General features: G+C 45.4%; 2 protein-coding genes across 6 annotated transcripts; both read left to right on the forward strand.

Moving 5' to 3' along the window:
* Window positions 1–9,386: 9,386 nt before the first annotated feature.
* On the forward strand, window positions 9,387–60,566 carry GAB3 (GRB2 associated binding protein 3). Of its 2 annotated transcripts, none has more exons than XM_063416626.1 (10): window positions 9,387–10,005; window positions 40,183–40,486; window positions 45,461–45,662; window positions 46,541–47,001; window positions 49,444–49,499; window positions 50,966–51,206; window positions 52,305–52,386; window positions 53,978–54,080; window positions 55,207–55,320; window positions 56,283–60,566. In XM_063416626.1, the coding sequence occupies exons 1-10, from the start codon at window positions 9,934–9,936 to the stop codon at window positions 56,397–56,399; spliced, it is 1,752 nt and encodes a 583-aa protein (XP_063272696.1). In that variant the 5' UTR covers window positions 9,387–9,933; the 3' UTR covers window positions 56,400–60,566. The 2 variants fall into 2 exon arrangements, with proteins under 2 accessions (XP_063272696.1, XP_063272697.1); XM_063416627.1 differs by having other exon boundaries at window positions 9,393–10,005; window positions 49,447–49,499.
* Window positions 60,567–68,827: 8,261 nt separating this feature from the next.
* Window positions 68,828–102,546, forward strand: VBP1 (VHL binding protein 1). Of its 4 annotated transcripts, XM_063416911.1 has the most exons (25): window positions 68,966–69,239; window positions 75,147–75,289; window positions 76,476–76,551; window positions 77,370–77,472; window positions 77,659–77,752; window positions 77,857–77,968; window positions 78,888–78,994; window positions 79,589–79,630; window positions 82,004–82,089; window positions 83,165–83,288; window positions 83,887–84,023; window positions 84,315–84,418; window positions 85,305–85,451; window positions 85,897–85,956; window positions 86,065–86,175; window positions 86,846–86,962; window positions 87,073–87,103; window positions 87,586–87,706; window positions 88,134–88,190; window positions 88,515–88,622; window positions 97,830–97,954; window positions 98,473–98,539; window positions 99,004–99,102; window positions 100,508–100,646; window positions 101,499–102,546. In XM_063416911.1, exons 1-25 carry the CDS (start codon window positions 69,107–69,109, stop codon window positions 101,567–101,569), a joined length of 2,514 nt encoding a protein of 837 aa, XP_063272981.1. In that variant the 5' UTR covers window positions 68,966–69,106; the 3' UTR covers window positions 101,570–102,546. The 4 variants fall into 4 exon arrangements, with proteins under 4 accessions (XP_063272979.1, XP_063272981.1, XP_063272978.1 ...); XM_063416909.1 differs by lacking the exons at window positions 97,830–97,954; window positions 98,473–98,539; window positions 99,004–99,102; window positions 100,508–100,646; window positions 101,499–102,546 and adding an exon at window positions 89,141–93,314 and having other exon boundaries at window positions 68,828–69,239; XM_063416908.1 differs by lacking the exons at window positions 85,305–85,451; window positions 85,897–85,956; window positions 97,830–97,954; ... (2 more) ...; window positions 100,508–100,646; window positions 101,499–102,546 and adding an exon at window positions 89,141–93,314.
* Window positions 102,547–102,973: the final 427 nt, after the last annotated feature.

A 102,973-nucleotide genomic window follows, 5' to 3' on the forward strand; every position in this document is an offset into this window, starting at 1 on the left:
GAATAAAATGTAAGTATCAAGTAAAAGCTTTATGGAAAGTTCTAGAAGTAGAGACATTGATGTTTATGATCACCAGTATAATAAACACAAATGTTGGCACTCCAACATGTCCATGCCATGCTGGGAGCCCCAGGGTGGGTGGGAGTCTCAGCAGAGCAGGGCACAGGGGCAGGACCCCATCCCTCGACCTGCTGCCCTCAGTGCTTTGGATTCAGCCCAGCAGTTCCAAACCTGCTGCAAATGGTGTGTTTTCCTAAACTGCCCCTTGTGGGGCAGAGGGAAAATCATCTGTTGACATCTGCAGGGCTAAGAGGTACCAGTGGAACTCACAAAGCAAAAATAGCTTAGAGGATTTTTTTTTTCCCTGAGTAATTTTAAATTCAGCAGAGTTTGCTTATTTCTTTTGAAAATTGCAATAAGGAAGCCACTCAGTTTAGTTACTGGCAATGCACATATTTCATGGACACAATGTCCATGCAAGACATTCAGATTTTCAGCTGCTGAGCTGTAACTTTGCTCATACTGGTAAAGAATCCCAAAACAGTCCTTTGGCTGGACGACTTGAAAAAACATAGCCCCAGATCAGCTGTGTTACAGATTACTGACAGAGGCAGTATGAACATTTTGTCCAGTGGCAGCAATGAAACCTTAGCCCAGGGGGCAGAATGAGCAAAAAACACTACTTCAGTCCAGTAAAAAGCTCAGTAGCTATCATCAAAATCTTTTTGCACAACCCAACAACTAAGGCGAGCAAATGGGTTATTGCAGATCTCATACACTGCATTTAGAAAAACTTCTGAGACCTCTTTTCCATCTATACATTGGTGCCAGTGCAGTGCCAGTAACATATGTCTGAACTGTTTCCATTACTCTGAAATTCAGCATCTAAATTATGGCCCTTCATAGAAGATTTAAGCTCCAAACTCCCCTTTTTCATGCTGTGAAACAGCTGCAAAGCAGTAAGAGTGCTGTTCCAAATTACTTAGCACCTTCTGTGTATTGTCCACAAAGAAGCAAGGCCCACAGCGTCTGCAGTAGCCCTTGCACATGATTCATGTTTAAAAGCTTTGGGAAGTACATTTTTCTCAGAGCAATCGAGAAGAGTGATGTGACTGGTTTTGAAAGAGTGCTCCAAATAGCTTTTCCAAGCAGCGCTCTGCAGAAAATGAAGCTTACCGTTAGCTCTGAGAAAGTCTCTAAGTGGGAAAATTCCAGTCCATGACGTGGTTGTTCGTAACCTTTAGAGCAAATAGCGCACTAACCACTTTTAATATCTGACTCTCCTTCTCCACTCGCCAATGCTCAAAGCTTCTGTTTATGCAGAACACTCTCAAGTGTTTGTCACAGCGTGTTTTTTCCTTGAAATTCACAGGAACATTGCATGCTGTACAAAACAATCAAGCTGCTGCTTTCATGAAAGATCTCCTTTGGCTATTTTTGCTTGTGTGCTTCACATTTGCATTTGACACTTTGCAGAGATGTTCTTAGCTGCTTCTCTCAGACTGTGCTTTGTACTCCTTGTGGATCTACAGCAGTGGCTCAAAAACCACTTAGTCACACAACACTATTATCATGTGATAATCTAATTAATTATTTTTAAAAAGTAGGAAGTGCTTTTTTGTACTTACTTTGTATACTAGATTTTGTAGTCATATTTGAAAAATTCTATTGAATATATCCAATTGGTTTGGGTTTCTTCGATGTGTTGGGAGGCAAGGGGCTGGTTGTCCTGTTAACGTCATAGATTTATCTATTAAGCTATTAGCTCCTTGTTTTCCCAGGTTTATTACTCCCTATTTTAGAGTCTGCCAGATATAATCACCAGGGCTGAATGTGTGGTCAGTGAGCAGGGGGGAGTTGGCTCCCAAATGTCACCTCAAGAACCTCGGTGCTGGGGAAATGGAAAGGTGTGAACGCACCGTGGGGATCTGCTGTTAGCAGGAAAACCTTGATTCTGTAGGAAACAACAGCCGAAATGGTAAAACGTGTCTTAGGCAAGGCTGCGATGTGTGTCTTTGCTGACATGAAAATCCCAGTTCCAAGTGCCACTGCCGCTGTCACCTGCCACCAGGTGGCAACACCGACCTGTGCTCACTGCGACAGCCCCGGCCAGGGGATCCGGCAGTCCCGATGAGGGGATCCGGCAGTCCCGAGCAGGGGATCCGGCAGTCCCGATCAGGGGATCCGGCAGTCCCGAGCAGGGGATCCGGCAGTCCCGATCAGGGGATCCGGCAGTCCCCGCCAGGGGATCCGGCAGTCCCCGCCAGGGGATCCGGCAGTCCCCACCAGGGGATCCGGCAGTCCCCACCAGGGGATCCGGCAGTCCCGGCCAGGGGATCCGGCAGTCCCGGCCAGGGGATCCGGCAGTCCCCAACAGGGGATCCGGCAGTCCCCGCCAGGGGATCCGGCAGTCCCGACCAGGGGATCCGGCAGCCTGGGGACTGTTTGATCTGAGTGATGCTCTGTCTTGAAACTTACTTGATCAAGAATTGGAAAAGAAAAAAAAAATACTTTGTAAACCATCTTTTACTTGCTGTTGTTTCATTTCCTCTATAATTGTATCACTTCCATACAGCACCTTCCCTTAGCATGGCAAAAGGGTTTTGTTAAGAGGGGCCTTGAGAAGGTTGTATCCTGTTCCCCTGGGATCTGTTCACCCCCAAGTGCACATTCAGGAGGGTCTCCACTGAATGCCAAAATCAACTTTTAGGACACTGGTCATTTCTAGCTTCACCTTGCCAGCAATGAACTTAAACAACTGTGCAATACGTGTGAACTGTAAGCAATAATCAGCTTCATAATTCAGAAACCAGCAGGATCTGGAAGTAACACAGCTACCTCCGGGGTATCTGCAAATTTACTTGAATAGCTGCCACCTTTATCTCCATGCCTACATCAGCCTCGAAGTGTGATCAGCCACAGGAACCACACAGTACCCTGCGAGCAGCAGTGTTAGCATCTTGCTTAAAATGCTTCATCAAGTGCTGCTATTTTATTTTTGCATTCTTGCACTGACCTGTGCAGCCCTGTTTCATTCAGGGTGTTTTGTGAGGGGTTTTGGTGGGTTGTTTTTGTTTTGTTGTTTTTTGTTTTGGTTTGGTTTTGTTTTGGTTTGTTTGGGGTTTTTTTCTCTTCTTTGTTTGGTTTTTGTTTTTTATTTTTTTGTGGTGCAGGCTTCATATCAACGCATCAATTTTCTGTATCAAGTTTTCCTTTCACCCAACAGAGAGTCTCTGGTGTTGCCAATTGGGTTTTCAAATGCAAGACCACATTCAGCATTGGGAACTATAACAAAATAGCTAATGTGTCCTTTGTATCTGGCTCAAAGAGTTGATAGCTGTACAAATACTCTTTGTTTTTACAACTTTATCCCAATATTGTATCTTTAATCCAGGCTTTAGTAGCCAGAGCTTTATTGTGGTACTGGAAAGTCTTCTAATATCCCTGTATTTCCCAAGCATGCAGTGTTCTTGCTAATTTTTCTCTCTTTTTTTCCTTTTTTTTTTCTTTTTTTTTTTGGCTGTATGTTCATTTTCGCACTGGGAGAGCCAGGAACTCTCACAGTTTGTGTTCATGACCCCTTGCACTGTTGCTGGTGTTTCTGCAGGTGAGCAGGGGGTTAGTTCAAGATTCTAAAAAACAAAATTGATCCTAACAAAGGGAGTTACTATTTTTTCCTCAGATCAGCACAGCAAAACAACTCAACTGCCCACGCACACAGGGGCCAGTGCCAATACAGCAGCAAAACAGATCTACAGCAAGATGAGGGTGGGATTGCAGCCATACGAATTTGTATCAGTTTAAGCTACCATAACCAGCTTTAATAAACAGTTTTACTACTGTGTATTCTGTCCTGAATGCCAGATTTTGCCCACCTACAAACAATGATGTCATCCAGATTTAACAATGATTGGTGATTCCTTCGGAGGTCATAAAATATTTCCCACTGTAATAAGCTACTACTTTGCCAAAATCTGAGCATTGTCTCAAGAAGACAGTCCCCGACCAGAAAAGCACTTTAAATGAGATTTTAGATCAAAGCAGAAGCTGTCATAAGTTTCCTCCAACTGAAATAAAGCTGAAGCTTATTTTGCTGCTCCCTGTAGTGGCATCTTTTTTCTCCCCTAACCTATGCAGTCATCTTGCAATATTGAAAACCTATAAACAAACCACTCTTAACAGAGTATTACAAAATTTGGAATATCTGTGAGAATCCAGTGAGCAGGCTGCTGCAGTACAACCTTTAACTCTCTCAAATGGTGGTTGAGATTCTTTCTCCACAAAGAATTCTTGTACTTCTTTGCCCAAAACAAATTATCTCTCTCTTAACCAAAAGCCTGTGGGTTTGATTTCACACCGATCACAGATTATTTGTAAACATAACAGTTCTTGTTTAAAGGTTTTAGCATGCACCAGGATTTCCTTTAAATACAGGAAATGTACAAAAGGATGCTGCAAAGTACTGCCAGCCTTCACCTTGCAAACATGGCAGATTCCATAAGCCAAAATCCATCTTTAAAAAAGCCTTTCTATCTCCTCCCTCAACTGCAAGGATTGTTTGCTGATGTTGAGGGGCCAGTAATATCATTACCCCACGAGGAAATCCTCACAAAATCTTTGCTGCTGATTCACGTGTAGAAAGGAACAGCCACAACTTAGTTAATCATCTGTGTAGACATCACAAAATTGTTTCCTAATCTGCAAACAGAAGCTGAAAATTAGCAAATCCACAATTTTTAGTGCATGCTTTTGTGGATGACAGTGAAGAGAGAAACCTCTCATCTGGCCAAAGAGCCAGGGCAGAGGTTTGAACCAAAGTGAGCCTGTTTGTTGCCATTCCCACTTCAGAAAAAGACAGTTTTACATTTGCAAATAAATGCACTATTCAGCAGAACTCCAGTCCTCCACCAGTTACCTTCCCAAAGAGGAGACTTTCCTCTGAGTGCTGGATGTCTGGAGGAGAGGAGAGGAGAGGAGAGGAGAGGAGAGGAGAGGAGAGGAGAGGAGAGGAGAGGAGAGGAGAGGAGAGGAGAGGAGAGGAGAGGAGAGGAGAGGAGAGGAGAGGAGAGGAGAGGAGAGGAGAGGAGAGGAGAGGAGAGGAGAGGAGAGGAGAGGAGAGGAGAGGAGAGGAGAGGAGAGGAGAGGAGAGGAGAGGAGAGGAGAGGAGAGGAGAGGAGAGGAGAGGAGAGGAGAGGAGAGGAGAGGAGAGGAGAGGAGAGGAGAGGAGAGGTTAGTGCCAGAGGGCGTTGGTCTGTTTTCAAAGGGATTGACAGAGTTCTCCCTGTGTGTCATGAGAGCTTTTGGTAAAATTAGATTCTGCCCTGTCCACAACAATAAAGGCCGTAGCCACACGCAGCTTACAGAGTTCATGTGCTTCCTGGAGCAAAACCGCAGCAACGTTCCTCTGTTTTCTTTTCGTATTTTCACAATGGCTCCTGCTCCCAAGGCAGGTGTCTGCCCGAGGGGGTCACTGCCACCAAGGGCCTGGGGGTGACAGTGCACGGACCAGGCAGAAAACATCCATCAATCAAACAGCACAGTGCACACAGGTCAGCAGACCCGGGCCTGTGCTCAGGCTCCAGTTTGGGCAGCTAATTGTTTAAATAACAGCCACAAATCATGTCCTCGGAGGATCTGAGTGCGTTCCTCCATGAGAGCTGATTTGTATGGTGAGGACAGGCTGTTGAAAGGAAGAGCAGGGCCTGAATTATCCCGTGACTTTGCTAAATTTGTCCTTGTGAATGGAGAGAGAGAGGCAGTGAAATCCTTGTCTGCAGGGGGGAGCAGCGTGGTGACTGTCAGGAACAGCTGGAACATATACACTGTGTCATGTCTTTTTGTGGCACTGGGCTTTCCTGCCTGCTGAGAGAACGCTGCAGAGGCATGTTAGCATTCTGCTGAGTAAGTGTGCTGCGAGTTCCACATGTAAACAGGGATCAGTTGCTGGATGAGAGGAAAAGACTGTTCTCCCAGAGCTGTGGTGGTCTCCTGCATGCACCTCAACCTTCACAATGCCTGCAGGGTGCTGTAAATTAGATGTGAGGCTAGATTCTCAGAAAGCTTGTGGAAATATCAGCTAACTCTGGCATCTCTTTCTCCTTTTATACCTATAAATTTGTGAATGAAAGAAATCCTTCTGATTTTTTCCATCCTCTCCATCCTGATTATCCATTTGTGCATAAGGAAATAAGAACTTTCACTACTCTAATATTAATAATAACACCACCAGCTGCTGTGCAACATGGAAATGGATAAGCTTAAATAGCAGACATCACTTCTATCAGTGGTCCGTCAAGTCCTGAAGGAGTTTCCCATCAGTGCAAGCAGCCATGTTGTTCTCTTCTGCTTTATTGGTAGTCAAGTGTTGTTTTCCTCTGGAATATCGGTAGCCTAAGTTAGGAAATGAAAGGAGTACACCACGACAAGCAGAGAATTCTCTTTGGGATGTGGCTGATGTGAATTGCACGCTCACCCAGGGTCAAACTGCCCATGGTTGCTCTGATCTTTGCTGGTGGCACAAACCAGGTTACCCTGGTGAGGGTGGGTGTCTTCAACTGTAAGATTTTTAAAACAAAGACCCTGTCATTCACCATCACAATGAGGAATTTAAGAAAATAATTTTATGATTTAAGTGTGGCTGGAAAATTTGTGCATGAATCAAGACAAAAGTGAAATCCCACTTCTTCTATCAGGATGAGGTACCATTAATTTTTAAGCCTGTTACTGTCAAACATGTACGTGAGTGATACCTTATCAGCACAATAAAAGTTGTCAGCATAAGAAAATAACTTTATTTGCTCTTTTCATGTTTAGAGCACAAATACCAAGAAGGCACAGCAGCTTTCATAACAAACACGTTAACCCCCACATGCTCTGCTTAATTATGGCTTCCTGTATTTCTCCTCAAGCTGCTGGCACCATAAGTAAGCTGGCACAGATTTTATTTGTTCTGAATGTGCTGAGTGCGAGTGGCCAGGCAGGTGCTCCTCAGGCAGCTGAGCTGTTCCAGCAGTTCCAGAGCACAGGGGCTGTGTGACAGAGGAGTGACACACGAGCAGGGAACAGAATCACTGCACCCCTCCCTGTCACCATGGCTACAGCAGGCGGGTTTTGGGCACAAGTGCCAATTTAAGCAACTGCTTATTTCTTCTTATTGCCCCTGCATCACCCCCTCCCTTGATAAAGCACATGCTATTGCAGGCCACAGCATTTATCAACTCAGGAAACTAGTCCTGATACAGCTGGAAAATAATCTCTCTCTTTTTTGACTCATTCTTTTCCAGACAGCAAGGTTTGTGATTCAGTTCCTCATGCAGACACACAAATACACCACGTCTGTGCAGTGGAGGTGATGGCAGAAGGGCAAGGACAAGGATGGGGCTGCTGGTGATTTGAGCAGTGTTATCACTGACCACAGCAATGTTTAAATTCATTTGGTGGCCCAGGCTCCTTTTCCCCTGCCCTGTCCCCTCCCCATTCCCTCTGCTGCCTTTCTGCAAGTGGTTATGCAGCTGCACAAGGGAAGCATCAGACCATCTGTCTGAAGGATGAGCCAGTAAAAAATGGATATTGTTAGGACATAACACATGAAGTGTATCCCAACTCATTTTATTTTGACATTTGGACGTTTTAAAGCCTTTAGTTTAAGGCTACTGTATCTGTCAGGGTGACACAGGCAAGTCACGTATGGGAGAAAAGTGTGACTTTCCTTCCCTAAATAAGTCCCGTGGCTGGATATATCTCTCCAAGAAGAAGTGTTGCAAAGCCTTGTTCACAAACCTGCTATTAAATGTGTGAAGTTGTTAAAACATCACTGTGGATAATGGATAAATGGAGCTGAGTGAAGGTGGTAGAAGAATAAAAGGTCGGGAATTAAATAATACTGTAAAACTGCATGAAAGCCACTCTCAACCAAAAACACACCTAAAAAAGTCAGAGCACATTTGAAATATGTTTCTAGTTTATTCATGACAGTTTTCATTTATTGTAGGATTCTTTTGAGACCAGTGATAATGTAAAGCACTAGCAACAGGAATCTGTGAGTTTGTACAGATTTATTTATATTTTATGTGCATTTAGATAGGGCCTATATTTATACAGTTATGCCATTTATAGTACATATTAAGTATAATAAATACATATTGCAATCACCTTTTTGCTTAAAAACTTGAAAAACACAATGAGATTCCAGAAGTGATGTTGCAAGCTGTTGTGAGCCTGCCCTGGCAAAGAACCCCGGCAGAGAGGTGAAAAATTGTGTGAAAACTTTGAACTCTCCCATGGGCCTGCTGGTGCTGATCACACCTTGCAGAGCCAGGCTGCACTGCAAGCGCTCGTGAGACTCCTCTGAAGTAGCAGACTTGTGAAATCAGTGAAAAACCACTGTGTCCAATTGAAATAAGTCAGAGTTTAAAAAGCCTTCAGAAAATGAACAGATTGCCCTGTCCTTGAAAAGGCAAGAGTTTCCCACCCTGGAAAGAGGCACAGACTACAAGAATAACAGCAGTGTTATGCACTCTGGGGGCGTGTTTTTTAGTTGTGACAGGAGAATGGCAGTCCCCTTGAAGTCACTTTCTGAAAAAGTATGGTTCTAAAATATCTGTGATGATGTGAGCAGAAAAACCAAGTTTATTCCTGTTAAATTCAGACAGCGGGCTAAATGCTGCTGAGAAAACTGCTAAATCCACAGACTAACAGAGTTTGTTATATGTTGGAAGCTGTAGTGGAGGTTTCAGCGGGGACTGACCCCACCGGCGCTGGTTTTGCCTCCCGCTCCGGCCAGAGCCCTTCTCGTGCCGGGTCCCCCGGTACTTCAGGGAGCTCAGCCGCGGGGCTCGCCCGTCCCGCTCCGCCGGGCAGGGCCGCCGGCATCCCCGGGGGGCTCTGGGCATAGTCAGCATCCCCGGGGGCTCCGGGCAGAGCCGGTGGCATCCCCGGGGGCTCCGGGCAGAGCCGGTGGCATCCCCGGGGGCTCCGGGCATAGCCAGCGTCCCCGGGGGCTCCGGGCAGACACAGCCAGCATCCCCGGGGGGCTCCGGGCAGGGCCGCCGGCATCCCCGGGGGGCTCCGGGCAGGGCTGCCGGCATCCCCGGGGGCTCCGGGCAGACACAGCCAGCATCCCCTGGCGCTCCGGGCAGGGGATACCGGCATCGCCGGGGGTCTCCGGGTAGACATAGGCAGCATCCCCGGGGGGTTCCGGGCAGGGCCGCCGGCATCCCCGCGGTGCAGGGCCGGGCCGGCCGGGGCCGGAGCCGCCCGGTGCCGCTGCCGCGGGTGTCGCAGGCGGCGCCGAGCCCGGGCGCCCATCACGTGCTCGGTGTGTTGCATTGTGCTGGCGGCGGAGGGAGGGCTGGCCGTGTCAGTGATCAATGTCATGACTTCTTCCGCGGGCTGGAGCCGCGGCAGAGCGCAGCTGAAGGAAGCTGATTGCCGCGGGTGCCAAGCGGCTGCGAACAATACACACAGGCACCCGCACGGGCGGACACACGGCCGCACACACCGGCGCGCACACGGGCGGCCACGGCCGGGGACACGCACACAGCCGGGGAAAAACACAGATCCAGGGACACGTACACAGCCAGGGACACACACACAGCCAGGCACAAACACAGAGCCAGGGACACGCACACAGCCAGGCACACACACACAGCTAGGGACACACACACAGCCAGGGACACACGCACAGCCAGGCACTCGCGTCCCAGCACACACAAGCACGGACGGACACACACCCGCACACACACTCACATCCCAGCTCACACTCACTCACAGATCCCAGCTCACACTCGCACATCCCAGCACACACAGACGCGCAGGGACGGACGGACGGACGGACGGACACACAGCCGCACTCACCCCCGCACATAAGCAGCACACACGCACAGGCAGCCCGCACGCTGGCTCCCGCTCCGCCGCTCCGCGCCCGGGGGGAAGATGAGCTCGGGGGACGTGGTTTGCACTGGATGGCTCATCAAATCACCCCCCGAGAAGAAACTCAAGAGATACGTAAGTGCAGAGGCTTTGCTGATTTTTTTTTTTTTTTCCTCGCTAAAGGGGTTTCGGCATGTGCTCGCGGTCTTACTCTTCCTTTGAAATCTCTCGTCCGTTTCGGGTTCGCCTTGGACCAAAACAAAAAGACCTCCAGTTCCGTGCGCTTATGGAGTATTTGAGTTTCCACCGACATTCTTGTGCCCTCTGGGATTAACCTTTCCCGGCTCGTAAGATTCTGGTACTTCGGCTGTTATGCAACATATTTTAGGTTAAAAACCACATTTCGGTTTCAGTTAGCGTTGCTGTAACTAACAGAATTGTTGTAATAGGATTGCAGATGTCACTTTTCCAGGGACGGACAAGAACATTCTAAAAAGAAAGGAGGGGGAAAAAACCAAACCCAAACAGCCAAAATTCTAATAATTTAAATTCTGAGGCTTGGCTTTGTTAAGAGGTTCTGTAATTTCTATGACACTTGCTATATGCAATAGTTTTATTTACCAATGCCAGATGCAGTTGTTAGCAGAAAGCTTTTTGGTCTGTGATAAAGAGATGCTGGAGGATGCTGTGCTGTAAAGTTCTTGATAGCTGAAAGGTGAAAGGGGCTGGGGAGAAGAAGCGAGCCCTGCATGGAGATCTGCAACTGCACTATGGGCCCCTTGTTTCATTCTCTATCGGCTTGCCTGTTTGTCTGAATTTTATAAAAAAAGGATGTGGGCTGCAAACATAGGAAAATGTCTCATTGCAGGGGTGCGAGGAAAGCAGCTCGGGTCGGAATAAATGACCCTTAAAAATTTGCTTGGGACAGCATTAAAAACGTAAGCCCCTGATGGGCCGTTTTGCATCCTCATTTGTGATGGTTCTTCATCAGGCATGCAGTTGCGTTCCGCTGTGACACTTTTGGAATCGGTAATACCCGTTTGAGTCATGCCCTTCTAACCTGACTTCCCCTCGAGCTCCGCACCGTACTCGAAGGATGCCCCTGGCCGTGTCCCTGGCGCTGCGAGCCCTGTGCACAGCTTACATCATTTGTCGTGTTCACTTCTGTTTATCAGCATTTTCTCCGGAGTGCTGATGTTAGCTTTTCCCTGGAATATGAGGCATAACTGTCTTGTGGGAGAATATGATGGATATCGTTTGGTAGAGTGTTTTTTCTTTGGCTAAAAACTATCAGAAAGAATAATTTTCTGATGTTGGAATTATTTTTACCTTATTCTAAGCCAGAGTTTCTTCCTGTTGACCACAGTATTGCATTGAAGTGGCTGAATATTTGCTTTGTTCAGTTAGCATTTTCCAATTCTAAAATAACCACTATGATGTGTCTCATGGGAGCTGCAAATAAATTACGGGTATCTCATTTTTGCTCTATTTTGTAAGGAGTGTACTGATAGCACTGTATGGCAGGCACAGTGTAAGAGCCACTGATTCACCCAGCTGCTATCATTACTAGCTCTGTCAGTGAAGCTATTTTTGATGACTCAATATTCATAAAAGGGCAAAGTAGAGAAAACAGAATGTGATAAAGCTGGGAATTGAAAGCCCCCATTATACAGTCAAGATAATAGTCACAACAGGGGCTCTGATCGGCTCACAAGGCTACTTGCAGTCTGCTCTGCTCAGATTTTGCCCTACAAAACCAGGGGGAATTTGGTCTGTGTTATTCTCCAAACATCAACCACTAGATTAGCCAGATCTCTGCAGATTAAGCTTTGTTTTCTGCTTAGGAGGATAAGGTAGTCCTTTGTCCATAATAAAGCAGAAGGAAATCTGCTGCAAGTACAGCAAAGCTTAATGTCCTTTCTCATATGACTGGTGACACAGTGGATGCTACAAACCAAATGGAAATTGTCTCTTATTTGCTGTAAACTACTTTTCCCCTATTTTTCGTAGAGTTTCACCAGCATGGCAGCTCGTGCTTCTTGCAGATAGCTCAGAACCACAGCGACTGCTCAAAAACAACCGAGCTTTAAAACAATGACTGTTTAAACTGCCTTCAGGAGGTGTCAAGTGTCAGGCGCTCGCAGGAGGATGGTGTTGGCTCTGGTTCTGAACTGACAGCAGCCATAAATCCCCGGGTTCCACACCACCACCACCCTTTGTGTCCTGCTGGAAAAGCCCACGGCCTGAGCTGCCAAGGAGCTCCAAGCGCCAGCTCGGCCTTCTGCTGTGGGACTCTCCTGCACTGCCTCGTTTGCTCTCGTGGGGTTGTCTCCCAGTTTACATTTTCCTGAGTTCAGCATCCGGCCTTTGTAAGGTCTGACCTGAGGGTCCTGTGTTTTACACACAGATAAATTCTTAATCCTTCATCCAGCGTATCTATCACTAAGAAAATCCATTTAATTTCAGTGGTTAAAAGATCAGGCAAAGCAATGAAGTCAGGTTGTGAGACTGGGAGCTGCAATAGTACTGATGAAGCCACTGGGAATATTTGCAGTGTTTATAAAATTAAATTAATCTTTCCAACACTAGAGCCTAAGTATACCTTCATTTGTATTTGTTCTTTGATGAAAGCAAAAGGTTTTCTATGCGTAAACAAGTCAGAATTTGCCTCTAGGTAAGCAGACCGTTATTTTCAAAACTTTGAAAGTGAAAAGCAGGTGTTAAGAGTCTGTATTTTCCTGTAATGCCTCCCAAAGCCGATGCTCTTAGTAGCACTATTCTTAGAAGTGTCTTATCATTCCCTAACAAAGGCCGCTCTCTTGCATGTGCAGGAAACGAACATGAGATTAATTACCCAAGTGTGACTTTCTGTAAAAACAGAGCGCTAAATGCTAAACACAAAGAATTCATTAGAAAGCGCAGGGAGCTTTGCTACAGCGAATACTCGAATAGTGATTTAACAGCATGGGGGGAGCTTTTCTGTCTACCTGATACTTGAACCATGAAAGCACCACGTCAGCCCATCTATGGAGGCAGTTGTGCAAGGAGTCTCCCGGGACAGTATTTGGTGTGTGTTGCAGTTCTTTGTCCTCTAAGCGTGACCCCAAAGCTGCGCTGCTTTCGTTTCCCCACTCGCCTCCAGCTTTTCTCACCGAGCAGGTCTGCGCGGGCCTGAGGGGTGCCAGGGAGCAGCCAGAGCTGGGGGAAGCTGGGATGGGGCAGAGGCAGAGAGGAAGAAACTGCCAACAAAACTAAGAAGTGGTGATATAGGTAAAGTCCATCCTGCTCCAGATCAGAAGGGTTAGTATCAGTCATAGCTTGACATCCAGCCCTACAGAAAGAAACCCGCTGAAGATTTTTGCTGTTGGTGTTAGTGGGTCAGTGAATGCCAGCCTCTGAAGGAAATTAGATGTAATGGGGGAATCTGCTTCAAACTGGATGGGTTTCACAGTTCCTCATATTGGGGCTGAGTACATCCATCCCAGTTCTCTAATGTGAGCATTGAACAGCTGGCTCCTTGATAGTTCTCGTGTGGAAATATATCTGATCACTGACATTATTTGTTGTTTATTTATTGGGGGAGGTGGAGGGAATGAATGGTTTCATGGCCTTGAAAACAAAGATCTTAACACAGCCAGTGCAAAAAGTCATGATAAAAGGAAAAACAACACAGAAGAAGGCCCAGGGACTGTGTAATGAAATAAGAGACCAGTGCTGTTGAGAACACACATCGCTCCTGTGCTGACTGGCGGGATTTTTAACACACAGCTAATTGCAACCTCTCCTCAGATCGCTGTCCCATTGTTTGTCCCGCAGTGTGGAGCAGCAGCGGTAGCTCCTCTGAATGCCCTGCCAGTGTTTACTCGCTGTTAGCGTTAAGTTACGTGGTTTGCAGTAGTAAAGGGCCACATACAGATGCCTGCTTGTTGTGAGTCACTGCAGCTCCCTTTAAGTCAACGCTGTGCAGCTGTAGCCCAGCTGAAGAGCTATTTTTAATCCTCAGTACTATACAAATTGATGAGGGAAGACCACTTGCTCAAAAAAGGGCAAGTTTCCCGCTTTACTTGAGTGACTCACTTCTTCAAACATTGTTGAAAATCAGAACTCCTTGTCAGCATCTCTAGAACAAGAGTCCCAAATGGACCCGGTATTAAAAAATGCAGCCTTGCTCTTCCCACCTCACTTCTTCTTGGAGTGCCCGGTGTGGGAAGGCAAACAGAGGTGTAAATTGATGGCAAAAGCTGCTGGGGCAGTGCTCTTTGCTGCTGTGTCTGTGTGTGGGGCAGTAAATGCTGCCAGAAGGGCACAGCAGAGCCCAGCCCGGCGCCTGTGACCGTTGGGGGATCTGCCAGGACCCAACCGCGCACACCAGGGCTGGGGGTTTGGGAGATAAGAGAATCTAGGCAACTTCTCCATTTTTAGCTGAAGTTCTGGTATTTATCGGGAGAACAAACAGGAAGTTGCTAAGAAGAAAAAGTAAAGTAGAATTATGGAAGAGTTTGCTCAAAGGGTCGCAGAGCACTGCGAAGGGTGGGTGGGATGGAGGGCATCTGCTCTGATCCAGCCTTGGGCTGCTGTCACCAGAGGACACTGCCACCCTCCCCTGAAAGAAATCCCCAAGTGCTTTGTGAGGTCAGGAACTTCTGCTGGTTTGGCGTTTGGGGGAAGTTTCTGAAAAATATCATCAAGAAGAAACCCGAATTCAATTTTTATCCTTAAGTCTTTTTCTTTGCAAGTGCTTCTTACAAAGCCTCACCTCCTGTCCCTTTTGAGCAGAGAATTCTGACACCTTTGGTCCTTTCCTGGGATAAATATCCCGAGCTCCCTGGGTTTATTTAACCAATTTGTGCGGGGTTTGTAGCTGTGGTTCTCAGGCTGGGTGGAAGCAGGAGTCACGTGGGGTACAGAAACTTGTCTGAGCCTTTTAGCTCCAGTTGTATTTTTGTGCCTATGTTTTTTTCTGTTGTTATTTCATTTTAAAATCCAGTGCATATTCTGGTTTGTATATTAAAAAGGAACTGAATTTTGAGGGGAAAAAAGGCTTTGAAACAGAAGCTCCTCTGTGGCAGTCTACGTGTTCCCTTCTCTGTGAAATTCTGTACAAATTGATCTTGCTGGTACAATAACAGCAGAATATTTATGTTAGGGAGGTGTTTCCATCACTGGAATTAAATGTTTGTAATTAGCTACGTGCAAATCAGACCTTGTTTTGGTAGGTTAAATGCAGTGTTTATTCTAGACCGTTTTCTTCCATTTCAATGATGTTTTGATTGTTTAAATGCAATGTTTAATGAGATAGGTTGACTTCTAAGAAAGAAATAATTTCTAAAAAACACTGCTGTTCTTGGCAACCTGTGTATCAGAATAATTTCCCTTGAACTATTTATTTGGGTGGAGCCATAATAGTCCCGAAGCCCCAGTTTAATCTTTGGCTACATGTTTTCAGGGCACAGGAATGTCCAGCTATTGGTTTCTGTTCAAAACAGAAACCCACAAGTTATCAAGTCTTTGCATTCAAAAATAGAGCCTTAAAAAAACATGCTTGTGTGAAATGGAGAAGGAAATGTTAACTGGAGTGGTAATTAAACGAGTGTTGCAGTCAAACGGCTCAGAGGAAAATGCATTAAAAGTTGTACTTTGGTGAGGTCTTTGTTGTGGCATGAAATCTGTGGAAATATGGATAAAAACATGACTTCTACCAATGGTGCATTAAAATGCTATGAATATTTGTTATGAAAATTTGACAGGTTTTTAGGGAAAGGGACAAGTTTATTCCTAAAATGTTACTTGTTAGAAAAACAGTAATTTTATTTGCTTTCTTGTCCTTTTCATTTGATTTGGAAATGAAGTAGTAATGTGATAAGACAAGGAAAAAATGCCGGTTTTGAAATAAAATTTGCATGTCAAAACATTACATCCAGCCAGATAAAATATATTTTCTGTTCTCTCATTTAATTGTTAAACAAAATGCAATACTTCAACTTTTAAATTTTTTTCTGCTTTACAATAATATCCTTGACTTGTTTCAGTTTATATTGCATCAGGAAAATAAACAAACAAACAAGCCAACAAACACATAGCCATGCAAAACTCAGTTTTAAAATCTGCTACAGCTTAGTATTTGTTCAGAATAAACCAAAACTGATGCCTGGTCTTTGTGCCAGAAAAACACTCCCTTTCTGAGGCTAATTCATTCATAGCTTTGTAATTGTCAGAATGAGACAACTGTTCTTAGAGATTTTGTTATTCCCTTCTCTCCTGATGCCAAAAACCCCACCTGACCCCTGCAGTCAAAACTGCATTGTAGCTTTCCACAAAAGCCCTGAGGAGCACGTTTCAGTTATCCAGGATCCCTCTTCATGGAGCATTTTACAGAAAGGCAGTAAAATAATGTTGTTAGGATGAATTTGAAATTACTGAAATGAGAGTGTTAATTTAAACTGAACTTGGATTGTCGTATGAATGTTTTTGGCTCATTTTTGACAATGCTTTTTTTTAAAAGACAATACTTTCTGTGAGGCTGTTAGTGATAAATATTCATCCTGTGACTCCCAAGTCTTGAGACCGTGGGTTTTGTATTCATATTTCTGTTGGACAGAATCATGGCCATGAGGGGACCCTTTCTGACTTTGCAACTGTTGTAAAGTCAGCAGAGCACACAGTTTGTGAACAATCTGTTTTTACATACCAGACTCACAAACTGTTTGTGCAAGTTCAAGGATTTTACAGTTGTGGGGCCGTTTTTTCAAGCTGACACGAGCTGGCCGTGCCAAGGAGAAGCCAACAGTTCAGAACAAGCATGAAATATGTTTTATTGCAGACTTTACAAAGTGAGAGTAAAGCCACCAACTTGAGCAGAGTTCTGGGTGCTGGGAAAGCTTTTTGTGCTGCCCAGACCAGGGAGGAGAGGGGACATGTGAGGAGATGCCAGCTGAGTTTACAGTAGCAGAGAAGAACCAGTTTCAGGAGAAGTGATCCATCCACTCCTCCCAGGGCTCACTGCTGTTCTGGCTACATCATCTGCATTGTTTACTAATATTTATAGTGGAAGCTTTGCAAGCTTGAGAAGTTTTATTTTTAGTAAGTTCAACATTTTGAACCCATCCTAAGAAAATAATTGCATTCTCACTGAGGCCTTAGGTTTAAAAACAAGAAACGCTCAATAGCTCAGGGAATTGGGTTTTTTGAGATTTTCAGGTGCTTTGCTCCCTGGAAAAAGGTTTACAACATGTTTTCACCGGGTCCTCCTTTGAATCTCACAACAGTGAGATTTGGACTGTCAACTGAAATTAGGACTGTTACTCCCTTTACTCCTGTTACACTTTATTCTTTTTCAAATATTGCTTTTTGACAGATAACTGAGTGTCATATCAGCCTTGAGCTACTGATTATAAAATAATGGTGAACTATTTTTGAAAAGGGATGGAAAAGCACCAGCTAAACCCCATCATTATTTCAGAATCCTCCCCAAACTCCTGCTTTCATCTGCTCTGAGCCTGATAAACAGTCAGGCTGAAACATCGTTAAGACAAACAAAAAGAAAGGTTAGGGGACAATCGGATTGGCATTGGTGGTGGTGACACTGCTTTGGTTCCCCTGTGCATCCCTCTCCTTTGGGTTTGCAGATTGGAAGCTTAATAATTCCGGTATTTAAAGGAAAAAGGAAAAAAGAAGAAGCATTTATTGAAGTGTTACTAGACTGCAGTGCTTTAACAGTTTTAATATGTTCATATGTTCTTTTTTTTGCTTTGCTTTTTTTTCAAATTCACAACTGAAAGTACTGTTGCTATGTTACTGTAATGGCGTGTAGGCTGCTAAATAAATACAGGGAGTTTAGTCCATGCCAGAAATAGAAAGCCAGGTCAAAGGTGACATTTGGGACATGTTGGGAAAAAAAAAAAGAGAGAATCTATAATTATTTATTTCCTTCCTATTATTCTCTTCAGCCTCATTAACCCTAGACTACTTAGAAGGAAATTACAACAGAATTTCTGAGCACGTCAGAGTATTAAAAAAATGACATGTTGGGAGTTCCAAGTCTTCTGGCTTTGTCCTTTGCAAGATCAAATTTGCAGAGTAAAAGGTCTCTTCCAGCCTTTGGTGGTTCTGTGATTCTGCCTCAGCTCACCTGAGGGGCTCGCAGTGAATTCACTGAGTCAGCCCCTGGAGCCTGAACAGGAGCTGCTGGTGCCAAGGGACAGCTGGAAGCTGCCAGACCTTCCCCTGGCAGGAGGTGGACATGGAATGGTGTGGGTTTTATCTTCTTTTCTCCTGTTAGAGCCGGGATTAATGCTCAAGAGATGCAGTTTGTGTTTGGGCTCAGATGTTTATTAATTCTTATCTATGGTACAGTCTCACAAGCTGTGAGTTCTAGCTAACAAAGTGAAAAATGGCTCTGTCTCTGTCTCTTTCCAAGGTCTTTTAAGCACTAGTTGTCCAATTATGAAATGACACCTCAATTATTTTTACTTTTAACCCAATAACCACCCACCCACAGTCTGCAGTGCGGACTTTGCTACCCAATTACAAAACACACCCAGACCCGTGAAGAAGAAGGTGAAAGAAGAACTTAGTGTACACTCTAAATTTTCCATCTTGCTTTACATATATTACTATAATCTAAAGCCTTAAATCCAGAGTTTTCCAGAGTTCCAACAGAATGGCACTGAAGGGTGAGGTAATTTAGCAGATTTGTAATTAATCTGGAAGATCTCCTCTTTAAATATACATGTTTACTTATAAACAAATTATTCACATGACACCACACAAGGCCTCTAATTTCCTTGTGTGTTAGGGAAGAAGCCCACAGCAACAGCCTTAACCAGTTCAGTGCGTGCAATCCTATTAGAGATTTCTTGGTGTTATTTTTGTAGTTCCACAAATCCGTTACTTTTCTGCAAACAAACAAGTTCCCCCTATGCAGGAGACCTTTGGAGCTGAAGCACTGCAGAAAATCCCACATTTAGCATAAAATTTATCGAAGAGGATTAAGTTAGAGGCACAGCGAGAGCCAAAGATGCGACAAGAGTTGATCCTAACTTGCACAAGGTTTAAAATTTTCTTTTTTAACGCTCCTTGAATGAAAGGATGGAACGTGAAATGACTAGGAGCATTTCCTAATATGATGGCTGTGAGTAGCTGGTTTAATAAGATACTTTCCTAATTTTCTAGTGCCTTGGGCCTTGGGGTGTGTCCGACTTTCTGTGTCAGAAAACAAACAAGTCGTTTAGGATCCATCAGGGTTGTTTATTTACTTCCATCACAAGTTTGCTGCTGCAATTGGTTGTTTTCTACCACAACCAGCGCTGACGGAGAGGGTGTTAGAGGCTTTCTTGTCCCCTGTGGAGTTCAAACCCTCATTTGGACTCTGTCAAATCCTTTAGCCTTGCCAGAGACTGCATTTATCTCAAGCCCTAAAGTGCAATTACGATGATTTATCTCTCTTTGGAGTGAATAAGATTTTACCAGGCATTTTCCTCACAGAAGTCTGCAGCTGGGAGAGGAGCAACCTACAGCCTGTCCTTCCCAGGGCTGTGTTGCATACGCTCAGCAAAATGCCCAGTTTACACCAGCAACAGCAGCACTGCAAAGTGGGATGAAGGATGAATTATGCCCTCTGTAGTTTTATGTTGTCCTCCTAAAGGACCTATTTGCCTTTCATTATATTTCCAGGTCCTTGAAATGATCTTCTGAAACTTCCAAGTGAACTTGTTTTGCTGGTTGTTGGATGAAAGCAGTTTACCACTGGATGGGCTGCAGGGATGTTTGCCTGTGCTCTGTTGGGGCAAACAGCTCGGAGGAAACGGTGCCAAGGCAGGAGCTGGCAGACACGGGCAGCTCTCAGATAAGCTGCACTTAGCTGGAGGAAGATGAAGCACATTCCCACTGCTGCTCTCAGTCACTGCAGACTCCCCTCACTGTGCACTTACCTCGTGGTGCCTCAGAGGTGTCTCAGGGAACCTTTGCCATGCGAGAAGGGGTTTGGGGGGTGAAGAGCCCCGGGGTGCCTTTGTGAGGCTGTGGCTGTGCAGTCCTTCAGACCTCAGCGATGGAGAGGGGCAGTCCCAGACATGAACCCACCTGAGGAACACCTGCCTGTAGTTCAGCAGCCCCAGCTCTGAGGAGACATCAGCAGTGGTGGCTCCAATTCTGGCATGCTCAGAACTCAGCACCCACAGACGGGTTTCAGTTTGACTTGTTCCTTGCATTTACTGGATTTGGAGATGGAGCTGGGATCTCTGTATGAGCATATTACTGTAGATTTTAGTAATTACTTAATTCTTGCATATGAATAAAAGATAAGCAGCAGAGGAAGGCACTGAGATGTAAGATCTTATACTATTAATGGGTATAAAGCCTGAGATCAGTTTGTTTTAGGGCAGCTGGTCACTTCTGACTTCCAGCTGGGGTTGCTGCAGTCAGAGTTATCTGTTTGGAGTGGAAACATGGTTATGCAGAACCCCTCCAGATTCAGTTCATGGTGCATAATCCTCACGGCTCCTTGCACAGGAAAAGGCACAGGAGCTGCACAGCAACAGCAGCAATGAAATGTGGTGTTACAGCACAGCTGAGTCTGTGCCACCCAGCACAAAGCTCTTCCAGAGTCAAGGGTACCCATGGAGAACAGAAGGGCCAAGTAAACACTGGCTTTAAGAAGCTGCTGGAATCAGGCAGGTGCACAGTCAGACGGGAGGGTTAGATCTGAAGCTTTCATTTGCCTTTATGAGTTTGCACAGATCTGCTTGGAAAACCTCTTTGTGCTCTCTGAAAAGGTTTCATTACTTAGACTCATCAGAAAAAAACCCTTGAAATAGAAATGGCACCTCATGTTCTTTAGCAAAACAGGAGCTTAGAGAGAAACCAGAAGCTAAAAAATGTAGTCTCAAATTCTAACCCATTATGACCATATTTATGGGGAACATTGAAATGATCTGTTTTCCTACATATTCCTTACTAATAACAACAGTACCTTGTGACTGGTGATGATGTCTCATCGCCTTAAACACTGAACTTGAATGTCAAGTTGAGCTCAAGGCTTTTCTCTTTAGCTTTTCTGTGAATTGGCTGAAGGCAGATCAAGCACAGAGCCATGGTCCTCGGCAGCAGGGGAGTGGGAAGAGAAAAGCAGGTGGGAGGATTTTTGATTTTGTGGAAAGCCCCAGATCTGCCATTGTTCTCAGAGCTCCTGGTGGCTCCCGTGACACTGGGAGAGACGGTGTGTGGTGTGGGAACTGCAGCATTTACCAGCTCGTGATCGGAAACTGGAGGCAATGAATGGGTATGAACATGTTCAAATGCACAGTTTCAGTTCATTTTGTGTAACATCTCACTCACAAAATTTTCCACAAAAAGATATTTTAGCGAGATAGGATTGTGGTGAGAAATAAAAGCAGAGTTGCAGAGAAACTGGTAACTTCTTAAAAAGAGTAAACTGTCACTGAAACATATCACTTTCTATTTGAGAGATTACATCTATGCACGGTGCAGCCATTTTTGCTTTGCCTGGCATAAGATTTGCATGACTCATGGCCCACAGTATGCTGGGGAGCTAGAAATACAGAATGCAAGAGCAGATGCTGGCTGCTGGCTGGGGGATCCCTGCACCATCTCTGCAGTGGTGACCCGGTTTGATGGGTCACAGCGTGCAGGGAGGTGCAGGTAATGCCTGTCCTGGGTGAGGGCATTGATCTGAGGGGTGAGAGACAGTGCAAAGGCTGCCAAACACCTCCTGTCCCAGCCAGCCCCAGCTGATGAGCATGGATGATGTAATGGATGGAGCAGGAGAAGGTTTGCAGTGAGCAGGGTGGAAGATCTGCAAGGCTGCACGCAGCAGAGAGGAGCTGCAGTCCTAATTCGGGTAGCAGGCAGCTCAGCAGATGGCCCAGCAGACGAGTTGCTATGCACCACGGTGTGTGAGAACACAGAATCACTGAGTGCCTCGGCTTGGGAGGGACCTAAAGATCAGCTCACTCCAGCCCCTGCCAGGATGGCACCCACTACACCAGCCTGCTCCCACGACAGCCCGACAAGAGCCTGGACAAGAGCCCTGTCCAACCTGGCCTTGAACACTTCCAGAGAAGAGGCAGCCACAGCTCTCTGGGCAGCCTGTCCCGGTGCCTCACCTCCCTGTGAGTGAAGAACTTCATCCTGACGCCTAATCCTGACACGAGAGTGGCGGTGAGGCACAGCAGGCACTGAGCCCTGCCCCGTGCGTGGTGCAGGTGCCAGCTGTGCCCTCCATCCCCTGCTGGGTGCTTTCCTGGCTCGCACCCCGAGCTTCCCGCAGCAATTGCATTCTGCTCTTCTGCACTGCAGCCGTCTCCTGCAGCAGGCTTTGTCTCCATCTCCAGCAGTGCAGGTCCCTGCCAGCCACAGTGACAGCAAAGGCGCATCAGGGACTTCTCCTGCCTGGGGCAGCAGCTCTGGCTGAGCTGGCATCTCGTGGGGAGGAAAGCCTCGTGCTTTGGGCCTCAGAGCAGCCTCGCTGGCATGTTTGGGGCTTGTTTCCTACAATTCCAGTTCTCCCAGCAGTGAAGTCTAGCGGCTGGAGATATTTCGTGTGCATCCTGTGTGATTTGCACCTTCCCCAACAACTTCAGCTCTTTGGGAGATTTAGGAAAGAAACCCAGAAAATCTAGAAAAATCTCTAAATCTCTGCGTTTAAGAACTGGACTGTTTGCAGCTGGCTTTTTGCAGAGGATCTGTTTTGCTGCTTGCTTTTGTGAGTCCTTAGGGCTCCATTTGCAAATCACCTAAGCACTTATGGCTAGATCCAGGAAAAAGCATCTTTACCTCTAATAGCTTAGAGTGGCCACTGACACCTCCCAGTCACTTTGTCGTGCCTCTCAGCACACCACTGCTAGAAGCTGCTTTTTTTCCAGGCTGTTAATTCAGAGCAACACATTCCTGTGGGAAGTTCCAATAACCCATGTTTAGTGATACAGCAAAAATGTGCTTCAGTAACCAGATAGAATGATCGCCACTGAATTGTTCCAAGAAGCTCCATTTCCAAAGTAATCTGCAGGAAACCCACACAGATGTACGGTGATGATCGAATTCAAATCACTGTCATTAGGCTGATAAACACCCCGGATATTCTTGGGGCGAGCGACATCGTTTTCCTTTAACTGTTTCTGGAGCAATATAAAGCAAACTTTATAAAGGGAACAATGTTCTTTTTTCTCGATACCAATGCTCATGCCAGCAGGTCCGTGGCAGCTCAGCCCCTCGACTGGAGCAGCAGCAGAGGCAATCCCTGCTGCAGAGGCAATCCCTGCTGCAGAGGCAATCCCTGCTGCAGAGGCAATCCCTGCTGCCCCGCACACCATCCTCACATTCCTCTGGCTGTCTCCAAGCCTTCAGAGCATCCTTCAGCCAGCAAAGACCAGAGCTGCAGGCAGGGACAGCGGGGACTGCAGTGCCTGCTGGTAATCCAGGGGTTAAAAATATGTGTTGATGAGCTTCTGACCAAGACCCCGGAATGTCAGAATGATGATAATGCTCAGATTCTGAGCTCAGGGATAACCGTGGTAAATGCTGGGCACTCCCAGCTGAGTGGGCAGAAGAGCTGAGGTCCTTATTAGACATGGATTCTTTGCAGCAGAACAAGGAAAGTGAAAATATCCTGAAAAACAGTAAAGACTGCAAAAATACCAATTTTTCAAAGTGGATGCAAGAAGTGGTGCAGGGAAGGGGCATGGGATGGTTTTAATGCTGTATTCATCTGCAGCTTTAGTTGCACATTACAGGTCTGATTTTGCATATGATTTTGTACCCAAGGAAAGCTTTAGTTTTCCTTTTAACTGTCAAGTTGGAACAAACACAAAATCAGCTGTGGAGAAGGAGTCTTGGATTAAACAAACACAAAGTACTAATCAAGCTGGAGTCAAGGAAATTGGATTATTCAGCCTAATTTTAGTAAAAATTGAAATCAACCATAGTGGAGAGGACACTGAGGTTACAGGATCAATATTAGCATTTAAAGAGATAGACAGAAATGCCCTATGGCATATTTAAAATATTTATTTTGCATTTATTGAAAGATGACTACTCAAATACCCCAAATTCCTAGATAGGCTTAAAATTCCATTTGCTTTTTTTCAGTAAATCATTGTTTAAATTATGTAAATCATAATCTCATGACAGTAGCACTGCAATAAGTTTAGTAAACACCATCATTCTCATTTTATTTTAAGTAATAAGGAAGTCACAGAATAAAATATGGGCATCTGTGATGGGTTAAAAAATTAATTCAAACAATCTGTAAGACTAGAAGTTCTTTAAGTGCCAAATTATTGTTGCGGGAGAATTCTTTTTATCTGTGGGCCATGGTTTCCAAGAATCAAGTGAAAAATGTAAACACTTCCAAGCATTTGCCCCTTTAGGCAGACGGTGTATTAAAAAACAACATCAAAAAATACTTGAGGGACTGAAAGGAAATGCTGGCCAGGGCATTTTAGACAGAAAACAATAACACCCAACCTGGTGAACAAGCAAGAAGAAAAACTGGCAAATGGTTTTATCACCTGATTCACTGAAGTTCTCATTCTGCAGAGTTTTAAAATTAAGTTCCCTTTAAGTTTAAGGAAACTAATTGGAAACCCTCTTCTGTACCAGAATTCAGAGCAGGAGAAGGTTGTGGTAATTACTGGCAAGCAAACAGTAAATAGTCTCAGAGGTGAAAAACCACAGAGCTGGAAATCCTGCCACTGCCAAGCTGGGTCAGATTCTGTGCTTAATTACTCTGCATGAATAAATTATTGGGAGACAGTTCAAACTTTTTTTTTTCAGAAAGTGAAAAGGATAAGGCAAATTCTCTCTTTTTCAAAGAAAATTCTTTCTTTTTCAAAGCAGGGTGAAGTGTGCAAAAGAGTGAAGCACCATGACTCTGCTGCACCATTGGTTTAGAATTGTCTTTTTGAGTAACACAACTACAAACATCCCATTGCTCCCAGGCTAGGTTGTATAAGTTATTTAAGCATCTAAATTCATTTTGTTTCCTGTATGGGTTCTTTGATGGTGGTTTGATCCACAACAAAAAGGTTGAAGGAGTATCAAAGTTAGTGTGAGTATCCATGCTGAGAGGGTGAAAGAAAATCAGCATCCCACAGACTTCCATTGACAGGAACATTAAATGCTGGCACTAGCACTGTTTCATCTGAAACAAGAAGCACGCTGGAATCCCAGAAAAGTCAGTCAAGTTGACTTTTCTTGAAAATCTCCTGGAACCCAGCTGAGCAATACTGTGAGTTTTGGAGCTGCCTGTGTTTCTCCTCAGGTCTTCATGTCCAGCTTCTGCTCTGATTGCACACAAAACCAGCGATGGCAGCACCACAGGGAGGGCCAAAGCCAGAGCAGAATTCTTTGGGTTGTGCTTGGCACAGACCATACCCATCAGAAACCACCAAATGTGAAATCAGAGAGTGGCCACTGTCTGAAACTTTTCTGTCTGTTGCAATCCTTGAAATTTCCCCAAGAAAATTCAGTTTGCTGGGCAAGGAGTAGTGTCACCAAAATCTTCCTTGCCTTCTGAGGAAGCTTTTTCAGTATTCCCCTGTATCTTACAGTCAGCCCATCAGCTCTCTGGGGTTAGATTGCTTTTCAGCAGACTTCCCTGGTTTGAGACATCACATTTATTATCTTTACCATGCACAGGACACACAGTGGCTCTTCGTGTGTGTCTGCATATTCTTAACCTGCTGGAGGCAGAAAAGAAATTTTCCCCTTTTTTCTCTAAGGCCAGGATGCCATTCTTAATTTTCCTGTGTGATGCCATTTTCTCTCTCTGTGGTCCTCCCTCTAAACCAGAGTCTTTGTGAATGGAAGGGGCACTTCCCTTGGCATATCCCTGGAAAACAGCCCCTGGGATTCTGCAATGACTTTTAACACAAACATCAGGACAGCATCACCATATGATTCTTCCTGGGCATTGCAAAGCAATAATAAATATATTTTCTGCTGAGAAAAGGCTATTCTATCTGCAGAAGGACTAGATCAATCACTAAAGGGTCACAAGCTCACATTTATGCTTGTCTTTTACCATTTCTCTCAGCCTTTTTAAAACCTCCTGAACCACCAGCTCTGGGCCAGTGTGCAGGGGCTGCAGCCTGCAGCACACACCCTGCATGCTGCTGGCTGCACTGGAGCCCCACAGGGAACATTCGCCATCTCCTTGGCTGAAAAACACGGGGAGAAGGAGTCAAAAGTGAAGGAGAAGAGTAGGAGTAATTCTGCATTCAGTTCTAAATTTGTGTCAAGTGTGGGATGAGGTTTAAAATAAGGAAAGATAATAGTTGGGGTTCTGTTGTTCCTTTCCACCTCTTAATAAAGTCACTTTTGATCGTAATCCTTGCTTCCTTAAAAACGTAAAATCGAGTGATGGATCCTCACTAAAGTGTTTCATGGAAGTTAGCAGGAGGTGTTACTTGCTCTTGCGTTTACCTCTACGTTATTTTTTCATGTCTGACCAGAATAGAGTAAAATGCAAATGTCTCTTAGTGGTTTAAACAAATAAGCATGAAGTCTAAAAAAAGGAAAGCAGTTACTGCTTTCTGTGTACAACCACTGCTTTCAGAAGCCTCTTTTATATCTGCTGCCTGTGAGTATGACTCCGTTTTTACTCAACAATATTCTGCATTGTTGGGAGGAGGGATCAGGGCAAGGGATTTTACTGCCTTGGTTTGCTCCTTGAAGGGAACTCCTGCAGTATTCCTGCCCTGGAAACCAGCAAGGACATGGGGAATGGCACAAGGTAAACCTTGTCTTTCCCTGTGAAATTCAAAGGATTTGTTATTCAAAACATCAGTTAACCCAGAGCAGAGATATGTACAGGTCCCACGGAGCCCGTCCCTGGGAGCTCCTGACAGCACCCCTGGGTTTACAATGTCCTTTCTGTGTCCTGTTCCTGCCCTGCTGCTGGGGACAGCACCCAGGCAACAAGGACAACACCTTCAAAGAAAATCTCTTTTCTCATTCGGGGCCACCCTTTTGGGGTATCGTGTGCAGGAATGAACTCAGCCCACGCAGTACAGAATTTCTCTCCTTTGTGCAACTCTGGCTTCATGTCTGTAGACAGGATTTTGCACTGGGGTGTTTTATTGAAAGCCAGAAGAAGAAACAAAAACTTAATTATATTTTTCCTTTTCCTCTTTAGTGTATTAGGTTGATTTTTTTTTTCAACCTTGACATTCTGGATTGAATTTAATTTAGATCTTGTTCAGTTAAGATGAGGCACACATCTTTAGAGAACTGGGAGCTGTCTGCAAGTTGGCTGCTCCTGTTACACATTTTATTGCATCTTGTTCTGCTGAAGGTTTGGTGCTTCCAGACTGGTGGTTTCTTTCTCGTGGTTTACTAGTGAATCATAAAGGTCTTGTTCCATTGTGTTCTGATCTTTCTTATTTACTGGTAATACACACCTCATGGCCCTCTAGTTTAGTAAAACTGATTTTATAGAAAATAAAAAGAAGCACAACCCAAGGATCAATGACCATGGTCTATCTTTAAAATATTTATTATCTGCTATAATATATTTGCTCATTATTTGTGATTGATCTGGGTTTCTCACATTCACTTCACTCTTACATTCACATTCTCAAAAGCACTTTAGCTTTTGGGTTATGTTCTTGAGAAGTGTTTGGCTACTGAGCCATCTGTCCTTACAATATCCTAAATAAACAAAATAGTAAATTTTGACTTGTTTTAGAGAGGGAGAGGAGCTGAAGAACCCATTGTGGTGAAGCAGCAACACAGTGCAGCCTTGCATAAGCAAATGTGTTTTAGTTAAAAATGTGACATTTTTGAGATGCAAGGTAATTAATCTGACTAATCTGATGATGGCTTCTTCTAGAAGGCCCCACCCCTTCCAACACCAAGTTCCAGTTACTGACACAGCTGAGAGTGGACTGACCACGGCTGCAGGAATAGGGAGGGCTGGAGGTGTAAAGGAGTTTGAGCAGCCTTTCTCCTGATTTCAGAGCTCTCTGAAACACACGGATTGTGAATACCCAGGGGAAGAAAGATCCATCAGCCTCCAGTGGGTTCACCAGGCGTGGGTGAAGTTCTCTCTGGGGGCTGCCTGTTGCTCAGGGCAGCTGTGCAGCACCCACCCCTGCATCTCCCATGCATGGGCTGCACTCACAGCATCTGTGCTGAGCATCCCCGAGGTGTTAGGAAACGAGCTGCCCTGTTGTCCAGCTGAAATTCCTTCTCATAACTATAGGTAAAAAATAAAGTGTGTGATTCAGAGTTTGGCTTCAGCTGACCCATGGGTCGAGCTGCTGTTGTTTGTTTTTGTAATTACTATAGTTACCCTGGAAGCACTCAAGGCATTTAGGTATTATGATGCCGAAAGCCAGAAATAACTGGTTGGAATAAAAGTGTTAATGGTCTGATGGCTGCGTGTGAGTCACAGTGGCCTTTAGACAAAAGAGAGATTGCTCCGAGTGCAGCAGTAGAGAAAGCCCTTCCTCTCTGCAGCCTTACACACACTGCAGGTCAGATTGAAACTTCCTTACTCAGAGCACAAACAGCTCTTCCACTTACACAGCTCCAGCTCCCACACGCCAAGATCCCTTATCAGAACCATTTAGGCTGGATAAAAACCTTCAAAATCGTGGAGTCCAACCAATCAACCCAGCACTGCCAAGCACTAAACCATGTCTGCAAGTACCACATCCACACTTGTGTCAAATACCTCCAGGGATGGTGACTCCACCACTTCCAAACACTTCAGGGACCATTGCAAGGCTTGCAGACCAAACCCTGCCTCACTCTCTGTGCTGAACCAGGGGAAGACTTCTTCCCATGCAGCTCCCAGACAGAGAGAGGTTAATGGTGCTGCTGGCTTTGTATGGCTCATTTGCAAATCAAAATTATTTGATAATAATTCAATACCCGAGAAGATTTCCGTGTCCCTCTCATTCACGTGTCCGTGCATGGTGCTTGCTTGACTCTTGGTGCAAGGCTTTTGCTTTAGAAGAGGAAGTGTCCCTTCAGTTTCGTACCATACCAGTGTGTATGTGTTAAATACATACTGTGAAATGGCATTTTTCTGAAAGAAAATCTTCCCTGTCTCTGAAGGGAGACGATGGTTAAATAGGAGCACTTTGCTTAGTTGGAGTCAGGATTCTCCTTTAGCCTTGCCAGGTGCTGCTCACACTTTGAGCAGTGAAAATGGCAGGGAAAACTTGGACAATGGCAAAAAAATAAGCAGGCTCAATTCCTTAAATTGTAGTTTAAATGAGGTCAAAGACTATTCCTGAGCTTGCTGTGAAGCATGTGCTTAAGCGTTCTCTGGGACCGGGACCTAAACTTGAGGGGCAAATCATTGGTCATAAAAGCCTGGACATTTTTTGGTACCCTCAGGAAACAGCCTTTGACAGGAGAGATTCTGTCAGGTGGATTTCACAAGTTATCTTTTGGACCTGAGAGATGGGGACTCTTCTAACTGTGCTGGAGCCTCAGGATCCACGCAGAGTGTTTGTTTGCTCTGTGCTCAAACAAACCTTTATCTCACATCACTTTTCATGGGATTCAGTTAGCAAAACCAGCGAGTGTGAACTTCACACTTCTGCTTCCAGCTCCTGCCCCTGCTGTGCAGGGCTCGGTGTGGGTCTGGCTGTGAGGTGATGATGCAGCAGCGCAGCTTCCTGCTCCCGAACTGGGTCACACAGTGACAGCGAGGGCTCGCTGAAGGGTGACACCTTCCACAGTGGGGCAGGAAGTTCTCCCTGTCAGTGTCACCTGTAAGGGCTGCTGGAAGGCAATTTAAATGGAACAAAAGAGATGCAGAGGGGCATCAAGAGATGCGGGAGAGGCAGAGCAGCCCTCGGTTCAGCTCGGTGCCTGCCCAGTGTCGCTGGCAGGGGAGGAGGGGGAGGCTTGCACAGCTCTTGGCTGCTCTCATCATCCCCAAGGATCAATTTCCAGGCCATTACCTCCTTCCCCACACATTCAGACACACACACGTCACTGATGCAGGGAGGATTTATAAGTCACCATCTGAGGAATCGCTCTCAAAACACAGACACCATTTGCTTTGGGCTTGTTTGTGGTTCTCCAGTAATGGCTAATGCCCAAGCCCAGAAGCAGCCCCAGCCCAGCTGTCCTGCTGGGGACAATGGGCAGCGCTCTCAGGTTATTTTTCTCTGAGGCACAGCTGTGTCTTTGGGCTCCTTTAAATCTGTCTTCAGCTCAGTCACGAGCAGAGGCTTTCTCCGTTCCCCAGCCAGCCCGACAGACACAGCTATCCAGCACGCCAGACTAGCCCTCTCCAGCACAATCACAGGAAGTTATTCCAAGCCTCAGACAAATCCCATTTCTATCTCTGGAAGAGTAAAAGGTCAAAAAACACGAGGCTGTAGCTCTGCCAGCAGCAGCAGCCCCAGCAGGGCTGAGCGGAGGGGAGGCCAGCGTGCCACCACAGCTCTGCCCTCCTGCCAGCCAGCACCAGGAACTCCTGCCCATGGGTGAGCTCCCCAAAGGGCCTCACAGGCTGCCTCATTCCACAGGCAACCCCAGGAGAGGGAAGAAAAAACCCACAAGGACCAGGTTTCCAAAGCAGACTTGCCCTGGGAGTCAGCGGAGCCCTCTGGTCCCGCCTACCCTATTGCTGTTGGCATCCAGCCACATCCCCATCCTCCCCCAGCACTAGGCAGCTTAATTAGCACAAGTCCTGATTAGCTCTTGCCCTCTGCTTGCAGTGTAGCAGCAAAACAGGAGGTTTCTGGGGCTCTCTGCACTTCTTTGGTAGCAGCCAGAGGTGCCCCGCTCTGGACGCTGTGCTGCAGGGATGGGAGGCACTGTCTGCCACCATCCCTCCCTGCTCTCACACATTTCAGCAAGGCCTCTTCCCTGCTGCAGCTTTGCTGGCGTTTGTGCTTGGCTTTAGCGAAGGAGACACCTCACAGCAATGCACACAATGGCCAGCCGATGATTCAGGATGGGATGGGGCTGCTCCACCCCGGGTGGGAAGGATCCCTCATTCTTCACCTGCAGACACCAGCAGGGCACGGGGAGGCCCCTTCTCCCTGAAGCACACCCCACCTGTCCCTGTTCTTCCCCTCCTCAGCCAGGACCAGCAGCAGAGGCAGCACTCTGGTCTCCGTGCCTTCTCCTCCTTGCTGGGCCTTTCCCTGGCTGCTTCCAGGGAGCCCTGGCGGGAGGAGGCAGCCAGCAGCATGCACAGAGCAAACGATGCAGTCACAGTCTGCATCCACATCCTTACTGCTCCCTGGTGACCTCCTCTTCTGGGTGTAGCTGGGAGTGTAGAAACCACAAAAAAATGGGATGGGGAAGGGAGGAGAAGAGATAGAGGAGAAGTAGCAGAAAAGCAGAAATAAATGCTGTAGTTTTGAAAATGCCTGTGGAAAAACCCAGCTGGCTCACTGTGCTCACTTTTGTAACAGTAACATTGATCCCATTTCACCATCCCACAAGCACACGCTCTCCTGATGGCTTTGCTGTTTGTAAAGGATGTAGATCCACATAGGCTGCACGATACCACTGCCTTCAACCACGTTTAGCAGTTTACATTACTGAAAATCTGCATTTTGGTGTTTCATAGATCAGTGTGCTGACAGGTTGGAAAATGATAGAAGGGGAGCTATTACCCTTCTCCCACATTGCTCATATTAAGACATTGCTGAGCACGTTAATTGCACGTTGTTCCCAATACATCAAGCTGAACTTTCATTTCTGAAATCTGTCTTTACTCCCAAACTGTTCCACTATTTGTGGAGCTTGGCAGGGAGCTTTACTCCTGCTGTACTCACAAAAAAAGATCTGCATTACAAATCCCTGTCAACTGGCTGAACATAAGCCCAAAGAGAAGGCACCTGCCAGCAGGAAAGCTGGCCCGTCCTCTGGCAAGCTGCATCTCCATCAGGCTGCAGCAGTGAACCCTTCTGGGTGTGAAATCCCCACTCCTGAGAGCACCAGTGCTGCTGCCCAGCAGTGGGAGGCTGTTTGGGGCATCCTGAAGCTGCTGCCTGGGTGTGCACTGTGTGGTCTGAAATCCTCAGGCAAAGCTGGGTTTGGCAAGTCTGGGGCATTTCCTGTAAAATAAATCACGGTCCATGGTTGTTTCAGTGCTGCTGTGATCAGAGTGCAAGCCTGTAAACACGCTGGGATACCAGAGTTCAGAGTGTTAAAAGTGTGCAGCATGCCAGAAGTAATTGTTTTCCTCCTGCAGCCCGTTATATTCAGATGTTGAGGAAATGATTTAATATTTCTGAACATGTTGTGATTTCATCATTGGGTTCAGCAAGGGAAGTTTGAGAAGTCATGGAAATGAAGATAAACTTTACATATGCTCTTAGGACCTTATTTGCCACGCTGAGTTTTTTCAGTAGCAGTGCTGTACAGCAAAAGCAGCCCTGGCCACACTCACGTCTCCACATCCACGCAAAAGTTGCAGCAGTAACAGGGGCTGAAAAAGCTAAACCTACACGTGATTTGCAATGGGAGAGACTGGCCTCAGGAGGTGAGAAGAGAAATAAAGGGCTGATGATGAGGATGCTTCTCCATGAGGGGAAGAAGAGATGCAGACACTGGTCTCCTGTTAAGAGGACCAAGAACACCACGAAGCTGTGGCAGGGTAGGTTTAGGTTGGATACCAGGAAAAAATTCCTCACCCAGAGGGTGGCTGGGCACTGGAACAGGCTCCCCAGGGAGGTGATCACAGCACCAAGGCTGCCAGAGTGCAGGAAATGTTTGGATGATGCCCTCAGGCACAGGGTGTGACTCCTGGGGATGGTGCTGGCAGGGCCAGGAGCTGGACTCGATGCTCCTTGTGACAGGCAGAGCACTGAGGAAAAAAGCGATTTTTTCCTGCAGTTTCCCAGCAGCATTCCCTCCCCAGAGTTCTCTCCTGAGCATGGGAAGTTTACACAAGCAGTGTTTGGATACTCGAGCTGACTTTAACCAGCTGACTTTGTGAAACACCTAAAATGTAAAGGAAAGGGAGCTCACAGGGTGCTACTCCTTCAAACCCTTCATCCTGAAGCCTCTTTCCTTGGATGACACATGGGGCCAACAGCAACAGAGAAAGTACTGACAACTCAGAGAGAATTCTTACACAGAAAAAAGAAAATCTGGCACAAGGAGCTTTGTTTATATGTTTCCTAACATTTATGTATTTTAAAATAAAAAATGACAGGCAGTGGGTACTGTATATTATGAGCCATGTGAGTGATGACCACTTTTACACAAACTAAGGAGAACAAAAAAATAAGTCTAAAAATATTGAAATAGCTCTGCCTCCTGCCAAGTGTAAAGCAGAGACTAACTCAAGACAGCTTTTAAAGAAGTAAACCCAGTTGAGGAGATGGAACACTGCCTAGAGAATAATTAAAGGTGAAGCATCACAACTTAGTTCATGAGCAGACAGGTGAAAACTGCACAACTGCAATCACAATAGAATGATAAATTCCATAGCGTTTTCTAATAACGTACTTTGAAATGAACAAATGGGTGTAAAACCAGCTATTGAGCACCTTCAGCTGAGGTTGTTGAGGTTCAACTCAACCCACTTTAAAGGAAGCACGGGCCACCTAAATACACCTTTAAAAAACATCAGTCCTTGTGTGTAACCCTGCAGAGGCTTCATCCAGCACATTCCACCCTCTGCTTTGGTTTGTGCCTTGCCCACACACTTGGTGTGCTCTTAAATGCAATTACAATATTTACTAAATAGGCCTGACAAATAACTCTTGGTTTATAATCTGGTTTGTTTTGTGTAAATATTCACCGAGGGAATGTGGCCAGTGATGACTGCCTTTGGCTGAGCATCTGAGTCACACAGCACTGCTTCCACTTGGAGTCTGCAGGGGGACAGACCTTTCCAAACTCCCTTTATTTCAGCCTAACCCGTTTGTTTTGTGGGTGCACTGCTCTCCAGGGCAAGAGGCACTCTCTGCTCTGCAGGAGCCCTGGCAGCCACCGTGGTGCCGTGCTGCAGTGAGAGCTGGGTGTTTGTGCTGCACAGAGCCTGCCCTGATGGGCTGGGCTGGCTGGGAGCTGTGGGGGCAGCCTGCCTTCCCCCTAGCAGGGGCTTTCACCATGCCCAAAGTCACCAGCAGACGTTTGCTCTTTGGCTGGAGGGATCGCTTGAGAGCAGCCTGAGTGCAACCCACAGAACCCAGGCTAGATCCGTGAGGGGAGAGTTCATCTCCTGATGTGGTTGGTAGAAATGCTCCTCCAAGTCCAGAGGCAGATTTTCTTTATTCAGATAATTTCTTCGTGTCATGTTTCCATTTTTGGGAATCTCTGACTTTCTCAAAGCTTCCTGTCGAGAGGAGGACCTGGCCCCCTCGGAGCAAACGGGAGCTCTGCCATTTGCATCAGTGGAGTTGAAATGTCACCACAAAGGCCGGGTGCTTCCCACGGGACTGATGTCAAGCCAGTTCACAGATCCCAGAGGAGATCTCTGACTCTGTGTACCTTGGAGCACGCAATTAAATCAGTGCCCCCCTCCACATGCCTAAAAACAGAGCTCATCTGGATCCTACATAGCTGCTGCTGTGAGACTGGACCCATTCCTATTTTTCTTTCTATCTTTGTCCCTATGTGCAGAAAGGTTGATTTTTATTTTCAGCACAAGTGACCTGTTCTCCACAGCAAGTCCTCCCACACATGCGTGCCTCCTCCCTGTTGTTCTGCCTGCCTCCCTCACACTTCCTTTCTCCAGGCAGTTTTAGGAGTGAAATGAAGTGCAGAGGTCAGAGCCTTTGCGGCGTGCAGCCGTGGAGTCAATAAGGATGTAAAACAGATTTTCTGGTGGGATGTGGAGGATGCAGCTCCTCACTCCTTGTGCACCCAGATCGGCTGAGCAGGACACTGAGCGTGGGGGCATTTCCTCAACCTCACTCTTTATAATCAGGCAAAAGTGTCACAGCCTAAACTCTCTGCAGCCTTCATCCTGCTCCTGCTGGCTACTCTGCTTTTCCTCAGCAGGTCTGACAGCGTGTTGCTGAACACTTTTTTTTGTTTTAAAGAAAAAGTGGTGCTGTGGTCCCCTACTAAAGGAGTCACTTTGCCCAATTTCCTGTTTGTGCTGGAGCTGCAGCATCATGTGAGCACAGACAGTTGTAGATAGGCTGGCGACTGTTGCTGACCTCACACCACATGTTCAGTTAACAAGGTGAAACAGCAAAATTTGCTCTGTTTGTGTAAAGAATACTGAGAAAACTGCCAGTTCCAAGTAAAACAGAGGGAGAGGGACTCCAGATAGCCCGAGGCAGGGCGCAGTTTTTTCGAGCCTTTAACTGCTTTGCACATCTGTATTCACATCGTGCTTGCAAGTGACAAGAAAGGGGATGAGCCCCTACTCCTTTCCTTGGCAAAGCAGGTTTGGAGTCCTTCCATAAAAGCTATTAGTTTAGCAAATTTGCTCAAAATTTGTCCAAACTTCAGTCCTTTTGGTATATACATTTTCCTATAGTTGTTTCCAAAACTGACTGAAGACTCCTGTGACTTAAGCTAGATTCAGTTATTCAGCAGATGTTTATATCCGGCATTTGTATTTCAGAACTCTTATTTCTTAAACAACCTGGGAGAAACCTATTTTTCATTAAGATTTCAAAGATCCATGCAGAGTCTTCCAAAAATCATTTAAGATTGTGCAAGACTTTGGGGTTAAAGCCATTCTTAGAAATCAAAATTTACCTATATTCAAGATTATACCTTATTACTGAAGTTAGTATTAAAGAATTTATTGTGAACAAGTCAGGGGGATCTTAAGAGTTTCCAGAGTGCATCCCTGTGTGTGAAGCAGGATTGTCAGGAGCACAGGTAACTGCAGAGGCAGGTGTGTCCTGGGGCAGGTGAACAATCACAACATAGGGAAGGCTGTAACCGTGATGTGTGATGTGCCAGTTATCAAGTGCTTCAGGATTCAAAGGTGGAAAAAAGCACTCCAGAAAGTTAAACTGCATTCAGGATGATAACAATGTCATTTTAAATGCTGCACGTAAACGTGCTGTGAGGAAAAATGGAACTAAAACTCTTGGCTAGCGGGCGAGGCTGTAAACATCCTCATGTGAAGAGTCCTGCCTGTAAGTCTTCACTGTCAGGGGGCTGAAATGCTTGCAGGATCGTAGCAGCAGTCGGAAGGTGTGGTTTGAGGGGCAGCTTAAAGGAACTGCTGTTCACAGTGCCTGCACCTGGGGAGGAAAACTGTCCTGGAGGAGTGGAGGGATGCTGTGGCACCTTGCCAGTGTCCTCAGGGGAACCCTCTGATCAGAGTGACTGTGAGGAGCACAGTTCTTTACTGCTCACATGAGTGAAATGATATTTCTTCATCCAAATGTCGGGCTCCTTTCTCCCTCCCCAAAACGAAGTGGTTTCATTATTGATTTTACCTTCAGAACTTGTTTTCTTTGTTTTCTGCAAGTATTTTAAGAACTTACAATTCTCAGGTTTTTGGCTTTACTTTGACCATCCATGCCCGAACAAACCCATCAGAGTAACAGAGACTCTTCATGTTTATTAAATAGCAGTGACTCAAGCAGAAGCAGATGTTTGTTCATGTGAAGCACCACAAATATTATGGATTAGGATGCAGAGCAGGCAATGGGAGTGTGTGGAGGTTAGCAGGCAACGTAGGACTGGGGGATTTTTTTCTTCTGGTTTTTAAATGTGTGTCATCTTTTCTTCACAAACCACAGATTCCTTCATGTAAAGAAACAGAAACAAAGGACACCTCTCTGCTTCTACAGGATGTCCTCTGAGGTGCTTTATTACAAAGCTCTCGTTGCACTTAAAGTGCAGGAAATTTTCTGGCTGGTGTTTTTAGTCAATGAACGTAGCTGTGTCACCTTGAAAGGAAGGAGGTGTTTCCCCTTGCACACCCGTCACGTCTCCTCCGAGGGCTCACGCTGACTCCCTTGAAACAAGGCTCACTTTGAGTCACTGTGAAACCACCACAGAAGGCGGCAGATGGAGCCCCATTGCTGGGCTGTCCTGACTCCCTGTGTGACTCCCTTTGCAGAGGGTCAGCCAGACCGTTTGTGCCAGTGGAAAGTGGGTTTGTGTGGAGACACTGCCTAGCTCAGGGCTTCTTCCCACCAGAGATGAGCCCAGCCTTGAGGAGGCAGAGGTGCAGTGGGCATGAACAGGCAGGGAAGGGGAGAGCGAGTTCCTTTCCAGCACAACAGAGATTGCCCCTCAACTTCCAGGCACCCAAGCAAAGGGAGAAAAATTGCTGCAAAAAATATCTTATTCTGTTCTCTAGATCAAATAGAGTTACATGCCTGTGAAGGCAGAAGAAGGGCCTAAGGGAGGAGTATGCCTCTCTGAAATTGCGTATATATTGATTTTTCTTTCCCAGTCATAAACCATGAGCTTCAGCCTCTCACTGCTGAAGACATTTGTGAGAGCTGAGTGGAAAATAAGGGAGACAAAATCCAAGAGAAGCATTAAACCAGAGAGTGATGGGCAGTGAGCTCATCTGCTCCCTGAGTGCTCCACAGGGACAAACTGGAACACCAGGATGTTTGCTGGGAGCTGCTCCTGCCTCCTGCACAGATTCCTCCTGCAGGGGAGGAGGAATCTGTGCAGCCCCAGCACCTCTGTGCAGGCAGAGGGAACCTCTGTTCACATACATGGTCTTAGCGGGCTCAGAATCAGCTGCTTACAAACCTGACTACAAATGAATTTTAACTTCCTCTTTTGAGCTTTTTATAGGAAACGCTATGAAGTTCCGCTTCGCTTCTTTTTTTCCACAGGAATATGTTTAAAAACTGTTCTTTAAAAAATGACAAGATGTGAAAACTTGTCTCTAGTGCTGGCACTGCCATGGAGCTGTCACCCTGCAGCTCTGCTTGTTCTCTTGCCCCAGGGTGGTGGCTGAAGCTGTGGGCCCACAGTGAGTGGCAGGAGGAGCAGTGTGCACTGCTCAGCCCTCCACCAGCCCTGGGAGAGAAGCCGTGCCAAACCCTTCTCTGGTGGGATTTGCTGCTTTCCCTTCTCTAAGAGATTTTGTGGGATGAGAGCAATCCCAAATAGTCAAGTGTTTTGCAGCCACCCCCATCAGTGAGCACTCAAACTCTTCTCTGGGCCTCCAAAGGGCTGCAAGGCCACCAGGCAGGCAAGGAACCAGCACACAGCCACCCCTCCCTCTGCTTCCCCTGCCATCCCTTTGCTTCATTCTGTAAAATGAAGATTATCCTCATGGGGGAGTTGTGAGCATTAATACAGCTGGTCAAGAATTTCACGTTTGCTGGTTTGTTGGTTGTTCTGTGTTTTGTTGTTAAAACTAGAAAAAAAAATCAAAACCCACAGGGCAAATTACATTTCAGGCCAAATTACCTCACTGAGCTTTGTACGTCCTCTAATAAATTATTTAGCTCTCAGATACTGGATATGTTGTACAAACAAATGAGAACATGGTCCTCAGGCAGAAGGTAAGTGATGAAGGCCCTTGAAGCCTTTTCAGCTTTCATTCTGCCTTGCTCACTTGCCAGCTGTTTGCCAGCTCAGACTGGGTTGGGGTGGTTTGTTTTGTCTGACAGTGCTGGGGTAAATCAAGTGCTCACATGTAGGAGCAGCCCTCCAAACCTCACACCACTCATTCTGCAGAAGCAGACACATCAGATTGTGGAAGGAGCAATCTCTTTCTTAGAAACCCTGCTGAAGTGGAAACTGAGCTGTTCCTCTTTCTTTCAGATGTGACTCTGGAATTCCCAAAGTCAAAAATTCAGGAGCAAGACGAAAACACTGATAGCTTGTGTTACACAAAGGAATGTGCTGGCGGCCAACCAATGCTGCTGCTAATTTTTTCTTTCTTTTGGCATCGAACTGTTTCACTTAAGGACAGATGGAAATTGTTCTAGATTGATGTTGGCTCTTGTCTGATGGTAGTTGTGTTTCTCTGATACAGCCTTCTCTCTAGTGCCCACAAAGCTTTGGAGGACATGTAAACTTCTAATCATATTTTCCACATCATCCAATCCCTAATTCATCAAGAAAATAATAATTTCAGGAGGCCCCCAAATAAATGTAATAATTTGGATGTAATAGCCTGGATGCAAAATAAGCGTGATTTTTAACTCAAACACAAGCTACCCAGATTTAGACAGTTGTGACGAAGTCCTTCTGCAGAGTTCTTGGGTAAATTCAGGCAGGGAGGTTGTGGTGGTGGTTCTTGAGGTGTTTCTGCCAATGAACTTTGACTGAGGTGAGGGCAGGTAGAGCAGCCGGTGTCTGTGCAGTTCCTGGAGGGCCCTGGGCACTTTCCCAGGCTCCCATCACAGCTGCAGCCTCAGCTTTGGCTGCTCCCTGGCCTGGCTGCTTTGGGCATGACATATCCAACAGTCTTTATGGAGTTTGGCAAGGGCGAAGGTCCTAATGCCTGATTTTGGCTTTTCTCTGTGGGACAGAGATCAGGATTGATTTCTTCTGGCCCTCAGAGTAGGTGTTGGTGACAGCTATAATCAACACAGAGGTGCTTATACTGTTGATGAATAAAAACAGCTGCTGGGAAAAAATAAAAAAAGGGGAAGTATATAATTTTGTGCCTAGAAACAGGCATGTAGCTTTATAGAGTGATGCTGCATCTGATGCTGCCAGGAGTTCATTTAAGCCTGTATGGGACCCATATCTTCAGTCACAAGGGTCAGAAAACATCTGTGTTCGCCAGGTTTGCTTTAGGCTGGCAGTGCCAACCTAAAGTGTAAATAATTGTCCTTTTGTAAGATGCTGAAGTTTTCATTTTTAGCCAACAACTCCCTTAGGGTTTGTTCTGGGCTTTCTGAAGTAATTGGCAGCTCATTAACAGCTTTGTAATAGCACTGAAAGCCATAGGGGGGAAGCTGCACAGGGTGTCTGGAGCCCTGGGCTTTGCCCGGGCACTCGTTTCCAGGTATGTGCAATTCTCGGTATTTCAATTTTACAAAGAAAAATGTGTTCCCTCTTCTGTGGGTGAGGTGGCGATGCATTGGATCATTCTGATTGCATCATGTTGGCAGGGTCAGGGAAGGGAGAATATTCATCTTGACCTCCCAGGGACAACCAATCTCCAATGCAAGCCGATAGCAAGTGCATCAAATAAAAATCACAATTTGGCCAGCTTATCAAAAAAACTATAAACTGGTTTAACAGCTGGCCCGTTTAAAGAGAGGCACCCTCCTCCTCTCCGCAGGAGTTATGAGACAAAGAAAAAACACCTCTTCAACGGGTTTCAACAGACTGGGAATAGACCACATGCTTTTGGTTCTATACTGCAGCCCGAGGCAGGGTCTCTGCACGCCCTGGTGGCTCTGTGGTGGGTGGGTGGCTGCCAGGGGTGTCCCCTCACGCCGTGTGTCCCCGCAGGCGTGGCGCAAGCGCTGGTTCGTGCTGCGCAGGGGCCGCATGAGCGGCAACCCCGACGTGCTGGAGTACTACAGGAGCAGCCACGCCAGGAAACCCATCCGCACCATCGACCTCAACGAGTGCGAGGTGCTCAGGCACTCGGGGCCCAGCTTCATCCGCAAGGAGTTCCAGAACAACTTCGTCTTCATCGTCAGGACCACCTACCGCACCTTCTACCTGGTGGCCAAGACCGAGGAGGAGATGCAGGTGTGGGTGCACAACATCAGCCAGATCTGTAACTTTGGACACCTGGAGGATGGCACAGGTAGGATGGCGCTGGTCCGGGAGGCTGGGGGGATGCCCAGGGGGGGCAGGAGGCGTGGGGCTCACTGCCAGGCTGAGCTGGGCTGGTGGAAGAGGTTCCTGCAGCTCCACACAGCACTGAGATACTGCTGAACCCTGCCCTGAACCTTCTCAGGGACTCACTGCTGCTGGGTGGGAACACTCACTGGCTGCTTGGGCTCACTCAGATCAATTCCTGCTAGAGCAAACTGCAGGTACTTCATAAGGAAAGGTGCTGTTTATGTGAAAAGCTGACTGTGTGTTATCTTCTGGGGCCGTTTATTTCATTACATGTCCTGTATTTATTTAGTTTGGCTTAATGTAAGACACCTGCTCCAGGAAAGCATCCTGCAAAACTCCCATTTTCTCAGGCTCTGCTGGATGTGGAATGTGCACAGACTTGGGTGTGTATGTGTGTACATAAATCAATGACAGAAACACTAAGCTGCCTTAGTCTGTTAAAAAGAGAAAATAAAGAAAAGGCAGAGGACAGGAGTGTTAGAAGTGTGTGTATAGACTCAAGAGATGGTCCTGCCAGTGAAGCATAAAGGCAGCTCTTCTGCCAGGCCCTACACCTGTATATACTCAGCAGAGTGAATTTCTTGAAAAGCTGCCAAGAATTAACCACTCCGAGATGGATGTAGCCAGTAATTAAAGTGGGGACCTGTACCATCATTAACTTACCTTTCAAATGAGACAGTCGGGCTCAGATAACAGCAATCTGTCTCTCCCTTGACAATTCCAAGGGGCAGATACAGCAGCAATCTGAGAATTTCAGAGGAAGTGAGTCAGAATGAAGCCTTTCAATGTGAGAAAAGGCAGTGCAGGAGTAGAAAAGGGGGGCCTGGAGGGACAGGAGCCCTAGGGCAGTGATGTGTTTGGGGTATGGTCGTGTGGCCAGGCAGTTTGTCCTTCCATGGCCTCTGTGCTGCTGCACTCAGAGTGCTGCTGGTGTCTGCAAGTGCTGCATGGCCACAGAACTACCAAGGAACTTGACAGGAACCAAGAGGATATGAGAAAGGTTTTATTCTAATTTCTGATGGTTCCTGGCATGTTCAGTGTCTTCTGAGGGAAATGGGAGTGGCAGGAGCACTGCAGTGGTCCTGTTACAAATGTGATGTCTGTTCTTTTCCCATTCACTTCAGAAACCACCATGAAAACTTGCTGACAGATCATGTGTCAGTACAAGCTGCCCATGAATGCAAATTTCAAAGCAGGGCTGGTAGGAGTCTGCTGGGCTTTGGAGTTTGGGTGGAATTAGAGATATTCAGTAACCACCTTCCTCCTATTCTGCCCTTGTTGATGCTGAGTTGTTGCTCTTGGATTGTTATTTCTGGTGCAGGATTATTTTAGATACAGTTTTACCAATTACGCTGAAATTAAGGTAAACCCTTGCATGCAAAAGAGAAAAGAGAAAAATAATTTTTGTCTCAGTGTGTAGGCAGCCTTCTCCTGGCACTGAGGATGTCCATGGGGTGTGATCTGTGGCAGGGGAATTAAGGCAGTGGCTGTCCAGACAGATGCATTCATACTGGGAAATGCCTGCTCTGTTTGCTGGTGCAGTTTTTGCACTATTGCCTGTAAGACTTGCACATGGACAACACTCAGAGTATCACACGGTGCTAAGATTGCCAGTGTGGGCACTGATGGTGAGAAATGCCAACTCTTGCAGCAGGGAAAGCTGACACTCTGCTTTCCAAGGCAGATATTACTCCCTAGGAAGTTCAGCAGTGCTGAGCATTTGCCTTGGTTCGGTAGAAAGTCTGGCACCTGAACCTGCAGCCCTCATCAAGGATGGTGTGAGCTAAGCCTGCAGACATCTCACTGTGCCTCTAATGCCAAATAGCTCCTAAGAGCTTCTATTTATCCTGCAGCTCCTGCCAGTGAGCTCAGGTCTGGGGTGTATCCAGGTCAGGCTGCCAGGCACATCCAGATCTCTGATTTAAATCTGCACAGCTCCACAAGCTGCACATCACATTTCAAACAGTCGCTAATTGTTTCAGCTTTTCAGGATCTCCTAAATTCTCCAAGAGCCTGTAGGTTTAAACAAATTACCCTTAAAAATTAACATTACAAGAGAAAAGCCCTGTTAAATGCCACCTGCTTTTTTAACTCGAATGCTGCTGTTTTAAAAAAATACTTGTCCCTGCTGTGAGTCACATCACTCTTAATCTGTGCATCGCTGAAAATTTGCTGTGACTGAGGCCAAAACACAATCTGCTGCTTTCTCTGCTTAGTGCCCAAAGTTTATGCAGTGACTCAGCTTTAAGCCCTGTCCTGTTGTTCCCAGTTTGTCCCCTCCAGCAGCAGAGAAGCTGGATGGACAGCCAGGTCCTCTGAAAGGCGTTGAGCACAGCTCTGTATCAACAGGAGGGGACAGCTGAGAGGCAAAGATGACACGGCAGCTCCAGGCACATGTCAGGAAGCACCTGGGAGGGCGGTCAGGAAGGAGCTGCCAGCAGCACTCACACACTGCTGCCACAAGAAAGTGCTGCTGGAAATGACAGGGGAGCTGGCACCTCTGGGGACTCAGCTGGGGCAGAGAGGAAGAGGCCTTGCTCCTGGTGTTCCTGCCCTATCCAAGCAAAATCCTGCTTCTGTCTTTGGTGAAATCTCCCAGCAGAGCCATCATTCCCCAGCCCATGGAGGGCACTGGGAGGATGCTTGGCCCGAGTGTCTGGGGCAGGGGGTGAGGGGATGACATGAAGTGGCTGTGGGGCATCAGGGGCACAGTTCATCCATTGTGCGAGCTGCAATCAGCCAGGACTGATTGACACAATCCAACCTAACAGCTTTTCACTGGAGGGACTGGTGGGGAGTTTGTTTCACCAGTTTCATTAGGAAACCGTACTGTTATTATTTCTCCTCCGTGGTGTGCCAGTGCAGCCTTGGGGTGCTGGATGTGAGATCACCCCGTTCCACCGTGTCCCTGCACTGCTGTTGCACCAGAACAATTCTTGGGGAGGGGCTGGGCTGTGTGGCAGGAGGGAAAAGCCTTTTGTTTCTGCAAGCAGTGTCCTTCATTGAGAGGAGTCACTGTGGAAGATGCTGTGCAGCCTCTGTGGTGACTCTCTCCATAACTGCAGGGCAGAAATGTTTAGTGTTAGTGCCCACCAAAGCAGTTATTTTGGCTGAAGGCTCCTGCTGGCTCTCTGGCAAAGGGGATGGCAGGCACCAAACCTGCTCTCTGCCTTCTCACTGCTGAAAGTAGCCATGCATAATTTATTCTGCCCAGCTGCTGCCGTGGTGGTTTTAGTGCACACGGTTTGGTCACCAGCAGAGCTGGCAGGGACAGGAGCAGCCTGTGAGGAGCTGGCTGCAGGTCCCTGAGCCCCTGAAGGTCAGAAAAGGGCAGCTCTGTGCTGTCCCCATCCCTCCCTCCTGCTCCCAACTGTTGCCATGTGGTCTGCAGCTCGCAGCCTTTCCTGATGGGATAATCCAGGGCTAAACCCTGTGAGTACCAGATGGAGTTCAGGCCTGTTCGTTCTCTGTGTTAATTACCCAGAATGTCATTAATTTCTTTCTTATGCATTGTGGCAGTTTTAGCTGTTGGTTTGTTGGTTTTTTTTAAAATGTAGTCAGATGGTGAAGTGAACATGCTTTTCTGAGATCCCTAGGGAGTTAGCCCAGTGTATATTTGATCATTGTCAGCTTGCAAGACAGCTCTCAGAGTCCAAGATTTAAAAGCAGAGTTGCTGTCTGAGCCAGCACAATGAACAAAAGTTATTTTTCAGATGGGAAGGCTGCAGCCCTCAGCTCTGCTTTGCCAATGTGAAACCCAATAAAAGCCATTCCTTCCAGATGATCACCAATGAAACCCTGCTGCTATAAGCACCTGCTCAAAATCAAAGTAAATCCTTTGCTTGAATTTAAGCATGTTCTTCTATGCTTTGCTGACCTGAGGCCCACCTCTGCCCAGACCTCTGGAGCTAATTGGAGGAAGCAGGAGGGAGTCAGTGCTGGTAGAGGGGAAGGAAAGAGGCAGCTCCCTCCCAGGCTGGAAGGGATGAGATGGAGGATGGTGCAGGGAAGGAAAGTGCAGGTTGGAAGGGATGAGATGTAGGATAGCACAGGGAGGGAAAATCAGCTGTTTCATTCTCCTGCTGCTATCAGAAAGATGAGGGCTGAAGCCTGCTGTGGCACCCTAGATCAGCAGAATCACAGACCATCCTCAGTTTGGAGGGACCCGCAAGGATCCTCCAGCCAAACTCCTGGCCCCGTACAGGATGGCCCCAAGAGCTGCACCGTGTGCCTGAGAGGGTTTGGGCTGTGTTTGGTGGTGTTGCTGTCTCACCACTCGAGTCCTGGCAGCGTCTCCACCCCTCCTGTCTGCTTGTACCCAGCACCTCCCAGGGTTGAGAAGTGACTACAGCAGCCTGGTACAGTGCCAAGGCTGGTGGCTCTGTTGAGGTTGGGACAAGATTGGAGCTGCTGGAGGGTGTCAGGACCTCATCACAGTGCAGGATTTGGCCACAGGACACATGCAGCCGGTCAGGGGCTGGCTCCCAGCATTTCCATCTGGTCTGGATATCAGCATCAGAGAAATCTGCCATCTTGCTGCACTTTGAATTTTTGTCTACTGAGATCTAGAAAGAGGCAAAAAATCAATCCCTTTCCTTGTCACCATTAATTTGAAGTGCTGGAGATGAATAATTAATTATTTGCATTAGATACTAAAAAAATTACTTGATAAAACAGGCAGCTGTGCCTCAGCCCTTTCTTCAGTGGAGTGTGTTCTTCGTTGCTGGCTGCTGCCTCAGGAGAGGGGGACCCAGAGCAAGGGGTCTGCACTTCTGCAGCCTGGAGGACTTGGCTGTCCTGGGCAGGGGGAGCAAAATCAGGCTCCAGAACCAGAGCTTGCCTTGGCTCACTAAAACACGCCTGGTGCCAAAGCAAGGTGGTGACAGCCAGGTGAGCCTGGGCTGTCCGTGATTCCGGCCATCCGCTGCCATTGCAGGTTCTGTGGAGAGCCTGTCCCACACCACGTCGTCCCCTCAGCCGTCCCCGGCCGCGCTCCCGCACGGCGCCCGCCTGGCCGAGCCCGCGCTGGGCGAGGAGCCCGCCGCCGCCGAGGAGACGCGCAGCGAGGCCGAGGCCGTGTTCCTCCCCGACTACCTCTTCCTGGCCAACTGCGAGTCGGGCAAGCTCAGCCACACCAGGTGAGCCCAGGAGCTGCCACAGCCCAGCCGACACCGCCGTGGGCTCTGCGGTCTGCCAGGGGTCCAATTTTAGACGTCAGGCTCGGGCTACAGTCTGTGTGAAAGACAAGCCAGTGAATCCCTCATTCCAGCCTGGGAATCCCGTTGTTCCTTTCCAGGACATCATGGTAAATTCTCAATAGATACGAGGATGTGCAGGGCTAGGCAGCAGGTATACCTTCTGCAGTTGTGCACAAAATCAGATGATGGAGCATCACTAAGAAGTCTAGGAAATACTCTCAATTGCTTTACGTTTTTACTGCACACAACTTTCTGACTTCTGTTTACAACTTTAGTAACATTTCTTGCACTGGATGGCTCACAGCACTACACCCTAGATTATCGTTTCTGTAAGTTATAAATTCACCACTCTCTGTCAAGGTCTTTCATCTTAGAAATATGGATACAGAAAGAATTTAATTCTTAGGAGTCAGCCATTCATATAACAGATGTGCCAGGCTGTAGCCCCCTCTGCCTGTCCAGGCATGAAGCTGGGGCACACAGCCCCAGGGAGCCCTGCCCCTCAGGGCTGGCCCCCAAACACACCAGGGGACCACCAGCCTAATCCAATTTACAGGGTGCTTTCCAGAGCACAGATTAGTGGTTGAGCATCATGTGTTGGTCCTGTCCTTTCCAAGGTGGGTGGCTGAGGATCTCACACAGCCTCCCTCCAGACACCTGCTGGTGCCCAGGGTGCTCCAGAAAGTGTCCCAGCCTCCAGTCCAGCTCAGAGGGAAGGCACAGGTCTTGTCCCGAGCTGTGTGGTCGGGATTTTTGTTTGCTGTGTTCTTGCAGCAGCAGAAAAGGAAAGCTCAGCTCCTGCCCTCCTCTCCTTGCAGGTGTGACAGCTGGTCCAACTCAGACAGATCTCTGGAGCAGACCTCCTCGGACGATGTTTTTGTTGACTCCCTGCAGTCGCAGCCCTCCCTGTACCTCGTGCAGCCGGCCAGCGCCGGCCCCGCGGCGGCGAATCCCGGCCTGGCGTCCAGGAGCACAGACCTCAGCAGGCCATCCAGCGACTTCTCCTCCTCCTCCCCGCTGCTGGGGACGCCGCTGACGCCGACGTTCCAGCGGGAGCAGGGCCAGCAGGCGCTGCCCGCGGGCGTCACGCCGCTGGACGTGCTGTCCAACACGCCCCCGCCGCGCCCGCCCAAGCCCACGCACTTCTCGGACAGGAGGGGGGACGAGCTGGGCAGCGGGGCCCTGCACAACGGGCACGCGGCCCTCTGCAGGGCACAGGCCACGCTGGTGCCCAGGAGGATCTCCTTGTCCAGCCTGGACAACGTGAGGAACTGGAAAGGTGAGCGCACCCGTGTGAGGGATGGAGCTGCCCGCGTGCACAGGGAGGTTCTGACATCCTGTTGTGCCTCTCTGTCCTCCTCTCTGGGAAGTCTTACACGAAATGCTGCTTTCAGATGAATCAGTGAGCAGGGTTCAGGCCTGTCCCTTAAGTTTGGCTCCTGCTCTGAAGAAGCCTCTCAGTGTGTGGGTAGATGGGCAGCAGTTTTGCTCTGGTCTCTTCAGGGGTCTCATGCCTTTCTAATTTCCCCCCTCCCTCCTCAGCAGAAAAACAAAAATGAGCAGTCAGCCACTGAGTCGGGCAGTGCCAAACTCTGTTCATACAGGTCCAGGTGTGGGCTGGCACATGGGAAATGGCTCTGGAGCTCTGCTGTTTGCTACACCCAGCCCGTTCTGTGAGAGCTGCGTGTCTTTTCACAGCTTAGAGTAAAGACCAGGAAGTCAGGGCGACGCTGGGGATGGGATGTAATCCTGGTTGAACCAGGGACTCTGCCTGTCCTTGGACAAATCCCACTCTGTCCTTGCATTCTGTCAGGGCAGTCTGCAAACCTGCTGCTACAGAGCAAGGCAAGGCTGCAAAGCACACTCTGCTCTGAGCTGAGCTGGCTTTTCCCGTTGCTCCTGAAACACCAAACAAGAGCAGCAGTCAAACCCCACACCACGGTGTCAAAAACCAGCATGTGCAGTATGAGAAAGCTTTATTACACGGAGCCACAGAACCGTGGGAGGCAGCTGGAGTACCTGGCTGAAATCATCAAGTATATTGCAGTGATGTGAAAACCTTCATTTTTGATGAGCAGAAAAGGTGTAACCTACACCTTTTTTTAAGGGCAAGCATCCTTTAGACTCCTGCAGTTTGAACGACCAGACAATGTGTGGGGCTGTTAGATTTTGCTCTTAGAGCTCAGAAGTGAAAGCAAGGAGATCTCTGCTCAGCCTGTTTATCAGTGTACAGACAATTCTTGGAAGGTTTCTGGAGAAACACCCATCAGTGGAATTGCAGTTCTTAATTATCAGCTACATTTGGTTGCTCCCTGAGAGGTGCTGCTCCAACGCAACTGGTTCATGATCCTCCAACCCAATTTACACCAAAATGTCTCTAAGAGGATTAAGTGGCCAAATGTCATATTGTGCTGCTGTGCTGCAGGGTTGTCTCTGCCTGATGGGGGCAGCAATGAATTAATAAGTGCTGCCACTTTTTCTTACCCTGAGTGTAGCTGAAACCACTTGAAGGATTTAACTCTGAATTAAAACAAGTTTAACAAGAAAGATGAGAAAAATAAACAGGGAGAAAGCAGCAGTTCCTCACCAGCTTCCCCAGTGAGTGCATTCACGTTATTAACTTATTTTTTTGCCCTTGCCAACCTGCAAAAGGTGCACAGATGTAATCAACCCAGGGCAAAAGCAGCATGAGCTGGTGGAAGTGCCATGAGGGAGGATGAGCTGTAGGCACCTGTGTCCTGGCATCTGCCACAGCCTTGTGCCTCAATGCCTTTTTGCCATAATAAAGAAATGCAGCTGTCCCAGGACAGTGACTGTGCCTACCTGAATATGGACCTGCACTAACAGAATTGCTTTGCTCTTGTTCAGTCTTTTTTTTGCTGGTACCACAATGTCCCCAGCTGCAGTACTGACATCTCCACCACGAGAGCGAGGAATGGATTAACGTGGTTGCAGGGATTTAAGGCATACCCATAGAAAAGCCATTTTCTGCACAGAAAATCCCTCTTCAGAAAAGGATGGTGGTTGTAAGATCTCCCACAGCCTGTCCTCTATATGCTGAATGCTGGATTTTAGGGGGTTTTGGCTTTTGCTTGGAAAACAATATTGACCTATGCCAAGACAGAGGCCCAAGTGCACAAGGACAGAGACTGGTGATTTCCTCTGGCTGCTCATTCCCCATCACCCTGAGCCACTTCATCAGCACTTCTGCATGACAAAGCAAAGAATTTTTCTCCTACCATTAAGTTCCCCCACACAGCACTTTCTGTACAATAACAATTGCTTCCCTGGCACCTTAAAAAGCTCCTAAATAAATATCCAAGAAATAAGATTATCTGTAATAGCCCCTTTTCATATGATTTCCCCAGTTTGACAGATGCGAAAACAGAGAATGACTGGAGCAGGAGCTGCATTTAAATTCCTGCTTGCTTGCTCCCACACCAGTCTTTTTCCCAACTGCTTGTGTTACAGGAAGCATAAGTTTCAGCTGGATTATACATGAGCAGGTTCCTTGGTTTCATCATACTTAAAATAGATGTAATCACTCTTGAAGTGCTGCTGAGTTGGATCTGGTCTTAAGTGTCATTGTATTTCCTCATTTAGGAGTTATGGAATCTTTATAAAACTTCAATTATTTTAGAGCCATATGTTTTACTCCAGAATTATCTCTGTAAGGTTGCACTGCCTTATCCCAGTTTTAATCACTTTTTTTTCCTTGCAGCAGACATGGAAGGCAGTTCCCTAAGAAGTCGAGATAAGAGGCTTAGCTTGAATTTGGTGAGTACTCTGTTTGCACAAATTTAAAACACTGGCACATAAACTTCAGAGTGAATCATTTCACATCCTGATATTCAATCATTCCTCTCCTCTGTTCAGCAGAAGAATTTAAAAAATTGAAAAAGTGCCTGGCTTTGGGCAACTTCTGTGCTGGCTGCTTTGTGGCCTCAGGCAGCCTCTGAGAGAAGAGGGAGGGAGGGAGAGGCCTTGATCCTGAGCACCCTGTTTTAAAGCAGATGAAGCTGGGTCTGAGATGAAAAACATTGCCAGCAGCCTCAAGAATCAAACTTGACCAAGAGCACCAGAGCAAACGGCTTATTCCTTGAAAAAGGAGTCTAAAGGAGCCTGTCACTTTGTAGGGATAGCTCTTCTTTAGGACATTGGGAAATGCCTGCTCTCAGAGTGACTGAAGGCTCTGTCAGTCCGCAGCTCCCTGCCTCAGCCTCTGGCAGACAGTTCCCAGCAGCACCACCTCACATCACACAGCCAGTCCTGTGCCTGCTGCTGGATGTTGTCTTCTCTGGGAAATCCTTTGCTGCTGGTGGGCAACTTAGATTTTTCTCCTTTTTGAAAGCTTGCAAGGGGTGTAAACAATCCCTCTCACCACTCAGCCAGCACTAAGCTGCATGAAGTGATTTTCTAATGCTAATTCCCAATGATCAGAAGTGAGTTGTAGGTCTGTCTGCTCTCTGTTTCCACATTTGCCAAAGTCTACTTCGTCAGGTGTTGTTTCAGACTTTTTTTTGTATTCAGGACCCTTCCTCATTTTATAGGTCAGAATCAGTGCTGTGAGAGGCCAGTGCAGCCTCGCAGAAGTTGGAGGATTTAAGCAATAAAGCCACCAATCAGTTTGGTCCTAGTTTCCAGCAGTGACCTGTGGAGCTGTTCCAGAGCCGGAGCGCTCCCCTGAACTCTGTGTTTGTCTCTCCATGCTGTGCCTCTCTGAAAGGCCCCACAGGGCCGTGGGTGTAGTCCTGCATTTCTGTACCCAAGCAGGTGTTTCTATATAAGGAAGTTAAACTAGAATTTTCTATAGCCTGCTCGTTGCAATTGGCTCAATACCAGCACAGACACAGTGATAGGGCTTTGGAAGTGCATCTCATAGTGTCCATCTCATTGGGCAAAGTGCCAAATAGCCCACCTAGACCATCGAGTATTAAAGAGCCTGCACAAGGGGTGCACGAGGCGTTTTGGGAATGCCTTAGCCTGTGTAACTGTGCTTGGTACACTGTGCGCGCCTTATCTCTTTTTGCTTTATAATGTTTGTTATTTTTGCTGTTATTAAAACCTTTATTGTACAAAGCATATCCTGAGAAGCTGTCTCACTATTTTATTAAGCCATTTCTCCGCTGGCTGGACCCTCGTAGGTATTGAGAGAAAGCTCAATCCGTGGGCTCAGCCCGGCTGTGCTCGCAGCCGCTCCTGGCCGTGCGTTAACCGCGCCGTTTCTCCCCTGTGCCCCGCAGCCGTGCCGCTTCTCCCCGCTGTGCGCGGCCGCGGACGGCGCCGACGACAGCTACGTGCCCATGCGGCCCAGCACCTCCCCGTCCGAGTGCTCCCCCGACGGATACATCCCCATGAGCCCTGCCTCGGCCACCTTCACCTTCCCCGTGGTCAGCACCGAGAAGCTCACCAGCCCGCTGCCCGAGCTGCCCTCCGACGTGGAGCCCCCGCCCGTCAACCGCGACCTCAAGCCACGGAGGAAGTGTAAGGCCAGACCTAACAAAACCCGCAAAGAGACCTAACAAACCGGCAAAGCCCGGGGGTTCTGCTGGTGGGGGCGTGGGTGACCTCCTTCGGTAGTGCCCTAAAGCAATTCCCCCTCCAGAGGAGGGGATGAAATGCTGCGTGAGTGACTCACAGCCTAGGATGTGCTTGCAGGGTGGTTTGTGAGTGAAGGAAGAGCTTCCACGGCTGCTTTTGCAGGCAGAGCCCGGGTGGCTGCATAAGCACAGGGCCTGGCTTTTCCCTGTGACTGCAAACTGCCAAGGGGACATAGCCTGGGAGGCACCAAATCCTGCCACTCCGAAATACTCCTGTCTCACCAGCTCTCTGATCTGACAGGAGTGGGACATCCAAACACTCAAGTACTCAGACTTGGTGTGTTGGTTAAAGCTCTGTTGGGTAGGCACAGCTGCCTTCGTTTAATTAGGAATTTTCTGCAGATGGTAGTTTTCCACTCCTGGTTTTCATGGCATGTTCAAAATCCGGGTTGCACTTCTAGAGAATATACTGGGGACAAAATTCAGCTTTGAAGTAGAGAAATTGCCTAAACCTAGCCTATAATAAAGCTCTTAGGGTTGCAGAGTCACAGGGCTACTCAGAAAATGGTTCAGGCAGTGCTGCTGTAAAATGGGGACAGACATTTGGACCATTGCCATGAAGAAAAGCAAACTCATGTCCTTTCTTGAAGTGGTTTGAGAATGGTGGGCAGAGGTACATGTAGTGGTATGGTCCTGATCCCCATAGGACATTTTTGTTTAGAGCACAGTCCAAGACCTGTTGTAACCTGTAGGCTGAACCAACCTCTCCAAGGCAGCATATCCAGAGCATGTTTGGGGCAAGTGTACATATCTTGTGCAGCACTGGGTCTCTTTATGCCCACTGTATTTATTCTGTTATTTTAGGTGACTGGGGGACTTTGCTTTCCAGCACTGACCAAAGAGGTCATTGGTTACTGATTCCTGTCTTGGTTATGCTCTGTGAAATACTCTGTTAGTTTCTTTCTGTTAATACATAACTGCACTCTTGTAAGCAGTCTGCACTTTCCATTGAAAACACAGTTCCTTTTGTATTTACTCACAGCACGACCACCCCCTCTGGACTTGAGGAACCTCTCCACAATCCGGGAGCACGCTGCCGTGACCAGGATGTGGACTGTGCCTTAGTAAGTCAACAAGAAACTGCCATTCCAATCTGCTGAGCATTGGTGTGGAATAGAGTTAAAAATAACTTACCCATCCCACAAGAAAGATTCCTGGAGAAGTCCACAAACAGAAGTTCCCCAAGGTTCCTTTCAGTATCCTCCAGGCTTTTGCTGGAGGAAGCAAAAGAAAAAAAAGCAGGGCTAGAAAAAAGCAGGGCTTTTTCTCTAGAAAGCAGGGCTCCCTTTCCTGATGGCAGCTCCAGAGAATCCAGCATCGTGGTTTGAAGGTTCCTCTCAAACAGCCTGGAGCTGCTCTGCACTCTGGTGTGGCTGCTGTGAGGGCTAAAAGCTTGGCATGCCTAAACTGTGGTAGAGCCATTTCTGCTCCTGAAAATTCATATAGCACAGGAGAACCAGATCAGATAAAGATCTGCCTGAAGCGTAGACTGGGTGTAGAATTCTGCACTGCCACAGAGCAATCCAGTGACCTTTTGTCACTTGAAATCAGTTGTTGGTAAAACAAGAACTTTTGATCCCAAAGCCCAGGTAGTGTGAGCAGATGATCCTGTTGGGCTCCAAGGGCAGCAGAAGACATCTTCAGGGAACCTGGGAGTGATCAGGGGAGGACTTCAGCCTGCTGACTGCGGGGTCTTGGCACAAAAAATAAAAGCAGCTGTGCTGAAGTGTACAAGCAAAAGCCAGAAATTCCCACCAACCTCCTCTGCACACCCCGGGCACTCCAGAAAATGTGGGGTTTTACTGGCATGGGTAAAACATGGAAATGTTTTACTGGCATGGTAAAACATGGAAATGCCAGACAGGGCACTTCCACTCCCCCATTGCAGGTGGTCAGGGGCAAAGGAGACACAAGATGAGGAGTTCCTCAGTTGCAGAGCCCTCCCTCACACCCAGTCCAAGGCTGGTTAAGCCCTTGGTGCTGCCTGTTAGGGAAAGCACCTGCCAGAAATTCCCTGCCTCCCCAGCACCCCTCCAGAGCAGGGTTAATCAGTGCTGACACAGTGCAGTGAAGGATAAAAAGCTTAGGGTGAGTTTGCATGTTTTACACTAACAAAAAATAATAAAAAAATTATGCCTGAAACTAATACAGCAAAAGGAATTATGCTGTCCATGCTGCACAGAGAGGCCATCTAATTTCCAATTAACCCAGCCCATTGTGCTTGCCTGTGGTAATTTATGCACCAGGCACCTCTGAGGGTTGTGCCAGACCAAGTTCCTTTGAGTGTACCTCCAGCAGCTGATTAATTCCCATGGTCTCCAAAATGGGGATACCTGCACAGCCAAGGAACTGCCCCCACTCTTACCCAAATGAATGATAGCTCTGTGCCCCTCGACAGAGAATTGCTTCAATGTTTTACACTTTCTGTCAGACCAGACAGAAAACTTCCATAAATCCCAGCGGAAAAAATCAACAAAATCAGTCAGCAATACAGCACACTATTTGTAGAACTGAGGAGTGGCTTTGGACATCCTCCCCATGAAGGCCACAGCCTTAGTGTGAGTTTATTCACCATATGGAGCGTTTCAGGCTTTGGCTTCATTTCAGTGCATCTGTAAGAGGCTGCTTTAACCTCTCCTGTGTTTTTCCCCATAGCAATCGAATGAGCTTTATCTCACCAGAAAGAGACGGTATTAATTCAGCAAGAATATTTGCCAACTCAGTTTCCGGGGAAGAGGAAGAAAGTTACATTCATATGGTAATGTCATTTTCACACAGCCATCCTTTGCTTTATTCTGCTCTGTCACATTGATGGAGAATGCAGAAGTTTGTTTTCTAAGAAAAAAAAAGCGTTGAGGAGGTTTGTCCTTTGCCTTCTGGTTTGTTTTCTTCTTTCAGATGATGAAAGGGTTTTAAGCCAAAGACACTGGGCCCAATTTACAGAGAGATAAGGGAAGCCCTTTTCCTGCTCTGCAGAACTCAGCTGTTCGCCCACGAATGTTGCTGAGCAGTTCCAAGAGATCACAGGGATCAGCCATATTTACATGAGAACTCGTTAAGACAAAGGAAAATTAAATCTTTTCACCTTTTAGAAATGTCGCTTGCAAAAATCTCCTAGGAAATAACAGCAAGCTGTTAGTGCACTTCCTAAAGAAACACACCAAATATTGTGCAGAAACAGAACTCCCATTAAAGTCTCCTTGCTTCTGCTTTGGCTGGTGGCACTAACCCCACTTCCCATCCCATGGAAGAAGAACATCTGGCTTTGTGGCTTCCTTTTTTCCATTTACTCTTTAGCCATATCTTGCAAAAGACCAGAATCTTGTTTTACTTTGAATTTTAGGTGGAAATGGATCTCAAATCCCTTCATCTGAGCCAATGTCTACAGATCTGCTCCACAGCCAAAGCCCAATACCAATAGCTGTAAAAATATTGCAGAACTGAACATATGTTTGTGGTTATCTGTGATTTTATGAGAATAATTTTCAGTTTCTAGATTTGAACCGAATCTTCACAATTTCATCAAATTCATTGAATGATGATGTTTAAGTGGGTGCCCCTGCAGTTCTGAGTGTTCCAAGGGCTTGGATTGAGAAGCTGAGCACAAGTCCTTCGTGATAAAATTGAGTGTAAATCGGCCAGTTTCGTTTGTTTTGCCAGAATTATCAGAAGAAAAAGGGTCTCACAGTTTCTTTATGCCATCCCACAATTATCAGTTATGCTGTGGTTAATAACCAAATGCCCCCTTGAGATAGAAAATGATGTGGCCCTGACTGTTCTCATCCACATTCTGCAGGGCAAATCTCCCAAGTCACAGCTGTGATCCTGTTTCCTTCTAGAATCATGTTTTCAGATCATTAAAAGTTTTTCTTCTTTCCTGACAGGAACACAGACAGGCCACATCTCCATACAGTGGTGCTTTTCCATGGACAAGGAAATCTAACCTTGATTACTTAGCACTGGATTTTAACTCTGCTTCCCCATCCCCTGTGCAGAAGGTAAAACCCCACAGCCTCCTGTCCTTTTGTCTGCTGGCAGGAAATGCAGACCCAGGGTTGAATTCTGCGAGGTGCCCCAATGCCATGGTGAAGCCAGTGGTGTTTCCAGCTGGCTGTGTTTGTGTCAGGCTCGAGATTAATGTGATAAAAGCTGAGGGTGCTGACAGGGTGTCCTCAGTGAGGTTTGTGGGGATGCTGCTGACACGAGCTCGGCACAGGCTGTGAGGGCTGCTGGGCACGTGGGTTGGTGCCTGCAGGATCTCTGCACGCTCCTTCATTTTCATCCAGTCTCCACAAAGCCTTTCCTGCTAATTCTCCCCAAATTCTCTTTGCAGTAACAAGTTTGCAGCCCATTGCAGATAAATTCATGGGGGTAAAACTGTACCATCTCTAGTAATCTGGCAAAGCGTGCATCTTGATTCTTGCATCACCAAAACCATTTCAATTTCCTTTGCAGTGCTGAGAAAATACATTCCTTGTTCCAAAGAACTTCTAACCTGCCCAGGTGCTGGGTGGGTACCACTGCCAAGCAATGAACTGTTGTCAGTTTGGATCATTTTATGTGCTGTGTATTATTTTCCCCACCAGCCAATACTCCCAGATGCAAAAGACTCAAGGCTCTTAAAGCTTTTGTATTTAAGCCCTCCCTGTATGTGAAATCAGGCTGTCCCTGCAGCAGGATCACTCAGATGAGGAGAGGATGATTATCTGCAGGGAAGTAGCCAGTACAGCACGTTTCCCTGGCTTGCTGGGGCTGAGTGACAGGGTGACAGATGGATAATTACAGCTACAGCAGCCTGTAAAGCAATGCTTTTGTCAGCTGATGTCACTGTGAGCTTCGGGGTGAAGTGAAGCAATCAAGGAACAAGGGAAAGGGAGAACAGAAAATCAAGCTCAGTTTCATGAGCACCCCTTTTCAACCTGAAAATTAAAACACTGTTTTTTTCCTCTCTGTCCTGTAGAAACCTTTTCTGTCTGAGGAACAGAGAGTGGACTATGTCCAGGTAGATGAACAGAAGACTCAAGCTTTACAGAACACTAAGCAGGAATGGACAGATGAAAGACAATCAAAAGTGTAAAGAAGATTTGGGATCTGGAGGGATTTTTTTTTGCACTGGAACCACAACGTTAATGGAGCAGCTATCACAGTAGAGCTCACAGGCAGAGAGCTGTAAGATGCTTACAGTCTGTAGAGGCCTTTTTCCTGGAAACCTTTGATTTCAGCTGGAAGAAGTGTGAGTGAGTGGTTCACTGATGACTAAAGTGATGCATTAGCCTTTTACTGCCCTTACCACTATGTACATGGTACCATTTTCTGGCATGATTCTGCAACGAGTCATACACTTAACGTTAACAAATCCACTACAACTTGTATTAATCTAGTTCGTCCTGCCTTCTCCTTCTGTTGCATAATTCCTAGTTGCTAAAGCTATTTTTTGATATTCCTACAAATGCTGCAGGTGCTTGGAGTGCTTTTATGGCAGCAGGCATCTGACAGGTTTTGGTGACTAATCAACTAAGGGCTAAAATACTGAAACAATAAAAAAGAACTTTTTGAATATATAGTGCTTAAGCAAAGAGAATTTTGAAAAATATTTTTCCCCTGGGTTTCCAAGTTCTGGCTGTGAGCTGATGCTGTCAGAACTCAGAACAGGACTACATATCCATGCAACTGGAATGCATGGTCTCTGACCTCTGGGTGAAGGTCAGTTTGTTAAGCTTCTTCCCCCCATTGTGGCTCGTACCTGTCACTTTTCTCTCTGATTCCTGCTGATGTTCTCTCCCCTGTCTTGGGAAGTGTCTTTGGCACAGCACAGCTGCTCTTCTCATAGGAGGCTGCGGCCACACAGCTCTTGGCTGGCCAAAAGATAGAAAGGGAAGCTGTGAGCCTGTTTTTGCAAGCCTTGAGAGAACTGGCAAAGGATCAAGACTGCTTTCATCTGAACAGGAGAAGAAATGCCATTGGAATCGCTGGTAGCAGTCGTCAGTCTGATTGTTTCACTAGACACACCCCAAAATAAAGAAGCATTAGGAAGTGCAGCGTGCTCTGAGCCTGCCAAAACAGGACAACAATGCTCACGCAGCATGGGGACCTCTGGGCTCAGGAAGCTTATCTACCTTGGGGCTTGTTACCGGCGCTATCTCAGGATAACACACGTGTACAGTTTATAAAATATTTAACTTGAAACGCTTGGCTGCCGTCTTTATTTTACAGAGCCACACAGCCACTCAAAGCTAAGTAGGCAGTGATGCTGAGTGACCCACACTGGGTTTGGTCTCACAGGCTTTGCCCCTGTGGATGATGGGTCCCAGTAGCCATAAGAGGTCTGACCCTGTCGACACGGACAGACAGACAGGACCCTCACAAAAGATCTCTTCTCTGACAGTGCCAACTCTCCGGCCTCCCTCTGTGTGCCTGTTGATACCGCGTGGCATTGCTGTAACCCGACATCCTAAAAATTCTGATCTACCAAACAGAGCTCATGGAAATGTCACTGCAGAAACCATTTCAAGGCCTTTCCAGGCTCCTGCTGAACCTCCTCCCTGCACCCTGTGTGTCCCCATCCTTCAGGCACTCCGGGAGCCCGTGTCCCACATCCCACGGGAGGCAGCACAGCTAACAGAAACACAGTTTTTCCTCCTACCTCAAGAGAGCTGAAGGGCTGCAAGTCTCACTGCTTTTTTAGCCCAGCCCCTGGGGATCTGTGGTGACCAGGATCTCCCTGGGTTACCCTGCAGAAGGTTCACCAGCACCTTCACTGACTGGGGCAAACTGGGCGCCCGTGGGCATGAGTGTCCCAGACTGGAGCTGCTGGAACACCAGGGTTAGTCCTGCAGGGTTAGTCCTGACCTGCTGCTCCCTCTTCTCTCTCCTCCCCCTCCCCACCAAAGCTCTCAAACGGAAGTTGATGTTCATAAAAATTCTGAAAATAATTCCAGTTTTTCCATGTGTATACCTTGTCTGTGTGGTGTGAAATGCAGTTTGTTAAAAGCCAGCTGTTCTGTCCTCTAGCTGATTTAGCAGAGCTGTGAGCACCCGTGCCCTGGGAGTGACACTGTGACAGGGGCAGGGCATTCGGGGGGAGGCACTGGAGGTCTGGACCTGCACAGAGGTGTCAGAGAGAGGGAGGCAGGGAAGGGCTGTGGATGCTGAGACCTTTGCCTGTCTGCTCTAAAGAACTGCCTTCTTTCAAAGTGTGCAAATAGCAGGTGTTGCTGGAAGCTCTTGGTATGCACTGATGTACTGAAAGGGTTAAAAACCAGCTAAAAGGTGTTTTAAATTACAGACAGCTCCACAGAGGGTGAGAGAAGCTATGTTCTGCTACTGCAGATCCCGGATTGTGGAGTGATGGCAGGGCAGCCTCTGATGTGGATCAGAGCCACATTCAGATCAGCTCGTGTTTGACTGGAGTGTTCCCTTCACGCTGTCAGAAAATCCTCTGAAGTGGAAAAACACCAAGTTATTGGTGACAACTGACTCGCTTCTTATTCTAGTTTATTGTAAAAACATTTAAACTTCAGCACACCTGGCTAACAGATCATTCAGAAGTTTAAAGGAAGAGCTGTATCTGGATTTTTACTGCCCTAAAAGGACATAAGCATTTCGCTTGACTGGGACTGTCCTTAGATCAGAATGGCCCCTTTCAACTTCCTGTGTCCCCTGCTTGCCCTCACAACACTCTTATCTTGATCAAATGCTGCTGGCTGGTTTCTAACTTTCACTTTTAACTAAGAGCTAAGTTTGAGGGTTTATTGCAATTTTTCATGTAATGTCTGTTTCTACTGGCTGCTCCAGGGCCTGTGACTTACATTCTTGTGCAAGTGCCATACATGAAACAGGAGCAATCAAAAAATACTGGGGAAAAAATTAAAAGCAAAACAGTCCTTCACAAAGGCTTTTTTTTTTTCCGTTCATTTTGGTCAAATTCCACAATCTTTGAAAGAGGGTAAAGAGGAGGAGGATGGTGGGAGGATGGCAAAGGCCAAATCTGCTGTGGTCACCTCACCACTGAGGATTTGAAGGGAGCTGCAGCAGCCACGACTGACAACCCTGTGGGCCAGCACCCACAGAGCCAGCTGGTGGAGTGGAGGAGTGTTACAGAGCAAAAAGGAGGGACTGCTTAGTCAAGCCTGTTCTTAAATCCTAACCCCTTGGCCAAGGAGGAGAGAAAACCTGAAAACTCAGTCAGCTTTTGGCAGTGTCGTGTCTGAAAATGCAGCCAGGCCTTGGTTAGTACTGGCTCTGGGGCCAGCCAGGCACACTCCTGATGGTGTCTCTTGTTTTGCCATGGGGTATTTGCATGTGTTTTCTTCAAAAGTGTGGTGAGAGCTGATGCAGAGGGAGGCTCTGCACCTAAATGAGCCCAGAGTGGCCAGTGGTCCCTTGGCAACCTCTGCTGAGGGAATTGGCAGTGCCCAGCCCAGGTACTGTAGTGCCTTCTCCAGCACTGCTGTTCAACGAGCAGAACAGTTGTGGTTTAATTGGAAATGTCACCCTGTGGAGCTGCAGGATGAGGTGGAAAACAGCCAAGCTCAGTGGTTTGTGTGCTGTGGTTATTGTTGGGGCCATCAGCTGGTTCCCCCCACTGATGTGTTCAGCATGGCCTTACTCTCTCCTTCAGTGACCCCAAGGCCTGGCAGGTCCACAGCTCATTTGCTTTTTGGACTAAAGTACATTTTACATTCACCATTCCTTTATGACAGGAGGCAGCATTAATTTCCTTGCTGGCAGAAATGGACACTCAGCCTGAGAAATGCCAGCAGCCGTGCAAGTGGAGCTGTTTTCAGCTTTGCTTTTTCATTGTCACTGAACTGCATCCTAGATGTAGATTTTGGAGTTGCTCTCACCTGCAGGGATTCAGAAGTTTAGGAACTCAAAGACCATCAGATGCTGTGATGAGAATGAAGCACAGGGCAATGCCTTCCCTTGTCCCCCTGTTCTGCAAAACTTGCTCAGGTTTAAAAAGAATAAAAGCCACCAAAATAGCAGACATTTGCCATGTCAAAGCCAGGATATTTTTTTGTTTTCAAACAAAAACGAACTTTTTCTTGTGCAAATGAAGCATTATACTTTTTTTTGTATTTGTAAATCTGTGGGGAAGCATTAAACAGTCATCTCTGTTATGAAGGGACAAGTCGTTGCTAGAGGCAAGGGGCTCACCTTCCTCGTGTTTCATTGTAATGTTTGGTGTATATATTTGCACATTAAACTGTATCTTTTTTCTAATAAATTAATATAAAAGGTAGCTGTGATCTTTTAATTATTTTGATAAGTGAAGGTGCTCATGGGATAAGCTCCCACATTTTTCATTTAATGCTTTTTCCATTTTTTAATTCTCTTATTAGTCAGTGACTTGTTCACATAAAATATTTGGATGGAAATGCAAAGACATTTGCAAACAAATGTCATACTCCTGTGTATCAGGGAGATTATTTGCAGAGTAACAAAGAACTCTGAAGCTGTGACTTGTGTCCTCCTGGGACAGGGTGAGCCCCCAGCTCCTGCTGCCACAGCCAAGGGGCAGGAAGGGCCACAGCTCCTGCAGGCCACAAGCACAAATTTACTCAGCACATGCTCCAGGCTTGGATACAAGGATTGGTTGTTGTTTAACCTGGTTCAATTAATGGTTAATTGCCCTGTGCTGGGGAGTGTAGCTGCTGGTGATATAATTTCCACAGGTGACACAAGGCAGTGCACGGGAGCAGAGCTGAGCAAGCCCTGCTGCTAACAAGCCAGGTAGTTTGGAAATAGTTTATTTATTGCCTCAGGCTAGTGGCACTTTTGGATCTGCACGCTTTGTAATGCTGGCTGGAGATCCAGGGTGGTGTTTGGAGGGAGGTGCTTGGCTGCACAGCTCAGACACACAGACACGTGTGGCTGGGATAAGCCTGTGCCTGCACGCTCGATAGGAGGGAGCTCGGTGACATTTTGTGCTTGGCCTTCAAGGGAGGGCAGGTCAGACAAATAAAAGGTCAGATAAAGTCTGACTGCTGGTTCACGGCTCTCCGTGTCCTCTGCCCTGCAGAGATGGCAACAGCCCTTTCATCAGAGAGCACTTCCCAGAAAAGAGACCTCCCTCCCCTGCACCTCCTCCCGGAGCCTGCGAGGGAACAACCGTGTCAAAGCCACGGAGAGAGCCGGGAGCTCTCAGACACCTCTGTGCAAAGAATTGGATAATAATAATAATAAAAATAATTATAGCCATGTGAAAAAACTGTCAGCGAAGTGTCTGGATATATAAGCACTCTATAGAAGCTGGACCCTTTAGTTACATCTGCAATTTCAGACTACATCAAATACTCCCCTGAGGAAAAAAGCCACAGAGCAGCCAGCCAGGTAGCAAAACCAGGTTACCTTCATGGGGTATAAAAAACAAACCTCTCCAAAAAGGCAGTAATTCTCTATCATAGGATCATGGAATAAACCTTGAGTTGGAAGAGACTCACAACAAATGTTGAAGTCCAGCTCAGGTGCTGCACAGCACAGCCCAAAATCACAGCAGTGCCTGAGAGCATTGTCCAAACTCCTTCTGCCAGGCTGACCCGTGACCTCGTCCTCACAGAGGCTGTTCCAGTGCTCACCCTCTGGGTGAGGAACCCTGGTCCAATATCCACCATTCCAGCCCAGTGCTTTTTTGTCTCTTTTGGTTAAAGTGCAATTGCTTTGGTCTCTTTTAGCTGGAGCTGCTCAGGAGAGCATCTGCCTTAGAAACAGGCATTCCTTCACAGTCCTTGGGCTCTGTATCCACTCCAGGCCACAGTGGTGAGATCTCATTTCTCTCCAGGAGATCTCCAAGAGTTTTAGCAATGGAGCCACACGTTACTTCCAATTTTTCGTGTGGGCTTTGCAGGACAGTGACTCCCCCCAGGCCAGTGGCAGCAGCAGAAACAACACTGAATTTGTGGGGCCTTAGTCCTGCACTTTTGCTAGCAACTTATGCAGGCTTCACACTGTGTTCTGACAGCCCTTGAGATCTGCATTTCCCCATCAAACAGCATCTAAAGCTCCTCTTCCAGTTGTTTAGGGCAGAGTGCAGAGGGACTGGCTGGGGGTTATACATATTTATGGAGCACACTGGGAGCCAGGAGTACCACATCCAGCACAAACAAAGGATGCACTGGCAGAGGCTCAGCCCATTCCCACCTGGGGAGCTGATCCCAGGCCCTGCTGTCATGCAGGAAGGAGCAGGGAGCAGCCCAACCTTTCATTCACTGTCCTGTTTTGTTCTACTTTGATTTTCCCTTCACATCCGATTTTAGCATAAGCTCATTGTTAAGCAGCCCCAGCATCCTGCTCTGACAGCTTTGGGATCTTGGCATTGGCATATCCATCCCTGTGGAAGGGCCTGAGAAGCCCTTGCTCTCTGGTGGGCTCACACTGAGGGCTTTAAAGCTTTGAGCAATTGGAGGGGCTGTTTTCACTGCATGTTTGTGGTGGTTGTTGCAGTTCAGTTTGCACCTTCATTCAGAAATGCTCCATTCTTTGTCCAGGAGCTCACCTTCCTGGGACTGCCACTGACTCTGTGCTGTTCATAGGCTGGCTTTGCTTCTGCTGCCCTCATTTCTTAGCATCCTTCCCCTCATGAGCAGCATGGGGCAGACCTGCTCTGCATTTTCCCCCAGAAGGGGAAAACCACAGATCCCTCCGGTGAGGCCATTCTGCCACCCACTCCCAGAGACTGTCACTCTGCCAGCACCTCGGTTTTCTCTGGGAAGGCACAGAGTGGTTTGTAGAGTTACACAACAATCAAACAATCAAACAGAGGCAGCACTGGCAGGTGTCTGCAAGCGCTTGAGGAGCTGCCAGAAGGCAAATAGAGCTTTTTCCTTTAAATTTCCAGATCAAAATTCAGGACAAGCTTTAAGTGCAACCTTTTATACAGCCTGAAAGCGAGAATTCCTCTACAGAAAGACATGGAGGATTGAGCAATATAGGGATTTGTAAAACCCCTGAGGTCTCCATAACTCTTCCCTGTCTCTGTTTAGCACTGATGTAGCTTTCAGGAAGCAGCCAGGCTTACCAGGCAAGGGGAAATGAAGTTCCCAGGAGTCCCAGTTGGGCTTGGGTGCCCCCACCCTGGTGGCATCCCTGTGCACAGCCCCAGTTTGAGGCTTGGAGCTGTTCCCCTCAAACCTGACCTGCCTTAGGACATGCCCCACCAGGGGTGGTCACCCCACAGGGACCCCCAGGAGGGCTGCGGGGACACACTGACCCTCTTCTCCTGCCAAGCAGCCTCACATCCACAGGGCTGTGCCCAGGCCCCTTGGGACCCCAAAAATCCAGAGGCTGAGATTTGCCCTTGGCCATAGGAGCAGGTGATCAGTCAGTCACATCTTAAGGTATGTTCATTCACACTACGAACAATTAATTTTAAAACACTGAGCAAGCCCAGTGTACTGACACTGGCACCCCAAAATGTTAAGGGCTTCCCAGAGGAAAATTTATCTGGCTTTTGGTGCAAATTTCATCCATGAAATGAGGCAGGCAGCAGGACAGCAAGGCAGGCTGTTTACAGTTCAAAATAAGAGACGTGTTTTTTAAAATAAAAACCAGAAGATTCATCATTTCTCTGGTTTAACTTCCTCCACAGTTAGTCAGAAATCATCAGGAAATGGCACCAAAGGAAATCCATTCTGTTCTGCCTGGTCAGCACAAGGAACGTGCTCTGCAGAGGACAGGGGAGGGGGGCTCTGCCCCTGCCCAGGCAGAGCTGAGCAAGGCACCAGGGACTGCTCAGGACTGAACTTGCATGACATGTAAAGAGAAAATGACAGGGAGAAAAAATAAAGATGGATTTCCACCATCAGCACACCCAGAATCTGAGTTTTGCACCAAATGAGAATTTGGAATAACTCCAGAAATGTCAGTAATTCTATTTTCCATGTTTATATATAAGAAAAAAAAAAAGGAAAAAAAAGAGCACACTTTACCATCCATAAACCTCTTCAGACTTTAACAGCTCTGAGTGTTAAATGATACCCAAGGCTCAATGAATAGATTCATTTCTATTGCAGACCTGCCCATCTCTCTGTGCTCCTCTCACCAGTGACCACACCATTAATCCTTCCACAATCCACAGCTGGACTGGACTGGCTCAAAAAGTGCCTGAATGTACTTTTTTTTTTACCTTCAGCCTCTGTGGATCAAGTTGGGAGGAAAGGGTGTTTTGGTGTTATTCCATCAATTGTGGTTACCTTCCAAGCCTAAGCCTCGATCCTGAATTTGTATGAGATACTGTACTCAGTTCCTGCTTTTCAAAACCCTTCTCATAAACCTACTCAGGAAGTAACAGACCAAACCAGGACAGGCTGGAGTACTTATATTACACCAATTGCATCATATTGTAGTGTTTGTTTTGTTTCCCCTTTTAAAAAAGCATTGAATTGTAATGTTAAACAGAGAAGTCAGGCAAGGGGGACTTCCATGAACCTTAATTGCTCAGTAGACAGAACCAGAACAGCTTCTTCAGCAAATAGAAACTCTTTCACAGGGAAGCACTTCAGAAATAAATCAGAAACCTTCTCAAACACGTTGTTATTGACAGCCATACACCTGCAAAGAACACGAGGAGCCTAAGGGCAGGAACAGCAACCAGCTGCTGCAGTGGGAGCCACGGGACCTCTGCCTTTCTGCCTCCCAGCATTTTTGCAACTGTGGCATAACTCCAGATTAGTTTTTCCTTCCCTTTCTTTCTTTTCCTCTTTCTTTTCTCTCTTCTCTCTACCAAGTCAGCAATTTGAAAGTTCAGACTTCACCAGCAGTCAAGCCTGAGAGGCAGAAATTGGAGATGGCTGGGAAGAGGAGAGAGAGCTGCCAGGGCCACCAGGAAAAATGGTAATCACAACATTTTAACTCTCCTGGGTTTAAACTGGGATTGGACAAGCCTGAATAAATATAGTTTTATAATTTCAGATCACAAGCACAGTATTAAAAAAAAATTAGTTGTTAGATTTTTATCCCATCTCTATCAGCAAAACAACAGCCTCTAGTTAGGTAGGTCCTGCTGTATTTTGGATGCAGTGCCACTGAGCAGATGGCATTTATTGACAAACCTGCTGCTAAACTGTTTGCATTCCAAGGGCTCTAGGTACAGTCAGCCCGCAGCATATTCACTGCTCACTGCTAAAATACTCATTTCCCTGGAAAGCCATCTGTGTCATTCAGCCATGGCACAGGCCCAGAACCATCCCTTCCCTCCACTGCCACTCTCCCCAAGCACTATTTATATTTATCCAAGCCACGTTTCCTGTCTGAAACCTTCATTACTTGCCCTATATTAAAAAGAGGGCAGAAAAATGAGTGAGACGTAAATTGTACATTTAATTTCCATTTTTCTTCTTTACTAAAATGAACTAAGGCATAAATGCAGGAGGGTGGCCAAGAGCAAAGCTTTCTGCATTAGCCTGGGCAGACATCAGGGCAGTTTCTTCCTCCAAGTAACAGGGGACAGGACAAGAGGAAATATCCTCATGTTGTGCCAGGGGAGGTTTAGGTTTGATATTGGGAAAAAATTCTTCCCCAAAAGGGTTGTCAAGCATTGGAACAGGCTGCCCAGGGCAGTGGTGGAGGCCCCATTCCTGGAGATATTAAAGAGCTGGGTAGATGTGGCACTAGGAGACATGGTTTAGTGGTGGCTGTGGCAATACTGGGTTAATGGCTGGATTTAATGATCTTAAAGGTCGTTTCCAACCCCAATGATTCAGTGATTCTACCAGGGGGTGCACAGGATGGCCTGAACCCAGGGCAAGTCAGTGCACTGACCGAAGAGGGACTGAGCTCAGCTTTGGGCCTGACCAGCACATGGGTAAAGACAGAGCCTGGCTATGGGAAACACTCAACTCAGGCACTTTTATGTGGAATTTAGGCTTTCTGAAACAGAACAAAATGAGTCCCTGCTGGGGGAGGAGGTAGGACAGAATAGCTGCTGTGCTTCAGCTCACACCCTCCTTTATTGCAAAAGAGCTTCCCTGTTTAGACAGGCCCAAAGAGACGTAGACATTTGTAATGTGTATTTAATCTTTCCATCTCTTTTCTTACTGTTTTGATGTTCCCTCAGGCTTTGAAGATTCAAGATCATATTTTTTTTCCCCCAGAAACTACAAGCCTTAAAACAAAAATAAGGCAGCTGGAAATTGCCTGCTGCCAGTCAGACTAAAGAGGTTGTAACTTTTCTCAGCACAGGAAATGTTCAATAATTTAATATCAGTGACCATGTATTAATGCATTTGTGCCCTTAGGTCTATAGAAACCCTTCATTCACGACATTACACACCCCAGTTCATAGGACCACTAATATTTGCTCAGTGTTATTGTGCTTTTCAATGGTATCAAAAGAGACATCTCTGCTGCTGACCCTGCTTGCCTTTGTTGTTCTCTTTACACTTCATTGGGTCTGGCTGGAATGGGGCTGATCTTCCCCAGAGCAGCCCTCACAGGGTTGTGCTGTACACTGGTATTTCATTTTAATTTTTCCCCCATTCCTCCAGCTGAGAAGGGGGAATGATACAGCAGCTTGGTGGGCACCTGGTGTACTATAACAACTTTGATTTGGAGGAACAGAGGAAACCCACAGAAAGGGAGTAGCTGTTAAAGGGCAGGGGGTGGTAGTTAATGAGAATGCACTGACCTGTGTGCTGGATATAAAGATGGTTTAAGTATGAAGCATAAGCTGGTAAGAAGATATTTCAGTAGTCCTTGTTCCCTGTGGTTGTCTCAAAGTCAATAAGGAATATGCTGAGGCACTTAAGAAATGTCCTCCAGATCATGCAAATGTTGTGAAAAGACAAAAGTTTCATGTACTAGTGTAAACACACAGTTCTGTGAATGCCAGTGATTCCTGCTTTATTTCTTTTACATGTGTATTGCAATAGCAGACGGTTGGTGTGTGGCAGTCTACCCACATATTTATGGAGTATTTCACTTCAGGGATAATGTAAGCAATACAGTTTTAATCAGCACCTTAAAATATGAGTTGACTGTCAGAAGCTGCTAGATTTTTGTTTATAACACTCATATTCAACTGCCTCCTTTTTACTCTCCCTACTTTTTGTGGTTTTACTTCAAAGTAAAAATAACTATTGCTGTGTTCCATCTTCTGTTTGTAGGAGTGTTCACACTTATATTAGTGTACTATAAATGCAGAAGTTAAAGAAATACTCCTCTGTGGAATGGCCAGGGAAGAGTGTTTGTTCTGACTGAGTAGTAGTGATGCTGCATTTGTTTTTTTGTCACAGTACTGGGTCTGGCTGGGATGGATTTTCCTCATGGCAGCCCTCACTGGGTTGGGCTGGGTATCAGTGGCTGGAAAGGTTTTGAGAAAAATTTCTTCACCAAAAGGGTTGTCAAGGCCAGGAAAAGGCTCTGCAGGGCAGTGGTGGAGTCACCAATGGAGAGATTTAAAAGACAAATCGATGTGACACCACTTGGTGACAGGTTTCAGTGGTGGGCTTTGTAGTCTTGGGCCAAGGGTTGGAGTCGATGAGCTCAGAGGTCTTTTCCAATCTAAATGCTTCTACAGTCCCTTGAAACAGGCTCAGCATAGGAAGGTGGGCTCTTTTTTTTTGTTGTGGTTTTTCTTTTTTTTCCCCCAGACGTTGCTTCTGAAAGTAAATTCCGCAAGAGAAAACTCATCACCACAAAAGCTGTGTGTGACCGCGTCCAGCCGCAGGTGTCCCTGCCCATGGCCGGTGGGTGGAACTGGACAGTCCAGCCCGAACCGCTGCGATCTGTGAGGAAAATCTCATTTCCATCACTCCCCTCGTCCACCCCCGCTCCTCGCCGGTGCCTCTCCACCGCTCCCTCGCCGTGACGACTCGGCAGGTTTTATTTTTCATTCACACCCACCCACGAAACAAAGAGCCGGCGGGCAATTCCCTCAGAGGAGGCTGTCGCCAGCTGGGGAGTGGGCTCTTCTCCCAGGCAGATAGCGACAGAACGGGAGATCACAGTCTCGACCTGCACCAGGGGAGGTTTAGGCTGGACATTAGGAGGAATTTCTCCACAGAAAAGCTGATTAGACATTGGAATGGGCTGCCCAGGGAGGTGGTGGAGTCACCGACTCTGGAGGTGTTTAAGAAAACACTCAGTGCCTCAGCGCGGTTGAGACGGTGGTGTTCCGTCCCAGGTCGGGATCAATGATCGCACAGATCTTTTCTATCCAAGCTAATTCTGTGATTCTGGGAGCGCCTCGGCCTCACCGCCCGCGGACACCTGAGGCGCGGCGTGAGGGGCGGCGTGAGGGGCGGCCTCGGCTCCCGCTCCGATCCCGCTCCCGATGCTCTCCCGGCGCCGCTCCGATCCCGGCCCCGCACCAGTCGGGCCCCGGCCCCGCTCCCGCTCCCGCTCCTCTCCGGTCCCCGCTCCTCTCCTGGCCCCGCTCCGCTCCCGCTCCTCTCCGGGCCCCGCAGCAGCCGGGCCGCGGCCCCGCTCGGCGGCGGCGGGGCGGGAGCGGGGCGGGCGCGCGGTCACCTGACGCCGCGGCCGCCGCCATTTTGTCTGTGAGCGTAATGTGAAAGGGAAAGCCGGGGCGCACCCGCGGGCGGAGGTGGCAGCGCCGAGCGGCGCCGGGAGCCCAGCGAGCACCGCCGCCGCTCCGCGGAGCAGCGGGACGAGCCCCCGCGGCGGCGGCCGACGGCAGCCGCTGAGGCGGAGCCCGGCGAGCGCTCCCGCCGGAGGGAGCCGCCGGCGCCCTTCCTCCGGGAGGCTGCGCTCGCCCCCGGGCGCGGGGGAGCCGCCGCCCCGGCCTTGCGGGGGGAGCGCGGCGGAGCCGCCGCCAGGGCCGCGGCGATGATGTCGGGACAGTCCATCACCGACCGCATCACGGCGGCGCAGCACAGTGTGACCGGCTCGGCCGTGGCCAAGGCTGTGTGCAAGGCGACGACCCACGAGGTGATGGGCCCCAAGAAGAAGCACCTGGACTGTGAGTAGGACCTGGCGGCGGGGCCGGGCGGGCCCGGAGCGGAGCGCCGAGCTCGGGGCAGCCCCTCAGCCGGGCCCTCCGGCCGCGGGCGGGGGAGAGGGGAGGGCCGGCCGCTTCACCTGGACCGGCGTGTCGTGGAAATCTGGGTGGACCTGGCTGGTGTGATCGCCAGAACTTATTTTCCACGTGGAGGGAGCGAGGTTTGTAACACCCTGTCGCGCCCGGGGAGCAAAAATATTCCAGCCACATGAGCTGTTCCCGGTGAGAGCTGCTTAGCTCCTGTGCTCTGGATACAGTGGTGGTTCTTAATCCGGCACCTGGGAAAAGGTGTATTTATTGTTGAAAGCCAGAATTTAATTTTTTAAGCACTGTTTCGTCCTTCCGTGCATCCCGTGGACTGCAGCCGTTCAAATATTTCGAACGTTTCCCGAAATATACTTTTCTATCTTACGGCTCACCAAACGAGGTAAAAGATTAAAACCGAGGTAAAGGGAAGGGCGTAGGTTGAGCAGTGCGTTTCCTCTGGATGAGAGTATGTTGCCGCTAATACCTTTAAACTTAGTATGTGAAAATCTCTTTCTCTATACCAAAAGATGTAGAGAGTTACCCCTAAAATCTACAGAAATCAGTGGTGGTGCATCGCTTCAGGATTTAGTAATAGAGTAGCAACTGGAGTTGTGTCTGACCGCTCAGAAGTGCACAAACCTTGCAGGTTCTGTAGCACACCCGCTCTCCAGCTCGTAAAAGCGAAGTAAGTGTATATTTCCATTAAAGAGAGGAAAAAAGGCTTGAAGCCTTTTGCTGGTTTCTTCAAAGACAGGCTGATAGTTTTGCAGGATTCGTACAAGTGGATGGCACTAAAGGGGCTGCTGGTTCAGGCTCTTGGCAGAAGCGTTCTGGTTTATATTGTTGGAGGATAGCTGGGATGTGTGACCCTGTGACACTGATCTCGTACTAGCTTGTGTGAGAGCTTTCGGTGTGGATCAAACAGTTAAAACCAGGCAAATCTATATTTCATTTGTTATTGATCTGAATGGGCGGCATCCAGCTACAGTAGTGAATATTACAGCTATTGTGTTGAAATTAAAAGCCTTGAAACTGGGGATCTGACAATTTGTTTTTTAAAGATACCTTTTAAAAGTTACCTTAATTCTTCTGGTCTTGTGTTCTGCCTGTGGTACAAGTTAAATGAGGTAACCTTTGAGTCCAGAAATGGCAACACAACAGGAAGCCAGAAAGTGGTGACAGTTTGCTCAATAGTTTGAAAGCTTCTGAATCCTAAAAAGGTAGTGTGTTGTTTGAAAATATTGCTGAAATAATGTCATCTTTGAATCACCCTTACAAAATAAGAAAATGGCAACATGGAACAATTCTTGACTTGAGAAAAGCATAAAGTGAGATTTCCTTTTGACTAACAAGTTCGTTTTGATCCTAGGCTGTTTAGAGCTGTCAGTCAGCCTCCTGAGGGTCCCCTTCTGTGCCTGATGAGTTCCGTATTCTGTGGAATTCATTTGCTCAGACTTTAGCCTGAGACAGACAAAAATGTTATTGTCTCTTGGTACCTGAAACAGAGGAATGCTTTGGTGGGGTGTTCAAAAAAAAAAGATGGGAAATATGATACCTTAAATATGTCTGTAAGGGGTTAAAAATCCCAATGAACACGGTCCTGTCCTCATTGAGCACTGCTTTTCAAACATCTGCAACCCTTTGAGTAACACTTCTTATTTTTCACTTGTACACAAAACTTACTTGTATTAAATATGAGCAGGTGAATACAAAATACTGTAATCTCTGGAAAACAAATCACACAGTATGTTTTTCCAAGATACAGTGCAAATACTTCCCAGTTTAAGTACAGTGTGAAGGAAAATATAGCTTGGATTTCATGTAAAACTCTGGTAGTTGTACTCTGGTCACTGTGTGTGTGTGATTTAAAATGCTGCACCATCTGGTATTACTTGTAATTTCTGCTCAGGAAAAAGCTTTACCAGGAACAATTCTTTGAGAGTTGCTGTAGTTGTATCAGGGATTGTGGCAGAGTATCAGTTTGTGCCCTCTGTTCAAATTAATTCTTGAAATCCCCTTATTGCCAAGTTTCCTCAGCAAGAAAAGCTGTGGTATTACAATATAGGTTTTTACAGAAAGGTGTTACATATGCAGTGTCTGAACTAGCATTGAAGAGTCTTGCGGTTTGTCAGACTAACTGCTGAGTAGGATTGTCATATTTTACTTTAGGAGTGAAAAAACGCCCACAAAAAACCCACCCCAAAAATCTAAGCAATGTCAATGGGCATACTTGGGGATTTACCTTTTAAAGTAGGTCATGGTGTCCTAAATAAGTCAGCAGATCTATTTTTGTAGTATTTTGTAATGTTTTCAGATAATATAAAATGTTATATGGAGGCGGATCATTCCTCTTTGTGGAGCACCTGAAGGTCTCTACTCTCCTTTCCTGGTGGGTGTTCTGTCACTGCCTCACCCTCCTGGGTCTGGTTTTGGGGGCAAACCTCCTCTTCTCTTACTGAAGAGTCACAGGAAAAAATCATAAATTAAACCTGTAGCCAAGCTGGGAACTGGCAGAGTAGGCTTCTGTGTAAACCAAAACTTGGAAAAAACAAACACCTAAATGAATTGCAGCTTAGATTTTTAAATTAACACAGTAATAAAAAACCAGCTTCTGTTTAACTTGTGTACAGCCCACTTCAGAAGCACAGGGGAGGGAGAAGGTAGCTAATGTTGCTAATCAAAATTTAAAACTTCCATATGTATACAAGCTTTGGAAACCTTCTAAGAAGTGGTAATTCTGGCACTGTAATTGTGGTACTGCCCATTCTTTTGGCAACCAGAGCTTTTGGCTGTCAGGTTTGACTGCAGTGGGTTCTTGCAGAGATGTGTAAGCTGTGATACAGGACAAAGGCATTTTCTTGGGCTCTTTACACAGACCACTGGCTGTCATTCATTCATTTAAAGTTCTTTAGCAGTTCTTTGTGAAGTTTTTTAATACAATAATCAAAGAAATGTAACTTGAATGGAAAAAATAGTTAATGCTATTTGGATCTATAAGGGGGGGTTGTATATGGCTTTTTTAAAACACATTATGGGCTGTCTGTCCTATATCCTTGTTTAGTGGGGGAGTGGGACAGAATAGCTGAATTGCTTTGCTTGTGGTAAAATAACTCAAAATTCAGATTTAGCTGTTATTATATAGCTGAAATGTAAAGATTGCTCTCAAAAGTGCTCCATAAGCAAATGTGAGCATAACAATTTTTGTAACAGTTGAGTGCTATCTTTTAAGTCTTCCAGCAGAATTTTTTTGCATTCCTTGGCTACATTGAGAAAGTTGTCTGAAGTGGCTCTGGTGTTTTACATTTCTGTAATGTGCCGTCTATGATGCAGCTTTCTAGAAGAAAATGTATTTTTTTTAGTCTGCTGGGACTGAGGAAAATGGTCTTAATTCTTACATCTGTCTTAGAGCAGTTTCAGTCTTGTGACAAAGTGGAAGAAATACAGTATTAAATAGAATATTAAACTGTTATGGTTGCCTTTATCATATGTATTTACAACTCTCTTGAGAGAGATTCCTGACTCAAGAAAATTATGACTTTTCCTATTACTTAAAAGTTGAAAAGTATGTCAGTTTTTGTCGATGCCTTGCTGAGAATTTTCTAAAAACCTGATATATGTATATTTTATCTTTTTTCAATATCTGGATTTATGAATGCTGTTCTCTGAAGAGCTGTATTGCTTCATAGATGATGTGCCAGTATTTCAGATGAGTTGTGGAAAAGAAGTACTCAGTACTCTTCTAAGCAATAAGATTTCCACAGCTCTTCCAGGCTGCTTGAAAACCCCTATGGTACTCTTCTGATTTAAGTCTGTTAGATTTTTTTTATTTGTTTATTTATTTTCGTTTGTCTTTATTTTTTTTCCTGTATGATGTTAGCGTGTTTCTAAATTCCATTCTAGAAATAGCACCGCAGTTTCACTTGCAGTTGAAATGATTCCTCTGGGTAATTGGCACAATGCTTCGAGTTGTGAAATGTTTGTATAAGTACTGATAAGAAAATGAACATCACTCACCCTGTACGTTTAATTTCAGTTTTTGCTGCCAACACCCATGTTGGTGTTGCCCAGCTGTCAGTCTCTCAGGTGCATGTGTTCCTTTATACTTCCAGATGTATGGGATAATAACCTTTTCCTTCTGTGCCACCAGCTGTAATAAATCCCTACAGTTGTCTCTGTAGATCCTGCTATTGCAGACTTGGAAGAATCATATTAGAGAAATGGCACTTGCATTTATTTTTTATGTATGTCAATTGTAGAATTAAAATGTAATGCCAGCTTGATTTTTATTGCTAGTTGTAAAATAATACTTTCTAAAATTTCCCCAAGTAGCCTTATCGAAGCCTTGGAGTAGCCTTATTTTTAAACTTGGTCTTCTGCAACATGCTCTTTAAAAAGATTCAGTTCTGGCCTGTAAGATGCACTGACTTTTTTGCTTAGTTTAGTATTTTAGAGACATTTTGTTTGTCTAAGCATGTGTTCTTGGATATTGGTGAGTGTGACTTACATGCTTGGGTGTTGAAGGAGATTTTGGAATCGGAGACCCCCGTGCTGAGTGCTTGTTTTAAAACTTGTTTTAAGGATGGGAGCTTAAGGAGAGCTCACCAGTTAGAGCAGCTATTTCAGCATTTTTGTGTGTTGCTAATAAGTGAAACTTTTCATCCCAGCTTCCATGTTTTGTACATACTTGGAAACCTCTAACATCTGAATGAAATTAGTAGCTTATCATAACTTGCATTTTATACCTTTTTACCTTGATAAGATACAAAAATCCTTTACTCTGTTAAAATTACTCTAGCTATTAAACTATTTTAAACAGCAATCTTTAAGCAAAAGACTTTTTCTTAATAAACCAATCTTTAGTTAAGGCCCCAGGTCCTTACCCAGGCAAGTGGGCTCGGCTTAAAGGAGAGGCCACAAAGGAAGCTTTTCAAACCAGCTGTTTGTTTTACTGGCCTTGCCCAGTCCTTAGGGTGTACTTTGATCACACCTGAGCCAAGTTTAGCACACAGAGAGAGAATAAATGTGTGATGTGCATGTCTTGAAGGGTTTAGAGTAGTCCTGGACTCGGTTCTCTGCTCTTTTCTCTGCTTTAGCCTTCTCAGGGAAGTGCTCCTCCCGTGTGTCTGCTGGAGCCTGTTCTGGTTTTGTACTAAATCTCAGGCAGAGTCTTGAACCTCTGCATCTCTGACCTCCCAAGTTAACGTTCTGCTATTGGGTTTATTGTCAGTCTGAACACAAAGAGCTTTCCTATCCAAAAACCTGAGACCTACCATGATCCATCACAAAATACCCAGTAGGCTGTGACCAGGTGTTTGTAAGGGAAGGGTGGATAGCTGCAAATTCTTGCTCTTAATCCTTACAGGAAAGAGTCATATTTTACAGATCTGTAGCATCTCATTTGGCATCATGTGTGAACATTCAGGCCTGGGTCGGAGTGGCAGGGTTGTGCTGCCTGTGGATCCCACAAGGCTGGGATGTCTCAGCTTTTCCTTGCTTCTCAGATTTTCATTTTTTTGGTTAGGTTGGATGCCCTTGGGCATTGAGCATCCAGAAGGTTGCTCACACTGGCTTTCAGAGACTAGCTGGGGCTCCATTTTAATGGAACAGGTTATTTATTGGGACTCCATAAAATTATTGAAATGCCTTTGAAGTTCTTGGAATGTTTCCGTAAAATGTAGTGAATCTGAGCAAGGAGAGTAAAAGAGCTCAATTATTTCTTAAACAAAGAACTGAAGTCAATGGTTCCAGTATGAATTCTCAGTGTAAAAACCACAAAATAACATGTTGATCCTCTGAGCATGTAACTCATTGTAATGCTTTGATTTTTTTCCTTTAATTTAGATCTAATACAGTGCACAAATGAAATGAATGTGAATATTCCACAGTTGGCAGATACACTCTTTGAGAGAACTGCAAACAGTAGCTGGGTTGTAGTGTTCAAAGCTCTAATTACAACACACCACCTCATGATGTATGGAAATGAGGTAAGACATGGTTCATTCTGTTAAAGCCTACATGACAGCTTTTAAAAAATTGTGTTAATCTGTAAAGCATTACATATGTACTTCAGTTTTTCAAAGATTTTGTTTTTCCTCTGCTGATGGCTCTAAAGTATTTGTCCAGAGGAAGAAAAATATTCCTTCATTCCTTCAGTACCAAAATATATCAGCGTTTGCAATTTACTGCAGGTATCTGGGTTGGTCTGTGAGGGAATAATGAGTGAATTTCTCTTTCTTTCTAGAATAAAGGCTTGGAAAACTTCTGATGAGCTTTACTTCATTAGGGTAGTGCTTATCAGTAAGAGCCCAGCAGAAGAGTCTTGTTAGCACTCCATACATGTGCAGCTAACCTAATAACAGATAAGAAGGAGTACTTGCTAAAGAGGAGAGGAATATGGTGAACAGAATATTTGATCTTGCAAGACAACGTCTAATGGGCTGAGTTGTTGTTATGTTGTTGCTGTTAACATTCCTCGGAAGCAGTGTCCTACTGCATTTAATTCACTTAAATTCTTTGATCACAATTTATTAAAATCTTCCTAGTCAATAGCATGGAGTTAGAAATGTTGCCTCTCTTGCACAAGGCTTGTGTTAAAAGCTAAACTTTGGTCAGGTGACAGTCCTGAACCTGTGTGTGGTCACTGAGCTGAGAAATGATTGTTGACCACTGGTAACGTTGAGGTGATGATTCTTAAAAGAGCTTTGCAGCCACTGAACTGCTGTGCAGGCTTGGTGTTCCTCCTCTGCAGAGCCCTGTGAACCTGATTGAACCTGTGACCTGCAAAACACAGTGTGCTCTTCACACTGCAGCAGCTGAGCCACGTCAAACTTAGCAGCAAGCTTGGATAATTTTTGTTTTGTATTTTCCAGCTTGTCTGTTCTAAAGTACAAAGTTAACTAGGCAGCCTCCTCTTGGATTATTTGTATTTTATTCATGAGCAGTGATGTCTCTTTGCTTAAATTTATATTTTTGCCAAGTCGAGTTTTGGATTTCAGAGGCTTTGCTAATGAGTATTTTCAGGTTTTCTTCTAAATTTTTCCCTTTTAACTAACTTATGTTGTAGATAGAGGTTGCTACAAACAGTGACAAGGTCAGTGTAGTTTACTTGTAATGCACTTCTATATTTTGACTCTCCCAACAATTACATTCTCAACTTTTCTCCACCAACAGCGCTTTATCCAGTATCTGGCATCCCGGAACACTTTGTTCAACTTAAATAACTACCTGGACAAAAGTGCCATGCAGGGTAAGGATTTTCCACTGAAGGAAATAACTCTGCTCCTTTTTTTCTCTGCCATGGTGCACACTAGGAGCTAAATGACATTTAAATGGAAGGGTGTTTTGATTTTTATTGCATGAGACACCAAAGAATGTCCAGCCAAGAATGCAGGCACAGGTAAAGTGAGATTCTGAGTTACCTGGGTGAGTGCTGGAAATCTGTCTGTAATGTATGTAGCATTGCACACACAGGTGTAAATTTTACAAAGTGAACTTCTGATGCTCATTAGAATAAACCTGATGAATTATCAGCACAATCATAATTTTTGTTGTTGCATTTTAAAGCCTCAGGAGTAAATATTTACTGTTAAGGTGCATGGAATGGTAACTAGAGTGTGCTGTATAAACAGGGAGAACTTCTTCAAATCTCTGATAAATCCTTTAATTACTTGCTAGTGATAGAACACATTTTTAGGTTTTTATGTGGCTTTTGAGGGATGGCAGATAAGTTAGCAAACTCTTCAGCATTTTACTAGGAATACATTCTTATTGTAATTTTAAGAACATCTTAACAAGAATGCTTGGTGCTTGCATGATGTTTTATGCTCAGTTCTTGTCTAATATTTTAATGTGTTGAGGTATTTATTCTCATAATTACAACAAATGCTTTCCTAATGTTAGCAACTTGGGAAGAAACTAATGTCACGTCTCAAGATTCTGGAAAGTGCCTAGGAATGACGTTTTTATGCAATCTGATGTAAAATAGGCTAGTAGGAGCAGTTTGTGAAAAGAACTGAAAAGCTGTACCCCTTCAAAATGTCTAACTTGCAAATGCTTAACTTCTAGGCTATGATATGTCTACCTTCATCAGGAGATACAGCAGATACTTGAATGAAAAAGCACTTTCCTATAGACTTGTAGCAGTTGACTTCACCAAAATGAAAAGAGGGTAAGACCACACTGCTGCTTCTGTCTGATCCTTCCCCTTGCAGGGGGTGGGACAAGGAGGAGCACAGTTCTTCTTGAGGCACACAGAATTGTGTTATTTTGGCCCTTTGAACCAATATTTATTGTTGAAACAAAGAAATATGTGCTGAGATCTGTGTCTTGTAAAAGTGTGTCTTTTACTCTGTAGGATAGATGGAGTGATGAGAACCATGAATCCTGAAAAGCTTCTGAAAACCCTCCCAATCATACAGAACCAGCTGGATGCACTCCTTGACTTTGATGTAAGCACTTTAAACTCTGTGTTAAGTAACACTCTCTCATTTTGAAGTGAGAGTTTCATTATTTGGTTAAATACTAATTTACTTTCTTATTGCTTTCTACACAGGCAAATCCAAATGAACTAACAAATGGTGTTATAAATGCTGCCTTTATGCTCCTCTTTAAAGATTCCATTAGACTTTTTGCAGCATACAATGAGGGGATTATTAATCTTTTAGGTATGTGAGAATTTTTTTTAGCTTTTGAATTTTGTGAAAGATATTGAGAAAACTGAAGAACATAGAAATCTCTGACTGCATTTCCTTAATAAATTGTCTCTGCTCTATTGCTGTTAAATGAAGCCTGTTTTAGTGACCAGGAGCAAAGGCTTACACACCCACTGCTGCCTGGAGGAATACATGTTAAAACACAAAGTGAAATGAGAGGGTGACTGGTGAGACTGAAACAAAAATACCACAAAGGTGCAATGAATAACCTTTGCAATTGGCCACCTTTGGTACCTGAATCTGCCTGAGCTGATGAGATGAAATGTAGGGTTTTTTTAAAAGTTATAAGCTCTTAGCAAAGCCTTTTCATTGCTATTTAAGCAAATTTATGGATGAAACCATCAGTTTGTTCTGTTAATGCATTGGTTTTTACTCAGTGCCATATTTGTAAGTATATAGGGCAAAACCACAAAAAGTGAAGGTTGTGATTGATGCTCCTTTTGGTAGGTAGTTCAGTATATGTAGCCACTTCAGTATCAAAAGGTATTGATACAGGGTCTAAAAAGGTAAATAAATACCAGGAATATTTTCAAATTATAAAATAATTTATCTCATTGCCAGCTAGTAAGCTGACCTTTTGAAAATATTCACCATAATACCTAGTTTAACAATTTGCACTGATTCACATTCGTTTTTAATGAATGTTTTCCTTGTAGTCTAATACATTGAAACAGAAAAATCAATGGTTTTATATTGACTGACATATTATAAAGGATTTCAGATATTCCTGTAAGCTTGAAAATCTGAATAGCTTTGAGTTACTGCTGTGTGTTCTCTTAGTGAAGCTTGTGTCAAATTAACTTCTATAATACTGTGTCAGCTTTTTGCTGGGGAGGGTGTTATCTTACAAGAGTTTTATTTGCCTCCTCAGAAAGATATTTTGATATGAAGAAGAACCAGTGCAAAGAAGGCTTGGATATTTACAAAAAATTTCTAGCCAGAATGACCAAATTGTCAGAGTTCCTCAAAGTAGCAGAGGTAAATAAATCTGTGTATAGAAAGAATATAATTTAGCTGTCTGTATTGGTACAGTATCAATATTCATAGAAACACCTTTAAAGAGATTCTTTGCTTTCACTATACATGAAGTATTCTAGAGATTAGGTGTTTGAAAGATTTTATATGCTTATTAACATGGAGTGGGATTCTTGGATATCCTTTTTATTAGCCAGACCACATAGTAAAGGATCATTATAAATTTTATGAATGCTCCAGAATGTATAAACTGATTATTACAGTCTATTTAAAGATATTTATGGGGCTCTCCTTTACTTTAAGTGCTTAAAAATTGAGAACTAATTTCAGTAAGCAGTGTGGCTGTTTCTAATTCTTCTAGCAGGCTTTTCTGCTTGAAAGTTAGGCTGGATGAAAAGCTGTGTTTGCATTGAGATGCAGTTTAATGCATTTGTGATTTCTAATGTGTGTTCCTAGTGAAACTAGTACCAGTTCAGAAAATCTGAATATCCTTTTTATACATAGCTTCTGTGTAACATTCAGACTCTGCTGGTTTATTTTCATTGTCTCTGCATGTAGTAATATACTTTTTTTTTTCATTTTTTTTTGTAAACCCAGCAAGTTGGAATTGATCAGGGTGACATTCCAGATCTTACTCAGGTCAGTGTACTTTGTATATTGATTAACCCAATCATTTTGTTCTCTGTGTTTTTAAAGGTTGGTGTGTATCATAGTCACATCCAACCCTACACTGGCTTCTTGAAATTAAATTTCATGTGTTAGCCATGAAGAATATATCTACTGTGAAGATTTGCCTCACCTTAATCAGTGTCTTTTTAATATGGAAATCAAACCTAAGCCACGAACTTCATTGTCAGTGGTGTTCATTACTGCCTACAGTATGATTTCCATCTGAAATCATGCATGCTTCAAAGCACAAATCTCTAATGTTCACTCCTGGCATTTAATATTAATCACTTTAAGGACTTGCCTGTGTGGTATAAAAGAAATACGACTGAAACCACCAGGGTGAGAGCAGGTAATGCCTGAAAACAGCGGTTTGAAGTTTTCTGTTGGTGTTTGATCTTGGCGTCAGACTTTGTCTTTTGGTTAGTACTGCAGTATTCAGCTGGGCTGCATTATGCTAATCACATTATACTAAAGTCTGAAGTTATTTATACCTCACTGGGTTAGTGTGCACTTGTCCACTTAATTGGGTCATTAGAAGGCTCTTGAAAGCAAGTGGGGGGTTTTTATTTACTGGGAATAAGGGTATTTAACTTCATTTTGCTGCTTTTTTTGTCTGAAACTTTCAGTGAGAAAATAATTAGTATCTACTGTGCTCACATTTTATTTCTAATAAAAGCTGTTCTGTTGTAAGTGCATTTATAGGAGAAAAGCAATTCTGACTGGTGGTAGACCTCAGCATCCTGTGCATTTTGGCAATTTCAGTGCCACTTCTAAACATTCCACTTAGACAGAAAATTTCATGGCATTTAATATGAGCTGAGTAATTGTACATCCATTTAGTGCCACTTCAAAAGGATTTGCTGGAATTTCTTAATACTGCCACTTTTGCCTGTTTCTGTGAAGAAAATATTTTCCTTTGTAGATGCCCTGTTTCACAGTGATGTTGCTTTCTGTTAATAGTTGTTCCTGTATCGAGTGAATGTTTTTTTTTTTCTCTCTGTATGGATGTTAGTCTGTCGTGTTTTGGGGATGTGGGGGATAGAGGTGAATCACCAAATGCAGCCTTTCTCCAGTCAGTGGCTGCATTAGCCCAGGTGTAATTTCTGACCTAAAACTGCCCTGTTTGCTCCAAGTCTGACACTTTTTGGATATCTGCAGTAGTGAGAAAGTTCAGAGGAGGGTACTGGATTGTTTGGTTTGGTTCTTGGGGTTCAGGGGGCTTTAGAAAAAGTACAGAATATGCATTTTCATACAAATCAGTTAGAGTGGCTTTGGGAGGAAAAAAAGACCAGGAAAAGCTTTCTGGAATTAGGGCATAGTCTCCTGTTACTAAGAATATCTAAGTAGCTGTGCCATGCAATGCTTTTTGCAAGCTCTTGTGCCTCCTGAAGGGTAAAAGTATGGGGAGCTTTGGTTTGATTGGGGTTTTGTTTTGGTGTTTTTGCTTGTTTTTGTTTGTTTGGTTTTTTGTTTGGGATTTTTTGTCCCTGATACCTTTCCAAAAGAGTATTTCAAAATGTCCCCTTTGGGATTTAGCTGTCTGGGTCGGACACTGAATTTATTCATGACCTGCTGTTGAGGTAACTGCTCTGTCTCAGCTTACCTTGCTCTACTTAAGAAATGTGAGCTCAGGTCTTCATTTTAAGACAAGCAGTTTTATGGGATGATTCTGATTGTCTTTGTATTTATTTTTTTCCCATCTCTTGATTCATCTAGCTTGAATTTGCCTTCAATGAAAGTGGGAAGCTAGAATTGTCCTTAGTATTTCAAAGGGGAGCTTGCCTGCCAAAGCCTTGTGTGAATAATATTTTCCTCTTTCCAGGAAATGCCTTGTTCTAGCTCTTGGTACAGAAGGGCTAGCAAGGGCAGGTTTGTTTTTCCTCCAAACAATGCCTGTTGTATCTGTTCTACCTCCTGAAAGTTGGCAAGTGGTAAGAGAGGCTTAGTGTCTCTGAAACCCTGCCAGGTGAGGAGGACTGAGCTGGTAAATAGATTTAAATTTTAGAAGTACATTCCCTTCATCTAAATCTGCAGGAGGAGTTATCTCAGAGTAATGGAGCTGGTTTATTGTACAGTTACATGTTGAATAGCTACTCAGTCTGCAGTGATGTCCTTGGGATCAGATTGGATTTGATTCTGTTTTATCAAACCTGACATCCTGCTGTTGTCAGGGTCCCACTCCCTTTGAGGAACCACCAAGATGGAATTTGGGTGTGTAGGATGGCAGCAAAACCCAAAGGCGCAATTACTGATGTGTGAGATTTGTTGGGGAGAAAACAAATCTGTGTGCTAAACAATGATGTGTTGATAGAAGCGGTGTTTTATAAATACTTTTAATTTTAGGCACCCAGCAGCTTGCTTGAGGCACTGGAACAGCATTTGGCTTCTGTGGAGGGAAAGAAAACAAAGGAGGTCTCTGCTGCCAGCAGGTGAGCACCCAACGAATTACAGCAGTGCCCATACTTAAGATTTGTCATTGTCATTCTAATGATTTTCAGGATTCAGTCATGTGTTCTTGATTTTTATTCCTAGAAATAGAAATGAAACATCTTGTGAGTAATAGTCTGATAGCTTAGCCACATTTGAAACGTAGGTTTGTCTGCCCGAGTCTCAGACAGACTTCTGATTTTGCTGTAATAAACCACTGAGCTGAGACCTTGTATATTTTCCTTTTTTCTTTTGACTTGTAACATTTTATAAGGTGTTTGAATTTTGATACTCTTCTTACCCAAGATAGGATGATACTTATCTGAATTGTTATTATGTATATATTCATGGTCTACCTCTAAGGCCATGAATTTACCTTAACCTTCTTCTAAAAGTTCTTCAGCCCCTCCTCAGAACAGCCAAATTAGCTTAGATGTGTTGTGCTGCAAGAAATTGTGTTGTTATTTCTGTCAAATACAGTGTCAGTATGTACAAAAATAATTCTGTCTGAATAATGAGAGATCTCCTTTGGCATAGACATTCTCCCCTAGAAACTTGGTAAATATTGATAAATGTACGAGGCTGAGCTGTATTCCCAATTTGCTGTCTTTTTCCTCAGATTATTTTTTATTTCAAGAATCTAAGGATTCACTGCCTCAATATTCTGTTCACATGTATAATGCTGTGTATTTCTTTGAAGAATCTAAGGATTCACTGCCTCAATATTCTGTTCACGTGTATAATGCTGTGCTTTTTTTGCTGTTACATAGTGCACAGACACTTTCTGTGCCTCTGCCATGGGAATAACGTTCCAGTCTAGTCTGGTAACTTTAAAGAGGAAAGAACTGCTGTGTCCCACATTTCCCAGTCCTGCCTGCTGGAACTGGAGGCAGTCACTCTGTGCCTCTGACACCCAACTGATTTTGGGGTGTCTGCTCTTATGCACCACAGACTAGGGGAAAAAGTGATGGGGAGGAAGATGATACACAGCTAGATAAGGCACTTGGTGATTAAACTGGAAGTGATGGATACCTGTCAGTTTTTTAATTTTTTTTTTTAAATTATTGCTCTTTTTAGAGCCAGTGCCCTTTCCAGTGCTGTTTCCACACTTGCCAATACAGGGATGTCATTCAGCAGGATGGATGAGAAAGAAAAGCAGCAGGCATTGGAGGAAGAACAAGTCAGACTGCAGGCACTTAAGGTAGGATGTTTTTAACAAGTTTTGTATTCCAAGATTTCCTCTAACTGGATAAAATAGTGCATGGTGAGGCAGCTTGCAAGGTCACTCAGTGTTTTATGTGAGGAATGTGAGCTGTGTAAGACATACACTGCTTGGACCAGTGCTGTAAAAATGCAGTGAACATACCTAGAAGGAGTGAAGGATGTAAACCTGAAACGTTGCACGTTGTCACACTGATTTTTGAGATTTTTGAGCCATGAAGAGGCTCATAAAGCAGGAAGATGATTCTTCCTGAACAAAGATCCACTGAGCAGTTTCTGAGTGACTGTGGAGGGAACCTGGAATGTGTGGCTTGACTAGAGGTGATTTACTTCTAGGCAGATATTGATTAAAAATAATTACTTAGAGCATCAAGTCTCACCTTGATTTTTACATGCTTTGTTAAAACAAATATTCTTATCTCTAATTTCAATTATTTTTCTGGTTTTAAGACTTTATAGAAGGGAAAGTTTATTCATTAAGACCATAATGAAAATTTTCTTTTTGGAAAAGGTCTCCAGGACTGAAATGCTAATTAATTAATAAGACTAAAATGTCAATTTTCTCTCTCACCTTGCAGGAGCAGCGATTAAGAGAAATCTCTGTAGTATCAAATTCCACTTCCACATCAGCATCCCCAAGCACTTTATCAGGAAAAAGTGTGAATACCACTATGGCTGTTGACCTCTTTGCTGCACCAGCACCCACAACAAATAGGTGAGAGAGATTTTGCTTTACAAAGAACCCAGAAATTCCTGCACTGACCTGTAGCTCCACAATCAACTGCAAAACTGATCCTGGTTACCTCTCAGGTACCTTCTGCTGATGTTCTCTTCATGTACCCACAGGAATTTTGCCATTAAGTGCTTAATTACCAGTTTGTTGTATCACTGTTGTTGATGGGCTGCTAGCAAATAAAGAGAAAATGAGATTTGTATGAGTGCCCATAAAAGCAAGAGTACAATGCCTGTTTCAGATCTTCATATTTCTCTCTCATTTCTTATTCAGCATGCCCAACCTTTCCAGTGATCTTTTTGATCTTCAGCCTGCGTTTGTTCCAACTGTGCAAAGTACTCCAGCTATATCAACATCAGCAAGCAGCGCTTGGGGAGGTGAGCTCATACCTTGATCTGACTGTCTAAATGAGAAGGGAATTCTTAGAATACAAGGTCCATTCTTAATTGAATCTGCATCTTAAACCTTAACTATTTTGCATCCAAACATTCATAACAAAATATGAAGTAAATCTGAAAATTCTGACAAACTTTGTTGAACATGTAGCATTAGTGTTGATGGAACAAAGGAGTGGAGCTGTTCAATAAAGGGGCCAGGGAGAAGAAATGTAACTAAAGATCAAAGAAATGGAACTAAAGAAAAATACTGGGAAATAAAACCTAAGGAGGGGTGACTGAATAGATCCTGGATTTGTATTTCCATTTAATTAAGCAATATTTAATATACTTCTCATTTAAAAGTATATACTTCTCATTTAAAGTTGGTAACTTTAGAGTTCTTGTAAAAACATTGTGGACCCCAGTTTCTTCACCCATCCTTGCAAAGAATTGTCAGGTTAGATGTCAAAGAAATGGCTTAAATGCCAGAAGAAGGCAATGTTAACAGCATGGTAAATGTTAGTATTTTAATAGGTGGAATTAATACTTTTATATGCTATTTAAAAGGTAGATTATTGAAGCCAAAAATGTAGTATCTGATTTCTTTGATATATTTTCTGTCATTCTCCCCCTCCCACCCAATGTCAATACCAGAATTATTTTCCCTAAATAGAGATCTGTTAGGATTTTTATCTGAAACTAAGAATTTGTATCTAAAATTTGTATCTAGATAATATCTATCTAAAATTTGTATCTAACTTGATCATTAGGTGGAATATTTACGATTTGACTTTGTCTAGAGATTCTCATATTCAATCATTTCAGTCTGTTTTTCTTTTCCATTATTTGTGCTCTGTCTTCTTTCCTTCACTTCTGCATCTGAAAGGTCCTTTCTCGTCCTCAAATGGTTGTGTTGGTTCTCCACCTCATCTGGACATCTTTGACATGAAGCCAGTTGAAGAAGCTGTAAAATCTGCCACCCCTTTCATCAATTCTTCTTTTTCCTCCAAACAAACAGTGGAACTGTTTAGTGGTAAAAAAACCAAACCCCCTGTAATTTATGTGCAACTGGAGATGATAATGCTAATAATGTGGGCCATGTAATCTTTTTGTAGTTTGGGCCAATCTTCACTTTTTATTAACAAGTGAAAGTGGTGCATTAATTCCAGATGTAGTAAATTATATGTTTCATTAAACGTTTATTTCTATAGTTGAAATAAACTATTATTTTGTTCTACTTGCCCAGTCTGGACATCCCAAGACTTGCAGCTGAAATCTGCTGATTTCTTTCAAACTGCAGCCTCCTTTCTCTTTTGTAATGGGCAATGCAGGAGTTACTTGGCTTTTCAAATCTGTAAAATAAAAAAAAACTATAATAGTAAAAATTCCTAATTTTTAACTGCAGACTTAATTGTTCAGTTCCTTCTTCCTTTTTATCTTTAAAACTGATCTTATTTTCTTCTCTCTTTTTTGCAAAGATGACTTTAGTGGTCATAAACCAACATATGCTTCTGTGTATCATCCTGTGACTGTTGATGGTAATTTGATTTTTTTGTTGTTGTTGTTTTTTAAAACTTTCTGGTTTCACTGAAATGAGTGATATTTATTTCATGGGTATATTTCATTACTCAACTTCTTTTTTTCAGGTTTTCCTCTTCCTTCAGCTTCTCCGAGTACCACCTCTTCAACAATTAATGTGGACTTTGATGCTGTTTTTGGAGGAAAGCCTGCAGCACCAGAATACAGGACTGCAAGTGGTAAAAACTGCCTTATGACTAATTTAATAATTAATTTAATAATTGTCCTACAGGCAAAAACTGCTTAACAATTTAGCATAATTGCTATTGCAGTTGGGAATGTAATAACTTAATATATTTGCAAGGTGATAATGGGCTGATAAGAGGCAATCAGTTCAGTTGTTAATTGTTTACTTTAAGATTAGCTCTGGCTGGTTTCATTCTCTGTGTAATTAATGACTGTTTCCTCTCTCTCTGGGGGAACAAACCTTGACCGTGGCCCTCTGGATGTCTCCTCACGGTGAGCTGTGTTCATTTTCCTTTGTGTTTCTCTTGATGTGTGGTGATTTCCCTCTGGCTCCATTCAGGGACACAAGTGCAGAACTGTCTGTGTTTCTTGAAGAATACCTGAGTTAGGGTCTTTCTCTTCTGTATAAAAAAATATTGTTGAAGTACAGTTAAAGATTCCTTTAGATTAGTAGGTAAAATATAGTATTCCATAAAAAATAAGAAGTTAAACTGTGCTTCTGTCAAATTCTTAAATACATCATGTTGGCCCTTGAAATATAAATACTCAAATTAGTGTTTTATAAAGAAAATACCTCCCTGGGCTATGGATGTTGGTTATTAAATGCAATGTAACTGTTTTGTTAACAGTTTTATTTTCTTTGTTTAGGTTTTAACTTTCTAGATGATGTATTGCAACCCACAGTACCACCACAAAGTCAAAGAGCCACTGTAGCCAGCCAGCAAAGTGGAAAAATTTTGGCAAATGACCTCGATTCTTCACTTGCTAATCTAGTAGGAAGTAAGTGAAGCTTTTAAAATTAACTTTCCTATTTGTTACTGAAAGCAAAACAAGCTTTTTTCCCCTCCCAAATTAAAATGCTTAAGGATTTTGTCTCTTTCCCCCCCCAGATCTTGGCTTTGGAGGAACTCCATCCAAAAAGTAAGTGCATATTATTATTATTTAAAGTGTATTTAAAATATTCTCACACGACTGTTTGATAGTCTCTGGCACGAACATGGCAAGGATCTCATCTCTTGAAACAATCTGAAATAACTGAGCAGTGCATTGGAACAGTGTGTTTGTGTCAGTCACCACGACACAGCCAGCCTTAACTTTTCAAGTATCTCACTTTAATTAGTTTTGCAATTGCTGTATTTTTATTGAAGGATTTTTTTTTACAAAACTATATAAAAGTTACATCAAACTCCAGCTAACCATTATAGGCACAGTGCAGTACTGGCAGTTCACTTTTAACACAAACAGAAGCCCCAGACTTCACATTTACTGGAGAAGAGATACATAAGTAATTACTGAAATTCTGAGTGTTTCTTCCTAGATTTCAGCTCATGTTTGTGTTTCCTGTCATGTTTTGCTCTAGCTGCTGCTTCTCCATGAAAATTAACACCATGGTTTCATTTTAGATCAGACATGCAGTGGTCTCAGCCTACAGAGAAAAAACTCACTGGAGGAACAAACTGGCAAGCAAAAACAAGCACATCAACCACATGGAACCCAGCTCCCTTACCCACTATTCCACACATGGTAATTCCTGTCCTGTGAAATCAACCTCTAGCAAATGCAAAAAATCAAATTCTACCAAATGCTGCTTCTCTGCTGGCATCAATTTATAAAGAACCACAGAGGCATTTGATACAAGGCTGGGGGTAGCAGGGAATGCTTGTAGGATCTCAGTGAATGAGGCAGAGATTTTAGCATGCTTGATTTCCCCTCACTGAAAAACTTGTGCATTAAGGACTTGCACCTCAAGTGAAAGGCTGATTTTTCTATCTTATCCTTTTGCTGTGCCAGAATGGAGTACACTATCCTGGATATGTAAGTCCATTTCTTGTAAATACATTGGTTCTTTTTAGTGCTGAAAAATACATATTTTTCAATATTTATTGAAATATTGTATTTATTACTAAATATGCATGGATTTCTCTAAAATGTAAAATTTTCTTGATTAAAGGTACCTGCTCCTATCACATACCCATTGACCACACCTCAAGTGCCTGTATATGGAATGGTAAGAAGCAAGATTGGTTTTGTGTTCTGAAAACTGAGTTACATCTACCAGTGAGTTCCATGTCATGAATTGTGATGTTCAAACCATCCTGAAAATTAACTATATTGCAATAGTGTGTGAAATCTGGTGTGTTTCTCACACTGCATTGGAAGAGATGACTCTGAGGTTGATACAGTGGCAGTTTTTAAAAGCTTTGATTTTATTCTCTATGTGTGTGTCTGTAAGTTTAATTTCTACCATATTAAAAATGCAAACAGATGCATCTGGTGGAAGTAGTTTGACTTTTCTATAATTGCTTTTGTGGGGTTTTTGTTTTCCTCACAGGTACCTCCTCAGGTTGGAGCTGCTCCTTTGATGGCACCCCATGCAATGATGTATTCACAGCCTGGTCTAAGGCCAACAAACCCTTTTGCACCTGTCTCTGAAACTCAGGTGAATGCTGCTCTTTAATCCTGTTAACATTGGAATTTCAGCCTTGGCAAGCACCCAAATGCTTCAGGAAAGCTGCTGGTGTATTTAAGTGAGGGATTCCTCAGGCAAGGGCAGCTTTTGCTGCTGAGGAGGCACATTCAGATGATGGGATTGCAGGAAGCAAGACAGTAAAAATCAGATTTTTACCTCTGTTTCAATACTAAGCAAACAGGAGTGGTGGAGGTGTGTGGGTTTTAGTCTCCCTGTGATATTGGTTTAGTCATTGTGACCAGACCAGTGTTGGAAGCTTTTTGAAGGATCAGGTGATGTGGGAGTGAAAAAGGCTCAAGAGATCACTCACACAGGATAAACTGTGCTTCTGTCACCCAAATACATTGGTCTTAATATTCTTTGGGTTTCTCTAAAGAGCCAAAACCTATAGACTTATAAGTAACAAAGCAGCCAAACAGATTCTTTATTCTAAAACTGGGAAGCCATTTGTTATGTAAGTGCATTAATATGTAATCTTTGTTTCACAGATACAGTTTATGTAGAGCCACCAAAGCAACAAGATGTGAGAACAACCAAATACTGGTAAAAAAATCAAAAGACTGAATTTCAATCTTTTCATGATGTATTCCTGAACAGGGCAACTGTTTATTCCCTGTATAATACAATATTACTTTGAACTGCAATGCTTTAGAGATTCTTGTTTATAACAGTCACTGCAGTGTGAAGTCATGTTTGTTTCCTGATTTGTTTTTTAACTGCTCAGCAGAAAATTGTATTTTTATTGAGGTTGACTCAGAAGGTGCAAGCTGGATTATCATGTTCAAAATCAAGGAGAAGGTTACATGATTGCTCTGCAACCTTAGTCATCAGTGGATCACCTTAGGAATTGACTGAGAATGTCAAAGCTATTTATTTTATTCATAAATTCTGTGGCTGTTGTAACCAAGACACAACACAAAATCAAGTTGAGCAATAAAATTTTTATGTGCTCTAATAAATACTCGGATAGAGCAATGCTTGCATTATCATCAGGCCAACATTGTGTGAAATCAGACAGCTTTGTCCCATCAGAACAGCTTCGAGTCATTTGCAAACCTTACAATGTGAGTTTGAAATGCTGTGAGTCAACAAGACACATATTCATAGATAGATAAAAATAACCAATTGTTCCATTGGTGTGTCAGCATTACAGGAGCTAAATAAAAAGAGCCAGCAAGGCTGTGATGGAGAAGGGGAAATGAGGATGTCCAGACCATGCAGCCTCCAGGAGGTGCCAGCAGCTGCATTTCCAGGGTCCCTGAGGTGGCACTGCCACCCTGGGCTCAGGACAGCCAGGGTTTGTCACAGGGACAGCACACAGGAGTCTTGTTAATAACTGCAGGAGAGGCAGCTCTCCTTCCTAAAGTCCACCAGGGCAAAGACTCAAACCTTGGATCATGCTGAACTGGCAGCCCTTTGGAAATTATCCAGCTGTAGAGAATAGCTTGGGCTTCTTTTTTGAAATAAGAACCTAGTTGTAAACCGTATAAAAATAATTATTTTTAAATGTGTAAATACGTGTAAACTTTTAGATAGTTGTTTCTTTGATGCTGCAGTAATCTTTTTCTTCTGTAGTGATTTCAAGGTAAAAATGCTACGTTAAGAAATCCGGACTCTTTTTGAGAGGAAAATCTTTAAAATCAACTGATTTGTGAAGTATTGCTGTTCACAATGGGTCAGATGTGTACAGACTTCTGGAACATATTTTGTACTTAAGAATCTTCCTCCAGAACTGAAATTGGCTGTGAAAATGCCTTATCTTGTATTTTTCACTGTCTGATAAAAAATGATAGCATTAAAAAAAACCCAATAGTTATAATTAAGCAGATAAAAGTGGGAACAACCTTTCCTCCAGAAATCTTGTGGCAAAATGCAATGAAAAGTTCTCCTGTAAAATTACTTCTAATAATGATTAATATTAAAGCTGAGTTTTCTATTGTTACAATAAATAGACCTCCAGTGATGTCTTTTATCCTTTGGAGAGTCTGTAATTGCAGAAATCTCTCTCACTCTCACCAGAAATGCAGGTAGGCTTAAGAATCTTGACAAACTCTCCTGTAGAGAATTTCTAAATTAAGCACATTCCTTCTGTTTTTCCAAATGTTTAATTCTGTCCAAAGAGTGCAAACATAGTATTTCTTAACCCTATGGTAAAATATTTTGCCCAATGAATCAAGACAAAAGATAAAACTCCTCTCCCCAACCCTTGATATTTGTAAATGCTAATTTCCTGGAAAGTGAAACCTTGCAGAAATTTAAAACTGTGTTCTTTGTATATTGATTTTTGAAAGAATTTGGAGCAGTATATGGTAGTTCAATGTTCAAGTTTGAATTACAAAGGGCTTCAAGCTTTAATCCACCTTTATTGGGTTGAACAGTTGTACAATTTTAAGCCAATGAGTTCTTCAGTGCCTATAGCTGCCCTCCACGTGGTGAGGGAGTAGATGCCATTTAGAATGAATCCTTGTGTTGACTGTTTATTTAGGAAACAGTAAAATCCATAGATTCATTCAGCAATCAAGAGTCTTGTGTTCAAACCAGACCAGTCCATGCAGGTATAAATGACATTAATGGCAGAAGTGGGAGTGCTACAAGCAGGCAGTTCCTAGCACTGTAAGCTGTTAGGTCTCTTTCTTATACTGATTTGTATAAGTAATAATGCATTATTTTAATAAAATATGCAAATAAATGCCTGGTAAGCAGTATATATCTGTTAAAACGTTATTTCAGAGCATTCTGAATGTGAATATAGCTGGCTCAGAAATGGATTTAGTACTGGATAATAGCTTGCACTACTTGTGATGTGCTCTGGATCTTTTAATGGTTCTTTTGGTCTGCTTTCTTGTAGCAAAGCTGTCTGATACCAGTTTATTAGTGTTAAAAAAGGAGAAACAGCCACAAAGTATGTTTTAAAAACTTTGTAACCTACCTTCTCTTGATGCTTCAAAACACGGCTTGATGGTGGTGAAGCAAAAATTGCTTTGTACCTTCTCTCTGCACACAGGTGCACAGGGCTGGCGTTTGCCCACCTCTTCCCTGTGCATACACATCAAATGGCAGAGAACGTGTTTAAATAACACCCATGAGAGGTGAAAACAAAGGACTTAGGAGCTGTCAAGGCTTTTATGGCTCTTCTCCATAAAAATAAAAACCCACTTTGAACAGCAAGGTTGTTCTTGAGGGTGACTGTGCCAGCCTGCAGAAGCTGCACTCAGTGGTTGTGATGAGTGAAGAGAGATGTACATAAATGTGACTTTCCTTCCAACTGCTCGGATCAGAATCATGCTCTGAACACTGCAGGATAACCAAGATATCTCCACGTGTGTGTGAACAAGGAGGACTTTGGTGTGTGCTGTACACTTGGAATTGTTGTACTTTATTGGGTCACTTGAGGCTCGCTGCCTGTGGTGGAATTTACCCCGTGGGGTGAAACCTGAGGGGCTTGGAAAGGTGGATGCTGTGAGGCCTCTTGGACTTGTACCTCTCTAAATAACTGGGGTTTCCTAATGTTCTCTACATGGAGTTTGACTTTGCCTCCAGGAAGTTACTGATTTTTTTTTTTTTTTTAATAAATTTTGGACATGTGTACTAGAAAAATCTCTGTTCTGTGCACATAGTGGTGGAATATTTGTAGGTAAAATAACAAGTGGACTTTTGTTTAAGGAAAAAAAAGACAAAACCAACAGCAAAAACCACACACAGAAAAGTAACAACAATAAAACTTGTGACTACAAGATTGAGTACAGGGTGTATCTATCCCCAGCTGGGTATTTTGATGTGTGGCAGGGATGGGGGGGTTACAATTAGAATAGAATGCACTGTGGATCGGTGCTGAATTTGTACATAAAAAGGAAAACTTTGTTTGGGGTGGTTTGTATTGTAAGGGTAACATCTAAAGGCACTGTATCAGTCGTTTATTTCCATTGAAAAGATTCTATTTTTGAGCAATGGAAGCTGTACATGTTATCATTTCTACATTACTGATAGCTAGGAATAGAGGAACTCGTTGCTATGACTCTGAAGATGTGTCTGACTTGTCATTGATGCAGATTCTCCTGATCATTTATTTAAAGAGATTGTAGTAACTGCTACAGTTACAACAGGAATTGTAACGTCACAACTTTCAGTATCTCAGCTGTGTATCCTTGTGATCCTCGTTCATCCTTTACCAAATGTTTGGCTGGAATCTCATCTTGGAGTAAAGACAAAATAGGTGCTGGAACAGATTTCCCTCACCCCAACCCACACTTTATTTATTTAATAATAGGTCTTGTTTTGTATGTTATGTTTTTTTCCCATAACAGGTTTGTGCCTTTTATTGGATATTTATTTAAAAGGAGCTATGATAATTTAGGTTGCTTTTTTTCAGATGTATTCTTGTACAGCTGTTCCTTTATGTGAGTTCCTTCATTTTATAAGAATACAGAATGTGTGGAAAATATACTAGCCACAAACTGGAAAAAAAATCTAAGGATTTATGTTCTATGAATAATTTTTTTAAAATAAGCCTAAGCACAAGACTGGCTGTGTCGATATTTTAATTGTGGAACTTCACAATTTGTTAATATGCAAATTGTTCATTTTTTAAAAAAACTGCTCATATCCACATATTTGATGAAACAAGTTTTGGAAAAAAAAATAAATAAACTTTGGCATATGCAAGGTGTGTGTATGTGGTGATTTTTTGTGTTTTCGGTGTATTCTGTAGTGCTGGTGTAACCAGGGCGGGATCAGGGTGTTTAAACTCTCCTGTCCCTGCTCTGTGGGCACCGGAGGAGGCTCCGGGGAGTGCCCAGAGCTCCTCCAGCCCCAGCCTCGCCATTCCAGCGGCCTGCAGGGCTTGGGGACAGGCTGCTCCCTCTTTCTAAACCACAAACTCTGCTTTTACTAGCTGCGTTCTGGTTTCTTCAGGTTTCACAGATCTGCTTTCACTTGTGAGCTTGGGCTCTGTCTGTGACATTTTCCTCTCCGTGCTGCACCCTGAGGGCTGCAGGGCTCGCACCGCTGCCTGCAGTGTGCACACAGGGCCGGCACTGCTGCCCATCCTTCGGAAATGGCTCCTGTGAACTGCCGCAGCCATCGCTCCCCTCTGCTCTGTTTGGTGTGTCATCCACGCTGTGGGAACGGCAGCGCAGCTGCCTGTGGAAACAAGGGCGCTCCCTCCGCAGGCAGCAGCGGAGGGTGGGATAAGCGACATCGCCTTGGCGGGCCAGGGCAAGCAGGGAGCCCGCAGTTCTGCCGGCCCGGGCAGCCGGAGCTACCGGCGCCATCCCTTCCCCTGCCCGCCGGAGCCTTCCTTCCTCTTCCGGCCGGAGCCTTCCCGTTTCCGGCCGGAGCCTTCCCGTTTCCGGGCACGCCCCCTCATTAGCATGAGCCAGTGGGCGGAGCCACGGCCCCGCCCAGCCCCGCCTCGCGCCGCTCCGCGCTGACGCAGTGACGCACTGACGCAGTGACGCACGGCCCCGGCGTCCCGGCGCACGCCGCGCATGCACGGTCCGTTCCCAAATGGCGGCGGCCGGAGGCAGCGAGGCGGCGGCGGCGGGCGGGCGGCGCGGCCCGCTCGGCATCCCTGAGGCGGCGTTCGTGGTGAGTGGCGCCGGGCGGCCCCGGGGCGGCGTTCCTGGGGAGCGGGGCGAGGAGCGGGGGCTGTGCTCCGTGAGGCGGCTCTGAGGCAGGCGGGCGGGCGGGCGGGGGGCGCGGGTGGCGGAGGCGCTTCACGGCCCGGGTGCTGCGCGTTTCCCGGGTGAGCTGCCCCGGTGCGGTGCCGTGCGGGGAGCTGCGCTGCCCGCGGTGAGCCCTGGCGGGCTCGGGGCCGTGAGCAGCGCGCTGTGGGAGCCCCTGCACGCCCTGCCCGGGGAGCGCCTGGCCGCGCCCGCAGAGCGCCTTTCCCCACACGCTCCTCTCTTCCCGAGTGTTAAACTGCTGAGGCGATTCGCTCCTCACAGCGCCCGTGTGTTCCTGAAAACCAGCAAATGTGCATCTTCTGGAAAACAGGCCGAACTCGCTTATCCAACTTTAAAAACTGATGTGCTGGGCATTTGGTGGTTCTGATGAGCGGTTGAAAAGCAGGAATCAGTGACTTACGCAGTGACAGTCTCACAGTCATCTGTTCATTTTCGGCTCTGAGCTCATGCCTGGTACATGGCCTTGATTGCTGTTTTATTTCCTTTGATCGATAATTATCGATCAGAGTGGCTGTACCTGGCTGCCTTGGTGATCTCAGGAAGTGCTGGATGTCTGCCCCATCTGATACAACTGCTTTTATAGAAATAAATCGGTTTGACTTGCATTTTGGTGTTTCTAGATGTGTCTCACCTGGGCACAGGGCCTGAGCAGGTACAGTGCATTGACTCTCAGAGATCCAGCTCCTCCTTTTCCTTTAACAATAATTAGGATCTGGCAAACCCTTCCTGGGCTGGCAAACCATTGCTCTGCCAGCTGCCTTCCTTCCATGCCTGATGGGAAAGCAGAGTAGATGGAGGTGAAAGGGAAGGGCCGTGAGTGCCCTGTGGGACCCCCCTGGTGCTGGCAGAGGGGAGCCCGTGCTCTGTGCTTCTCTGCAGTTCCTCACGACCTTAGGGATCTTCATCACCCCTGATCTAAACACCTTGGAAGGACCTTAGGGATCTGCATCACCTCTGATCTAAACACCTTGGAAGGTCCCTAACTCTCAGTTCTGAGAGCTGCTCTGGTCACGTACAGGTGTGACTGCAGAGCAGAGCCTCAGTGCTGATCATGGAGTACTCGGATGTAGATAATAAGATAGACTTTCTTTTATTCAAAATCAGCCTGCACTCAGAAGATATAATGTTATTCTGCTCTGGGAAGTTATAATGGTATTCTGCTCTGGGAAGTTATAATGGTGTTCTGCTCTGCAGGGGGAAAATACTGCTGTCTTGAGGGTAGGTTTTACTAGAGCATTTTTTGCTTCAGAAAATAGGATTCTATTTCAAAAATATTTAAAGACTTGCTGACGTCTTGCTTGGCATTTCCCCCATGTGCTGCATGGGCAGCCTTGCTGTGGATCTTGTCTTCAGAGATGTTTTGTGTAAGTGTCCTGGTTCCTTAGAGGCTCTACACACAGCTCATGGTTCACATCTTCCCTGAGGCCGTTGTTCTTGTCCCTCTCCAGGTTTCAAGTGATGTTCAGCACTCATAGAGTAAATGATGTTAAGACACAGGGTTTTACTGCATTACAAACTCTCCAAACAGAACTTTCGGCTGTGGTGGTTTTGAGCTTTGCCCAGGCATTTCCAATAAAATCCCTTCTTGTTGTGCCCTCTTGAGCAGGTGTGGGGGTGCAGTCTGCAGATACCTGTCCCTTGTTGTGTGCACTGTCCCCAGGGGATGAAGCTCTGCAGAGAGAGCCTGCAGCTCTTTATTTGGGTCAGCACTCAGACCGTGGGGACTGCGCTGTCCTGCTGCATTCCAGGGCTTCCACAGAGCATCCCTGAGCCTTGGCTGAGCCTTGCACAGCGGGGCTTTGCCACTCGCTTTCCTTCCCTCAGAGATGAGTTCTGGCAGGTCCTTGCAGGTCCTGTGAGTGTGCTGAGAGTTCTTCAGCAGAGCTGCTGGGGAATAACCACGAGTCAGGGCTCCTGGTGGCTCTGACAGGCAGCCGGGCCTCAGAGCTGCAGAGGTGACTGTGCCTCAGCCCTGCACATGGAGGTGGCACAAGAGCCCGACCAGCTGGAAAACCCTGGGGGTAAATCTGAGCTCAGCTTGAACTGGGACAGTACGAAGTGCAAGGGGATCACCACTGTGTGGGGGCCTGGATTTAATTCTGGATTCACTTCCCAGCATCCATTTTTCAGGGGGAGGTGGATTGTGTCCTGTGTGTGCACAGAGGGGAGCTGAGGCAGGCTGGGGGCAGCTGCTGCTCACTGCTTTTCTGCCTTTGCTCCCTGCCCCAGGTGCTGTAAGCGAGCAGAGCTTCCACAAGAGGGAGTTTCATTCCACAGTATCCTCAGGCCTCGCTTGTACAACACTTTCCCAAACATAATCCTCGTTTTCTTTGTTGAAGGCTTCTCTAGGAGCTTTATCCAGAGGCAGGAATGCTTCCTGGACTGTGGGGTAGCTTGAGGCACTTTTCAGGCAGTTTGAGGTGTGGTCTCTTGAGTTTGGATCTACACCTGACAGTGCTGCCTGCTGCAGGTTGTGGAGTTCTTGTTGTGCTGCAGATTTCCTTAATGATAAGGAAGGCAGGGACTTCTTCAGTAATCTGGTAATTAATTAATTAATGCAAGTTTCCTTAGCCAAGAGAGTTAAGGCATCCTAGTGAGGGGGAGCAGCTCCATGTCTGATAGCACTTCAGTAACATATTGCAGGTTTTTTCTGGTGTGAACTTCTGGGCTGGAGACAGCAGGTTCAGAAGGAGCAGCCTGTGGGGGGCTCCCATCAGGTTTTACTGAGCTGTGGGGACAAGGGCAGAATTCCCTCGGTGGTGTGGGGTGAGCAGGAGTTGAGTGTAAATGGTGCTGAGGCCAGCAGTGTGTTTACCCCTGGCCTGGTGTGCTCTCAGGAGCTGTTCTGGGCGTTCTCCCCTGCACACCAGCTGCCTGCTGGGGCTCTGAAGGAGGCAGGATTGACACCCTTGCCTGCTTTTCCTTTCTTCTGTGCAGCTTCCCCTGCCAGCCCCGTGGCCCCCAGTGAGTGCTGGGGCTGCTGGAGCCGTTCTCTGCAGGTTTCTGTGCCTCCCTGCTGACTGCAGGAGCTCCAGGCTGTCTGAGCAGACACCTCAGCCTTCCCCCTCTGCCTCTTTCTCTGCCACAACGTGCTGGATCAGGCTGACCCTTTTCCTCCATCAGTTTTATCCAGAACAGTTCCCAATCTGCTCAGGCACAGGGCAGCTCTGTCCCTGCTGGACAGGCAGGTTTAGCCACGGGCACCCACCCCTGTGAGACATCAGCCAGGGCTGAAGCACCCATGTACCCACAAATGTGGTTATGGAATAATCCTGGCACCTATCCCTTAGCTCCCTACCAAAAAAAAGCAGGGAGGGGGAAATGAAGAGATGACAAAGAAAAGAAACCAAATCCTTTTGTACTCCAGGCCAGAAAAAAGTGTGCTTGCATTTCAAACCCCCCCAAATGCAGCTGCAGTAAGGTGACAGCGTGTCTGTGTCCAGGATTGCCATAAAACTCTGCTAACACTGAGGGTTTCTTTCTCCCCTTAAAGGAAGATGTAGATTCTTTTATGAAACAGCCTGGAAATGAGACAGCAGATGTAGTTCTTAAGAAGCTGGATGAGCAGTATCAGAAGTATAAATTTCTGGAACTTAATCTTGCTCAGAAGAAAAGGAGGTAAGTTGTAATTTTTGCAGAAGTGGGAAATGTTTAGCACAATTCTGGTTTTTTTTAATAATAACTCTAGTGGCCAGGAAGGCCATGGGGATCCCAGTGCCAGGGAGAGCTTTGGCTTGAGCAGTGCAGAGCCCTGTGGCTCTCACTGTCCCTGCACCTCAGAACAAACCCCCTGTTCTGTTTTACCTGCTGTGGTTTGGACACATTTCTGCTGAGCTTTCCCTGTCCTCTGGGAGATTACAAATGTGCAAAATGCACCGTTTTAGTGAGAGGGGCTCTGTTGTGTTGCTTTGTTGTGATGTGGAGGCTGAAGGGGTTGCTGTGCTCCATCGTGAGGGGCAGGTGAAGCTGGAGCTGAGCTGCCTTGACAATGCCACGTCTTTCAAACTGTGTTTGTAAGCTGGAAAAAAGCTGTGAACAAGTTTTAAAATGGAGGGTGGACTGTATAATAAAATCACTTGTTTAGCAAACTTTGTGTCTCTGTAAAATATTAAATCATGACTGTTGTTAATTCACAGGCTAAAAAGTCAGATTCCTGAAATTAAACAGACATTAGAAATTTTAAAACACATGCAGAAGAAAAAGGTAAATTATTTTGAATATCTAATGAGTATGAGAAAAGCTAACTGCCTTTCCACCCTGACAGAACACATTGCAAGAAATGTTTTGGAGAGCACACTTAATATGCCTTTATAAATAACAGAATTATTTTTAAAGGTATGTAGTACTTTTTGAAAGCTAGTAAAAAAAAAAAAGTTAATGTTTGTAATGCAAACTTCCTTTTTAATAGTGTATAGATTGCAGCTAAGCTTTGACTTCATCTCCATTCTTTATAGAGATTTCTGTATTGTTTTTAAATGTATCTTTTCAAAATGCATTATTGTTGGAGCTCTGACTTTAATGTTGAAGTAAAGTTACATAAAATTCCACACAAGTTAATACTGTACCAATGGCAGAAAGCAGAAAAGTGTGCTCTTTATTCTAAGTTTTATGTCTTTGACATGTTTCCAGTGAAAATTGCAATTGTAAGTTTTATCATTTGCCTTAAGGATTCCACACATCCAATGGAAACCAGATTTTTATTGGCAGATAATCTCTACTGCAAAGCTTCCGTTCCTCCTACGGATAAAGTGTGTTTGTGGTTGGGGGTAAGTGAAATGGAACTTTCTCTGAAACTGTTCCAATAACTCACAAAGGTTTGTGGCAGAGTTCTGGTTGCAGTTTGGGTTCTGGTGATGGTGCATGGGGGCAGCAGAGCCCATCTGGCCAGGGAACTTTGGTGTATTATTGAAGATTTCCTGTTCCATTTTTCCTTTGGTTCCTTCAGAGTTGTCTTTCTGCTGGGTTGTTCTTTCCAAAAAGCTCCTTTGTGTTTGCCTTACCATTTCTGTCACTTTTTGGTTCAATTTAACATCCAGCATTGCCTGGCATGGGAATGTGGCCAGCAAATAACTGAGTTTGGCCAGCAGCTCCCCATCTTCTGGATGTTATTTGTATTGAGCATTGTGCTTTCCCTTTTCATGCACCTTTTTAGGGAAAGGTGGATTTCTGTTGCTCAGGGATCTGCCAGCATTCAGAGTGGGCTTTGCACTAAAGCCTGGTGGGATCAGCATTCACAACCCTCATTCCTAAGCACTTAAGCAGTATCAGGTTGGAGTATTTTGTATTTAGAGGCTTCATTATTTGTGGAGATTACCCTGCTGGTGCTTATTTTGAGACTTTTAAATCACGGATGTTCCTAAATCCCAGTGTGGCTGCCAAACAAAACCTCTAGGTTAGGACACAAACGCTGTTGACACATCCAGACTGATTGGACAGTTGCTCCCAACCTCTCCCACTTCTCTCATAAAAAGAAAAAAATTCTGATACCTGTTGCTATTGGGAGATTGTCTTCAGAATTGATAAACACTGACTTTCATGGAGGCTTCTCTGGTGCATTTTCCCCTGATGCTGCTCTTTAATCTCATCCTGTGATAGTTTCTTACTGAAACAGCCACGTGTGGATTAAAAACCACCCCCAGCCCCTCAGAGAGGATTTGTGTACCTGTTGTATCTTTAATACCTGTAGTAGCTCCCGTTCCTGACAGTGCCAGCTGCTTGTCAGCGTTCCACACAGAGCCTGAGGTTTATCTGGAATCTTAAAATTGTTCCTGGAGTCGTGTGGCGCCTGAAAGGTGCTGCTAAGAAATGTAAGAAGGGTCTTGGAAGGGTCTTTTCACTTTCCAAATGCAGTGGGGATGAGATGCTCATACCTGAAGGGCTGATTGTGACCCACAGGGCAGGAAATCCCTCCGTGCTCAGCTGTGGGAAGAAAACTCCTTTAAGGCACTGGGGGAGGTCAATACTCAGGGACTGAAGGGGTGGAGGCCTCCATGGAGTCAGACATTGCCTGTCCTGAGTCTTGTCTTGTCCTGTCAGGACAGCCTGTTGTTAGCATGATTAATTATGCTTAAAATATGTTGTTAGCATGATTAATTAAGCCTAAAATATGCTTGGTGTGGCTTAGTCCTTACAATGCAAGAGTAAGAGCTTTAATCAGTCTTTCTTTTTTAGGCCAATGTGATGCTTGAATATGATATTGATGAAGCTCAGGCTCTGTTAGAGAAGAATTTGTCAACAGCCACAAAAAACCTCGATCTTCTAGAGGAAGACCTGGATTTCCTCAGAGATCAGTTCACCACTACAGAAGTCAGTATCCTTTTATTAATGTGGGGGAGGAGATGAATGTGAAAGGCACCATCCAGGCCACATCCAGCTTTCTGATGTGTTTTTATCTGCTGCCCTCACAATTCTGTGGCCTGTGAGCTTTGCTGTCCCAGCAGTGAAGTGGAACATTTATTGTGTTTGCAGGGCCCAGCTGGAGGTCGGTGTGTGACAGGTGACAAAACTGCAGTGGTGGCAGCCCAGAGTGGCTGCAGAGTGAGCTGGAAGTGTGGATTTATGCCAGGGGACCACCCTAAAGCTCAGGGACCCTTCCTCCAGGGCATGGAACTTTCCTTGTTGCCTTTGCAGCTGCCCCCGAGCAGCACCAGCCCTGCTGCAGCAAGGCTTGGGCAGTGCTCAGTGCTTTTTAAATTTCTTTGTGCTGTCCTGAGCCACCTCCTGGGTGTGTGGGGCTGTTTTGTATAAAAGTTTCTAGTTAAAAGCTGTACTGAAGCATTAGGTTTAGTTTAATGAAGGCCCAGCTGATTGTTCTTGAGCTTACTGCTGCAGGAGTTTGGGATGCCCTGAAGAATCAAATTCAGCTGATAGGAGCAGCTTGACTGAAACGAGCAAAGAGTGAGGCAGAACTCAAATTGTGTTTCTCTGCCAAATCTGTTTGGAGGTTTTTAAAGTAATGGTATAAATACTGCAGTTACCAACAGTTACCAGAGTTCCTGGGAGCTGAAGCTTTGCCCCCAGTCAGCCCTTTCATTAAATACTTTCTATACTGGCTGGTGTAACTAAGTGGCCAACTCTGGAACCTGCTTTTTCTCCTTTTTAAAAGTCTTTTTTTTCCTTTTTTCTGATAGCATGAGCTGTTTCCTTAATTCCACACCCTCAGATATGGCTAGAGTTTATAACTGGGACGTAAAGAGAAGAAACAAGCAAGACCCTTCCAAAAACAAAGCATAGTTTTTCCAATTTTAAATGTGGTTTCAATTTCCAAGTATTTTTTATTTAAACACCCCCAAACATCATTCAGGACTGAGTTACTTTCAGCATTTCAGTAACTGGTAAAATATATAAAAACTAATGGTGAGCACCATTTTATTTATTTGTAAACTCCAAATTTGGTTTCATGCATGCTTCATGAAATGAATTATTTGAAAAGGCACCACACAGTCCAGCAAGGGATGTGGTATTTTGATCAGACCAGTCCTCATAAATCAATTTGTACCTGGCAGCCTGTGTGAAGAGCAGAGGGGATGGATGAAGGGAGCCTGATGTGTTCACAGGCTCAGGCAGTGCAGGGGTTTGTTCCTCACCTCAGAAGGTGATGGAGTTCACTCTGGCTGGGCTGGGGAGATGTGCAGCTCTAGGAAACAGCAAAAGCAGGAGGGGAATGTGGGGTTTGCTCAGCCTGGGGCTCTCCTGGGTGGGCTGGGAGCTGCCTGAGCTCTCAGCACTGCACAGGCACCAGCCCTGCTCTGTCCTGACAGGGGGGAGCAGCACGGGGCTGTCAGACCTGCAGCTCTCACCTGTTTTTCATACCTGAGCACACCTTGGGTGTTCCTGGAGCCAGAGCCCAGAGCTTGAGAGGCTCCACTGCCACCCCTTGGCCCAGAGGTGCAGTTCCAGTGGCTGAGCACAGCCCCCAGCATGGCTGACTGGGACCTCTGGTGCTACAGCTGGAGTTTATTTTTGGTCCTTACCAAGCCTTGCGAGATTGTTGCCTCTTCCCTTTGCAGTTTCTTTCTAAAATGAAATGCTCAGTGGTGATGTCAGTGGCTAATAATCACATTCTGTGACTGAGAGCACAGGTCTCACTGCAAAATAAATGCAAATGTTAACTGTTCGATCTTCATGTAAGAAACAATATACCTGTAAATTTTTTGTACTTTTATTTCATGATATTAAAATAGTAAAACTAAACAGTTGTGGCAAACAGCTGTTTTTGTGCATCTTTCTTTGTAAGAAAATCATGAATGTGATGTGTTATCTTCTCTTTCCCTCCCCTAAGTGGCGTGGGGTGAAAAATTCCGTGTTAGCAGCAGCTGTGAGCAGTGTGTGGTGTGAATGGAGGGGCTGTGAGTCAGCACATCTGAGCTGGGGCCTGAAAGCAGCGATGTCCCAGCCCTGGGGCTGTCAGGGAAGGGCAGGGAGCAGGGAATGCTGGCACTGCTCACCCGGGAGTGCCTGGGCACAGCTCCCCCTGCCCCGGGCCGGTTTCAGGGCTGGTCCCAGTGCCTGGAGCTCTGCCCTGCTCCCCAGCAGGACGTGGGGCTGGTCAGGCTGCAGCTGCTCTTTCCTTTCCCAGCATCAGCAGTGATGGAGAGGCAGCTGCAAACGCAGCCTGATTCTCTTACAGTTTTTTCT

The sequence above is a fragment of the Prinia subflava genome, chromosome 20, assembly GCF_021018805.1.
Source record: "Prinia subflava isolate CZ2003 ecotype Zambia chromosome 20, Cam_Psub_1.2, whole genome shotgun sequence".
In the NCBI taxonomy this organism is placed as follows: Eukaryota; Metazoa; Chordata; class Aves; order Passeriformes; family Cisticolidae; genus Prinia; species Prinia subflava.

Excerpts from the sequence above, each read along its gene's own strand:
- GAB3 (XM_063416626.1), top strand. The coding sequence starts at position 9,934 with ATGAGCTCGGGGGACGTGGTTTGCACTGGATGGCTCATCAAATCACCC. Across the intron at positions 47,002-49,443 it reads CAACGTGAGGAACTGGAAAG|CAGACATGGAAGGCAGTTCC; the intron begins GTGAGCGCACCC and ends TTTTCCTTGCAG. Across the intron at positions 51,207-52,304 it reads CCTCAAGCCACGGAGGAAGT|CACGACCACCCCCTCTGGAC; the intron begins GTAAGGCCAGAC and ends ATTTACTCACAG.
- VBP1 (XM_063416911.1), top strand. The coding sequence starts at position 69,107 with ATGATGTCGGGACAGTCCATCACCGACCGCATCACGGCGGCGCAGCAC. Across the intron at positions 85,957-86,064 it reads TCATCCTGTGACTGTTGATG|GTTTTCCTCTTCCTTCAGCT; the intron begins GTAATTTGATTT and ends TCTTTTTTTCAG. Across the intron at positions 100,647-101,498 it reads GTTCACCACTACAGAAGTCA|ATATGGCTAGAGTTTATAAC; the intron begins GTATCCTTTTAT and ends CCACACCCTCAG.